The 144179-nt window shown below is 44.6% G+C and overlaps 5 protein-coding genes and 2 long non-coding RNA genes across 8 annotated transcripts; 4 read left to right on the plus strand and 3 right to left on the minus strand.

Moving 5' to 3' along the window:
• The first annotated feature begins 38571 nt into the window (after positions 1-38571).
• Positions 38572-45121, plus strand: LOC123169609 (pentatricopeptide repeat-containing protein At1g19720). Its single transcript, XM_044587478.1, has 5 exons — positions 38572-41398; positions 41477-41731; positions 42401-42689; positions 42799-43656; positions 43748-45121. Exon 1 carries the CDS (start codon positions 38620-38622, stop codon positions 41200-41202), a length of 2583 nt encoding a protein of 860 aa, XP_044443413.1. The 5' UTR covers positions 38572-38619; the 3' UTR covers positions 41203-41398; positions 41477-41731; positions 42401-42689; positions 42799-43656; positions 43748-45121.
• A 667-nt stretch (positions 45122-45788) lies between these two features.
• Positions 45789-47735, minus strand: LOC123170912 (general transcription factor IIE subunit 1). The gene is made up of 2 exons (XM_044588628.1): positions 46510-47735; positions 45789-46287 (listed from the first exon to the last, which is right to left on the minus strand). The coding sequence occupies exons 1-2, from the start codon at positions 47733-47735 to the stop codon at positions 45789-45791; spliced, it is 1725 nt and encodes a 574-aa protein (XP_044444563.1).
• A 1508-nt stretch (positions 47736-49243) lies between these two features.
• LOC123171278 (uncharacterized) lies at positions 49244-64529 on the plus strand. The gene is made up of 3 exons (XR_006485283.1): positions 49244-49300; positions 63856-64001; positions 64376-64529. It is a non-coding gene; the product is annotated as an uncharacterized lncRNA (long non-coding RNA).
• A 1306-nt stretch (positions 64530-65835) lies between these two features.
• On the plus strand, positions 65836-66703 carry LOC123169115 (uncharacterized). Its single transcript, XR_006484656.1, has 3 exons — positions 65836-65920; positions 65996-66159; positions 66547-66703. It is a non-coding gene; the product is annotated as an uncharacterized lncRNA (long non-coding RNA).
• A 14495-nt stretch (positions 66704-81198) lies between these two features.
• LOC123165709 (60S ribosomal protein L35a-1) lies at positions 81199-82901 on the minus strand. Its single transcript, XM_044583405.1, has 4 exons — positions 82693-82901; positions 82369-82597; positions 82228-82270; positions 81199-81407 (listed from the first exon to the last, which is right to left on the minus strand). Exons 1-3 carry the CDS (start codon positions 82758-82760, stop codon positions 82229-82231), a joined length of 339 nt encoding a protein of 112 aa, XP_044439340.1. The 5' UTR covers positions 82761-82901; the 3' UTR covers positions 81199-81407; position 82228.
• Positions 82902-83104: 203 nt separating this feature from the next.
• On the plus strand, positions 83105-90753 carry LOC123165707 (uncharacterized). Of its 2 annotated transcripts, none has more exons than XM_044583401.1 (9): positions 83105-83313; positions 84072-85432; positions 85524-85884; positions 86312-86396; positions 86969-87025; positions 87744-87803; positions 87892-88110; positions 88205-89491; positions 89870-90753. In XM_044583401.1, the coding sequence occupies exons 2-9, from the start codon at positions 84121-84123 to the stop codon at positions 90194-90196; spliced, it is 3708 nt and encodes a 1235-aa protein (XP_044439336.1). In that variant the 5' UTR covers positions 83105-83313; positions 84072-84120; the 3' UTR covers positions 90197-90753. The 2 variants fall into 2 exon arrangements, with proteins under 2 accessions (XP_044439336.1, XP_044439337.1); XM_044583402.1 differs by having other exon boundaries at positions 83125-83304.
• LOC123165708 (hydroxyproline O-galactosyltransferase GALT3) lies at positions 90739-92078 on the minus strand. Its single transcript, XM_044583403.1, has 2 exons — positions 91153-92078; positions 90739-91060 (listed from the first exon to the last, which is right to left on the minus strand). Exons 1-2 carry the CDS (start codon positions 91907-91909, stop codon positions 90831-90833), a joined length of 987 nt encoding a protein of 328 aa, XP_044439338.1. The 5' UTR covers positions 91910-92078; the 3' UTR covers positions 90739-90830.
• Positions 92079-144179: the final 52101 nt, after the last annotated feature.

Consider the following 144179-nt stretch of genomic DNA (forward strand, 5'->3'; position numbering starts at 1 on the left):
CTCTAGCAGACCCCGCATCTCGCCCCGACCCGTAAAATAACCGCCAAAATGCGGGCCGGGGCGGAAAAACCAGCCCGATCAGATCCCGCATCCCGCCCCGGCCCGCAAAAAATTTTAGGGGGCGCGGCAAAATCCCGAGCCCAACCCGGGAAAACGCGGGTTTCCCCCTCGCGGCTGCGGTGCCCTGCATATAAGCGGAAGCGGTTGGTGGGGGGACATTTCATCCCGCGCTTTCTCCCACCAACCACCTCTCCTCTCCCCTCTCGCGCCGCCGCCGGCCGCCGCCCAAGATTCCGGCGACCGCAGCCGGCAGGAGCACGCCGGAAGGCCGCCACGCGCACGAGGCCTCCCCCTGCGTCGGCGGGCCGCCGGATTTGCAGATCTGCGGCACTTCATCGCGGGCCGCCGGATTTGGCTTTTTCCGGCCGCCGGTTGCTGCCCCAAGCGATGGAGTGGTCGGGGAGCCTCTCCCGCAGCCCAGGTAAGGGCGCATCGCCGCATGCAGGTGCGAGTTCGTCCGCCCGCCGTCGCCGAAGGTTTGCGGGCATGGACTCGTCCGGCCGTCCACCGGGCTCGGCGCTCGCGCAGCGTCTTTGTGGCTTGCCGATGCCGCTCATAGAGTGCGACGACTGCACGCGGAAAGTGTTGCGGCTCACTTCAAGCACGCCGAAGCACCCCAGATTTGTGTTCTTCAAATGCGAAAACGACAGGGTACGTGCACTTGCGGTAGCTCGTTTCACAGTTCATTCTTTAGCTAAATTGCGGTGGCTCACTTCGAGCTTGCTCATTCTTTTGTGTAGGACGAAGGATGCTCATTTTGGTTTTGGGAAGGGCAACACATTGATTTATTGATAGAAAGAAATTTAATAGATGTTAGTGCCTCCTTAGCACAATCGTAGGCAATGATGCGGCTGCATGTGGAACTAGAGGGGAAGCAACATCAACTTCTTCCGAACCAAAGATGAAGAAAGAATAATGCAAAATCAAGAATCCACAGATCAACAACGAATGCATGGAGAAAATATTATTCCAACTAGTGGGAGCGGTTATGGAAATTGGAAATCTTCTAAAATGCATACTTGTAGTTCTTGTTTTCTTTGGTCTTGCGATTCTAGCAAAGATTTGGTGATGCCTTTTGTATCCAATGTTGTTAATAAAGCAAAGCAATGCAATATGCTAGATCAAATTAAGTTGCAAATTTAAGTTTTGCGGGCCAGGAGGAGCTGAGCCAGATCAGACGCCGCAACCCCAACCCGTAAAAAGCATATTCTGGAATATCCTTTTTTACGGGTTCACTATGCGGGGTTTGCAACTGCGGCCGTCCGTGCCGACCCGCAAAGACGTTTTTCCGCAAACTGCAAAAATGTTTTGCGGGTCAGGAGGACGCGGGTTCTGCTAGAGTTGCTCTAATTATATAAAATAAATTATGCCTGCCGTTTGAACAAAGTGGCGCAGCAGTAAGAGGACTTGCACCAATACCCATTTTTGGCAAAAAAAAGGGATATACACGTGATTAAATAAAAAGTAAGGGGGTTTTTCTGCAAAAGAACATGCCACGTCATCCCCTGACGGGCGGGCCCTGGTGGTCTGATACACCGTCAATACACTGTTATACACGATTTAGACCGTTTTGTCACAGACTGCCTCAAACATGGTACTGACATGTAAAAATTACGAAAAGTGGTATCAATCCGCACCCAATGCCCCAATTGTGGTATCTCCTTGCAATTAACTCTTGGATCTAAGATCCAAAAAAATACAAAGTAACTCCTAAAACTAAGAATTACAACGAAATCTCTTGGAAACATTTTCTTTGCGGTATCAATCTCTTCTATAATAAATACTTCAATGACTTTGAAAAGATGCTGCAATTGGAATGAAGCAACAATATTGTCCTTCTTTCACCCGCACGAACATTTCCAATAATGTTTTTTGAAAGCGCCTTCAGTCACCTATCCATAAAGATGGGAGGCCTTGATCGATGAACGTACTTGGGCCAGTGATGATCCTCTAGAAGTGCAGGCCATTGAATCACGATATGTTTACATGGTGTCGATGAAAATTTTCACCTCCACAAAGAATCAACCCAATAAAAAACTTGACAAACCAATATAAACTCATCAGATCAGAATAATCGGATCCATGATCATGTCCTCTTCTTCTTGGTGGAGCACTCCGAGTACAGGGCTGGCCCTGGCCATCCGACTTCTTGGGCCTGGGGACCCGAACAAACGACGAACAACACCCAAATTCATGATTTCTTTTTCGAGCGCATACACCCGACCGAAACAGGCCAGCCCATTTAATACAATACTGTTAGTCTAGTTCTTCATGCGTTTTCTTCTAACCGATTCTTTTTTCTATTTTGTTTGTGTCTGCTTTTAGGCTGGTTTTTGGTCTTTGTTCTTTCTTTTCTCTTTTACATTTTAATTTCACGATTTTTTTCCTTTTCAAATTTTTTAACTTTCCCAAAACTCGTGAACTCTTTTTCAAATTTGCGAACTTTTTTCTTAAATCCATGAACTTTTGCAAATTCGTCAACTTTTTTCCAAATTCAGTTCTTTTTCAAAATTTTGAACTCTTCCCAAATTCATGAAGTTTTTTTCAAATTCAGGAACTTCTTTCTTAAATCTTGAACTTATTTTTTCAAATTCATGATTTTTTCCATATTCATGAAGTTTTCTTCAAATCCATGAACCCTTTTCAAATTTACAAACTTGAAAAAAGTTTGTACATTTTTCTAGTTCCTCGGTTCAGCTTAGTTCAAAGATACTAAATGTTTCTAGTTCCTCAATTCAGCTTAGTTCAAAGATCCACCATGGAAAAGAGGACATGTAGCTAGGTGGGCCCATGGATAAGATTCATGTGTGTTGTCAAAACTAGACCAGATCGACTAATACCCCAGTGCGCGGGAACACTTTGCACCCATAAACCAGATGCACGGGAACATTTCCGGCGAGAAGCACAGATAAAATTTTCACGGTCAGAGCCGAGATGGTTTAAGGCACTTTGAGGGTAGCTCGACACTGGATTGTGGATCGAATGGGGATCCTTTTGGTGGACCAGTTTCCAGATCTGCATTTAAAGAGAACAATTCGGATAAATCGAGGTGCGACTAGACTTGAAGACCGGTTAAGGGGCTACTGACAGTGTCCCAACTAGGGGGTCTCTCACCATACCGACTCCCGTCTTGGTGGATCAGATTGAGGACACTCATGTCGGTTCTGTCCTGGGCTACTTTGAGTGACCCATGATGATTATAATGAAGATTCATAAGACTTATACTCCAAGACGTTGGACTTACGAAGAATCATGTCTCCTTGTACACAACCGAGCAGGACCTTGTAACCCTAGGACACCCCGCGTATCTATATAAACGAGAGGAAATGCTTGCAGGAGACACATTACAATCTTTGTGGTAGACAAACATGTACTTTATACACCTGACGCAATAATACAATCAGAGCAGGACATAGGGTATTATCTCCTCAGAGAGTCCGAACTTGAGTAAAAACGTTGTGTCCTTTTTGGAACAGTTGCATGCTTCCATCTTCCTGGACTTCTTCCTCCTCGCGCCTAGAGCTCCCTCATTCCTCTAAGCTCCTCGCCTAAAAGCAGTGCCTTCAGCCTGTAGCCACTTGCGTCGCCATGGTCGGAGACGAAAAGCAGTGCAAGGGAGGGAAGGCATCGTTTGCCAAGAAGAAGCCGATGGCAGAGCCCGAAGCTCCCTCCTTGACCAAGGGCAAGTGGAAGCCCTTCACTATGGACCAGGCCCAACCACTACAAGGAAAATGCTTATACATAGAAATTTACCAGTAGTGTTCGTTTGGGCCCCCACGCTACTGGTAATTTGCAGTAGCGATGGTTACAAAGCGCGCTACTGGTACGGCTTAGCAGTAGTATTGGTTAGCACGGGCAACGCTGCTGTTACGTGGGCCGCAGGGCCAAAACGGAAGCCCACTTAGCTGTAGTGTGGCCTGTCCACCAACGCTACAGCTAGTGGGCTTAGCAGTAGCGCCGGCCGTACGCAGCGCTACTACTAGACCACAAGAAAACCCCGATTGGCCCCCGCTTCCCGCGCCCCCACTCCCGATCAATCCCCTCCGCCCGACGCCGCTGCGGTTAGGGTTCCTGTAACGCCCCGAACACACCCGCCGGTGGTCGTTACTCCTGGCGGGATCTAGACTGGCCCCACATACCAATACTAGTCTTTTCTGCCCACTTTGTCCTCACTCGTACGCAACCGGGAGCAACTTCCTGGTCGGTCACCCATCCTGAAACTACTCCAAGCTGAGCACGCTTAACTTTGCAGTTCTTTCCGAATGGGTTATTGGAAAAGAAGGAATTCCTTATTGATATGAGTAGTCTATCATCCCTAATAAGCCAGGCTATCACATACACCCACACTCAGAGGAACCGACGTCCTCGTCGGGCCACAGGAACGTTTCCTCTTGGCACATGCGTCTGTGCATCCAGTCCGGTACATGTGCTATGCCGTGTGCCACGACGGGTCACAAACGTCATGAACAACATGAGCGCGCACCTGTCCGCAAACATCCGTGTAACCGCGAGGGTCGGCTCTGGTACCAACTTGTAACGCCCCAGGCACATCCGCCGGTGGTCGTTACTCTTGGCGGGATCTAGACTGGCCCCATAGATCAATACTAGTCTTTTCTGCGCACTTTTTGTCTTCACTCGTGCGCACCCGGGAGCAACTTCCCGGTCAGTCACCGATCCTGAAACTACTCCAAGCTGAGCATGCTTAACGTTGGAGTTCTTTCCAAATGGCTCTCGGAAAAGAAGGAATTCCTTATTGATATGAGTAGTCTATCATCCCTAATAAGCCAGGCTATCATAGTTCAGCCCGACGCCGCCACCGCGCGCCACCTCCCACCGCCGTCGGTAATGCTCCTCCCCCTCCGCTGCTCCTCCCACCTCTCGCCGCCCCGATTTGTCGCCGCCTGCACGCTCTCGCCGGCCGCCTACCCACTCCCCCTGCTGCCCCCCAACTCCGCCGCCGCCCCCACTCCGGCAGGCTCGGGTCCTCACTGTCCTCACTGTCCGATGACGACAGAGACGTTGAGAGCCCCACTCCCCCTGCTGCCCCCCCCCCCCCAACTCCGCTGCCGCCCCCACTCCGGCTCGGCTCCCTAGTCATTGTAGGTTAGGGTAGATATGAAGTACTGTGGTAGGTTATGCTAGCATTAGAGTTTATCAGTGAAAATAGGATGTGGTAGATCAGATGCTAGTGGCACGGTTTTGGTAGTATGCTAGCTAGGTTTTGCTTGTGGCAATGATGATGTTCTCGTTGTGGTAGATGCACATGCTTTTCATGTCGGTTTCGATGCTAGTATGGTACTATGTTGAGCTTCATGACTAGTCGATGCTAGTTTGCTATGTTGGTTTGCATGTTGAGCTTGATGATCGTCCCATGCTAGGTTGCTACATGTGGTTGTTAGATCCATTAATCTTGTTTAACTAGTACTGATGCTAACCATTGTACGGCATGACCACCAAAGAGTTTAGTTGGGCCATTTTTCTCTCGGTTCCTTTGCTCCATCCTATGCTTTGGTTGTGGTTTTTGTGTTCCTCACAGTAGTTGTTTTTTGATGCTATATTGAAGTTGGTGTACCACCGTTTTTTGATTGGGTTAATTCCAGCATCTCTAGATCCTACTGTTAGTATCACATATAAACCTGAATATATTCAGTTTGGCTTGGGTTGAGATATCTTATGGTTCAGTTTAGGTTAGATGGCATAACACATTTGTGTGGTTTGGTCTGGTTTAGTTTTCTTAAATTTGTCACATGGGTTCAGGTTGGGTATGGTTAAGTTACCCAACCATTGCCAGATTTAATCACATAGGATCCTCATGGAATCTATTGCTAACCTCATATCATCTTATATGTTACTAGATCTTAGGATTATAATTGTCCATCATATGGCAGTTCTTGTTATTATATGTAATGTCCACACACTGCAGAATCTAATAAGTTTTGAAATTTTGTTTTGTTTCTTTATATGCACAAGATAAACAACAAAGATTGAAAATAGTAGCATGCCAGTTCTTGTTATATGTAATGTCTGTTGCTAACCTCATATCATCTTATATGTTAATTTTAGTTACTAAGCCTGAATATCTGTTTTTCGATTAAGATCGATGCATTGAGAACTTTATGTTACTGTTTTTCTTTCCTATGAAGTGGATCGTTCATCCTTGCTCATATTGCTTTAGGAAAATGGTGCCACCACCACCACCACCATGTCGACTGTGCACGTCAAGGTGCGCCAGCAGCCTTGCAACTGGCACGTTGTTCGACATCTACTTCCAGCCGAGTTTTCTTCATGCGGCGGTAACAAATTATATGAAACTTGTAACAACTTTTTTGTTTTTAGTGTTATTGGCATTAATGCATTGTGTCATTTTGGGTTTTTTACACATATTGTCCCATGCAATGTGAGGTTGAAATTCAACAAGCTGACCGGAGACACTGTGACATTTGAGGCACCGGGGGGCCCCTACACTATGGAGGTCGAGAAAGGACGCAATATGTCGCAGATTGGAGATGGATGAGTTCGTTTCCTCGCCCACATGGGTATCACTGGTGGTGAGTTGATCAGCTTCTCTTTTAGAGCAGAAATACCCAAGCTAGCTGTCATTTATGTCAATACGGAGGAAGATGATGAGGACCCACTTGATGAAGATGATGAGGACCCACTTGATGAAGCCATCTATGCTCAAAGAATGAGGCCGAGCGAGGAGGAGGTGTGCAACCTATGGGACATATTTCCGCCACGTGCTGACTTTGTCGGGGTGCCATTCGTGACCCGCCTGACAAGTACCATGGTTGGTCGGCTTGTCATGGTATGTTATACTTACTATAGTAATTTGATGATATATATGCTTTATTGTTATACTTACAAATGCAAATTATCCGATGATATGCTTAGTGAATCCAATGAAATGCTTAGTGTAGAGTCCAATAATATGTTGTGTGGAATCTAGCCGATGATATGCTTTAGCGTAGAGTCCGATGACATGCTTATTAGTGTAGAATCCAAGGAACTGTTAATAGTGTAGATAACCCATACTTATTAGTAGAATTCATGCTTAGTAGAAATGTAGTACTGTGTCTTTTGATAGTGTAGAAATATATACTTAGTAGAAATATATTTGCAAGAGTATGTGCGAGGCTACTTATTAATTGATATGTTTTCTTATTCAGAAATTGCCAAAGAACCTATCTGTGAGTTGTGGTATCGAGCCTGATGAAGAAGGCTCAGCTGGAATACGCCTTACCGCGAGGGGCTCCGTCACCACCTATGCGTACGGCGTGGACACGGACGGTCACACACACTTAAGCTCGGTTGGGTGGAAGAGCTTCCTTGTTGGCAAGAATCTTCGTGTTGGACAGGCCATCCTAATTAATATCAGGAACATCCACCGCCAAGGCTTGAGGATGATGATCGTCGTCGATATCATCTAGAACTACATATGTGTGTGGCTGTATGACTACATAGTAGAACTGCTATATATGTGTGGCTATATGACTACCTAGTACTGCTTATCATATATGCTACTGTATGAACCATATATGTGTGTGAGGATGCATGTTGACTATATATGAGTATATATAATGCTTTATGATATTGTATGACTACTGTATGTCTATATATGAGTATCTGGTATTATGATATATGTGAAATTGCAGTTTATTGAAACGGGTGCTGTTCTACATCAATAGGAGGCAGAAAAATGTTGAAAGATACAGCAGCAACGCGGGGACAGGCAAAGCGCTACAGCTACTTAATAGTAGTGTGTGACTGAACAGCGCTACTGATACAATTATTAATAGTAGCGCTGGGTTAGATCGCGCTACTACTACCAGTTAGCTGTAGCGCCATAGTAGTAGCGCGGCCACCCGCACTACTGATAGCGTTAAAACCCGCGCCACTACTAGGGTTTTCCCTAATAGTGAACTGGACTGGCTAGCCCTAGCTGCCTACCTACTGACTGCAGATTGTGTTGCCACTTGCTCTCCGCTCATCACTTGGGACAACGGTTCCTAGTCCATCATGGTCCCTTATCCTCGCGAGGATGAGAACAAGTGGGTATGCCCCCCCTGTTCGAGGTCTTAGTTTCCCAATCCACCCCTCCCTACGGGGACTTCTCTACCTCTACGGCCTCCAACTCCACAAATTGCCCCTAATGCCATTCTGCTAATGCGTGTTTCTTCGCGATGCGCGAGGCTTTTCTTGGTTGCGGGCGCACACTTCGTGCTTTGGCGTAAATATTTTTGCGTCAAGCTTTTGTCCAACGCCCCCGAGAGATGCGAGTGCGGCAGCACACCGATTAGCAAGATTGGGTTTCCGGATATCTAGATGTAACCTTCGTAGAGACCAACAAGAAAATGGCAAGCAAAATACTTCTACATTCCCGATGTGCCCCTAGAGGATCCACGTCGGGCGGGGATCACCATGCCTTTCACGCCGACACCTCCGTCCAAACTCAACTCCTAGAGGCTGAGGAGCAACCTTGGTCGAGGAATCCGAAGAGGTGGCAATGTTGAGCAAGAGGGCGGCCGGCCTTGTCAAGGACAAGGTGACGCTCTATCAGGTTATGCATGTGGCCCTCAGTCGTGGCATCTAGCCCCTCCAGACCCGGGCACATCTGACGTGGATGTATACCAGAGTGGAAGACCACACCCGGACCATCCGGAGCAAACCTCTTTGAGGGCAAACCCACGAAGGAGATGCTCTTTGATACGTCCATTTTGCATCATGCTTTTATATCGATATTTATTGCATTATGGGCTGTTATTGCACATTATGTCACAATAATTATGCCTATTCTCTCTTATTTTACAAGGTTTACATAAGGAGGGAGAATGCCGACAGCTGGAATTCTGGGCTGGAAAAGGAGCAAATATTAGAGACCTATTCTACACAACTCCAAAAGTCCTGAAACTCCAAGAAACTTATTTTTGGAAATAATAAAAAATATTGAGCGGAAGAAGTACGTCAGAGGGGGGCCCACCTGGCCACGAGGGTGGGGGGCGCGCCCTACCACCTGGGCGCGCACCCCTGCCTCATGGGCCCCCTGTTGGCCCTCCGGTGGCCATCTTCTGCTATATGAGGTCTTTCGTTCGAAGAAAAATCATAAGCAAGCTTTCGGGACGAGACTACGCCGCCACGAGGCGGAACCAATCTAGGGCTCCGGCAGAGCTGTTCTGCTGGTGACACTTCCCTCCGGGAGGGGGAAATCATCGCCATCGTCATCACCAACGCTCCTCTCATCGGGAGAGGGCAATGTCCATCAATATCTTCACCAGCACCATTTCCTCTCAAAACCCCAGTTCATCTCTTGTATCCAATTCTTGTCTCATAGTCCGGGATTGGTACCTGTAGGTTGCTAGTAGTGTTGATTACTCCTTGTAGTTGATGCTAGTTTGTTTATTTGGTGGAAGATCATATGTTCAGATCCTATATGCATATTAATACCCCTCTGATTATGAACATGAATATGCTTTGTGAGTAGTTACGTTTGTTCCTGAGGACATGGGAGAAGTCTTGCTATTAGTAGTCATGTGAATTTGGTATTCGTTCGATATTTTGATGAGATGTATGTTGTCTATCCTCTAGTGGTGTTATGTGAACGTCGACTACATAACACTTCACCATTATTTGGGCCTAGAGGAAGGTATTGGGAAGTAATAAGTAGATGATGGGTTGCTAGAATGATAGAAGCTTAAACCCTAGTTTATGCGTTGCTTCGTAAGGGGCTGATTTGGATCCATATGTTTCATGCTATGGTTAGGTTTACCTTAATACTTTTGTTGTAGTTGCGGATGCTTGCAATAGAGGTTAATCATAAGTGGGATGCTTGTCCAAGTAAGGGCAGCACCCAAGCACCGGTCCACCCACATATCAAACTATCAAAGTACCGAGCGCGAATCATATGAACGTGATGAAAACTAGCTTGACGATAATTCCCATGTGTCATCGGGAGCGTTTTCCTTTATATAAGAGTTTGTCCAGGCTTGTACTTTGCTACAAAAAGGATTGGGCCACCTTTCTGCACTTTATTTAGTTTTGTTACTTGTTGCTCGTTACAAATTATCCTATCACAAAACTATCTGCTACCTATTATTTCAGTGCTTTGCAGAGAATACCTTGCTGAAAACCGCTTATCATTTCCTTCTGCTCCTCGTTGGGTTCGACACTCTTACTTATCGAAAGGACAACTATAGATCCCCTATACTTGTGGGTCATCAAGACTCTTTACTGGCGCCGTTGCCGGGGAGTGAAGCGCCTTTGGTAGGTGGAATTTGGTAAGGAAAAATTTATATAGTGTGCTGAAATTTACTGTCACTTGTTACTATGGAAAGTAATCCTCTGAGGGGCTTGTTCGGGGTATCTTCACCCTGACCAGTAGAGCAAAGAGTTGCTCCTCAACCTACTAAACCTACTGAAGATGAAAATGTCTACTTTGAATTTCCTTCGGGTATGTTTGAAGGAAATATGCCCTAGAGGCAATAATAAAGTTATTATTTATTTCCTTATATCATGATAAATGTTTATTATTCATGCTAGAATTGTATTAACCGGAAACTTGATACATGTGTGAATACATAGACAAACAGAGTGTCACTAGTATGCCTCTACTTGACTAGCTCGTTGATCAAAGATGGTTATGTTTCCTAGCCATAGACATGAGTTGTCATTTGATTAACGGGATCACATCATTAGGAGAATGATGTGATTGACTTGACCCATTCCATTAGCTTAGCACTCGATTGTTTAGTATGTTGCTATTGCTTTCTTCATGACTTATACATGTTCCTATGACTATAAGATTATGCAACTCCCATTTACCAGAGGAACACTTTCTGTGCTACCAAACATCACAACGTAACTGAGTGATTATAAAGGTGCTCTACAGGTGTCTCCGAAGGTACTTGTTGGGTTGGCGTATTTCGAGATTAGGATTTGTCACTCCGATTGTCGGAGAGGTATCTCTCGGCCCACTCGGTAATGCACATCACTATAAGCCTTGCAAGCATTGCAACTAATGAGCTAGTTGCGGGATGATGTATTACGGAACGAGTAAAGAGACTTGCCGGTAACGAGATTGAACTAGGTATTGAGATACCGACGATCGAATCTCGGGCAAGTAACATACCGATGACAAAGGGAACAACGTATGTTGTTATGCGGTTTGACCGATAAAGATCTTCGTAGAATATGTGGGAGCCAATATGAGCATCCAGGTTCCGCTATTGGTTATTGACCGGAGACGTGTCTCGGTCATGTCTACATAGTTCTCGAACCCGTAGGGTCCGCACGCTTAAAGTTAGATGATGGTTATATTATGAGTTTATGTGTTTTGATGTACCGAAGGAGTTCGGAGTCCCGGATGAGATCAGGGACATGACGAGGAGTCTCGAAATGGCCGAGACGTAAAGATCGATATATTGGACGACTATATTCGGACTTCGGAAATGTTCCGAGTGATTCGGGTATTTATCGGAGTACCGGAGAGTTATGGGAATTCGCCGGGGAGAAGTATTGGGCCTTATTGGGCCATACGGGACTAGAGGAGAGAGGCCAAAAGGAAGGAGGCGCGCACCCCCCCCTCTGGTCCGAATTGGACAAGGGGTGCAGCCCCCTTTTCCTTCTCCCTCTCCCCTTCTTTCCTTCTCTCCTACTCCAACAAGGAAACGAGGAGTCCTACTCCCGGTGGGAGTAGGACTCCCCCCTTGGCGCGCCCTCCTCCTAGGCCGGACGCCTCCCCCCTTGCTCCTTTATATACGGGGGCAGGGGGCACCCCAAAGACACAACAATTGATCTCTTGATCTCTTAGCTGTGTGCGGTGCCACCCTCCACCATAATCCACCTCGATAATATCGTAGCGGTGCTTAGGCGAAGCCTTGCATCGGTAGAACATCATCATCGTCACCACGCCGTCGTGCTGACGGAACTCTCCCTCAAAGCTCGGCTGGATCGGAGTTCGAGGGACGTCATCGAGCTGAACGTGTGCTAAACTCGGAGGTGCCGTCCGTTCGGTACTTGATCGGTTGGATCGTGAAGACGTACGACTACATCAACCGCGTTGTGCTAACGCTTCCGCTTTCGGTCTACGAGGGTACGTGGACAACACTCTCCCCTCTCGTTGCTATGCATCACCATGATCTTGCGTGTGCGTAGGAATTTTTTTGAAATTACTACGTTTCCCAACAATGTTAGAAAAACTGCTAGCTAATCCTTTTGCAGGAGATGGAACAATGCACCCTGGTGAGCACCTAATCTATGTGGATGAAGTTTGTGGATTATTTAAGCTTGCAGGTATACCCGGTGATGTTGTAAGAAGAAGGTCTTCCCTTTATCTTTGAAGGGAGATGCATCGACATGGTATAGGCTATGTGATGATACGGGATCATGGAACTACAAACGATTGAAATTGGAATTTCATCAGAAATTTTATCCTATGCATCTTGTTCATCGTGATCGCAATTATATATATAATTTTTGGCCTCGCGAAGGAGAAAGCATCGCTCAAGCTTGGCGGAGGCTTAAATCAATGTTATATTCATGCCCCAATCATGAGCTCTCGAGAGAAATAATTATTCAAAGTTTTTATGCTCGGCTTTCTGATAACAATCGCACCATGCTCGATACTTCTTGTGCTGGCTCTTTTATGATGAAGACTATTGAATTCAAATGGGATTTATTGGATAGAATTAAACGCAACTCTGAAGATTGGGATCTCGACGAAGGTAAGGAGTCAGGTATGACACCTAAGTTTGATTGTGTTAAATCTTTTATGGATACCGATGTTTTCCGTAAATTTAGCACTAAATATGGACTTGACTCTGAGATAGGAGCTTCTTTTTGTGAATCTTTTGCTGCTCATATTGATCTCCCTAAGGAGAAGTGGTTTAAATATCATCCTCCCATAGAAGTAAAAGTAGCTGCACCTATTAAAGTTGAAAAAAAGACTATCACTTATAATGATCCTATTGTTCCCACTTCTTATGTTGAGAAACCACCTTTCCCTGTTAGGATAAAGGATCATGCTAAAGCTTCAACTATGGTTCGTAAAAGCAATATTAGAACTTATACACCTCCTGAGCAAGTTAAAGTTGAACCTAATATTGATATTGTTAAAGATCTCTTGGCTGATAATATTGATGGGCATGTTATTTATTTCTGTGGTGAAACTGCTAGAATTGCCAAACCTTGTGCTAAAGATAAACATTGACCTGTGGTAGGCATGCCTGTTATATCTGTTAAAATAGGAGATCATTGTTATCATGGCTTATGTGACATGGGTGCTAGTGCTAGTGCTATACCTATTGGCTTATACAATGAAATTAAGCATGATATTGCACCTACTGAGTTAGAAGATATTGATGTCACAATTAAACTTGCCAATAGAGATACTATTTCACCAATGGGAATTGTTAGAGATGTTGAAGTCTTCTGTGGGAAAACTAAATATCCTGCTGGTTTTCTTGTTCTTGGTTCCCCACAAGATAGATTTTGTCCCTTTATATTTGGTAGACCCTTCTCGAACACCGTCAATGCTAGGATAGACTGCGAAAAGAATGTTGTTACTATCGGTCTGGATGATATGTCTCATGAGTTCAACTTCTCCAAATTTAGTAGACAACATCGTGAAGAGGAATTGCCTAGTAAGGATGAAATAATTGGTCTTGCTTCTATTGCCGTGCCTCCTAGTGATCCTTTAGAACAATATTTGCTAGACCATGAAAATGATATGTTTATGAATGAAAGAAGGGAAATAGATGAAGTATTCTTTAAACAGGAACCTATCCCTAAACACAATTTGCCTGTTGAAATCCTAGGGGATCCTCCTCCACCCAAGGGTGATCCCGTGTTTGAGCTTAAACCGTTGCCTGATACTCTTAAATATGCTTATCTTGATGAGAAAAAGATATATCCTGTTATTATTAGTGCTAACCCTTCAGAGCATGAAGAAGAAAGATTATTGAAAACTCTAAGGAAGCACCGTGCAGCTATTGGATATACTCTTGACGATATTAAGGGCATTAGTCCCACTCTATGTCAACATAAAATAAATTTGGAGGAAGATGCCAAATCAGTTCGTGATCATCAACGAAGGCTGAATCCTAAGATGAAAGAAGTGGTAAGAAAAGAAATACTAAAGCTTCTAGAGGCAGGTATAATTTATCCCGTTGCTGACAGTCAGTGGGCAAGTCCTGTCCATTGTGTCCCTAAGAAGGGAGGTATTACCGTCGTACCTAATGATAAAGATGAGTTGATCCCGCAAAGAATTATTACAGGTTATAGGATGGTAATTGATTTCCACAAATTAAATAAGGCTACTAAAAAGGTTCATTACCCCTTACCTTTTATCGATCAAATGCTAGAAAGATTATCCAAACATACACATTTTTGCTTTCTAGATGGTTATTCTGGTTTCTCTCAAATACCTGTGTCAGCCAATGATCAATCAAAGACTACTTTTACTTGCCCTTTTGGTACTTTTGCTTATAGATGTATGCCTTTTGGTTTATGTAATGCGTCTGCTACCTTTCAAAGATGCATGACGGCTATATTCTCTGACTTTTGTGAAAAGATTTGTGAGGTCTTCATGGACAATTTTTCCGTCTATGGATCCTCTTTTGATGATTGCTTGAGCAACCTTGATCGAGTTTTGCAGAGATGTGAAGAAACTAATCTTGTCCTGGATTGGGAAAAGTGCCACTTTATGGTTAATGAAGGTATTGTCTTGGGGCATAAAGTTTCTGAAAGAGGTATTGAAGTTGATAAAGCCAAGGTTGATGCTATTGAAAAGATGCCATGTCCCAAGGACATCAAAGGTATAAGAAGTTTCCTTGGTCATGCTGGTTTTTATAGGAGGTTCATTAAGGACTTCTCAAAAATTTCTCGGCCTCTAACTAATTTATTACAAAAAGATATACCATTTGTTTTTTATGATGATTGTGTAGAAGCATTTGAAATACTTAAGAAAGCATTGATCTCTGCACCTATTTGCCACCTGATTGGAATTTACCCTTTGAAATCATGTGTGATGCTAGTGATTATGCTGTAGGTGCTGTTCTAGGGCAAAGAGTTGATAAGAAATTAAATGTTATTCAATATGCTAGTAAAACTCTAGACAATGCTCAAAGAAATTATGCTACTACTGAAAAAGAATTCTTAGCAGTTGTATTTGCTTGTGATAAGTTCAGACCTTATATTGTTGATTCTAAAGTAACTATTCACACTGATCATGCTGCTATTAAATATCTTATGGAAAAGAAAGATGCTAAACCTAGACTTATTAGATGGGTTCTCCTGCTACAAGAATTTGATTTGCATATTGTTGATAGAAAGGGAGCAGAGAACCCCGTTGTAGACAACTTGTCTAGGTTAGAAAATGTTCTTGATGACCCACTACCTATTGATGACAGCTTTCCTAATGAGCAACTGAATGTCATAAATGCTTCTCATACTGCTCCATGGTATGCTGATTATGCTAATTACATTGTTGCTAAATTTATACCACCTAGTTTCACATACCAGCAAAAGAAAAAGTTTTTCTATGATTTGAGACATTACTTTTGGGATGACCCACATCTTTATAAAGAAGGAGTAGATGGTGTTATTAGACGTTGTGTACTTGAGCATGAACAGGAACAGATCCTACGCAAGTGTCACTCCGAGGCTTATGGAGGACACCACGCTGGAGATAGAACTGCACATAAGGTATTGCAATCCGGTTTTTATTGGCCTACTCTCTTCAAGGATGCCCGTAAGTTTGTCTTGTCTTGTGATGAATGTCAAAGAATTGGTAATATTAGTAGATGTCAAGAAATTCCTATGAATTATTCACTTGTTATTGAACCATTTGATGTTTGGGGCTTTGATTATATGGGACATTTTCCTGCCTCTAATGGTTACACACATATTTTAGTTGCTATTGATTACGTTACTAAGTGGGTAGAAGCTATTCCAACTAGTAGTGCTGATCATAACACTTCTATTAAAATGCTTAAAGAAGTTATTTTTCCGAGGTTTGGAGTCCCTAGATATTTAATGACTGATGGTGGTTCACATTTTATTCATGGTGCTTTCCGTAAAATGCTTGCTAAGTATGATGTTAATCATAGAATTGCATCTCCTTATCACCCGCAGTCTAGTGGTCAAGTAGAATTGAGTAATAGAGAGCTCAAATTAATTTTGCAAAAGACTGTTAATAGATCTAGAAAGAATTGCTCCAAGAAACTTGATGATGCATTATGGGCCTATAGAACTGCATATCAAAATCCTATGGGTATGTCTCCGTATAAAATGGTTTATGGAAAAGCATGTCACTTACCTCTCGAACTAGAACATAAGGCATATTGGGCTATTAAAGAGCTCAATTATGATTTCAAACTTGCCGGTGAGAAGAGGTTATTTGATATTAGCTCACTTGATGAATGGAGAACCCAAGCTTATGAAAATGCCAAGTTGTTTAAAGAAAAAGTTAAAATATGGCATGACAAAAGGATACAAAAGCGTGAGTTTAATGTAGGTGATTATGTATTGCTATACAACTCTCGTTTAAGATTTTTTGCAGGAAAACTTCTCTCTAAATGGGAAGGTCCTTACGTTATCGAGGAGGTCTATCATTCCGGTGCCATAAAAATCAACAACTTCGAAGGGACAAATCCGAAGGTGGTAAATGGTCAAAGAATCAAACATTATATCTCAGGTAATCCCATAAATGTTGAAACCAATGTTATTGAAACCGTAACCCCGGAGGAATACATAAGGGACACTTTCCGGAACGTTTCAGACTCCGAAAAGGAATAGGTATGTGGTACGGTAAGTAAACCGACTCCAAAACAGTTTTTTATGGCAATATTTCTCCGTTTTGGAATATTTAGAAAAATAGAAAAATAAGAAGCAGTCCGGGAAGGACACGAGGTCTTCACGAGGGTGGAGGGCGCGCCCCTACCTCGTGGGCACCTCGTGTGCTCTCCGGACTCCGTTTTCTTGCACGATACGTACTTTGGTCGGTAAAAATTCATTATATAACCTCCCGAAGGTTTTGACTCCTGTATCACGCAAATATTCTCTGTTCTTGTTTCGAGTTGTTGCTGCTGCAGATTAGAGCAAGATGTCTTCTCAAGAGTCAGTTGGGGAGAGCCGGGTGTCCCATCCGGCATCGGAACCAAGGACAAACAGCGATGCTGACCACTTTGGGCCAGCAACGGAGGAAGAGATGGAGGCTGATTTAATGAGGATAGATGCCATGGAGGATCAAGAAGTCACTTCTCGCTTCCGAGCTGGGTTCACGATGGGAGAAACTACAGAGCTCAGCCATTCCAAACTCGGTTATCCCCTCCAATGTTAGATTTCTTTCTTATGAAAATATGAAGAAGAGTGTCACTTGTTCTCCCGCAGCTATGCAACACCCTTGGGTGCAAGGAGCTTTAGCCGTTACAGGAAAGCTTCGCAAGGAAGTAATGGACCTCAAGCAGCAAGTCAATAAGCTTGAGAAGGAGAATCGTATCTTGAGGGGCATCATCGCCAAGAATATCGCACCATCACCTCCGAAGAAGGAGACATAATCACATGGGTACGGGCACTCCCCTTGGCAACTGCCAAACTTGGGGGAGATGCCCCGGTATCGTATCACCATCACACTCCTATCTTTACCGTTTTTCTTAATTCGATCCTATTAGTAGTATCTTGATCTAGTAGAATAAAAGTTTTGGTATGATCTAGTTTTGAGTTTTGCTTTATGATCCCTCCATGTAATCGAGTCTGTGAGCTATATATAATAAAGATTAGTGTTGAGTCAAGGGCTTGATTATTTTGCCATGATCTTGAGTGAATAAGAGAAAAGAATAAAAAGAAACAAAGAGATCATATTGATCTTATTGAGAGTAATGACTTCACATAGAAAGAGTATGATGATTAAAAATTGTTGGGAGTTGGCAAACATAGCTTTGGTCATCGTTGCAATTAATATGAAGTAATAAGGAAAGAGAGGTTTCACATATAAATATACTATCTTGGACATCTTTTATGATTGGGAACACTCATTAAAATATGAAATGCTAAAGAGTTGATGTTGGACAAGGCAGACAACGTAATGGGTTATGTTTTCTTATATCTGAGATAAAGTATATTGTCATGGATCATCCAACATGTTGAGCTTGCCTTTCCCCCTCATGCTAGCCAAATTCTTTGCACCAAGTAGAGATACTACTTGTGCTTCCAAAAACCCTTAAACCAGTTTTTCCATGAGAGTCCACCATATCTACCTATGGATTGAGTAAGATCCTTCAAGTAAGTTGCCATCGGTGCAAGCAATAAAAATTGCTCTTTAAATATGTATGATTGATTGGTGTGGAAGAAATAAGCTTTATACGATCTTGTGATGTGGAAGAAATAAAAGCGACGAACTGCATAATAAAGGTTCATATCACAAGGGGCAATATAAAGTGACGTTCTTTCGCATTAAGATTTTGTGCATCCAACCCTGAAAGCTCATGGCAACCTCTGATTCCCTCTGCGAAGGGCCTATCTTTTATTATTATCTTCTACCTTATGCAAGAGTCATGGTGATCTTCACCTTTACTTTTTATATTTTATCCTTTGGCAAGCACAGTGTGATGGAAAGATCCTGATAGATATATCTAATTGGATGTGGGTTAGCATGAACTATTATTGTTGACATTACCCTTGAGGTAAAAGGTTGGGAGACGAAACTATAAGCTCCTATCTTTCTCTGTGTCCGATTAAAACTCCGTAACCACAAGTATTGCGTGAGTGTTAGCAATTATGAAAGACTAAATGATAGTTGGGTATGTGGACTTGCTAGAAAGCTCTGACATAGACTCTTTCTGATGTTATGATAAATTGCAATTGCTTCAATGACTGAGATTATAGTTTGTTAGTTCTCAATAAAGTTTCTGCTTCATACTTTGCGTTGTGAATAGATTATTACTTGAACATAAGAAATCATATGACAATATCCATATATGTTGTTGTTATGAGAATAATCATGATGCCCTCATGTCCGTATTTTATTTTTTTCGACACCTCTAACTCTAAACATGTGGACATATTTATCGTTATCGGCTTTCGCTTGAGGACAAGCGAGGCCTAAGCTTGGGGGAGTTGATACGTCCATTTTGCATCATGCTTTTATATCGATATTTATTGCATTATGGGCTGTTATTACACATTATGTCACAATACTTATGCCTATTCTCTCTTATTTTATAAGGTTTACATAAGGAGGGAGAATGCCGGCAGCTGGAATTCTGGGCTGGAAAAGGAGCAAATATTAGAGACCTATTATGCACAACTCCAAAAGTCCTGAAACTCCACGAAAGTTATTTTTGGAAATAATAAAAAATATTGAGCGGAAGAAGTACGTCAGAGGGGGCCCCACCTGGCCACGAGGGTGGGGGCGCGCACTACCCCCCTGGGCACGCCCCCTGCCTTGTGGGCCCCCTGTTGGCCCTCCGGTGGCCATCTTCTGCTATATGAGGTCTTTCGTCCGAAGAAAAATCATAACCAAGCTTTCGGGACGAGACTCCGCCGCCACGAGGCAGAACCTTGGCGGAACCAATCTAGGGCTCCGACAGAGCTGTTCTGCTGGGGACACTTCCCTCCGGGAGGGGGAAATCATCGCCATCGTCATCACCAACGCTCCTCCCATCGGGAGAGGGCAATGTCCATCAATATCTTCACCAGCACCATTTCCTCTCAAAACCCTAGTTCATCTCTTGTATCCAATTCTTGTCTCATAGTCCGGGATTGGTACCTGTAGGTTGCTAGTAGTGTTGATTACTCCTTGTAGTTGATGCTAGTTGGTTTATTTGGTGGAAGATCATATGTTCAGATCCTATATGCATATTAATACCCCTCTGATTATGAACATGAATATGCTTTGTGAGTAGTTACGTTTGTTCCTGAGGACATGGGAGAAGTCTTGCTATTAGTAGTCATGTGAATTTGGTATGCGTTCGATATTTTGATGAGATGTATGTTGTCTATCCTCTAGTGGTGTTATGTGAACGTCGACTACATAACACTTCACCATTATTTGGGCCTAGAGGAAGGTATTGGGAAGTAATAAGTAGATGATGGGTTGCTAGAATGATAGAAGCTTAAACCCTAGTTTATGCGTTGCTTCGTAAGGGGCTGATTTGGATCCATATGTTTCATGCTATGGTTAGGTTTACCTTAATACTTTTGTTGTAGTTGTGGATGCTTGCAATAGAGGTTAATCATAAGTGGGATGCTTGTCCAAGTAAGGGCAGCACCCAAGCACCGGTCCACCCACATATCAAATTATCAAAGTACCGAACGCGAATCATATGAACGTGATGAAAACTAGCTTGACGATAATTCCCATGTGTCGTCGGGAGCGTTTTCCTTTATATAAGAGTTTGTCCAGGCTTGTCCTTTGCTACAAAAAGGATTGGGCCACCTTGCTGCACTTTATTTACTTTTTTTACTTGTTGCTCGTTACAAATTATCCTATCACAAAACTATCTGCTACCTATTATTTCAGTGCTAGCAGAGAATACCTTGCTGAAAACCGCTTATCATTTCCTTCTGCTCCTCGTTGGGTTCGACACTCTTACTTATCGAAAGGACTACGATAGATCCCCTATACTTGTGGGTCATCACTCTTACTCATGTTCCGAGGAAAAAATCAGCGACTTCCCGGACCACAAGGACGACATCGGCCACAGTGTGGCCCACCCAGATCGCCCAGGTGAGTTTCTATGCAGAATTCGTCATGTCTTCGGATAATCTAAGGCGCCCCTTTTGAATTGTTTATTTAAAATGCACACCGAAGTGCAGCGGCGAAGCTACGTGTTAGCTGTGGGGTCAGTTGACCCCACAGTTTTTTTGAAAACAAACCTAAAATTACAGTACAATTACTGTTCACCGTGAAGAAAAAAATTCCAAATAATACCATTGACCCCGCAGATACTTTAGGCTGGCATCGCCGCTGCCGAAGTGGGGCTCCTGGTCAGCCGCCCTCAACTCTCCGACTCCTCAGCCTGAAGATGATCCGACGCTGGAGCTGACCCGAATGCTCTCCGCGGACTTGACCCAGACCGCTCCGTGTGGATGACAGGATGAGGGCACGCTCTTCCTCCCGTAGAGTCTGTTGAAGGTTGCCCGTGTGTCTAGTATTATTAAGCATTGGCCTTATAACTTTATATAGTCGGTTGGTTATACTCCCCCTGTTTCTTTTTAGTCTGCATATAAGATTTGGTCAAAGTCAAGTTTGACAACTTTGTTTGAAAAAATATCAGCATCTACAATATTAAAACTATATGGTATGAAAATTAATTTTATGATGCATCTAACAATATTGATTTCATATTGTGAATCTTCATATTATTTTCTATAAACTTAGTCAAAGTTGACAAAGTTTGACTTTGACCAAATCTTATATGCATAGTGAAAAGAAATGGAGGGAGAACTATTAACCACTAGTCGTCAACCCGTGCATCTCCACGGGTTAGCTATATAAATAGCAAACAATTTGTTAAAAATCACAAAATAATGATATAATTTTGATATGTGTTAAACAGGGCAAATGTTAGCTTTCACAGTGGAGATGACCACATTTCCAAAGTTAATAGGAAATGAACATACAACTTGTTCAGTCTATATGGTACGAAATATAACATGCGTATTCCGGTTGACAAAAGTTCAATGGGTGAGAAGCCTATATCACGTGCCTCTATTTTGGAGACACAAGTAAATTCAAAACAAAAGCCTCTTTCAAACATGCTACACCAGTAGTGTTCACAAATTAAGGTTGCATATACTGACAAACTGTACTGACGTACTTTTAGTAAAGGGTGGGAACGCTAAGCGTATTTACGTACGTTGGCACATCCACGAAACTACAATTAATTTGACACATAAATAGTAATGGTGAATCCCTAGAGTCCTTTCACATTTTTTTCCGTACATCATTTTTTTTAGACAAACCGTACATCATTATTTAAAAGTGGTTGTGTTATGACCGGCATATTAGGTGGGCTGTGACCCAAGTTATCTTATCGTTATTAAGGGCTTAGCCCAATTATCTCATCGGTATTAGGGTCGTTTGCTTAGGAGTCAAGTAAACCTCTCTATATAAGGAGAGGAGATGTATCAATCTAATCAAGTAAGAAGCAATCAGTATTTGCTCGGCTTCCCTTAGGGAGCCGGGAGACCTAACCCTAGCCGCCTCTTGCGCCGCCGCCGCCTCTTCTCCACCACGCAAGGACGGCGCCCAGCCGCCGGCCGCCGCGCCCTCGACCTCGTCTTCCTCCATCTTTCCCCTACAATCTCCGCCCCAGAACCGGCAGAACCCTAGCTCCTAACACCTTGGTATCAGGTAGCTCAGTTCCGATCATGTCTTCACCGCCGCCCATCCCGTCGCTTCCGCTGCCGACCATCACCACCGCGCCGCTGGCCTTCTCCACCGCGCCGCTGCCCTCCCCGTCCACGCCGCTGGTCGCATCTTCCGGCGCCGCCACCACCCAGATGACGGCGCTCTCCACCGCACCACCGGCCGCCGTCTACTCCCCGGCGGAGATCTCCGGGGTCCTCAACGATCTCATCACCGCCGTCCAGGGGATACGGCTATACCTAGTCGGGCCCTACGGGCCGCCGCCGCCGCGCCCGAGCCAGCCGCCCAGCCATGGTATTCGGCACCCGCGGCGCCGACCGGGCCTCTACACCACCACTGGCCGCTTCAGCCGCCGCCCGCCGCCGTGCCTCAATGGCCGCAGTGGCCGGCGCCGGCCCTCGCCGCTGTTGGGGAACGTAGTAATTTCAAAAAAATTCTACGCACATGCAAGATCATGGTGATGCATAGCAACGAGAGGGGAGAGTGTTGTCCACGTACCCTTGTAGACCGAAAGCGGAAGCGTTAACACAACGCGGTTGATGTAGTCGTACGTCTTCACGATCCGACCGATCAAGTACCGAACGCACGGCACCTCCGAGTTCAGCACACGTTCAGCTCGATGACGTCCCTCGAACTCCGATCCAGCCGAGTGTTGAGGGAGAGTTTCGTCAGCACGACGGTGTGGTGACGATGATGATGTTCTACCGACGCAGGGCTTCGCCTAAGCTCCGCTACGATATTATCGAGGTGTAATATCGTGGAGGGGGCACCGCACACGGCTAAGAGATCTATCATCAATTGTTGTGTCCATGGGGTGCCCCCCTGCCCCCGTATATAAAGGAGCAAGGGGGAGGCGGCCGGCCAAGGAGGAGGGCGCGCCAAGGGGGGAGTCCTACTCCCACCGGGAGTAGGACTCCTCCTTTCCTTGTTGGAGTACGAGAAGGGAAGGGAGAAGGAGAAAGAAGGAAGGGGGCGCCCCCCCCCCCCTCCCTAGTCCAATTCGGACTAGTCCATGGGGAGGGGTGCGACCACCCTTTGGAGCCTTTCTCTCCTTTCCCGTATGGCCCATTAAGGCCCAATATGAATTCCCGTAACTCTCCGGTACTCCGAAAAATACCCGAATCACTCGGAACCTTTCCGAAGTCCGTATATAGTCGTCCAATATATCGATCTTTACGTCTCGGCCATTTCGAGACTCCTCGTCATGTCCCCGATCTCATCCGGGACTCCGAACTCCTTCGGTACATCAAAACACATAAACTCATAATATAACCATCATCGTAACGTTAAGCGTGCGGACCCTACGGGTTCGAGAACTATGTAGACATGACCGAGACACCTCTCCGGTCAATAACCAATAGCGGAACCTGGATGCTCATATTGGCTCCCACATATTCTACGAAGATCTTTATCGGTCAGACCGCATAACAATCTCGTTACCTTTGTCATCGGTATGTTACTTGCCCGAGATTCGATCGTCGGTATCTCGATACCTAGTTCAATCTCGTTACCGGCAAGTCTCTTTACTCGTTCCGTAATACATCATCCCGCAACTAACTCATTAGTCACAATGCTTGCAAGGCTTATAGTGATGTGTATTACTGAGTGGGCCCAGAGATACCTCTCCGACAATCGGAGTGACAAATCCTAATCTCGAAATACGCCAACCCAACAATTACCTTCGGCGACACCTGTAGAGCACCTTTATAATCACACAGGTACGTTGTGACGTTTGGTAGCACACAAAGTGTTCCTCCGATAAACGGGAGTTGCATAATCTCATAGTCATAGGAACATGTATAAGTCATGAAGAAAGCAATAGCAACATACTAAACGATCGAGTGCTAAGCTAACGGAATGGGTCAAGTCAATCACACCATTCTCCTAATGATGTGATCCCGTTAATCAAATGACAACTCATGTCTATGGCTAGGAAACATAACCATCTTTGATCAACGAGCTAGTCAAGTAGAGGCATACTAGTGACACTCTGGTTGTCTATGTATTCACACATGTATCATGTTTCCGGTTAATACAATTCTAGCATGAATAATAGACATTTATCATGAAATAAGAAAATAAATAATAACTTTATTATTGCCTCTAGGGCATATTTCCTTCAGTCTCCCACTTGCACTAGAGTCAATAATCTAGTTCACATCGCCATGTGATTTAACATCAATAGTTCACATCACCATGTGATTAATACCCATAGTTCACATCGTCATGTGACCAACACCCAAAGGGTTTACTAGAGTTAATAATCTAGTTCACATCGCTATGTGATTAACACCCAAAGAGTACTAAGGTGTGATCATGTTTTGCTTTGTGAGATAATTTTAGTCAACGGGTCTGTCACATTCAGATCCATAAGTATGTTGCAAATTTCTATGTCTACAATGCTCTGCATGGAGCTACTCTAGCTAATTGCTCCCACTTTCAATATGTATCTAGACCGAGACTTAGAGTCATCTAGATTAGTGTCAAAACTTGCATTGACGTAACCCTTTATGACGAACCTTTTGTCACTTCCATAATCGAGAAACATATCCTTATTCCAGTAAGGATAATTTTGACCGCTGTCCAGTGATCTACTCCTAGATCACTTTTGTACTCCCTTGCCAAAATCAGTGTAGGGTATACAATAGATCTGGTACACAACATGGCATACTATATAGAACCTATGGCCGAGGCATAGGGAATGACTTTCATTCTTTTTCTATCTTCTGCCGTGGTCGGGCTTTGAGTCTTACTCAATTTCACACCATGTAACACAGGCAAGAAACTCTTTCTTTGACTGTTCCATTTTGAACCACTTCAAAATCTTGTTAAGGTATGTACTCATGGAAAAAACTTATCAAGCGTCTTGATCTATCTCTATAGATCTTGATGCTCAATATGTAAGCAGCTTCACCGAGGTCTTTCTTTGAAAAACTCCTTTCAGACACTCCTTTATGCTTTGCAGAATAATTCTACATTATTTTCGATCAACAATATGTCATTCACATATACTTATCAGAAATGTTGTAGTGCTCCCACTCACTTTCTTGTAAATACAGGCTTCACCGCAAGTCTGTATAAAACTATATCCTTTGGTCAACTTATCAAAGCGTATATTCCAACTCCGAGATACTTGCACCAGTCCATAGATGGATCGCTGGAGCTTGCATATTTTGTTAGCACCTTTAGGATTGACAAAACCTTCTGGTTGCATCATATACAACTCTTCTTTAATAAATCCATTAAGGAATGCAGTTTTGTTTATCCATTTGCCAGATTTCATAAAATGCGGCAATTGCTAACATGATTCGGACAGACTTAAGCATCGCTACGGGTGAGAAGGTCTCATCGTAGTCAATCCCTTGAACTTGTCGAAAACCTTTCGCAACAAGTCGAGCTTTATAGACAGTAACATTACCGTCAGCGTCAGTCTTCTTCTTGAAGATCCATTTATTTTCAATGGCTTGCCGATCATCGGGCAAGTCAACCAAAGTCCATACTTTGTTCTCATACATGGATCCCATCTCGGATTTCATGGCCTCAAGCCATTTTGCGGAATCTGGGCTCATCATCGCTTCCTCATAGTTCGTAGGTTTGTCATGGTCAAATAACATGACCTCCAGAACAGGATTACCGTACCACTCTGGTGTGGATCTCACTCTGGTTTACCTACGAGGTTTGGTAGTAACTTGATCTGAAGTTGCATGATCATCATCATTAACTTCCTCACTAATTGGTGTAGGAGTCACAGGAACAGATTTCTGTGATGAACTACGTTCCAATAAGGGAGCAGGTACAGTTACCTCATCAAGTTCTACTTTCCTCCCACTCACTTCTTTCGAGAGAAACTCCTTCTCTAGAAAGGATCCATTCTTAGCAACGAATGTCTTGCCTTCGGATCTGTGATAGAAGGTGTACCCAACTGTCTCCTTTGGGTATCCTATGAAGACACATTTCTCCGATTTGGGTTTGAGCTTATCAGGATGAAACCTTTTCACATAACCATCGCAACCCCAAACTTTAAGAAACAACAACTTTGGTTTCTTGCCAAACCACAGTTCATAAGATGTCGTCTCAACGGATTTAGATGGTACCCTATTTAACGTGAATGCAGCTGTCTCTAATGCATAACCCCAAAATGATAGTGGTAGATTGGTAAGAGACATCATATATCGCACCATATCTAATAAAGTACGGTTACGATGTTCGGACACACCATTACACCGTGGTGTTCCAGGTGGCGTGAGTAGTGAAACTATTTCACATTGTTTTAACTGAAGGCCAAACTCATAACTCAAATACTCTTCTCCACGATCAGATCGTAGAAACTTTATTTTCTTGTTACGATGATTTTCCGCTTCACTCTGAAATTATATGAACTTTTCACATGTTTTAGACTTCTGTTTCATTAAGTAGATATACCCATATCTGCTCAAATCATGTGTGAAGGTCAGAAAATAATGATACCTGCTACGAGCCTCAATATTCATCGAACCACATACATCTGTATGTATGATTTCCAACAAATCTGTTGCTCTCTCCATAGTTCTGGAGAACGGCGTTTTAGTCATCTTGCCCATGAGGCACGGTTCGCAAGCATCAAGTGATTCCAAAATCCCATCAGTATGGAGTTTCTTCATGCGCTTTACACCAATATGACCTAAACGGCAGTGCCACAAATAAGTTGCACTATCATTATTAACTTTGCATCTTTTGGCTTCATTATTATGAATATGTGTATCACTACGATCGAGATCCAACAAACCATTTTATTGGGTGTATGACCATAGAAGGTTTTATTCATGTAAACAGAACAACAATTATTCTTTAATTTAAATGAATAACCGTATTGCAACAAACATGATCAAATCATATTCATGCTCAACGCAAACACCAAATAACACTTATTTAGTTTCAACACTAATCCCGAAAGTATAGGGAGTGTGCGATGATGATCATATCAATCTTGGAACTACTTCCAACACACATCGTCACCTCGCCTTTTACTAGTCTCTGTTTATTCTGCAACTCCCGTTTCGAGTTACTACTCTTAGCAACTGAACCAGTATCAAATACCGAGGGGTTGCTATAAACACTAGTAAGTACACATCAATAACATGTATATCCAATATACCTTTGTTCACTTTGCCATCCTTCTTATCCACCAAATAGTTGGGGTAGTTCCACTTCCAGTGACCAGTCCCTTTGCAGTAGAAGCACTTAGTCTCAGGCTTAGGATCAGACTTAGGCTTCTTCACTTGAGCAGCAACTTGCTTGCCGTTCTTCTTGAAGTTCCCCTTTTTCCCTTTGCCCTTTTCTTGAAACTAGTGGTCTCGTTAACCATCAACACTTGATATTTTTCTTGATTTCTACCTTCGTCGATTTCAGCATCACGAAGAGCTCGGGAATTACTTTCGTCATCCCTTGCATACTATAGTTCATCATGAAGTTCTACTAACTTGGTGATGGTGACTAGAGAATTCTGTCAATCACTATTTTATCTGGAAGATTAACTCCCACTTGATTCAAGCGATTGTAGTACCCAGACAATCTGAGCACATGCTCACTGCTTGAGCTATTCTCCTCCATCTTTTAGCTATAGAACTTGTTGGAGACTTCATATCTCTCAACTCGGGCATTTGCTTGAAATATTAACTTCAACACGTGGAACATCTCATATGGTCCATGACGTTCAAAACGTCTTTGAAGTCTTGATTCTAAGCCGTTAAGCATGGTGCACTAAACTATCAATTAGTCATCATATTGAGCTAGCCAAACGTTCATAACGTCTGCATCTGCTCCTGCAATAGGTCTGTCACCTAGCGGTGCATCAAGGACATAATTCTTCTGTGCAGCAATGAGGATAATCCTCAGATCACGGATCCAATCCGCTTCTTTGCTACTAACATCTTTCAACATAATTTTTCTCTAGGAACATATCAAAATAAACACAGCGAAGCAACAACGCGAGCTATTGATCTACAACATAATTTGCAAAATACTATCAGGACTAAGTTCATGATAAATTTAAGTTCAATTAATCATATTACTTAAAAACTCCCACTTTAGATAGACATCCCTCTAATCATCTAAATGATTACGTGATCCAAATCAACTAAACCATGTCCGATCATCACGTGAGATGGAGTAGTTTCAATGGTGAACATCACTATGTTGATCATATCTACTATATGATTCACGCTCGACCTTTCGGTCTCCGTGTTCCGAGGCCATATCTGCATATGCTAGGCTCGTCAAGTTTAACCTGAGTATTTCGCGTGTGCAACTGTTTTGCACCCGTTGTATTTGAACGTATAGCCTATCACACCCGATCATCACGTGGTGTCTCAGCACGAAGAACTTTCGCAACGGTGCATACTCAGGGAGAACAATTTTATCTTGAAATTTTAGTGAGAGATCATCTTATAATGCTACCGTCAATGAAAGCAAGATAAGATGCATAAAAGATAAACATCACATGCAATCAATATAAGTGATATGATATGGCCATCATCATCTTGTGCTTGTGATCTCCATCTCTGAAGCACCGTCATGATCACCATCGTCACCGGCGCGACACCTTGATCTCCATCGTAGCATCGTTGTCGTCTCGCCAACTATTGCTTTTACGACTATCGCTACCGCTTAGTGATAAAGTAAAACAATTACATGGCGATTGCATTTCATACAATAAAGCGACAACCATATGGCTCCTGCCAGTTGCCGATAACTCGGTTACAAAACATGATCATCTCATACAATAAAATATAGCATCATGTCTTGACCATATCACATCACAACATGCCCTGCAAAAACAAGTTAGACGTCCTCTACTTTGTTGTTGCAAGTTTTACGTGGCTGCTACGGGCTTAGCAAGAATCGTTCTTACCTACGCATCAAAACCACAACGATAGTTTGTCAAGTTGGTGTTGTTTTAACCTTCGCAAGGACCGGGCGTAGCCACACTCGGTTCAACTAAAGTGAGAGAGACAGACACCCGCCAGTCACCTTTAAGCAATGAGTGCTCGCAACGGTGAAACCAGTCTCGCGTAAGCATACGTGTAATGTCGGTCCAGGCCGCTTCATCTCACAATACCGCCGAACCAAAGTATGACATGCTGGTAAGCAGTATGACTTATATCGCCCACAACTCACTTGTGTTCTACTCGTGCATATAACATCAAAGCATAAAATCAGGCTCGGATGCCACTGTTGGGGAACGTAGTAATTTCAAAAAAATTCTACGCACATGCAAGATCATGGTGATGCATAGCAACGAGAGGGGAGAGTGTTGTCCACGTACCCTCGTAGACCGAAAGCGGAAGCGTTAACACAACGCGGTTGATGTAGTCGTACGTCTTCACAATCCGACCGATCAAGTACCGAACGCACGGCACCTCCGAGTTCAGCACACGTTCAGCTCGATGACGTCCCTCAAACTCCGATCCAGCCGAGTGTTGAGGGAGAGTTTCGTCAGCACGACGGCGTGGTGACGATGATGATGTTCTACCAACGCAGGGCTTCGCCTAAGCTCCGCTACGATATTATCGAGGTGTAATATGGTGGAGGGGGGCACCGCACACGGCTAAGAGATCTATCATCAATTGTTGTGTCCATGGGGTGCCCCCCTGCCCCCGTATATAAAGGAGCAAGGGGGAGGCGGCCGGCCAAGGAGGAGGGCGCGCCAAGGGGGGAGTCCTACTCCCACCGGGAGTAGGACTCCTCCTTTCCTTGTTGGAGTAGGAGAAGGGAAGGGAGAAGGAGAAAGAAGGAAGGGGGCGCCCCCCTCCCTAGTCCAATTCGGACTAGTCCATGGGGAGGGGTGCGGCCACCCTTTGGAGCCTTTCTCTCCTTTCCCGTATGGCCCAATAAGGCCCAATACGAATTCCCGTAACTCTCCGGTACTCCGTTAAATACCTGAATCACTCGGAACCTTTCCGAAGTCCGAATATAGTCGTCCAATATATCGATCTTTACGCCTCGGCCATTTCGAGACTCCTCGTCATGTCCCCGATCTCATCCGAGACTCCGAACTCCTTCGGTACATCAAAACACATAAACTCATAATATAACCGTCATCGTAACGTTAAGCGTGCGGACCCTACGGGTTCAAGAACTATGTAGACATGACCGAGACACCTCTCCGGTCAATAGCCAATAGCGGAACCTGGATGCTCATATTGGCTCCCACATATTCTACGAAGATCTTTATCGGTCAGACCGCATAACAATCTCGTTACCTTTGTCATCGGTATGTTACTTGCCCGAGATTCGATCGTCGGTATCTCGATACCTAGTTCAATCTCGTTACCGGCAAGTCTCTTTACTCGTTCCGTAATACATCATCCCGCAACTAACTCATTAGTCACAATGCTTGCAAGGCTTATAGTGATGTGTACTGAGTGGGCCTAGAGATACCTCTCCGACAATCGGAGTGACAAATCCTAATCTCGAAATACGCCAACCCAACAAGTACCTTCGGAGACACCTGTAGAGCATCTTTATAATCACCCAGTTACGTTGTGACGTTTGGTAGCACACAAAGTGTTCCTCTGATAAATGGGAGTTGCATAATCTCATAGTCATAGGAACATGTATAAGTCATGAAGAAAGCAATAACAACATACTAAACGATCGAGTGCTAAGCTAACGGAATGGGTCAAGTCAATCACATCATTCTCCTAATGATGTGATCCCGTTAATCAAATGACAACTCATGTCTATGGCTAGGAAACATAACCATCTTTGATCAACGAGCTAGTCAAGTAGAGGCATACTAGTGACACTCTGGTTGTCTATGTATTCACACATGTATCATGTTTCCGGTTAATACAATTCTAGCATAAATAATAGACATTTATCATGAAATAAGGAAATAAACAATAACTTTATTATTGCCTCTAGGGCATATTTCCTTCAGCCGCGTCACCCACGCCACCCGATTCCTCGCCGCCACCGCCCTGGCAGCCGCCGCACCCCAGGGCCACCGCGACGCTGGTCGGGCCACTGCAGCCCTCGCTGCAGCTACAGCCAGCCCCCGCCACCGCCCCGATCTGGCCACAATGGCCGGCCACGGCCATCGCCGCGCCCGCCGCCTTCGACGTTTCCAAGCTGCCGCAGCTGCCGCTGTCGGCGCCTCCGCCGCCCAGCACCGGGCTGACTACAACCGCGCCGTCGGGCGTGCCGATTCAGCAAGTGTGGTTCCCGCCCTCGCTGTCCCAACTTCCAGCCTGGTTGGCCGGGACATCACCGCCGCCAGTCTACACCATGGACGCGGACCAGCCGGCGCCCTCCCTGTCGTACGACGGGCCCTCCGGCTCCGCAGGTTTCCATGCTGGCTTCGACGGGCCACCGCTTTCCTGCGAACGACTTGTGCACACCGGACCAACGCCATCCTCTTCGCTGCTCCGTACCGCCGAGCTGTACACTCACGGCGGTCATGCTCAGACACCGCCGCGCTTCGCCAAGCTCGCCTTCGCCACCTACGACGGCGTTGAGGACCCCCTCAGCTGGCTCAACCAGTGCGAGCAGTTCTTCCGGGGGCAACGGACGCTCGCGTCGGACCGCACCTGGCTCGCCTCCGCGGCGCCGCACAGACGTGGTACTACGCCCTCGAGCAGTACGAGGGGCGGCATGCCCCCATGGGAGCGTTTTCGCGAGTTCTGCCTCCTTCGATTCGGACTTCCGATACGTGGGAGCCGGCTGGCGGAGTTGGGCCGCCTTCCCTTCACCTCTACGGTGCAGGACCACACCGACCGCTTTCAGGCCCTGGCGTGCCACGCGTCCGGCATGACGGCTCACCAGCGGGCCGAACTCTTCGTCGGCGGTCTACCAGATCATATCCGCGTGGACGTCGAGCTGCAGGGACCCCAGGACCTCCAGACGGCCATGTACTGCGCCCGCGCGTTCGAGCGCCGCGCGGTGGCCATCCAGCAGGCATCACCGTCCCGGGCCGCTGGGCCGCCACCCTGGCCGGATGTTCCTGCGCAGGGTCGGCCTGCTCAGGCTTCCGCGGCACCCCTTGCCGCGACCGCGGCGCGCCCGTTCCGCCGGCTCACCTCGGCCGAGCTACTCGAGCGTCGCCGCCAAGGGTTGTGCTTCAACTGCGACGAGACCTACATGCCCGGCCACGTCTGCCCCCGACTCTTCTAGCTGGAGGCTGCAGACTACATTGAGGAGGACGACGTCGCCGCCGGGCTCGGCGACCTGGCCGCCCCAGCTGTCGCGGAGGTGTTTGACGCCGGTTGATCACCTCGAGGAGTTCAGCAAGCGCTTCCCCGCCTTACAGCTCGAGGACGAGCTGTTTGTGCAGGCGGGGAGAAGTGTTATGACCGACATATTAGGTGGGTTGTGGCCCAAGTTATCTTATTGTTATTAGGGGCTTAGCCCAATTATCTTATAGGTATTAGGGTTGTTTGCTTAGGAGTCAAGTAAACCTCTCTATATAAGGAGAGGAGATGTATCAATCTAATCAAGCAAGAAGCAATCAGTATTTGCTCGGCTTCCCTTAGGGAGCCGGGAGACCTAACCCTAGCCGCCTCTTGCGCCGCCGCCGCCTCTTCTCCACCACGCAAGGACGGCGCCCAGCCGCCTGCCGCCGCACCCTCGACCTCGTCTTCCTCCATCTTTCCCCTACAATTTCCGCCCTAGAACCGGCAGAACCCTAGCTCCTAACAGGTTGTAGTGGTAGTAAGATCTAATGGTAACGTAACTCGATAGAAATATTTATTTCAATAAACTCTACAGACTCTGAGGGACTTGCAACCTTTTGGTGAAGGTTAAATATAAGAATAACATGAACCTACCTATGTCAGACATAAAACTATCAGAACTAAAGGGGAAAGGCAATCACATAGAGAATTTTATGAGAAAAATGGTAAAAACTCATATATGGGGATCTGAGAGTATGATTGCATCAATTTCATCCTTGTAGTAAACAAAAAAAGGCACCAGCTGTAGCTAGATATTCAGGGAAACATATAAATATTGAAAAATTGTTAGTATACAAATTTGTAAAAGTTATAGTAGCACTAGTAGAAAAGGGGGCTTTTGTCCCGGTTGGTAAGGGCCTTTAGTCCTGGTTTTTGAACCGGGACTAAAGGGTCGTTACTAATGCCTCCCCCCTTTAGTCCCGGTTCTTACACGAACCGGGACTAAAGGCTGTCCACGTGGACGCAGACTAGAGCTCCACCTTTAGTCCCGGTTGGTAACACCAACCGGGACTAAAGGAAATTTTATGATATTTTTTTTTGAAAATTTTTTTTGCGAATTTTTTTTTTGATTTTCAAATTTCTGAATTATTTTAACCTCTAATCTCTAATCACCACCCCTCATCACTGCTCAATTTATCCTCTAATCTCTAATCACCCCTCATCATTCCAAATCATCTAACTTCCCGGACAGTCACCCATCCTCTCACTACTCCAGCCTGAGCACGCTTAACTTCCGGGTTCTATTCTCCCTCATTTCCAAGTCTGCACATGTTGTTTTCCTAACAATAGTAAGATGTCAATCCTATTAACCCTCAGGAATTTAGCTTGAGCATGAAGTGACACATTTCACTGTTTGAGTTTGAAACTATTGTTTTAAAAAACAATAATTATTTAGTAACAATAATATTTCTGGAATAATTAATTTGACCATTGTTTGACCACAGTTTGACCAGATTTGACCAAAATTCAAAACAACTGAAATAATTATTTAGTAACACTAATATTCTAGAATAATTAGTTTGACCATTGTTTGACCACAGTTTGACCACAGTTTGACCACAATTTGAAATTTTTTGAATTTTTTTGCCTCTCCAGATCTTAAAAGCCCCGTATCTTTTTTTCTGTTAGGTTTTTGAGGATTTTGAAAATGTTTAACGGGGTTCCCCCAGTTAAATTCGGATGTAACTTTTCGAGTAGATGATTTTTCATATAAAAAACTTTTTCATCCGAGTTTGTATGCAAAAGTTATGCCCATTTTAAGAAATTCCAGAGAGATTTTGCAAATAAAGTCGAAATTCATATTTGTTAATTTTCCCAACAACTAGACCACATATCACATGGGAAACTTATTTTATTTTATTTTTTTGACACTGCCATCATTTTCTTTTGTTTTTTCTAAAACTGAAAAGGCGGTCCGGGGGGGTAGAGTTTGAAAATGAGACCTTTAGTACCGGTTCGTGCCATGAACTGGTACTAATGCCTCAAAGCACCAACCGGTACTAATGGGCATCGCACCCTTTAGTCCCGGTTCGTGGCACCAACCGGGACTAAAGGGCCCAGGTGAACCGGGACTAATGCCTTAGCCGCACGAACCGGGACCAGCGCTCACATTAGTCCCGGTTCGTGACTGAGCCGGGACTAATGTGAGAACTGCCCTGTGACCAAAGCCCTGTTTTCTACTAGTGTACTCTGCTATGGTTATTTGTGGAACTAAGGAATTATAATTCTTTGTTATTTCCTAATTGGATTTTTTTATTACTTCAAAAAAGCAGGATGTTTTTTGTGTAGTCAGCTTTTTGATATGTCTATCCCCCCAAAAAAGAGCTCTTCAATCTGTAACTACTTTTCAAAAGCACAGTCCATGCATATATGTACTAATTTAGTTTAACTGGCATAATGTACACCCTAATCAATCTACTTGACACACTATTATAAATTATGAAAAGACATAAAGTACTTTCTATTGTTTATTTCCGAAACTGAAAGTACCTTCCTATATCTCTATAAGTAGCAGCTATGACATCAGAATGTCGGACCTGTTTGAAAAGAATCAAGCATGTTGTTTGAAACGGGCTTGGCAAATATGGACATCATAGTCATGTTACGACTGTATGAAAAAATCATCGAAATGTTTTATTTTTCACTTGGACATCATCAGAATAGTCCTTTTCACATTCATCATAGGAACAATGTAAATAAACTTGTACACTCAAGTGATCTGTATAGCTAGCTTATTGCACCAGAAACTCTGCCGCAACCGAGCACAACAAAGAGAAACGTACAGTAACCGACTCTGACACATCATCCGAGAAGTTAGTATGGCCGCGTGTAATAAAGAATCCTAACTGAGAACCAAAAGTATTGTTAAAACCAAAACTTGCAATAAATAATTGATCTCTCGAAGATTTTTATTTGCGTACAACCTGCAAGCTGCTCCGCCACTCAAGTACCTTCACATGTAGAGATTACTGTATTAGACATGATTCTGACTAATTTGTGAACTTAAGTTAAATGTCAAATGAAAAGAAAATATTTACATTATAGTCATCATACCTTTCCCTAATGCTGCATGGCAGAATAAGAATATATAGCATGCATGCAGATAACTGGAGAATTAGCATGTATTTAGAAGAAAGGATATGCAACACGTAAACCATCTGCATAGGAAACATTACATAAATCTATTAGATAACATGGCGTGACATAGAAAAATACCTATAAACTGAGCCTTCAATAAGAATCAACAACGTCCATTGAGCTGAACTGGTTTGCCCATGTTTTAATTACTGTTCTAGCGAACAAAGCCCTATTATGGGGATTCTATGGTACGGTGCTCCTACAGGTGATGGAGACCACCGCAGCTGGCTTTCATTCGTCTCCAACACCCCTTAGTCAGGCTGCTCATAGATAGACATCTAATAGTACAAATTTTTCTTGACCAAAGAATGCAATTAAGCCAACCAATTGGGGGTTTTGTAATGAACTTGCCCAGCTAAAGAACCGAAAAAAAATGATTTTTCAGGGTAATGGGTTCACTTGCCTATGGAGTCTGGGGCAGGGCGCAGCCCGCAGGAGTTACGTGCTTCAGACTTAGAACGGTTTAGAGCAGATGAACTGCTGCAGCACCAGCCCCCCATATTTCCTCGGGTCAGCAGCATCACCAAAGACCGCAGTCACCTGATCAGCACTGCAGTCAGTATACCTGCTCCAGTGCAAAGATTTGCTTTAAGTTATTAAGATATGTGTAGATATACTTCATATTGGTGTGGTGGAATGCTAACAACATAAAAACTCATGTTAATTATCATTTAGAGCTGGAAGATAAAGGATTAAAGGTAGAAAAAAAGAAGAAGAAAGGCACAACCTGAAATTTGTTTGTGCTATCCTTAGACATCCAGGATGCAATTGATATGTAGTATTTGGCTTCAAACCGTACCTCGTACAACTAAATCACATGCAGTGTCTTGATTCAAAGTAGAGCAAGTATTCATGGAAGCTAACATGTAATTAGTGACGCGATGTAAAGCAAAGATCAATGTCAAAAGTTTACAGATGCAATTTTGATACACCGTACATGAAGAACTTAGTTCCACATTAGTAACAAACAGAGTATGTACTCAAAAAGATTACACCAAAGTACATCATGGTGCTTGCTATTCTACCATAACTTTATATGCTTAAAAAAATTCTGTCGGAAAACTCTTCTACAGGAATTCATGTCTTGGCAAAGTTGAAAATTCATCAAACACTTCAAGGGCACTTTCAAGTAGAAAGACATAAGTTGGACTCAAACTGGTAGAGGAAAGCACGTGAGGAGATAAAAGACATTGTTGGTAGAGGAAGGAGGAAAGTACTGCAACACCAAGTCGATCTTGCCATCTTCGATGAAGCTGCCCATGTCCGGCTGCCTGCAGGACTTGTGTGTGGTGTGTATCACCGTGTACCTGGTCCTCTGGCTGCATGATTCATCTCATCTTCCTCTGCCGCCTTGATGTATCGGTGCTGCCGGAGCGCATCTTCTTCCTCTTCTTAACCGATCTCCACTTTGTCTAGGAAGTGGCGGCTCTGCGCTGCCAGAAGAAATTTACCATGGTGAGAACACGAAAGAACGCTGCCATGAGGAATTCAGGGCGGCCAGATGCACGATAGATCGGTCTCACGTGATTACGCAGCAGCCACATGCTGGGAAGAACGATGCTGGAGAGGAGGCGGCGGAGGGAGATAGGCACGGTCATCTTTTAGATGAGCCAGCCATGTATGAGTATGAGGCGGCCATGATTGCCGGGCCACTGGTGCATCGCCGGTGCTGCGACGAAGCATCATCGGTGTTGTGTTGGAGCATTGTCGGGGTGCCGGAGCATCGCCGGTGCTGCGATGAAGCATCATCGGTGTTGTGTTGGAGCATTGCCGGGCCGCTGGAGCATCGTCCGTGCTGCAAGGAAGCATCACCTGTGTTGTGTTGGATCATTGCCGGCCGCCGGAGCATCATCCGTGCTGCAACGAAGCATCACTGGTGTTGCGTTGGGTCATTGCCGGGCCGCCGGAGCATCGTCCATGCTGCAACGAAGCATCACCGGTGTTGTTTTGGGTCATTGCCGGGCCGCCGGAGAATCGTCCGTGCTGCAACGAAGCATCACCGGTGTTGTGTTGGACCATTGTCGGGCCGCCGGAGCATCGTTCGTGACTCCGTGCTGCAACGAAGCAGGATGGTCGCGACGGCGTCGTTGCTGCAACCCGGCGATGCAGACGTGGCCGTGCATGGCGAGCTCGTCCGCGTTTTGCTCTGAGATGATCAGTGACGAGGCTGCTGCAACCTGGGAAACGAGGATGTTTATCACATGTCGATGGCTGGCTGGAGTCACTGTGATGCTGTCGTCATGTCGTTCAAAGCACACCGCCGCGCCATGTTGCTCCATTGTGGACTGTCATTTGACCTCCAAAGTTCGCATGCTACTGCCATCCACTTGCTAGAGAATAAAATACACCACTTCTGCTGGCATGCCATTACAAGCCGTATACGTACATGGCTGGAAGTCGCCACGCCTCGCCTAATAATGCAAGTGCAGCCGCTGAGATGCTGTCGTCGTGAGCAGGACGCTGCGTGCATGCGAACGCGCGACTACGGCTGTGAGGCGTGAAAGAAAATGACTGCAAACGGCTACAGCCCGACGGGCTTTGCGGGGGAGCGTGCATGTGTAGATCGGACGGACGCGGTGCTCTACATCGGACGGTTGCAAAGGCGACTTACGAAACGGGATCCATCGCCCGACTTACGCCTAGCATCGCCCGAAGAATTGTTGCGGTTAAATCGAGAGGAGTGTTGACTCCACGTGGCGCAATCTCCACAAGTAACCGACGGCTCTGGCTCTGGTCGCGCGCGCCCTCCCTGCAGCATCTGCATTTGCGAAAAAACAAAATACCCAAAGAGGATAACATGCAAAAACCAAAGCCTCGCAAGAACCTCTCCTTCCCCCTCCCCTTCCCATGGAGCTCGCCCTCCCTCCCTTCCCCTCTCTCCTCCCCAAATCCCACCACCTCCAGCCCCATCCGCCCTCCCGGCCTCGCCATGGCCGCCTCCAAGAACCGGCCATGGCGCTGGCCCAAGCTCCGCCGCCCTGGCTGGCGCTCTCGCTCGACGAGGCGAGAAGCGCCCATGTCCCTCACCACGCGCGGCCCGTCCAAGAGACAAGAGCTCGCCCGCCCGCCTCCTTCGCGCGCGGGGAGCCCCGGTTCGTCTCGGAGACCAAGCTCATCACGTTCCACTCCTCCGCGGGGCGCCTGGGCGCCGCCCGCGAGGTGTTCGACGGAATGGGCCACAGGGACCTGCTCGCCTGGTCGGCCATGATCGGCGCGTACGCCACCAGGGGCATCTTCCACGAGGTGCTCGCGCTCGCGGTGAGCATGATCGGCGAAGGCGTGCTCCCCGACAGGTTCTTGATCACTCGGATTTTGCAGGCGTGTGCCTACGCCGAGGACCAGAGGCTCGGGAGCGTGCTGCACTCCATGGCTATCCGGAGAGGGTTTATGGGCAGGGTGAAGGATGTGCCTGTGGGGAACTCGGTGCTGGTGATGTATGTCAAATGTGGAGAGCTGGGGCGCGCGCGTGCGGTGTTTGACAAGATGAGGCGCCGGGACCTGGGCACGTGGAACTCGATGATCTTTGGGTGCTGCAGGTCTTGCCAGTGGGAGGAAGCGCGGAGGCTTCTTGATGAGATGAGGCGGGAAGGGACAGAGCCAGGGGTTGTCACATGGAACACATTGATTTCGAGCTATGCCAGGTCTGGGGATCTTGATGTGGCCGTGGACCTGCTGGGACAGATGGAAGAGTGTGGAGTAGAGCCAGATGTTGTCACGTGGACAAGCCTTGTGTCAGGTTTCGTTCATAGCGATAGAGGGGATGAGGCACTTCAGTGTTTTATCCGGATGCGTGTGGCTGGAGTGGAACCAAATGGCATGACAATTGCATGTGCCATCTCAGCTTGTGCGAGTTTGAAGTTATTGAGACAGGGAAGCCAGCTCCATTGCCATGCGATTAAGATTGGGACTGTAAACAACGTCTTGTCAGGGAACTCCTTGGTTGACATGTATGCTAAATGTGACGAAATAGTCGCAGCATATAGAATATTTAATGAGATACCCGAGAAGGACATCTTCTCCTGGAATTCAATGGTTGCAGGGTATGCGCAAGCGGGATACTGTGGCAAGGCGTACGAACTCTTCTGCAAGATGGAAAGTTATGGTATCCAGCGCAATGCGATAACCTGGAATACAATGATATCAGGGTACATACGGAATGGGGATGACGAGAGAGCTTTTGAACTATTCCAGACCATGGAAAGTTATGGAGTGAAAAAGGACACAGCTTCCTGGAACATACTCATTGCTGGTTCAGTGCATAATGGATATTTTGATAGAGCCCTAAGAATATTTCGGCAGATGCAATCAGTTCTGATAAAGCCCGACTACATTACAATCCTAAGTATCATCCCAGCGTTCGCAAATCTGGTGGCAGCGTGGAAAGTACGGGAGATCCATGCCTGTATTTTTCACCACAACTTAGAAATGGATGGGAAAATCGCAAATGCGCTTATTAATGCCTATTCAAAATCTGGTGATCTTGCTGGTGCTTGTGCTGTTTTTGATAGGCACTCATCAAGGAACACTATTTCATGGAATTGCATCATTGTTGCACATTTGCTGCATGGGTCTCCAACTAAAGTGGTGGATTACTTCTTTAAAATGAAGCAACAAGGTGTACTGCCAGATCATACAACTTTGACAGCTGTTATCAGGGCCTACGGTATGGAGGGGATGGTATCTGAAGGGAGAGAAATATTTCTCAATATGGACAAAGACTATAATGTAACTCCAGATTTAGATCATTATGCAGCAATGGTAGACCTTCTTGGACGGTCTGGGAGACTGCAAGAGGCATATGCAATTATTGATGAAATGCCACTCGCACCCAATTTAACACTGTGGGAGTCATTACTAACCTCAGCAAGAATGCATGGAAATGTAAGGCTGGCACTACTGGCGGCTACAGAGATGTCCATGATTGAACCCAATGATCCTAGAATCCAAGTAGTGGTTTCTAGTCTGCAGGATCTTGCTGGACAATCTTTTGATGTGCCAAAGGTGACAATACACAGCAAGGAAAGAATGTTGGGTGGGGTTGAGAGTTGTTCAACAGAAATCAGAAATATGGTATATTTGTTCTCAACTGGTGATAAGGTTGCCTCGGAGCATGAAGCAGCTGAATTAAAATTGATGATGATTGAGATGGGACCCTCTATGCTTAGCGCTGGTAATGGAACTCTAGAAGTGGAAGAAGAGAAGGAAGAACTTGCGGGAATCCATTGTGAGAAATTAGCAATTATTGTTGGGATTTTTAATTCCCCTCACTTCAGAAGCATACGGATAATCAAAACTGCAAGGATGTGTAACCATTGTCACACCTTCGCTAAGTTAGTTTCGGAGAAGTATGGGCGTCAGATACTGATCAAGGATCCGAAGTATTTGCACAAGTTTGAGAATGGTAATTGCTCTTGTGAAGATTATTGGTAAACTCAACGGGTATAAGTCAGCTGGGCAAATGAGGCTGCCAGGTGGCTAGACTGAAATGTTCCAGATATAGGAATACAGCCAGCTAACTGTATGAACAGTGTTGTTCATCATATTTTTACATCACATACCTCAGCAAGAGGTTGCATTGTATTTGAATTTTATTGACGCTGAATATGGCCTCAACATTAGTATAAAGGTAAGAGGTTGTTGCAGCCTTGTTTTTTTCACAAATTCTTCAGCGCTTGTTCTGACACAGTTCACCATTCTTGTATAGTTGACACTTGGCACTTGGGGGTTAGCCTTTCCAGGAATTCTATCTCCGGATAAAACATTATTGCTCTGGTATCATTAAAACAAAGCCATTCAGATGATACATGCTCCCAGCATTAGTGAATTCATTGTAAACGAATTGGTAGCACAGATCACTGCAAGTGGCACAACATACAAGATTATGCTTATAATTCAACCACGTATTGAATGGTTGCATGCCTCTATGCATATGATTAATGGGATTCGTCGATGATCTCCAGTAAGTTAATTCTACCAAGCACCATTTTCGTTTCAATATATAGGACAAATTTCTTCTTCAGTCTTATTTGAATGTATAAGGCGTGCATCAGTTTTAATAATCCTCTCATTTGCTCTCAATATTTTCTCACTTAAACGTATAAGAAACTAATAGAAGGATAATATCCTTGATTCTGATGTACCTAATCAATATATGCCTTATAGAAGGGAAAAGAGAGAGTACACATCATATGCTATTATTATAATTAGGTCATTGGATGGAAATACCCAGTGGGTCTCAGGTGCCAACGGACCTGAACTTTCACTTAGTTATCTGCTTACGCATTTAGGGGGATAGGATGTCAGAAAGGAAGCTTGGAAAGTGGGCCTCTATATTTTCAGAATCATGTGAATCTATGTATCTCATGAGTAAATCTAATTGAGATTTATTGAATCTTTGGATGGTTTCCATCACATGCATAAGTGGTATTTGGCTTCCATTTGGAAGTTACATTAAGTTTGAAATCTCAGGGAACAACTTGTCATGTTTAAAATTAATGCTAGCTATTTTGATATTTTTTTTCTATGGCAATACCAGATATGCTCTTCCAGTTAAGGAAAAATACCAGACATGTTCCTATCTGATTCTCCCATTTCTATGTGAATACTAATTTCATAATATTATTTGCAGGCTCAGAAGCAATATGACCTTGAATAATGATTGGCCTCACTAAAGAAGCTTTCATTAAGCACTAGGGCACTGCTGCTGCAAATGGAAACAATGTACAAAGTTTTTTGCCATACCATAAACCTTACTGATACTGAATTAGTAAGGTACTGCAGCTATTGGCTATATTTGTTGGTCTATCAAATATAGAATCTATACTTGGTGCTGCCCCTCATTTCCCCCTCTTTTGATCACCCAATTCAGCAGAAATTCTTTATGGTGTATCCTGCCAAACTGACCTAATAAATTCAAGGTAACGACTGTACTTACATATGTTGCAGCGTTTGTAAATTCAAGAAAAGAGAAACATGCACCTGCTGATACGAGAATTATAATTGAGAGTTATTTGTAAATTCTTGCAGAATCTGTGTTCCATTGAATCATCTCAGGTGCTTATTCATGTCGCTTTGTTTTCAAGCTATGCTGTACAACCCTTTGTGTTGTATTAATGATCAGAGAGCTAACTTGGTCTCAAGCTCAGAGCAATGTCCTTGTTTAGAAGAAATGAGTATCACCATCTCTTTCACATGGCGCCTTCCTTTTTCCATTTTGCTTTCTCAATTGTCAATTTAGTGAACCGAAGGGTAAGCAGGAGAATTATTCAATTCGACTTTGCATTTCACCGAAGTGGTACTTTTGTGTGTGCGGTTGGGGGAGTCTGTCAGTTACCATGTCTGAGTATCAATCACAAATAAGACAATTTTTCAGATCTGTACGGGTGCCCCTCTCCTCTTTAGGTTTACACAAAAATTGCACACATGTACTGTATGAAACTTCATGTATAATGGACGTGAAGTTTCTGAACATGAGCACATATGTGCCCTTTATCTGGGCGGTTGAATAGAGCATCAGGATGTGCTGCATTTAATTCTGGTCGAGATATGGGTCCGCTCATAATGATGGAGATGTTCATATACGTACGCCGTGACTTCTGGGCTGTGGGTCAGGATTGTAACAGATGGACGATCACTGTGGATGGTTGGAAGCAGGGCTGTGGCTCATGACGTCATGTCCCTTCCCGATCCGTGGATCAGGAAACATGCTTTCCAGCTACAGGGACAGAACCATAGTAAATGTGGGTGGCTGGGTGGTGTTGTCTCCTACCTCAGGCGGCTGGATTTTTCCATTAGCGAGAGCGGTCGTCTCGGTGGCGCACCTTCAGTGGGAACAAGACTGCCGCTGCCGGTGAAGATGAAGTTCTTGATGCAGCCGATTAGAAGGTGCGAATCTGAACCATTGGTATGTACTGCCATTTGAGTTGTGTTTCCGTTGAGTAAGATTGATCTTCCATTACCTCATGTCACTAAACAGATTCACCTTGCTAGAGGAGGTTAACGATAGCGACATCCTGATGAAGCCGCTGCATTACCAAGTCGCCCCACCGGTTGTCGAGCAGCAGCTCGCGTGGATGCAGGCAGTGAGTGTCAACGGCCAGATCTGCGACACAGGCGGCGGCAGATGCTGAAAGGGAAGGCTCGCCGCAGGCATCCGGGCAGTTGATTGGCCAGATGAACACTAAAGCTCCTGGATGGGCCTGAAGGTATGTCAGAATTCAGGCGTACAGTCTGAATTTCATTATAAAACTCTGAAAGTAAAGAGTCCTGGAACTTGTCACCAATTACTAAGCTGGTGCACAGATTAGTCATGTAGGTAGTGTGACATTTTAGTCCAGTAGTGCATCTGCGCAAAAAATCAATGATTTTGGTAGTGTGACAGATCAGTGTGCTGTGCTGTTTACTGACAAATTAGCAAATTAGTTGTGTGCTCTTTATCATGGAGGCAGTGTGCTTTTGAAGTTTTAACTGACAAATTAGCAAATTAGCTGTGCTCTTTATCATGCAGGTAGTGTGCTTTTTACTGATTAATTAGCAATAGCAAATTGTGCACACATTAGTCATGGAGGTAGTGGGCCATTATAGTCCAGTACTACGTCAGCACGAAAAATCAAATGATTTTGTCACTACCTTATATATTGCAAAACTGTAGCAAATTAGTTGTGATAATAATTTCTGGCCTGAAAACACTGCGGCCGGTTTGTCATCGTACTTAATAACCAGTGTAGGAATTTGAATGCCCACGTTGCCTTAGAAATAACTGCTGCTGCCGGTGATGGAGTTCCTAATGCAGCCGATCAGAAGGTAATAAGCACCTATGAATCTGGATCAGCGGAAACTGGTGGGGGAAAGCTCTGTCTTTATTTGCTTCGCGGTTTTGTTCTTGTGTTTACCAGGTTCCCTTTGGTCGACGATTTGGACAAAAGTCAACCGTCCATGCATCTGCCGGCTATCGGGATAGCGGTGTCTTTCCGGCTCAGGGCAGCAGAAGAACTGCTGATGGAATTCGTGAGCGCAGATGCGGCAATTTGTGAGGAACAGGCAGGCGTGGATGGAAGACGGGAGAGCTTGCCCCAGTTATCTGAGCCCACAACGCAAGCATTGGGCTGGTAAAATAGGTGCGTTCCAAAAACTATTTGTGTCTTGCATTTTGGAAATTGCTGGATCGGAAGTAATCTAGGCTGGGTGGATGTGTGAGAGTACTCTTGGATTTGCTAGCCGGTAGAAGTGCTATGTCGCTGATAGTGCACTGCTATTAATCTCTGCACCTATAGAACTTCAGGAAATGTACATACTGATTCAGGGATGCTGATATTATGATTTACTAGGAAAACACTTGCACCTACCCACACGTCAATAGATGTATTGATTTTCGCTCTGGGAATAGACATAGGTAAGGCATATAGTGTGTAGAGAAGTTAGGCACAGACTGCCTTAAAAGCTAAAACACGTGGAAATTTGTGATCGGTAGCGAATAAACTTGGCATGCGATGACCCGATCTACACTAGCAAATTAAAAAACCAAAAATTATGAAAAGAAAAATGAAACAACAACCAGAAAAATAAATAAACAACAAGGTAAAAACCAAGAAAAGAAACCAGCAATAACCAGAAAAAGGAAATGGGCAGGGCAGCCAGACCACGTCAGGCGCTCATAGGTAAGTGCTCACTAGAGGCGATATATATAGTTTATGGGAAATGTTTGCTTTAAACCGGTTGATTTTCTGGCTCTGTAAGCCGCCTCGTACGCGCGCCACGTGCCCCACTCAGCCACCGCTTCCATCCCCACCTTATCCCCTCGGACGCTCTCTCCTCCGCTCATTCCACTTCTCATCTTCTTCCTTCTTTTTCCCCCTTTTCTCGTTCAATGGAAGAGGAGAGGCAACAGGAGCAGCCTGATTCATCCTCACCCCGCCGGGGCTGCAGTAGAGCGCGAGCGAGGATTGTCGAAGGTCTGCCGTGGCTGCGTTGAAGCGCCACCGGAGCTGCATCGCAGCTTCCGCCGTCATCGCCGTGCGTTATGTCGTAGCGCCCGCCATGGCCGCCGCAAGGGAGCGAGGTTGTTGAAGCTCCGCCGCGGTTGCATTGAAGTTCCAGCGGAGCTGCATCGCAGCTCCCGCCGCCGCCGGCCGGGTTGCAATGGAGCGTGCCAGGGGGCTGCAACGGACCACGCCAGCTGCAATGGAGCTCCGCCGCGGCTGCAGTGGAGCGCGGCCGGGGATGCAATGGAGCTCCGCCGCGGCTGCAGTGGAGCGCAGCCGGGGATGCAATGGAGCTTCGTCGGAACGCCGCGCGCCGGTGGCTGCAATGGAGCTTCGTCGGAACGCCACGCGCCGGTGGCTGCAATGAAGCTCCGCCGCGGCTGCAATGGAGCACGGCGGGGGCGGCAATGGAGCTTCGCCGGGACGCCGGCGGTGCTGCGTCGGAGCTTTTTTTCGTGCCGCGGTGCTGCGATGGATCTGCAGTGGAGCTTCCCCGGTGGTCGTCGGCGTTGCGTTGAGCTCGGTTGTACAGCGCCTAATCCAACGGCTCGCAAGGCGGTTTAGAATTCGTTGGAATCATCCGACCTACGCCTAGCACCGGCCATAGTTTATTCTCACGTTTCTGCCATAACAATTGTGCTAGTTTAATAATGTTCAACTAGATCTACATAGAAAAATAATAGGCGACGTTAAAACGTACAGTAGCAAATTTGTTCGTCATGTTGCCGCTGTCTTTTAGTTTTCGCCATCTTCCCACTCAATCCCAGCATCGCCATCCTCCCACTCAATCCCAGCTTCTTCCTCCACGTCTTCATCGTCCTCGTGTTTGATATTTGTGCCCAGCTGTTGTTCGTCCTCGTGTTTGATATTTGTGCCCAGCTGCTGTTCGTCCTCGTGTTTGACATTCGCGCCCAGCTGCTGTTGCTTCAGAAGGGCTTCATAATAAGCCTTGGCGTATTCCTGTTCCAGCAGTATACGCTGCTTTTCTTCTTCTTCATTCGAGTTCATCTTTTTATCATCCTCGCCTTCCGACTTTCCTTCCGATCTTGCTTTCCCACCGGTCTGATCCATGCCTAGTTTTACCATCCATGGAGGAAAGACCTTCGGTGCTGAATCACTGACCGTGCCAGACTGATCTGCACCGTGCAATAATACTCCAAGTTCAACCTCCGGGTCCCGGTGACATGGAGCTGCAGCTGCTGCAGCGACATTATTTTCCTTCTGCCATGACCGCAGGCTCATGAACTCTGGAGCAGGCAGGCCCTCCACCCTCTGGATCTGCGCCTGCAACGGCTCCAGCTGCTCCTCCATCCTCCGCTGCATGTCCTGCAGCTTCTCAAGCCGCCTACGCTTCCGTGCGCGGCTGCCATCATCGCCGCCGTCCCCGGCCTCGTCGGTCGCGATCGTGGCAGCCTTCTCCACGACCAGCTCGCCGCTGCAGTGCTCGCAGCGGAAGCTCTGGCAGTCCTCGGCGAGGAGCCGGAGGGCGTCGAGCGCCGAGTACCTCCTCCCGCAGTCAGGGCACAGGTAGTGCTGGATCGTGGCCCTGCTGTCCGCCGTCAGCTCGTCCCTGATCTTCTTCCTCATGCGGTGCATCCGGTACCTGACGGCGTCGCAGGCCTGCGCGTAGTCCAGGCAGCAGTAGGACTTCACATGCAGCTTCACCTTCTCCTTCTCGTCGCCCTCCTCGGCGACACCGGCGGCTGGCTTGGCCGGTGCCGGCTCCTTCCGGTGGTCCCTCGACACTATCTTGTCCTCCTCGAGGTAGCGGAGCACGCGGCGGAGCGGCTTGGGCTGCAGCCTTAGAGACGCGGCGAGGTCGTCCTCGCGGACCCACTGCCCGTCCCGTCTGGTGAGGGCGTCGAGGACGACGACGGCCGTGCCCTGCGCGTGCTGCTGGCCGCCGGCGGCGGGGAGATCGTCGTAGAACGCACGCGCGGCTAGCCTCACCAGCCGGTTGAAGGGGACTACAGAGGTCGTCATCTCGGCGGCGGCGGCAGGAAGTCTGGCGGTAGATCGATCGTTTTAGGTGAAAGCTGGGGCTGGGGAGATTATTTATCGATGCGGCCGGGCGCCCGGGTCTGTTGGATTTGTTATTTTTTGTTGGAACGAGGTCGGTTGGATAGGGATCCGGTTTGGAAACGGTGTGGACTCCGAGTCCGGGTGCAAACCGGCTGCTAGCTGTGCGTACCGGTTTGGAAACGGTGTGGACTCAGAGTCTTACGGAGTATTCCCTCCGTCCAAAAAAATTCTCTCAAATTGGTATATCTAACACTAACAAGCTTGGAAGAAGTTTTTTCAGACGGTAATTACAGCAGGCGATTGCAACGGTCGACAGGAATGTCTCGGAGGAGGATCAGTTTACTTGGCCTTGCGACACTTCAGACACTTACACCATGAAGTCCACCTAAAGTCGGCTGTGTCAGGGCTTGACACGTTCTGCCACAGCCAAATGCATCTGGCGTAGCTAGGCGCCCCTCAAGTGCAAAATTTTCGCTTGGCTGGCTTCGCAAAACCGGCTATGGACGTCTGATCGAAGGGCGTGGCACGGGCTGCAGGACGCTCCTTTGGCATGCTACACGTGTTGCCAAGAGGAGGATAACGTGGATCGCATCTTGGCATAATGTGTCTTTACGAGGCAAGTGTGGCACGGATGTTTTGAGTATTTGCAAGTCAACATACACATCTCGAGCCATGGTGATTCCTTCGTGGAGTGGTGGGGAAGGGTTCGGGATACTTTACAGGGTTGGACAAGAGAGGTTTCGACTCCTTTGTCATTGTGACAGCTTGGTAGCTATGAAAGCAAAGGAATGCGAGGGTTTTCAATCGGGTCGACCAAATCAGAGCACCGGCTAATCTAGTGCATCAAATCTTTGAGATCAAGTTATGGAAACTGTTTTTTTTCCTCAGTTGGAGTTGGTGTAACCGTGACGATATTCACATCCGTTACGTCTCTGTAAAATTTATTTCTTTCTTCTCTAAAAACACGGTACACTTTTGGCGCTCGAAAGAAAATCTGGTACGCTGAGCCGAGAGCTGCCCCGTCTGGCGAGCGCGTCGAGCACATTGCATGCATGCATACGTCAACGTAGGATCAATGTATCGCCGGCCGATTAATGCGCGCGTCAACCAGAAAATATGCGTCGTGTCAGGTAGCATGCGCAGACGCGCAAAACTCACGGAGGCAACGCATGATCCAACGATTTTTTTACCAGCACATGAGGCGGCGGCTAGGAAGAGCGTGTGCGTGACCAGCGCAGGAGGCTTCATCGCCTCGTGGCTCATCAAGCTCCTCCTCTCCAAGGGCCACTGAATGGTCCGCGGCACCGTGCGAGATCCCGGTAAGGACCCTCCTCGCTTCGATCCGTCCATCCCAGCCCCCCGAAGATCCAACCTCAGCTCATGCTCGCGCTGCTCCCACCCCACGACGCCGTCTGCGTCGAACTGAAAGCCCACGGAGGACGGGGACGAGGTCGGGGTGGAGATGTGGATCGTTTTCTTTGGATCCCCAACTGAAGAATTTGAAGGAGTTTCTGCAGAGCACCTAGGTACACTAGTAGGAAAAGGGGCTTTTACCCCGGTTGATAAGGGCCTTTTGTCCCGGTTTTCGAACCGGGACTAAAGGGTCGTTACTAAAGCCCTAACCTTTTAGTCCCGATTCTTACATGAAGCGGGACAGAAGGTCTTCCACGTGGCCGCTGCTGCCAGCCCAGGCAGGGGGGCCTTTGGTCCCGGTTGGTGCCACCAACCGGGACCAATAGGCAGGGCCTTTTGTCCCGGTTGGTGTCACCAATCGGGACCAATAGGCATCCACGCGTCAGCATTTCAGGGGCTGGGGTTTTTGTTTTTTTTTGAAAGGGGGGGGGGGTTGGGGGGTTAATTTAGGTGTTTCATATATTGTGTTAGCTAGCTAATTAATAGAGAGAAGTGTCCTCTTTTATCTCCGTGCTTGGTCGACGCTACGTACTATATACGTATAGAGAGGACTAGACACGCTAACTAGTAAGGAAATGAAGGAAACAGAAGATCGTCATGAACATATGCATATAGAGAGAAGTGATATCGACCACCTCTCCTTCTTCGAGAGATTGGTCGAACAACAAGTTCTCGTATATCTATCCGACACTACTGGGTACATATATACAATAATTATCTCTTACAATATAATCTCCTAATTAAATTGTAAGAACACAGGGTCCACATAGTATTCTCCGTTTTCAGCGATCACGTGGTCAAAGAAGAATGCCGCCAATTCCTCTTGAATTGCTCGCATACGATCTGGTGCTAGGAGTTCATCCCGCATCCGAAAGATCTAATTTGAAGAAGGGGGTTAATACATATATATATGAATAAATGAAACTCGACACAAATGATGGTAATAAAATAAAATTGTGAATATTATTGCTTACGCACTTCATATTGTTCGTCAGAGCAGCCCCGCTCACAGGTCGTGTGGCGGATAGACTCGCAAACGTAGTATCCACAGAAATCATTCCCTTATTCCTGCCACAACCACTTTACAAGAAATAGAGGTCAATCTAACTGATAAGCAAGCATGCTAAATGGTATTGATGAAACTAGCGCTTGAATCACTAGGAGATGTGCGGAACATGCTACTATAGACTTACTTTCGGGTGTCTAAATTGCAGCTTCTTCGGCAGTCCCGGAGCTTTTGTGGTGAATTTTCTCCAAACCCTGCCAGACAAAGAAAACAATTACTTGATATCAGGAAATGAACAAAGTTGCTGATATGGTGGATAATGATCGATTTAACTTACTGCTCGAGCATTTGAGTCATGTCCGCATAGTCCTGGGGATCTTTTCGTCTCGAGTCTAAGACGGTTACTACTCCCTGCTTAAGCTTAATCTCTAGGAGAATATAGTGGAAGCTGCGCATGCATGCATAAGTCATCAATTACAATACCATAACCTGGACTAATAAGGGAAACCGAATATGCACAAGACAGTAACACTCACTTAAAGTTGTAAGGAAAGAGTATTATATCTTTGTTTTGATTTAATACCAACGATCGTAGCAAGTTGGCCTCGGCTTCTTTGGCATGTTTTTCAACCGTATATGCATCTATGAGATTTGTGTTAATGAACCCAATATCACCGATTTGTCTTTTCTTCAATTCGGCGATCTTCAATCTGCATAATATAGTGAGGATAATTATAAATACATGCAATGAAAGAGCTGACCTATATAGAGAGACTTAATGACAGAAATAGTACTACTTACAGACAGTAGCAAGTGATCGTTGATTTATCGAGGGCCTTTTGATTGAAAAACTGGAAGAACTCCTCAAATGGAACATTCAGCAGTTCAATTCCAACGAGGTCATGCTCCGGTTTAACTCTCAGCGTCAAAGTATTCATCCCATTAGACTCTCTGCAGGTTTTCATGTACCAATCATGTAATCTTCGCATCATCGTTGTTAGAGATCTTTCATCTTTGACGAGAGGCTTCCCGTAATGGTATTTGTGTTCGTCACCTCCATGATTTCATAATGTACATCGTCGGGCAGGTAATCTCCAAGATTGCTATAACCGGCCACCATCCTCGAATCATTAGCGACGATGTCTTTAGACACCTTGAGCGGGGGGCACGATTGGTTCGCTTGTTCGCCGAGCTGGGCAATTTTTTTCCCAGCTCGTCGTTCTTTTAACCTTTGATCACTGACAGTACTTCCCGACCGCTCCGCTTCGACAGATGTCTTTGCAATAATGCGCTCATAGTTGCCTTTCGGCGGAGACTTTGGTGGTTTTGTCAGGGCATCCAGAGTGCGCTTCGCTTTCACCGGATCTACCTTCTCCTCCGGAGGTGGATGTTTCTTTGCTTTCACCCCTTCAAAGAAGTTCTTCACTTCGGCTCGCACGACCTTCGCGTTCTCCTCCTCGGTCCTCTCGTATGGTAACTTCTCTGGAGTCTTCAGAGAAGGACCGAATCTGTATCGCCTCCCGCCTCTGGCAGCTGTACTGCTAGATGCCGACAGAGCAGATGGAGTGGCTGCGGCTGTCTTCTTTCCTTGCTTACGAGGCGCAGAAGAAGGACTACGACGCGCCGGAGCAGCCGGAGCGGCGGCGGGTCTCTTCCACCCTTGCTGACGAGGCGGAGAAGGAGGAGGCTGGCTGCTCTGGCACGCCGGCGCGGGCGGAGTAGGAGGCGGAGTGCCGCCACGCGCCGGAGAAGGAGGCTGAGTGCCCTGATCACTCGCCGGAGGAGGAGGCGGAGGAGGAGGCGGAGTGCCGCCACGCGCCGGAGAAGGAGGCTGAGTGCCCTGATCACTCGCCGGAGGAGGAGGCGGCGGCGGAGTGCCCTTACTCGCCGAAGGCGTCCTGTTCGGAAGGTTAATGAGCTCCTTCCGCCATAGGCACGGAGTCTTCAGAGCTAAACCCAGCCGAGTCTCCCCTTCACCGGTAGGGTGGTCAAGCTGGAGGTCCTCAAATACCTCCGTTATTTCATCCACCATCACCCTAGCATATCCTTCTGGAATCGGCCGGCAGTGGTAGGTTGCGCCGGGTTCAGGAGGTAAAACAGAGCCAACAGCCGCCTTGACTTTGAAGTTCTGCCATTCCGCCATAAGGTGGCAATGTTGAGACTCCGTGATAGCATCCACGGGGTAGCTAGCAGGAGCCATCAAGACATGCTCCGGCTGAAGCAGCTCGGTGGAAGCCACGCTGCTTCTCCACTGAGATGGCGGGGTAGCTTCGGGGGTAGTTTCGGCATGTCGATTACCGTCTCGTTCCTCTAGCGCTTGAACCCTTTCGTGCAGCTTCTGAATTTGGGTCTGCTCCATTTTTTCCTCCTCTCCTGGCTTTTGTAACCGCCTGCGTCCGGAAAACCAGCCTTCCATGGAACGGAGCCTGGCGTGCCTCGTGTCCGTCCAGGGTGCTCAGGATTCCCGAGGGCCATTGTGAGCTCGTCGTTCTCTCTGTCTGGAACGAACGTCCCTTACTGCGCTGCATCGATATATTGCTGAATCTTCTTGACTGGTATTCTCAAAAGCTTGTTCGTCCAAACGCACCTCCCTGATACAGGGTCCAAGGTTCCGCCAGCCCCGAAGAACCAAGTCCGGCAACGGTCTGTCCAATTCATTGTCTGTGGTTCGATCCCTTTTTCAAGCAGATCATTCTCAGCCTTGGCCCACTTAGGCCGGGCTTTGAGGTAGCCACCTGACCCCGTGCGATGGTGAAGTTTCTTCTTCGCAGCATTCTTCTTGTTTGTCGCTGACATCTTCTTACTCTTTTCCGATGTCTTGTGGGCCACAAATGCGGGCTAGTGATCTCTGATCTTCTCATACCGGCCGATGAATTCTGGTGTCTCTTCTTTGTCGACAAACGTTTTCAGCTCATTCTTCCACCTCCTGAATAGGTCTGCCATCTTCTTAAGAGCATGAGACTTGATTAATTGCTCTTTAACTGGCTTCTCCGGATCCTCCTCTGGCGGTAGAGTGAAATTTGCCTTCAGCTCAGTCCAAAGATCATCTTTCTGCATATCATTGACATAAGACACCTCAGGGTCTTCCTTCTTAGGCTTATACCATTGCTGGATGCTGATCGGGATCTTGTCCCTAACTAGAACCCCGCACTGAGCAGCAAATGCATCCTTTGTCCGGATGGGTTCAATCGGTTGGCCTTTGCGCGCGATTGCTGTGATCTCAAACCTTTCATCTGAGCGGAACTTTCTCTTCGGGCCTCGTCTCTTTACCGAAGTTGTGCTCGATCCGGAGGGCTAGAAAAAGAAGAAAGACGAGTGTTAATTAATATGTGTACATACCAAAACAATGAATGCATCAATTAGCTAGTCAGCACAGGCTTAACTAATATATTTACCTGGCCGGACTCTGTTCGGTCACCAGAGCCGTCACCACGGGCTCCTTCTTGCACCAGCATTGGGTCACCGGAGCCATCATAATCATGTCTTTCCTCCTCCACTCTTCGATCACCGTAGCCTCCTTCTTCACCCTGTTCTTCCAGACCATCATTGGCGTTAAGATACGACAAGATATCACCTCCGGCTAAGATTATGTCCCCCAACACCTCTTCTGCTTGCTCGTCTCGTCCGTGCTCCATTGTTTCTGCAAATATTACAACATGGCAATTATTACATTAACATGACAGCAGGTGGATATATTAACGTAGACCTAGCTTATTCCGGGTTTGGGGTGGCCTCGGCCACGTTTCAAGGGTAGGGGCGCGGCGGGAGGGGGTAGGAGACTGACATCGTTTTTTTCTAGGGTTTGGGTGTCCTCGAGAGTTTTGGTCGAGCGAGAGGGCCGGGGGGTGCTCCCGTGGTATAAGTTATCACGGTCGAGAGGGGGTATAAATATCGACCGCCCATCATGTCGAAGTTATCTGGGAGGGAGTTATATATATCGACAACGACGACATACATACATGGGAAAATAATGTTATCGGGGAGGGGGTATATCGACCCCCCCCCACGTGTTGAAGTTATCGGGAGGGGGTTATATCGACAACGACGACATACGTACATGGGAAAATAATATTATCGGGGAGGGGGTATATCGACCCCCCCTCGTGTTGAAGTTATCGGAAGAGGGGTATATCGACAACGACAGACCCGATAAAACATAAGAAAACGAAGAAGAAATAAAAAGAGAAGAAGAAGAAAGGAATAGAGGAGAAGATCGAAGAAAAAAAAGAAGAAAAAAAAAGAGGAGAAGAAGAAAGGAATAGAAGAGAAGAAGAAAAAATATATTTTTCTTCTTTTTTCCTCTTCTTATTTATTTCTCCTCTTCTTCCTCTCCTCTTCTTCTCCTTTCTTCCTCTTCTTATTTTCCTTTTTCCTCTCCTTCTTTTTCTTCTTCTTCCTTTCCTAGCTAGATATATAAAACTTTTCTAAAAATGTAACTTATGCATATATAAAACTTTTCCATGGATCATCATTTCTCATATATATATCCATCTATAGCCACATACATATATAAATGGAAAAAAATGCTATGAACAAAAATACATATATACTTGGTAAATATTTTATGAACATCGTTTCTCATATATATCAATGCATACATCCATGGATCATCATTGCTCATATATCCATAGTCATATATAAAAAACTTTTTGTATATGAACAAAAAAACATTTTTTGACATATTTAGCACATTCTAAAAATATCATAAATTCTAAAAATGCCCAAAGCCATCTAGCATTTGATCAAACACCCTCTATATGCACTGTTCATATCTGTAAAAAAATCAGAAAATTGGACGGCGTCTTGCTGTTGCTCCACTCCTCTCCTTCTCCTCTCCTTCTGCTCTTCAATGCGTCGGGGCCGGCGGCGACCATGGAGCAGGGGCGGCAGAGAGCAAGGGGCACTCGGGCGCAAGAGCGGCGCTCGATCGGGACCATGGGAAAGGGGGGGCTCACTTCGAGGGGGGCGGCAATGGCAGGAGTCCGGCGACGAGGACGGCGGGCTCGGGGCGGCACGCGGTGACGGGGACGGCGGTCTCGGGACGGCAGGCGGCGACAGGGACGTGGAGGGGTGGGCTCGGGGAGGCACGCGGCGACGGGGACGACGAGGACGGCGGGCTCAGGGATGCCGGCGACGAGGACGGCGCGGGCTCGGGGAGGCGACGGCGTTGGCGGTGGCGTAGACGGCGAGGTGGAGCAGCCTGACGGCGGGGGGGGGGGGGAGGCAACTGGCGATGAAAACTGAAAATTTTCACAAGTGTTTGATATATAGTCCAAGCATTAGTCTCGGTTCGTGGCACCAACCGGGACTAATGCCCCCCTTTAGTCCCGGTTGGTGCCACCAACCGGGACCAAAGGCCTCTTTTCAGCAGCCCATAGGGCGGGAAGCGGCGGCCTTTGGTCCTGGTTGGTGGCACCAACTGGGACTAAAGGGGGGGCATTGGTCCCGGTTGGTGCCACGAACCGGGACCAAAGGGGGCATTGGTCCCGGTTCGTGCCACCAACCGGGACCAATGGCCTTGCACAGCGGCGTGGTGGTGGGAGTTTAGTCCCACCTCGCTAGCTGAGAGAGAGCCGCACCTGTTTATAAGGTGCGGTGCGCCTGAGCTGTCGAGCTCCTCTCTAAAGCAGGCTTACGGGCCTAACCTCTCTGTACATGCCTGTGGGCCTACTTGGCCTTCTGCGGGCCTGAATCCTGGCCCATGGATGGGTTTCTAGTCGTATTCAGGCCGTGGTGGCCCAGTAGGTGGCATAATTTTTATTTTTCCCTGTTTTTTGTTTTCTTTTTTGCTTTATTTATTTTGTTTTGTTTCTACTTACAACAAAAAACTTATTTATTTTATTTTGTTTCTAATTACTTATTTATTTTACTTTATGATAATTCTTTTTGCTATTAAAGTTTCTAACAAAAAGTTCTTTATGAAAATTATTTTTGCTTTCAATGATTTTGAACAGAAAATACTTCGATAATTTTAGTTGCATCAATTTTATATAATTTTAGTTTCAATAATACTAGAGGTTGCTTATAATGTTTTGAACAGAAAATACTTTGATAATTTTAGTTTCATAAATTTTATTTATGTTATTAAAGTTTATTTTATTTTGTTTCTACTAATATATTTTATTAAAGTTTATATTATTTTGTTTCTAATTACTTATTTATTTTATTTGTTATTTTTCATGCACCATTTTTCATGCATTTACTGATTATTTTGAGCTATAAGACCCTAAAATTGAAAAGCATTTCAAATGAACTCTGAAAAGGTTGAAAGTTGGCGTGGTATCATCATTTCATCCACATAGCATGTGCAAGAAAGTTGAGAGGGTTACGGCAAAAACTAGATGCACTTCGTGTACAAAACGGACAATCTCTTTCGAAGTATCAGGATTTCATACGGAAACTCGTCTGTTACAAAGGGATTTCATTTTTTAAAACTTATTTGAACTCTTGACTTTTTGTGTGTTCAAAATGCACCATTCAAAGCCACATCTCATCAATTTTCAACCCTTTCTGACTTCATTTATTATTTTTCATGCATTTATTAATTATTTTGAGCTATAAGACCCTAAAATTGAAAAGCATTTCAAATGAACTCTGAAAAGGTTTAAAGTTAGCATGGTATCATCATTTCATCCACATAGCATGTGCAAAAAAGTTGAGAGGGTTACGGCAAAAACTAGATGCACTTCGTGTACAAAACGGACAATGGTATCATACTCGTCCGTTACAAAGTTGGCATGGTATCATCATAATAGTTGCGGGAGAAAGTCTTCACTTTTTCTTCGCTTGTGTCATTTGCTTATTGCGCCGTAACCATGGATAATCTTCATCGTTTATCAGGATGCTTGGGTCAGCCTTGACTTTGAAGGGAGGAATTTCATGAAACTTTTCATAATCTTCAGACATGTCTGTCTTGCCCTCCACTCCCACAATGTCCCTTTTTCCTGAAAGAACTATGTGGCGCTTTGGCTCATCGTATGATGTATTCGCTTCCTTATCTTTTCTTTTTCTCGGTCTGGTAGACATGTCCTTCACATAGATAACCTGTGCCACATCATTGGCTAGGACGAACGGTTCGTCAGTGTACCCAAGATTGTTCAGATCCACTGTTGTCATTTCGTACTGTGGGTCTACCTGTACCCCGCCTCCTGACAGATTGACCCATTTGCACTTAAACAAAGGGACCTTAAAATCATGTCCGTAGTCAAGTTCCCATATGTCCATTATGTAACCATAATATGTGTCCTTCCCCTCTCGGTTGCTGCATCAAAGCGGACACTGCTGTTTTGGTTGGTGCTCTTTTGATCTTGGGCGATCGTGTAAAATGTATTCCCATTTATCTCGTATCCTTTGTAAGTCAATACAGTCGAAGATGGTCCCCTGGACAACGAGTACAACTCATCACAAACAATGGTGTCACCTCTGAGACGTGTTTCCAACCAATTGCTGAAAGTCCTGATGTGTTCACATGTAATCCAGTCGTCACACCGCTCCGGGTGTTTGGAGCGCAGACTGTTCTTGTGTTCATCGACATACGGGGTCACCAAGGTAGAGTTCTGTAGAACTGTGTAGTGTGCTTGAGACCAAGAATATCCGTCCCTGCATATTATTGAGTCCCCTCCAAGCGTGCCTTTTCCAGTCAGTCTCCCCTCATACCGTGATTTAGGGAGACCTATCTTCTTAAGGCCAGGAATGAAGTCAACACAAAACCCAATGACATCCTCTGTTTGATGGCCCATGTAGATGCTTCCTTCTGGCCTAGCGCGGTTACGGACATATTTCTTTAGGACTCCCATGAACCTCTCAAAGGGGAACATATGGTGTAGAAATACGGGCCCCAGAATGACAATCTCGTCGACTAGATGAACTAGGACGTGCGTCATGATATTGAAGAAGGATGGTGGGAACACCAGCTCGAAACTGACAAGACATTGCGCCACATCACTCCTTAGCCTTGGTATGATTTCTGGATCGATCACCTTCTGAGAGATTGCATTGAGGAATGCACATAGCTTCACAATGGCTAATCGGACGTTTTCCGGTAGAAGCCCCCTCAATGCAACCAGAAGCAGTTGCGTCATAATCACGTGGCAGTCATGAGACTTTAGGTTCTGGAACTTTTTCTCTGGCATATTTATTATTCCCTTTATATTCGACGAGAAGCCAGTCAGGACCTTCATACTAAGCAGGCATTCAAAGAAGATTTCTTTCTCTTCTTTCGTAAGAGCGTAGCTGGCAGGACCTTCATACTGCTTCGATCGCATGCCGTCTTTTTCATGCAAACGTTGCAGGTCCTCCCGTGCCTCAGGTGTATCTTTTGTCTTCCCATACACGCCCAAGAAGCCTAGCAGGTTCACACAAAGGTTCTTCGTCACGTGCATCATGTCGATTGAAGAGCGGACCTCTAGCTCTTTCCAGTAGGGTAGGTCCCAAAATATAGATTTCTTCTTCCACATGGGTGCGTGTCCCTCAGCGTCATTCAGAACAGCTAGTCCGCCGGGACCCTTTCCAAAGATTACGTGTAAATCATTGACCATAGCAAGTACGTGATCACCAGTACGCATGGCGGGCTTCTTCCGGTGATCTGCCTCGCCTTTGAAATGCTTGCCTTTCTTTCGACATTGATGGTTGGTCGGAAGAAATCGACGATGGCCCAGATACACATTCTTCCTGCATTTGTCCAGGTATATACTTTCAGTGTCATCTAAACAGTGCGTGCATGCGTGGTATCCCTTGTTTGTCTGTCCTGAAAGGTTACTGAGAGCGGGCCAATCGTTGATGGTTACAAACAGCAACGCATGCAGGTTAAATTCCTCCTGTTTGTGCTCATCCCTCGTACGTACACCATTTCCATTCCAGAGCTGTAAAGTTCTTCAACTAATGGCCTTAGGTACACATCAATGTCGTTGCCGGGTTGCTTAGGGCCTTGGATGAGAACTGGCATCATAATGAACTTCCGCTTCATGCACATCCAAGGAGGAAGGTTATACATACATAGAGTCACGGGCCAGGTGCTGTGATTGCTGCTCTGCTCCCCGAAAGGATTAATGCCATCCGCGCTTAAACCAAACCATACGTTCCTTGGGTCAGCTGCAAACTCAGCCCAGTACTTTCTCTTGATTTTTCTCCATTGCGACCCGTCAGCGGGTGCTCTCAACTTCCTGTCTTTCTTACGGTCCTCACTGTGCCATCGCATCAACTTGGCATGCTCTTCATTTCTGAACAGACGTTTCAACCGTGGTATTATAGGAGCATACCACATCACCTTCGCAGGAACCCTCTTCCTGGGGGGCTCGCCGTCAACATCACCAGGGTCATCTCGTCTGATCTTATACCGCAATGCACCGCATACCGGGCATGCGTTCAGATCCTTGTACGCACCGCGGTAGAGGATGCAGTCATTAGGGCATGCATGTATCTTCTGCACCTCCAATCCTAGAGGGCATACGACCTTCTTTGCTGCGTATGTACTGTCGGGCAATTCGTTATGCTTTGGAAGCTTCTTCTTCAATATTTTCAATAGCTTCTCAAATCCTTTGTCAGGCACAGCATTCTCTGCCTTCCACTGCAGCAATTCCAGTACGGTACCGAGCTTTGTGTTGCCATCTTCGCAATTGGGGTACAGCCCTTTTTTGTGATCCTCTAACATGCGATCGAACTTCAGCTTCTCCTTTTGACTTTCGCATTGCGTCCTTCCATCGACAATGACCCGGCGGAGATCATCATCATCGGGCACTGGTTCCTCTTGATCTTCAGCAGCTTCCCCCCTTGCAGCATCATTGGGCACATCGTCTGGTTCCTCTTGATCTTCAGCAGCTTCCCCCGTTGCAGCATCACCGTATTCAGGGGGCACATAGTTTTCATCGTCCTCTTCTTCTTCGCCGTCTTCCATCATAACCCCTATTTCTTCGTGCCTCGTCCAAACATTATAGTGTGGCATGAAACCCTTGTAAAGCAGGTGGGTGTGAAGGATTTTCCGGTCAGAGTAAGACTTCGTATTCCCACATATAGGGCATGGACAACACATAAAACCATTCTGCTTGTTTGCCTCAGCCACTTCGAGAAAATCATGCACGCCCTTAATATACTCATAGGTGTGTCTGTCACCGTACATCCATTGCCGGTTTATCTGCGTGCATTATATATAATTAAGTGTGTGAAAAACCATTATAGAACATCATGAATAGATAATTAAGTGACCAAATTAATAGAAGTTCATCATCACATTAAAACCAAAGTACATACATAGTTCTCATCTAACAACATATATATAGCTCTCCAGAGCATCTAATTAATTAAACCATACATTGAAACTATGTAAAACATTTCAATGCGAAAACAAATGCGATCATAATCGCAAGCAAGGTAACAATTGATGCAACGGCATAATGATACCAAGCCTCGGTATGAATGGCATATTTTCTAATATTTCTAATCTTCAAGCGCATTGCATCCATCTTGATCTTGTGATCATCGACGACATCCGCAACATGCAACTCCAATATCATCTTCTCCTCCTCAATTTTTTTTATTTTTTCCTTCAAGTAATTGTTTTCTTCTTCAACTAAATTTAACCTCTCGACAATAGGGTCGGTTAGAATTTCCGGTTCAACCACCTCCTGGATAAATAAAATTTATGTCACGTTGGTCGGCATATTTGTCATAAACAATAAATGAACCAAATAGTTATAAAAAGATAATATATACCACATCCAAATCATAGACAGGACAAGGGCCGACGGGGGCGGATACCAAAACCATCTCACTATGTAATAAGAAGGAATAATAAAAGTAACAAAATTAGACAAGTATCTATCTAAAGTAAGAATTTTTTTCTTTCAGAAAGAAGATAAGAACCAGAGGCTCACCACGGTGGTGCTGGCGACGAGATCGGCGCGGGCGATCGACGGCGGTGAAGACGGGGACGGGACGTGACGGACCGCTAAACCTAGACAAATCTCGGAGAAAATGGAGCTCGGAGGTCGAGTTTCGAGAGGAGAAAGATTAACTAGTGTGGCTCAGACATTTCATCGAACACCTCATGTGCATAGGAGGTGAGCTAGAGCACCCAAATGCCCTCCCCTCGCTGGCCAGAAAAAACAGAGCACTGTGGAGTGCTCTGCTGTGGCGATGGGGTATATATAGGCAACTCATTGGTCCCGGTTCGTGGCACCAACCGGGACTAAAGGCCTTTAGTCCCTGTCGTGGTATTCTCACGGGGGGGGGGTGTGAGGCGACAGATGCCACAAGGGCTTAGTGTGAGGGTAAGACTGATGCTGATAGGCCCGGGAGCGGGTATGCGAGTAGCACGCGCTAGTTTACCCATGTTCGGGGCTCTCCGGAGAGATAATACCCCTACTCCTGCATGTCTGTGTATCTATAGTATATCTGGTACAGAGTTGCTCCTGGAGCTGTATCTGAGATCAGTGCCAAGTGCATCTGGCTTTGTATATGCATATCAGCACAAGTGTGTGCAGGGCTGCGAGTGCATAAGCATGCATGCGTGAGTGTGTGTGAGAGTGAGTCCATCCTCTGAATGGATGGATGTGTGTCTCCTTTTATAGTGTGAGATAGCTTAGTATCTAAGCTATGTGGTGGTATGGGAGCAAGGCATGGTGCATGTCATGCTTGTCCCCTGGGTCACTTCATAAATAGTGCCAGGGGACAAGTGACACTATACATGATGGTGTCGCGGTACGGTTGTCTTGTCCGCGGTATGGCCGTCTCGTCGGGGTCTTGTCGATGTCGGGTCGGGCTGCAGTCGGCAGCCGGCTAGTTGGTGCAGTCGGCAGCCGGCAGCCGGCCAGGCAGAGCAGTCGGACGGGGAGCCGGCAGGAGCAGCCGGGCAGTCGGACTGAGGGGCTTTGCTAGCCCCGATGTCTTGAAATATTGTCTTGCCGTCTTCGGGATATCCGTGGCCAATTACTCCGACAGTCCCGGTTGGTGCCACGAACCGGGACCAATGCCCCCCCTTAGTCCCGGTTGGTGGCACCAACCGGGACCAAAGGCCTTGTGCTGCCCCGTGTCAAAAGTTTAGTCCCACCTCGCTAGTTGAGAGAGCTCGAGAGTGGTTTATAAGCGCTGCTGCGCCCACCCTCTCGAGCTCCTCTCAACTGCAGGCTTTCGGGCCTAACCATTCTCTTTGCCTGTGGGGCCTACTGGGCCTTCTGCGGGCCTGAATCCTGGCCCATGGATGGGTTTCAAGTCGTATTCAGGCCGTGGTGGCCCAGTAGGTGGCATAATTTTTGTCCCTGTTTTTTGTTTTCTCTTTTGCTTTATTTATTTTGTTTTGTTTCTACTTACAACAAAAAACTTATTTATTTTATTCCATTTTGTTTCTAATTACTTATGTATTTTACTTTATTTATTTTATTTTTATTTATTTTACTGCTGCTATTTTTATTTAATTTATTAAGGTTTATTTATTTTAGTTACTATAGTTTATTTTATTTTATTTTATTAAGGTTTATTTATTTTATTAAGGTTTACTTATTTTATTTACTATAAAAAAAGAACATAGATGCGCCTATAGAGAAAATTCAACCTAAATTCATAATAAATTTTGATGAAATTTACTGTGAATTTAGGTCAAATTCCCTGTATAAGGACATCTATTTTCACTTTGAGAGGAGCTCAACAAGGCAGAGAGGGACGGGCTTATAAACCGGTGTGAGCGCCCTTCGGTTGGCAAGGTGGGACTAAACTCTGACCGCTACTAGGACCAACCCTTTAGTCCCGGTTTGTGGTATGAACCGGGACTAAAGGGTGAGCCTCTGGTCCCGGTTCAAGCCACCAACCGGGACCAATGGTGGTGAGCCAGGAGCGAGGCCCATTGGTCCCGGTTTGTCCCACCAACCGGGACCAAAGGGGCCGGACGAACCGGGACCAATGCCCCCACGAGGCCCGGCAGGCCCCTGGCCGCACGAACCGGGACCAATGCTCACATTAGTCCCGGTTCGTGACTGAACCGGGACTAATGTGAATATTGCCCAGTGACAAAAGCCCAATTTTCTACTAGTGGTAAAGAGTTGATTTTGGTTGATTTCTTTGAGTTCAATGTCAGGATCTCTGGTGGATGCACAAACATGTTGCTCTCCCAGCTCAACATGCATTTGTTTGCATTTTATCTATCAATCTCAAAAGGATTTGCACTATGACCAAATTATTTTCCTGTCTGAATCATGCACAAAATCGGAATAGAGGAAGGAAAATCAGTGGTTACACTGTGTGGGTTGTGTCTATTGGGCAATGGAGGTCGCAAATAAACATCTACGCATACTTATGTAAGTAGATGGATATCAATGGGAGACCAACAACCTAAAAAGGGAGGGGAAAACCATTATACTAAAAATCTATATCTATTGTACTTGTTTTTCACCTACTTTTGATCAGATTGTTACATAAGATATGCCTTGCATCTTGAATGTCATCTCACTTCCATAATTGATAAAAGACAGTGCAGATAATGCCCTTGTTATTACCTTTTCACTTTTACTTGATACTTTCTTAAGTATAATTGCAACCCAGTTCTTCAAACATAAAGTCTAAATCAAGTGTCACGTTATAGTTATCTTTATATACTGCAATCGCCGATCTGTTTATTGCACTGCCTTCAAAAGACTCACTATAGGGATCGTTCGCTTTGTTTGATTTTCACTGCAGATGTCAATGAATGTGCGTAGAGTCCAGGCCCCTGCCATGGCTCTGCAACTTGCCACAACACAGTTGGAGGGTTCCATTGTTCATGCCCTTTTGTCACCAGTTTTGCTAAGGAAACAAACTCCTGCGCCAATCAGTTTATAAGTCAGGTAAACCATGAGAAGTTAGCACCTTGCTTTATTATTCTTACAATCAACAATGCATGCTTTAGATTCTTAAAAATGATCTTTGCTGTTTAGTCTGGTAAATATTTTGTGCTTTGGCGAGAGCAGCAGAGTTGTTTTTCTCTCCATTAGCTGGCACTAATGCCTAAGAGGCATGTCACTATTATGCTCTGTCACGGCCAAAATTTGGTTTGTGCTTAAACATAGTCTGAGGCCACATTGTTGGTCCTATGGTTTTAAAAGTGAAAAGTTGCAAGTGCAACTACCACCGGCAATCCACCAACAATAGAAAATTAGTTACGTACAAAAAGGGAAAATAATTATGCATCTAACTATTATGTATGGATATACTTTTTCAGGAGTTGAGCAGGGCACAATCTGTGGCAGGACCGCATTCTCCTACTCCTTTGTCTCAAAGCAAAAGAAGCTCGCTGCCTTTGCCTGGAGAGAGCAGAAGTTTCTTTTATCTAATCCAAGATGATCTACTCATGATTAAAACAGCGAGGAAATCAGAAGTCGAGGTAATTTTCTTATTGATGCCACTGTGATGAGCTCTACTCTCTACTGTCGGCATAAAGTAGGACAACATTTTATTTGGAGGTTATATCACTCGTGAAATAATTTGTACTGTTGTTTGGATTGCATCCTGTAAATGCCATTAAATATTCTTTCCCATCATGCAGCCCTATTTGAACTAATATTCTTGAGTCTCATCAACTCTGAATATGGTGTATGGTGTACTCACATCCCTGCCATTTGGGAACTAATGAAATAGTTATTAGTCTTAATGCTTAGGGCCTGAAATCAGATAAATTATATGGACCGAAGCGAACACAATGTATTTCAATGCAATTGTTCCTTTTATAGGCCAGTAAACAAAATCAAGATTAGAACGCAATGAATGGATCGATTTGTAGTTACAAGTGACAAAATTACCTACTATAATTCTTGCAATCACGGTGTTGCTACTCATTGTCGTAGGACGCAGTAGAATCAAACACTCCTTCTGGTTTCCTCATTTAGTTTAGAAAGTACCCCCTCTGTAAACTTGTACACCTAAAACGTCTTATAGAAGTTTACAGAGGGAGTAGTATTTATCTAAAGTTTATTTTTCCATTGAAATGTGCAATTTTACACATTCCAGTGCAAGGGCTGCATGTCCTTATAAAGCTTTTTAATGGGTTGAGGTAAGTGCGGGATGGATGAAATTGCTCAGTACCGTCTAATCTGGCAATCTGGATTATGATCGGTTCAACTATTTTGTGGTTCCAGTTCTACTAATTGAAGCCGGTGAGTTGGTGTATGCTTGAAGTGAGTCTGGTTCTCGCTTCAATTCCCCCCTGTTTCACCTCCAGATCTACTCATCGGGAGATGGATTCCTTGCAGTGAGAGGCTGGTAGGGGTTCTCGTTTAGCACATGATTTTTTTCTCACTTTTGATTTGTATAAGCCTTTTGGACTTAGGTGATCATTGGTACACGATGCAGGTCTGACGCTGTTATTGATAATCATCCATACCTATCTGGACATGGACGAAGTACACACATGTACACGCAGCTTTTTTTGATCCGTTGCATATCAAAGTATGAGTACATATATCACAGTCCTCTGTAAATACCTAACGTTCTTTGCTTTGTGTGAAATTGACCTTTGGTAATTTGTGTTCACTTTTTACTTGTATGTGTGCGAATTTATAACCTGGATATTTTTTCCTACTAGGCTTCATTCAGACGATGGACTGTCTTGCTCTACTTCGAAATCGAAACAGGTGAGTCGTGTCCTTTTTAGGATTTAACCAACTGAACTGAAACCAAGATACAGTTGTTTATGTGTGCTGAAGATTGTTCATACCCGTACCCTGAAGAAAGAAGGCAAAATAATCCATAACTATTTCTTGATAATAAAGTACATAGACATAGATATATAGCTCATTGGCTCCATCACATTAGTTTGCTAAATAAGTTATATGGATCCTTGCAGACACAAGATAGATTCTAGATATACCTGGAATATGTTCATCCGGGTTCAGTTAATAAGTGCATTAGTCAACATTGTGGTGCAATGACAGAATCTGTTGTCCACAACTTCACCTGCCATATCCTTAAGGGTCTTGATTTCCTACAGAGCCAAAAAATTATGCATAGGTAATGTTTCTTTTTCGTTGTTCGGTTTTTTATCTGATGATGATTTGCCGTTCACTGCTTCCTTACTTTCTGAACCTAACCTTTTTGTTCTGTTGTTTACGTTATCTCTTATACAAATTGTCAGATTGCTTTGTCCTATTTAGACCATACAAATGGTTAAGAACTCATTATCTCTTATTTTTCTCTTATACAAATTGACAAATTTCTTTGTCCTATTTAGACCATTCAAATGGTTAAGAACTCAACAAGTACTTTCCTTTTGTATGATGTAGATGCCAATAATTCGCTCTTCAGTTTTGTAACGAAAATAGTACCCGAAGTTTATAGATCTTTATTCCTTCTTGCCGATGAGACGAGGACCGATTTCTGCACACATATTTACTGCAGATCTGGAAATAGGTTTAAAGGAAAGATTTAGAAGGTGAAGGAGCTGATACAGAGCATGCTAAATTCTCACTGTCTTAACCATTTTTCGTGTACAATGCCATTCATGTATAGGTTTGGAGCTTTGTGCTGACAAGAATTCTCTGATTGGCATCATTTGCAGTAACTGTGGTGATCCAGGACACGCTTTCAAGATTACAAGTTCAGTAGTGGCAACTTGAACTTATGTAAGAATAAACAGAATGATTTTTCATTCTGAAGAGTTTCCTAACTATTGACTTTAAGCCTTCATAGTTACATCGTGGGATTATGAATAAGATGGTGCTAATTATATTTTGAGTGAATTTCTGGTGTGTATTATTCAGACTGGCCCTTGAACTAAATAAAGAAAAGTCAAAGATAGCGTAGGAGTTGGAATTTTGTTTCTTTGCTGCTCCTGTCTGTCTCTCACAAGCACTGATGCACCACCAATATAATAAGTTGTTGAACGATTCAAGAGGACCATGAACCATGGATAAATGCAACAGCAAGGTTAGTACGCACAGGCATGCAGAGGAGGCGTGCCCTGGGCGCGCCCCTGCCCCTAGTAGAACGCATGGGTGGCTGTTTCCTGCAAAACTGATACTAAATCAGTACGTTATGCAGTCAGTCACCCTGAAGTGGAATTCTACTACCCTGTATACAATATGTAATTGCTTTTGCATTGTTTAATTTATGATAGGGCTAGCAGGAGGACACCGTGGGCAAGTAGAGCGATCGCCTTGGAGAAACCAATCAGGGGTACGGAGGATGATCAAGATGTGGACATCTTTCTGCCTACAGCAATGAGCAGACGGGATCTCGGAGCAAACGAACCGCCTAGATAAAGTGTGCGTATGTGCCCAAGGGTTAGCATTTTTTATGTATATTTAAATTCATTAGTAGCTTCTGCTACATCACGAATCATAAAAGAAATCCAAACAAGTTGGTCATGAAAAATTATGTGAACATCATCACAAAATATTCTAGTACATGAGAACATTAATCCGTCCACTTCAAATCATAACTAAACATCCATTTCAAATTGCACGGTCCCATACAGGACAAAACAGAAGCGGCACACATACATATCAAGTGTTACATAGCATGAGAGGTTGGAGGAGGCCAAACACATAAATTTAGACCACTTTGAGCTAACTAGTAAACATGCACGTGTCATCATACGTTTTAGAAAAAAAATATGTTAATAAAATAAAATAATGTACTTATAATGAACATTGTTGTGATAATACAAAAGAAATGTAGCTCGAAGTACAAATTCACTGAATATATTTGTCATCAATCATGAGTGAACCGACTATCTGATCCGAGAGATATTTACAAAAAGTAATGCGACGCTTGAAGTAATAAACCATATGGAAACTGCATTGGGGTAACGTGACGCATATGGAAACTGCATTGGGGTAATGCGACACTTGTCTTTTGCCTCAACATCTGAAGGTTACCATTCTAATAAAAACAACGACTTTGCCCCCAAAAAACAACTTTGCCCATCAAATGCAAAGACAAAACAAGGTCTTGCATGCATAAACTGCGAGCATTAACCATGTATTTTCATAGTAATCAAGCCTATCTGATGGAAACAAAAAAGTCACTCACAGGAAAATGAGATCATCCTTTGAAGTTATTAACACTCACCTTCCCGTCCTTGAAACACACCTTCTAGGAGCAGTAGTACATAAACTAAATCCTTACAAGTCAAAAGAACTGAATCCCCCTGTTGTTATGTGCACAATTTTTTCGACCTAACAACATCCAGAAAGATACTAAATACAACAGTCTCGACACAACAAGAGAAACATGAGGAGAGAAAGGAGAGTGCGAGTTCAACAGAGCAAGAGAAACAGAAGGAAAGAATACAACAATCATGACACAGCAAGAGAAACAGGAGGAGAGAAGGGAGAGTGCGAGTTCGAGGCATCATCAAGAAACCCGCTGCGCACGCCCACAATCAGCTCCTGCCCTATCGGGCAATAATCTGAAGGCACTAATCTAGACCTAACAACATCCAGAAAGATAATATGCCACAAGATAGTTCATACAGCCAACAACGAAACACCATCAGCAAAAAAGCAGCAGCCTCGACAATGATCCCAGACTCTAGAATGACGTATCCCAGTGCACCATCTTCATCCAAAAGTTCCTTGAAATGCTCCTTGGCAAAGCCTCAGTATGTTGGCGGCATTGATCTTGAGCAGCTCCGCTCCCTACTTCAGCTCCTTCGCGCTATCTCCCTTCTAAAGACCTACCCAATACACCAAGAGAGAACAGGATACGAAAACAATTTTAAAAGGAGACTTGATCATCTTCTTTGAAGGTTGCTTTGTTATGAAAACCAACCAAATAGCCCAGCATATAACAGCCAACCCAACCGTGTAGAACCTTCCACCAGATGGTAAATAAGCACAACACCAAGAATGGAACTGCCAAATACTATTGGGGCAACACTCAATCCCAAAAACTAATCCAACAAGCCAAACCACTCTAGGAACAGAGCACGAAAAGAACATGCGTGGGAGTGGGACACGAGAGCGATGAGTGGGGCATGGGCGTGGGCGGTTTTATTTTCCGGGGGCGTTGGAGGTGCACAGCGTAAGACATGGGGTCGGGAGGTACAACACTAATTGCAATTAGCGCCAAATATCTGAGGACCTTAGGCCGTAGGATCTGCCATATGGACGAATAGAATGGATTTGGATCTCCACGCTTCGTGCTTTTATAGGGGCAATAGATAGGTGGATAAATTATGTAGGGGTGTTTTCAGAAGAAAAAAAATGGAAGGGAGAGGGGGCATGGCCCCCGGCCTGCCCAGCCCTGGCTCTGTCACTGAGACTAAGTTCAAAGGACTAAAGTAAAGATAGTTTGCATCTATCAGACTAGCCAGAGGCCATCGGATGGGAAGCATGACATACGTCCAATTTGGTAATTAAGCCACACGATAGGCTAGATGAACCTCGTCCTAATTTCTTGCTGCTTTTTAACTGCTTCCGCAACTCACGCATCTCTCTCTCTCTCTGTGTGTGTCTCTGTGTGTGTATGTGTGTGTGTTTTTTTTACTCCTTAAACAATGCTTCCTCGCTCTCTCCAAATCAAGGAGAATAGGGACGTGATCGGTAGGAAGATAGGAAGCAATGATCAGTAGGATGAATTGGAATGCTTTCCTAATTTATTTCTTCCGCAAATCAGGGCTGTAATCCTTCCCAAAATCACGTGAGGCTATTTGCTTCCTTAGGAAGCAGACACTAGTAGAAAAAGGGTCATCTGTCCCGGTTGGTAAGGGCCTTTTGTCCCGGTTTTTGAACCGGGATTAAAGGGTCGTTACTAATGCCCTAACCCTTTAGTCCCGGTTCTTACACGAACCGGGACAGATGGGCCTCCACGTGGCCGGTGCGGCGAGCCCAGGCGGGAGGCCTTTGGTCCCGGTTGGTGGCACTAACCGGGACCAATAGGCACCCACGCGTCAGCATTTCAGGGGATGGGGTTTTTGTTTTTTTTAAGGAGGGGGGGGGGGGTTGGGGGTTTTGGGGGTTAATTTAGGTGTTGCATATATTGTGTTAGCTAGCTAATTAATAGAGAGAAGTGTCCTCTCTTATCTCCGTGCTTGGTCGACGCTACGTACTATATACGTATAGAGAGGACTAGACACGCTAACTAGTAAGCAAATGAAGGAAACAGAAGATCGTCATGAACATATGCATACAGAGAGAAGTGATATCGACCACCTCTCCTTCTCCGAGAGATTGGTCGAACAACAAGTTCTCGTATATCTATCCGACACTACCGGGTACATATATACAATAATTATCTCTTACAATATAATCTCCTAATTAAATTGTAAGAACACAGGGTCCACCTAGTATTCTCCGTTTTCAGCGATCACGTGGTCAAAGAAGAATGCCGCCAATTCCTCTTGAATTGCTCGCATACGATCTGGTGCTAGGAGTTCATCCCGCATCCGAAAGATCTAATTTGAAGAAGGGGGTCAATACATATATATATAAATAAATGAAACTCAACACAAATGATGGTAATAAAATAAAATTATGAATATTATTGCTTACGCACTTCATATTGTTCGTCAGAGTAGCCCCGCTCACAGGTCGTGTGACGGATGGACTCGCAAACGTAGTATCCACAGAAATCATTCCCTTGTTCCTGCCACAACCACTTTACAAGAAATAGAGGTCAATCAAACTGATAAGCAAGCATGCTAAATGGTATTGATGAAACTAGCGCTTGAATCACTAGGAGATGCGCGGAACATGCTACTATAGTACATACTTTCGGGTGTCTAAATTGCAGCTTCTTCGGCAGTCCCGGAGCTTTTTTGGTGAATTTTCTCCAAACCCTGTCAGACAAAGAAAACAATTACTTGATATCAGGAAATGAACAAAGTTGCAGATATGGTGGATAATGATCGATTTAACTTACTTCTCGAGCATTTGAGTCATGTCCGCATAGTTCTGGGGATCTTTTCTTCTCGAGTCTAAGACGGTTACTACTCCCTGCTCAAGCTTAATCTCTAGGAGAATATAGTGAAAGCTGCGCACGCATGCATAAGTCATCAATTACATTACTATAACCTGTACTAATAAGGGAAACCGAATATGCACAAGACAGTACACTCACTTGAAGTTGTAAGGAAAGAGTATTATATCTTTGTTTTCATTTTTTACCAACGATCGTAGCAAGTTGGCCTCGGTATTTTCGGCATGATATTTAACCTCAGTTGCATCTATGAGATTTGTGTTAATGAATCCAATATCACCGATTTGTTTTTTCTTCAATTCGGTGATCTTCAATCTGCATAATATAGTGAGGATAATTATAAATACATGCAATGAAAGAGCTGACCTATATAGAGAGACTTGACAGAAGTAGTACTACTTACAGACAGTAGCAAGTGACCGTTGATTTATCGAGGGCCTTTTGATTGAAAAACTGGAAGAACTCCTCAAATGGAACATTCAACAGTTCAATTCCAACGAGGTCATGCTCCTCTTTAACTCTCAGCGTCAAAGTATTCCTCCCCCCAGACTCTCTGCAGGTTTTCATGTACCAATTATGTAATCTTCGCATCATCGTTGTGAGGCTTCCCGTAATGGTATTTGTGTTCGTCCACCTCCAAGAAATCATAATGTACATCGTCGGGCAGGTAATCTCCAAGATTGCTATAACCGGGCACCATCCTCGGATCATTAGCGATGATGTCGCTAGACACCTTGAGCGGGGGGCACGATTGGTTCGCTTGTTCGCCGAGCTGGGCAATTTTTTCCCAGCTCGTCGTTCTTTTAACCTTTGATCACTGACAATACTTCCCGACCGCTCCGCTTCGGCAAATGTCTTTGCAATAATGCGCTCATAGTTGCCTCTCGGCGGAGACTTTGGTGGTTTTGTCAGGGCAGCCAGAGTGCGCTTCGCTTTCACCGGATCTACCTTCTCCTCCGGAGGTGGATGTTTATTTGCTTTCACCCCTTCAAAGAAGTTCGTCACTTCGACTCGCACGATCTTCGTGGTTTCCTCCTCGGTCCTCTCGTATGGTAACTTCTCTGGAGTCTTCAGTGAAGGACCGAATCTGTATTGCCTCCCGCCTCTGGCTGTACTGCTAGACGCCGGCAGAGCAGACGGAGCGGCTGCGGTTGTCTTCTTTCCTTGCTTACGAGGCGGAGGAGAAGGACTACGACGCGCCGGAGCAGCCGGAGCGGCGGCGGGTCTCTTCCGCCCTTGCTGACGAGGCGGAGAAGGAGGAGGCTGGCTGCTCGGGCGCGCCGGCGCAGGCGGAGAAGGAGGCGGAGTGCCGCCACGCGCCGGAGAAGAAGGCTGAGTGCCCTGATCACTCGCCGGAGGAGGAGGCGGAGTGCCGCCACGCGCCGGAGAAGGAGGCTGAGTGCCCTGATCACTCGCCGGAGGAGGAGGCGGAGGAGGAGGCGGAGTGCCCTTACTCGCCGGAGGCGTCCAGTTCGGAAGGTTGATGAGCTCCTTCCGCCATAGGCATGGAGTCTTCAGAGCAAAACCCAGCCGAGTCTCCCCTTCACCGGTAGGGTGGTCAAGCTCGAGGTCCTGAAATCCGTCCATTATTTCATCCACCATCACCCTAGCATATCCTTCTGGAATCGGCCGGCAGTGGTAGGTTGCGCCAGGTTCAGTAGGTAAAACAGAGCCAATAGCCGCCTTGACTTTGAATTTCATCCATTGCGTCATAAGGTGGCAATGTTGAGACTCCGTGATAGCATCCACGGGGTAGCTAGCAGGAGCCGTCAAGACATGCTCCGGCTGAAGCAGCTCGGTGGAAGCCACGCTGCTTCTCCACTGAGATGGCGGGGTAGCTTCGGTGGTAGTTTCGGCATGTCGATTGCCGTCTCGTTCCTCTAGCGCTTGAACCCTTTCGTGCAGCTTCTGAATTTGGGTATGCTCCACTTTTTCCCCCTCTCCTCGCTTTTGTAACCGCCTGCGTCCGGAAAACCAGCCTTCCACGGAACGGAGCCTGGCGTGCCTCGTGTCCGTCCAGGGTGCTCAGGATTCCCGAGGGCCATTGTGAGCTCGTCGTTCTCTCTGTCTGGAACGAACGTCCCTTGCTGCGCTGCATCGATATAGTGCTGAAGCCTCTTGACTGGTATTCTCAAAAGCTCGTCCGTCCAAACGCACCTCCCTGATACAGGGTCCAATTTTCCGCCAGCCCCGAAGAACCAAGTCCGGCAACGGTCTGGCCAGTTCATTGTCTCTGGTTCGATCCCTTTATCAAGCAGATCATTCTCAGCCTTGGCCCACTTAGGCCAGGCTTTGAGGTAGCCACCTGACCCCGTGCGATGGTCAAGCTTCTTCTTCGCAGCATTTTTCTTGTTTGTCGCTGACAACTTCTTACTCTTTTCCGATGTCTTGTGGGCCACAAATGCGGGCCAGTGATCTCTGATCTTCTCATATTTGCCGATGAATTCTGGTGTCTCTTCTTTGTCGACAGACGTTTTCAGCTCATTCTTCCACCTCCTGAATAGGTCTGCCATCTTCTTAAGAGCATGAGACTTGATTAATTGCTCTTTAACTGGCTTCTCCGGATCCTCCTCTGGCGGTAGGGTGAAATTTGCCTTCAGCTCAGTCCAAAGATCATATTTCTGCATATCATTGACATAAGACACCTCAGAGTCTTCCTTCTTAGGCTTATACCATTGGTGGATGCTGATCGGGATCTTGTCCCTAACAAGAACCCCGCACTGAGCAGCAAATGCTTCCTTTGTCCGGATGGGTTCAATCGGTTGGCCGTCGCGCGCGATTGCTGTGATCTCAAACCTTTCATCCGAGCGCAACTTTCTCTTCGGGCCTCGTCTCTTTACCGAAGTTGTGCTCGATCCGGAGGGCTAGAAAAAAGAAAAAAGACGAGAGTTAATTAATATGTGTACATACCAAAACAATGAATGCATCAATTAGCTAGTCAGCACAGGCTTAACTAATATATTTACCTGGCCGGACTCTGTTCGGTCACCAGAGCCGTCACCACGGGCTCCTTCTTGCACCAGCATTGGGTCACCGGAGCCATCATAATCATGTCTTTCCTCCTCCACTCTTCGATCACCGTAGCCTGCTTCTTCACCCTATTCTTCCAGACCATCATTGTCGTTAAGATACGACAAGACATCACCTCCGGCTAAGATTATGTCCCCCAACACCTCTTCTGCTTCCTCGTCTCGTCTGTGTTCCATTGTTTCTGCAAATATTACAACATGGCAATTATTACACAAACATGACAGCAGGTGGATATATTAGTGCAAACGTAGACCTAACTTATTTCGGGTTTGGGGTGGCCTCGGCAACGCTTCAAGGGAAGGGAAATATTGAATGAATAGAGCGTAAATTCTGAAACTTTGGTATTTCTTTTTCTTTCGAACAAAATAATTCCCGTAGCGAGAATGGGATTTCCACAACGATCGCAAACCCTTCAGATAGAATCTGAGAATAAAACTCAGAATAAAAATAATTTTTGTAATCCAATAATCGATCTTGGTTAGGATGATTAACCGAGTTATCCAAAAAATTCTGCTGATACATTCGAATAATTAAACGTTTCACAGCGCGGCGGGAGGGGGTAGGAGACCGACATCGTTTTTTTCTAGGGTTTGGGTGTCCTCGAGAGTTTTGGTCGAGCGAGAGGGCCGGGGGGGTGCTCCCTTGGTATAAGTTATCACGGCCGAGAGGGGGTGCTCACTTTTCTAAAAATCTAACTTTTGCATATATGAACATATGTACACAGAGAACATACATACATATATACACTTTTCTAAACATGAAGCAGGTGGATATATTAGTGGCAAACGTAGACCTAGCTTCTCCCGGGTTTGGGGTGGCCTCGGCAACGCTTCACGTTTGTCTAGCTAGTGTCAAAGGATTCAACAAAACCCCTCGGCGTTCCTCGACCCTCAACCCCTCGACGACCCTCGCACCTCGAACCCTCGACGACCCTCGACCCCTCGGTGACCCTCGACCATCCGCCCTAGTTCCCGACCCTCGACCGCTCGGCGATCCTCGACACCCTCATTCCCGATAAAAAAGAAGAAGAAAAAAAAAGAGGAGAAGAAGAAGGAATAGAGGAGTGGAAGATTTCTTTTTTCTTCTTCTTCTTCCTCTTATTTTTTCCGACGTCCCCCTCATGTCATGTCCGACGCCCCACCAACCGCCTCATGTAATGTCCGACGCCCCCCCTCACTTTAACAAAGAACTACCTTAAAAAAAGACTTGCTTCGCCGCGGGTGCTCGATCGGTGCAACGTGGACTCGGTGGAAACACTTTATGAAAATGCGGTGGTGGCCGGGCCGGGCGGTTTTCTTTTCCTTCTTCATTTTTTCCTTTGTTTTTTCTTATATGTTTGTTTCTGTTTTCACTCTACATTTTCGTACATATGAAAAAAATAAAGTTTCTATACAAAAGTGCACAATTTTTATGAACAAATTACAACATCTAAATTAACTACACATCTAAATAAATATTACTACACATCTGAAATTTTCCTAATCTTAAAACTAAACTAAACATAAACTAAAATAATCTAAAAAATATGTAAAAATATCTAGCAGGGGCGGAGGGGCACGGCAGAGGGGCCGGCGCCGGCGGGGCGGGGCGCAGGGGCGCGGGAGCAGGCTGGTGCTCACAGGGGGCGGCGGGGCACGGTGGAGCAGGGTCGACGGCGACAGCAGAGGGTGGCGACGGGGACTCGGAGGAGCAGGGGTGTCGGGGCAGAGGACGAAAGCGGCGGCGGCGACGACGTTGAGCAGCCTGACGGCGTCGATGGCGGCGGCGACGGCGACGTCGAGCAGCCTGACGGCATCGGTGGCGGCGGCGACGGCAATGTGAAGCAGGGGTGTCGGGCGACGACGACGAGGAGAAGCAGGGGCGTCGGGGGTGAAGAAGTGATGGATTTGGTCGAAACTGCTAAGTGTTTGCTTATATATCCAGGGCATTGGTACCGGTTCGTGGCACCAACCGGCACCAATGACCCCTTTAGTCCCGGTTTGTTCCACCAACCGGGACCAAATGTCTCTTTTCAGCAGCCCAAAGGGCGGGAAGCGGCGGCCTTTGGTCCAGGCTGGTGGCACCAACCGGGACTAAAGGGGGGGCATTGGTCCCGGTTGGTGCCACCAACCGGGACCAAAGGCCCCCTTTAGTCCCGGTTGGTGCCACCAACCGGGACGGAAAGCCTTGCACAGCGGCGTGGTGGTGGGAGTTTAGTCCCACCTCGCTAGCTGAGAGAGAGCCGCACCTGTTTATAAGGTGCGGTGCGCCTGAGCTGTCGAGCTCCTCTCTAAAGCAGGCTTACGGCCTAACCTCTCTGTACATGCCTGTGGGCCTACTGGGCCTTCTGCGGGCCTGAATCCTGGCCCATGGATGGGTTTCTAGTCGTATTCAGGCCGTGGTGGCCCAGTAGGTGGCATAAATTTTTTTTGCCTGTTTTTTTGTTTTCTTTTTTGCTTTATTTATTTTGTTTTGTTTCTACTTACAACAAAAAACTTATTTATTTTATTTTATTTTGTTTCTAATTACTTATTTATTTTACTTTATGATAATTTTCATTCGGAACAGCTAGTCCGCCGGGACCCTTTTCAAAGATTACGTGTAAATCATTGACCATGACAAGTACGTGATCACCGGTACGCATGGCGGGCTTCTTTCGGTGATCTGCCTCGTCTTTGAAATGCTTGCCTTTCTTTCGACATTGATGGTTGGTCGGAAGAAATCGACGATGGCCCAGATACACATTCTTCCTGCATTTGTCCAGGTATATACTTTCAGTGTCATCTAAACAGTGCGTGCATGCGTGGTATCCCTTGTTTGTCTGTCCTGAAAGGTTACTGAGAGCGGGTCAATCGTTGATGGTTACAAACGGAAACGCGTGCAGGTTCAATTCCTCCTGTTTGTGCTCATCCCACGTACGTACACCGTTTCCATTCCACAGCTGTAAAAGTTCTTCAACTAATGGCCTTAGGTACACATCAATGTCGTTGCCGGGTTGCTTAGGGCCTTGGATGAGAACTGGCATCATAATGAACTTTCGCTTCATGCACATCCAAGGAGGAAGGTTATACATACATAGAGTCACGGGCCAGGTGCTGTGATTGCTGCTCTGCTCCCTGAAAGGATTAATGCCATCTGCGCTTAAACCAAACCATACGTTCCTTGGGTCAGCTGCAAACTCAGCCCAGTACTTTCTCTCGATTTTTCTCCACTGCGACCCGTCAGCGGGTGCTCTCAACTTCCCGTCTTTCTTACGATCCTCACTGTGCCATCGCATCAACTTGGCATGCTCTTCGTTTCTGAACAGACATTTCACCCGTGGTATTATAGGAGCATACCACATCACCTTCGTAGGAACCCTCTTCCTGGGGGGCTCGCCGTCAACATCACCAGGGTCATCTCGTCTGATCTTATACCGCAATGCACCGCATACCGGGCATGCGTTCAGATCCTTGTACGCACCGCGGTAGAGGATGCAGTCATTAGGGCATGCATGTATCTTCTGCACCTCCAATCCTAGAGGGCATACGACCTTCTTTGCTGCGTATGTACTGTCGGGCAATTCGTTATCCTTTGGAAGCTTCTTCTTCAATATTTTCAATAGCTTCTCAAATCCTTTGTCAGGCACAACATCTTCTGCCTTCCACTGCAGCAATTCCAGTACGGTACCGAGCTTTGTGTTGCCATCTTCGCAATTGGGGTATAACCCTTTTTTGTGATCCTCTAACGTGCGATCGAACTTCAGCTTCTCCTTTTGACTTTCGCATTGTGTGCTTGCATCGATAATGACCCGGCGGAGATCATCATCATCGGGCACTGGTTCCTCTTGATCTTCAGCAGCTTCCCCCGTTGCAGCATCATTGGGCACATCGTCTGGTTCCTCTTGATCTACAGCAGCTTCCCCCGTTGCAGCATCACCGTATTCAGGGGGCACATAGTTGTCATTGTCCTCTTCTTCTTCGCCATCCTCCATCATAACCCCTATTTCTCCGTGCCTCGTCCAAACATTATAGTGTGGCATGGAACCCTTGTAAAGCAGGTGGGTGTGAAGGATTTTCCGGTCAGAGTAAGACTTCGTATTCCCACATTTAGGGCATGGACAACACATAAAACCATTCTGCTTGTTTGCCTCAGCCACTTCGAGAAAATCATGCACACCCTTAATGTACTCGGAGGTGTGTCTGTCACCGTACATCCATTGCCGGTTCATCTACGTGCATTATATATAATTAAGTGTGTCAAAAACCATTACAGAACATCATGAATAGATAATTAAGTGACCAAATTAATAGAAGTTCATCATCACATTAAAACCAAAGTACATACATAGTTCTCATCTAACAACGTATAGCTCTCCAGAGCATCTAATTAATTAAACCATACATTGAAACCATGTAAAACATTTCAATGCGAAAACAAATGCGATCATAATCGCAACCAAGGTAACAATTGATCCAAGCCTCGGTATGAATGGCATATTTTCTAATCTTTCTAATCTTCAAGCGCATTGCATCCATCTTGATCTTGTGATCATCGACGACATCCGCAACATGCAACTCCAATATCATCTTCTCCTCCTCAATTTTTTTTATTTTTCCCTTCAAGAAATTGTTTTCTTCTTCAACTAAATTTAACCTCTCGACAATAGGGTCGGTTGGAATTTCCGGTTCACATACCTCCAAGATAAATAAAATCTATGTCACGTTGGTCGGCATAATTTTCATAAACAATAAATGAACCAATAGTTATAAAGATAATATATACTACATCCGAATCATAGACAGGACGAGGGCCGACGGGGGTGGATACCAAAACCATCGCACTATATAATAACAAGCAATACAATAGTAAGAAAATTATACAAGTATCTATCTAAAGTAAGAATTTTTTTCTTTCAGAAAGAAGATAAGAACAAGAGGCTCACCACAGTGGTGCCGGCGACGAGATCGGCGCGGGCGATCGACGGCGGTGAAGACGGGAATGGGACGTGACGGGCCGCTAAACCTAGACAAATCTCGAGGAAAATGGAGCTTTGAGGTCGAGCTTCGAGAGGAGAAAGCTTAACTAGTGTGGCTCGGGCATTTCATTGAACACCTCATGTGCATAGGAGGTGAGCTAGAGCACCACAAAGCCCTCCCCTCGTCGACCAGAGAAAAACAGAGCACTGGAGTGCTCTGCTCGCGGGCGAGGGGTATATATAGGCACCTCATTGGTCCCGGTTCAAGCCACCAACCGGGACCAATGGTGGTGGGCCAGGAGCGAGGCCCATTGGTCCCGGTTCGTCCCACCAACCGGGACCAAAGGGGCCAGACGAACCAGGACCAATGCCCCCACGAGGCCCGGCAGGCCCCTGGCCTCACGAACCGGGACCAGTGCCCCCATTGGTCCCGGTTCTGGACTGAACCGGGACTAATGGGCTGACCCGGCCTGAACCAAAGCCCTCTTTTCTACTAGTGAGATCTTGATTTCATTATTATCTAAAATTGCTTCCATAGGTGTCGTGTGACTTTGCTGCCACATCAAAGACATTTTATCCCAATGTAGTGTTGCGGAAATAAACTTGCTTCCATTTACTTATGCACAACCTAAATATGTAAATACTTGTGCGGAAATAGTATTTGGCACATACCACATGGAAGAAAAATTAGGGATGAATCAAATTAATCCCAAACACACAACCTAAGTATGCTTATATGCTGGAACTGGTAGAGAAGCCAACTACTTTGCGGAATGTGGATCATCCTAACTTACTCATAATCAAACTAGTTATATAAACATTATTTATCTTGTACAAAAGGACTAGTGCATTGTGCTCATATAGTGATATAGGCAAACACTGGCGGAATTAGGCAATACAAATATTTACATATGAAATTGAGATAAACTTGAGCTAACATGCAAAAGCAGAATCCTATTAGACATCAATCCTCTAAACGTTGGGATTTTCAAATAGCCCATTATATGTTCAAAACTTCAAATAAGGAAATAACATATTGTATGATCAAATAGTATGTTGAATCCTCAAAGCCACTGGACAATTTAATCACTCAAGAGTAGTCATGAGTTCGTGAAGAAGAATATTAGATATAACTAGTGAACCACCTAGATAGTCTAATAATAGACACACAACAATGGCAATTGTTCACACTGTGAAGCAGGAACATAATCTGTATGTTGCATAGTTATTTTTACAGTCCACATAACATCTCCCGCTATAGTACTTTTACCGAAAAGAGCTCAATAATTTTTGTTCGGATATTCCACTAGGTCGTGGCACATGAAAAATTTCTTGCAATATTATATGTGAACACACTGGGCTTGCCAAAAATGTTTGATCTGGTACCTTCAATGAGAAGCATTGGTCAAATAAAATCGCAACCAACTCCTAACCGCGCTCAATCTCCTTGCAGACCTCATTGTACCAAGGAAGAGGGAGATTACGGTTGCCACTCAAACCTAAAGGACATATGACTTTGATGGATCTTTGTTTGCCTTTATGGTCTTGTGGCCAGTTGTTGAGTTAACCGTTCTGGTGACTATCAGTTTTTTTGCCAATTTATACAAGGGTTCTAATCAATGGTCGTTGTGCTAAAATAAAACTTTAACGTTGGTTTATTATGCCAGATGCAAGAGATGGATGCCACATTTCAATCCCCATATTCAGCTGCTACACTACCAAGCCATTTGAGATAAATAATGTATTTATATCAAATATTTGTGTTGTTTTATAGAGGTTCCCCTTGTTGCCAATCCAATATACCAGAAGAAGGCAAATTGTTATGCAGCTCACATATGGTGAGCCAAGCTAGCGTGCCACAAGAACATAAAGAAATCATTTTATTCCTTTTTTAAATTTTAAGGAATGTCAAATAAACCAAAACTGCTGGAGAACTATGCAAATTATTAGCCGATGCTGCCATGTCTCATTCCCTAGCCTGATCTTGGGCATCATATTCCACAATGCGGCTGCACTATGAAATAGACCACTGGCATCAGGAATTTGGATCAGCAGTACTAAGGATGCATCTGCTTCATCATCTTATATGTCAAGTTATCATAAGCATCAAACAGCAGAGAACATCTGATATAACACTCAAACATTGCAAAACAGTCACAAACTCATGACAAATTACGCTTTAGTGCTGATATAGAAATATACTAAAATGGTCCGCACATTTGACAAACAAGTCTAGCCAAAACTTCCACAGGTTCTCGGAATACATGATCAGTTTCGGTTGCCAACATAGCATAGATTCACCATAAAATGACATTTCTCAGCTCATGACAATCACAAGAAACAAGCATTACTGTCCCTAGATCAAAAAAACCTGCATTGAACAAAACAAAAAGAGAGGCAACGTTAGCATAGCCAACCCAATGGATGTGTCAGACATGGCTAGAACGACAAATAGCAAATCATGTACATAATTTGAAGCAACAAAGACAGTATCTCATTTCCAAAAATAAGGCCACTTTATGCTGCTAAAAACAAGGAATGCCCCATAACATCTGATGTCAAAGCATTAGTTAGGTGACTTCTAATCTTAATTATTAATTATGCAACTCTACCATAACATCCAAACTAATACCAGCTTGCCAACAATTTGCAATAGCTATTTGTTTTAGATGAATTTGTAATAGCTAAATAGTCAGCAGTTTGAGGTACAAGTAAAAACACCAAAGTGAAATCAGATTTCTAATCTAAGCAGAATATTTAATCTAAGTGTGTTTCCAACTTCACACAATAAAGTTGTGTGCAATATAACTTGACAAACGGCACCAAAATAGCAACAAGATACTAAATGTAAACGGATCAAACTGTGGACACAATTCAGATTGATAACTCATGATGACAATATTGACTAGCCGAGTATGCATCTTTCAGGGACAAAAATGGCAGGATCACAGAATCCTACATCAGCAACACTAAATGACCCAAACCAAACCATCAATCTCTCGATGGACACATTGCACAAGTCCATATAATTCAGGCATGTTATATATTGCGACTACACTTGGTATCCTATAACATCCATCCTAGTCATTCTCAAGACGTAGGACAAAATGTCACACACATGGTAGGGTAAATCATGCAGAGCAAAGAAACAGCCTTAAACAAACATCAGCGATAGTGCGGCAGATGCTAACCTTAGATGCTGCTCGGGTACATGAACACCCTGACCTTGCGCCCCTGCACACAACAAACGCAAAGCAACAAACAGCCTCAGCAAAAGGCACCGGCAAGCAAGCAAGCAGCACATCAAAAACTAGAGGCGGGCGGGCACTGACCATGGACTCGGCGGGGAGGTTGGACTTGAACTGGGCGCGGACGACGCCGGAGTTGCCGTGCGGGCGGGTGATCTTGCCCCAGAGGCAGCGGTAGTGGGTGCCGTTGCTCTTGGTCTTGGCCTTGTACACGTACGCCAGGCGCTTCCCGGCGTACCACGCCACGTCCTCCTTGGTGTTCACCCCCTCGACCTGCACCAGCGACGTGCTCTCGTACTGGTTCGACTTGGACCTGCAGAAATTTCCCCGCTTTCCCGTCAGCGCGCCGCCCAATCCGCGCCGCCATGAAATGAACGGCAGATCCGGCGAGAAGGAGGGGCCGCTCACCTCTTGAACCCGAGGATGGTGCCCCGGACGTAGAGCCTGACGCGCTGCCCAGTGCGCCCCTTCACCATGGCTGCCGCTGCCGCTGCTTCCTTCCGCCGCCGGAGACGAGGAGCTCGGGGGTTGGGTGGGGGGCTTCGTGTGGGAGAGGGCGACGCGACGGCGGCCGCTGGCGGAGGCGGCTTATATGTAGGCAGCGGGCGGTATCTGGACGGCGCAGATCGCCTCTCCGCGCGGGATGGACGGCTCGATTTGCCTCGGCACGGTGGGTCGGAGCGGGCTAGGGTTTGACGAATGTCACGGCGGTAGATGGCCGCTGGGCGGTGGGCTTGTTTCACCTCTCCGCGTGGGCCTCGCCAGGCCCACGGGTCGCGAGCCGGTCCGCGACCCGATTTCGATCGGTTCGTTCCGCTGGGGGGTAACCGACCACGTACGGCCGCACCCTCTTTCCCCGTCGCCGTCGTCCGCCTCCGCCGCCGAGGCCGCGCGTCCTCCCCCCGCGAGGCCGCCGCCGGCGACGAGCTCTCCCTCCCAGGCGACGAGGTCCGCTCCTCCCGTGCCCAGTTGAACGCGCCTCTCGCTCGTCCCCCTCGGCGTAGGGGGTCGCCTGACCGGGTCTGAACTGTAAGCCCTAATTTCACCTCCTTGCCCCGATCTTTTTCATCAATTTCATCGGGACTGTCGAAGGCCCGCTCTGTCGGTCGCGAATTTGGAAGTTTCTCTCGCGAGGAAACCTGCAATTTTGGTTCCCCTTCACACCAAAATTCTGTAAATCCGGGCGCTATTACGCTACTAGGGTTCGAATAGCTTGGTAACTAGTCTATTTTGTTCGTGGTTCACCCTTCTTATGGCCGGATTGCGTTGTTTGTAGGATATATATGCCTCTTCCTAAGTATTACACTCTAGGCATGTCTACTTTGTGCTTGTATACATTCTAGTCACCATCCATTGCGACTTGATTCTCCAAAGACTTGGAAGATATGATTTATTCTAGACAAGGCCGTGTGAAATGCACGAAGAAAGTTCTGTTCATCATCTTAATCCTTGATAATCACATGCTTATGTCGGTCTTTATGCACTGTAACTAAAGATGTAATCATAAAAGAATTTACATTTGCGACCGTCGAGTTAAATACTAAATGAGCTTTTGTGACTTAATATCATTCCCCAAACTTAAATGGCCGTCTTGCACCTATAAGTCATCTCCTATAAAAAGCTAAAATTACTTCGCCACGATCCTTTACGGCTTTACCTACGTGTTATTTAAGGCATTTGCTATATGTATTAGTCTTAAGTTTCATTGCTGTGCCTCTTGTTATTGTTTCTAGCAAGCAACATTTTTAAGACTGTTGACTTATTTGTCTTCACCTAATGAATGGCAGGGTGTAGGCAGTTCTGCTGTTTGCCTAAGCTACCCTTGCTTCATTTAGTATGGACGTCGATGATGATGTGGAGGACGATGACATGGATTTCAACCCTTTATATAGGGAAGGATCACCATCCGAGACCTCGTCAAGCCTCACCTCAGAGGCAGAATGCGAGGGAACTAGCTTTCAAAATCAACCAAGCACTGAGGTGCTTCTTCGCAATAGTCCTGGTAATGGAAACGCAGGTGATTGTGTGCTTCCCACAGAAAGTTTGTCAGCCAAAGGTGCCTGCAAAGAAAATGCAGGTGATTGTGTGCTTCCCAAAGAAAGTTTATCAGCCAAAGGTGCCTGCAAAGAAAATGTTCCAGAGAGCAGTTCTACCCAGTTGCATTGTGAGAATGGAGAAGGCCGTGTTAATGGATTGGGAAAGAAACCCTTACAGACTGTAGCTTCCTTCTCTCCACCAGTACAGAATACTCATCCCCTGTTGCATGAAGGTACCGAGGAAGATGCAATCTGCAGGCGGACACGGGCAAGATACTCTCTGGCAAATTACGCACTCGACGAGTTAGAGACCTTTCTCCAGGAATCTGACGATGATGGTGACCTGCAGAATGTTGATGAGGAAGAGGAATACCGCAAGTTTCTTTCAGCTGTCCTGTCTGGTGGAGGCGATGGCACACAGGCTTGCCAGGGGGATGAAACCCAGGATGAAGATGAGAATGATGCAGACTTTGAGCTCGAAATTGAGGAGGCCCTGGAAAGTGATGGTGGTGAAAATGTCGAGAATGATAAGAACATAAATGGTAAGAATAAGAAAGATGGTCATAGGCCTCAGACTAGGAAGAAGAGACCTGAGTTGTCTAGGGCAGTCAATCATCAACAGGAATCAACTAAACCTAATTTGCGGCCGATTGTCCCAAATTTCTCACCTACACCCCAGGTTCCTGGGCAGTATCCATCCCAGAACATCAATGTCCCTTCCTCATCATCATCAGCAACTGGTGCTGCTGTAGTGAAGGGGTTTACTGATGAGCAACTTGGCCAATTGCATATTTTGATATATGAACATGTTCAGCTCATGATCCAAACCTTCTCTCTATGCGTTCTCGACCCATCTAAACAGCGTGTGGCTGCTGATGTTAAAAAAATGATAGTTGAGTTGGTTGGCTACCGTGATCAAGCATTGGCTAGGAAAAACACTATTCGTCAACAATTCTATTTTGAAGGGCAGCATCTTCGGTCAGCAATTAGTCATGCTTCTTCTGAGAGCTCGCAATGCCAATGGATTCCATTAATTAAGAATCCTGTTATGTCCATCCTTGATGTCTCACCACTTCATTTGGCCCTCAGCTATTTAAGTGATGTTGCAGGCGGTGAGTAAGCAAGTACCCTTTTTTTTTTTGCAAATACTCTTTTTCATCTTGTTTGCCATGACTTAAAATCTTTTTTTTACTCAATTGACAGCTGTTGTGAAGTATAGAAAAAGCCATGTGGATGGCACTCCAGAGAGGATCCGCTTTAGGAAAGAACCACTTTTTCCATCACCGGTACTTAGCACTGGCAGAGATGCTAACAATATTTCTCAAGACAGACCAAATAATGTGTCCACATCAACGCCAGCTTCACCTGGCCAGTCACAGCCCAAGAAATCATTAGCTGCTACCCTTTTTGAGAGTACTAAAAAGGAGTCGGTTGCTCTTGTTCCATTTGATATTGCAAGATTGGCGCAGAGATTTTATCCACTATTCAATTTTTCGCTGTTTCCTCATAAGCCACCTCCCGCAGCTATGGTCAGTAGACTGCTTTTCACTGATGCAGAGGACGGGTATGATTTACATTTTCACTAATGTTTATAAGGCATGCATTATGGTTTTCTTTTCTGTTAATTCTAATCTATCCATAATGCATGAATTTCAATCTTCAAAATGTAAGGTTTAAGGAATGCTGAATGTCAAAATTTTATTGTAGTCTCCATTGAGATTGTAATGTTTTCTTTCCTGTATTACTGTCACTGTTTTATGCAATTTGTATATGGCTTTACGAAGCTGTCCTTTCATCTTCATATTGAAATTTTTTTAAGGTCTCCTTTTGGGTGGTTAATCATATTAAGTTTGATATTTTTTGTCCACTTGCTTAGTGTGGCATCATATATTACCCTTTTCAATTGCATGATTATATATCATCCAAATACAACTGTGCTATCATCTGTTTTCTTGGCTATGTAACATTCTTACTTTATGTTCTGCCTGCAGGTTATTAGCTCTAGGACTTCTGGAATATAATAATGACTGGGAAGCGATACAAAAGCGTTTTCTTCCTTGCAAATCAACGCATCAGGTACTATTGTGGTGTCATTTATTTGTTTCATTGAGTACCTCGCAGTTTTCTATTATTTGCTAGACATACCAATTTAGTATTCTCATCACTTGTTTCGTGCCCTTGGTGTTATGACAGACTTTGTCTGACTATCAGATAGTATGAAGGAATGGAATTCATTAAAGAGTCGGTATTAGAAACAAGTGTTGTTTTGATTGTATTGACATGGAAGTGAGAGTTTCCAAACTGCTGGGTGCTGGCACTACGGCCGGCCTAATTTGATATCTACTCCTAATAACTAATACACCAGGTTGCATGTTTTGAATAAAGATTTGGTGACTCTTATATGCTTAATTTCAACAAAGGCTACTGCCTGTAAATTGTTCTGCTTTTGTTGCCGTTATACGAGCAAGCTTAGATCAATCTTGATCCTCTAATCCCAGCTAAGAACCACAGCTCCAGATCATATGGGCAAATTCTTATTTTGCCCAGTGCTTAGTTTTGTCTCTTGACCAAGTTTTCAGCTGCTCAAAATCCTGGTTTCTCTTTGTATGCTTTATGCTGTTTCAGTAACATAACTTTTTGTAGTGTAGATATTTGTGAGACAGAAGAACCGCAGCTCAGCGAAAGCTACTGACAATCCAGTCAAGGTAAGTAAGTATACATCTTTCCATTTACTGGTACATAATATGCTTAAGGAATTCTTATAAGCCTTTGAGGTTCAAGAATATTTCTAAAGGTCTTAACTGATTAGCATAAGTATGGGGTGCCGGTTCATCCCATCGTCTAGTTTTGAAACTGATATGTGTTTCCTCGGCAGTGACTTCTTTTCTATAGTGATATTCTAAGTACTGAAGCCCCTGAAGAAGTATTGGCAGTGTTTGAATCACCATTATTTTAATCTTTTATGTTTTTGCAACATATCTTTTCAGTTTTTCTTATGTGTCAACGTAAAGTAGGACTCAAAAAATCCCTGGGAAACTGTAAAAGCCAACTTCTGTAATATGGACCATATCACATTTGGTTATTATAATTAGAAGCAAGCTGAGAAATGACTTCTACCAGCTCTATTTTTAAAGGGTATAGAACAATGACGAAATTTATAGTGCTTTGGTGGGGCTCTATGAGCTTACCTCTTGTCACTGGAAGTTCCAAAGAGCACTCCTGTGTGTTTTAAAATAGTAGGTCAATATGTTCCCGTTTAGCAAGAACCAATACTGGTTTGAAACTGGGATGACCCGATCCTCGTGCTCTGGCTGTTATGGTGATCCCCGATAGGATGTAGATGTTGATTTACTTGACTGCTGTCTTTGAAAAAATCAACATACTACCAAAGTACTAAGCATATTCTTGGTCGAAATAATGCAGGATGTGCGCCGTATGAAGAATTCTCCATTGACTAGTGAGGAAGTGCAGCGTATCGAAGAGGTGGTTATATCTGTGTCTGCAGACTATCTTCTGTTCCCTGTTGAATTGGTATTTGCTTAATTTTCCCCTCATTCCTACGTTGATGCAGGGGCTCAAGATATTCAAACATGATTGGACATCTATTTGGAAGTTTGTTGTGCCATACAGAGATCCTTCGCTGCTCCAGCGTCAGTGGAGAGTTGCCAATGGAGTCCAGCGATCTTACAGTAAAAGTGAGGCTTTGAAAGCAAAGAGGAGAACATATGAAGCGAAGAGGAGGCAATTAAAAGCTTCCATGGCTGATTCACAAGTAGGTCGTGAGCAGGAGGTTAGTGTGTTACCGAACTCACAAGAGAACCTTGAATACCTATTTCCATTTAGACTAGTGTTATTGAGCATGATGTATATTGCTTTCGTGACAGACTGATAATGATGCTTTTGAGGATGTTGAAAATGATGATGATGATGATGATGATGATGGTGATGATCCGTATGTCAATGAAGCATTTTTAGCAGACACAGAGAATAGGAGCATGAATATGATGCAAACGGGCACCAGCCTCAATGATGAATGTGGTTCTGCATATGGCCGCTTTGAGCAGCATAAAAGAAATGGTACGCATCATGGTGTCGGCGCTGCATATATACCTTTTAGCTCTTGCGCTTCTGATGGTCCTTCAACTAAAAGGGTGTTTGGTGTGACTTTGGATGAACCGCAAGCTTCACAATTGTCTAAAGAGAAAGGCAGCCATGTCGTCAAGTTGGCCCCAGATTTGCCTCCTGTAAACCTTCCTCCTTCCGTCCGTGTGATATCTCAGATGGAATTTCATCAGAATGCGGCGCAGGATCTGTTTCCTGTGCCACCTCCAACCTTTACAGAATGTGTTTATACACAGCTAAATCTTTTCCCTCATCATAGTACTACTGACAGATCACAACAACATGGGCGTGATGCACGTTCGATGGAAGATGGCGCTGAGCAAGATTTTCAAATGCATCCTTTGCTTTTTCAGCATCCTCGAGAAGTGCTTTCGTCACATAGCCATTCGGTTCAAAATCTTACTAGTCATTCAAGAAATTATAATCTTTTCCCTTTTGAGAAAGTTCAAGTTGAGAAAAGTAATACGCAGACTACAGATGGCATGGAAAGAGCTCCTGTCAATGCTAATACCATCGACTTCCATCCTCTGCTGCAAAGACCTGAAGCTGAGATGCATGTGGAAGTACCAGAAGAGGACTGTCATCCACTTTCTAATCAATCTGACGGTCGTATTAGGGAACCTCCAGTGGATGACCAGTCAACAGTTAGGGAAGCGTCGACAAGCGAAAGAGAGAACGGCATTGATATGCAAGAATCCACAAGCCCTTGTGAGAAGGATAACAACATTGATTTGGACATTCATTTGTGTTCCTCAGTGGATTTCAGGATTGCAAAGGATTTGAGAAGTACTCCTAGTAAATCCAGAATTCAGCCAGAAAGGCCTGTGAAGGACAGAGCTAGTATTTCGAATTCACAGCCTGGAAATGCTAGTCCTCATCATGACACTGAAGGGCCTGGTGAGGAAACAATGCAAGGCATTGTAATGGAACAAGAAGAATTGAGTGATTCCGAGGAAGAGAGCCAGCATGTTGAGTTTGAATGTGAGGAAATGGATGATTCTGAAGACGAGCAAGTTCAGGGCACAGAACCATGTTCGACTACAAACAAGGTAATGCTTGGCACATGAATCTGGTGTTGCACTGTACTGTGTTTTTTCCTCTTCTGCTATGCTATGATTAAATGTCAAGCACTGCGCTACTGATGTTTCAAGATGTCTTGTACTGTGTTTTTTCCTCTTCTGATATGCTATGATTAAATGTCAAGCACTGCGCTACTGATGTTTCAAGATGTTTGGTGTTGTATTTTGTGGACTGATTCTCACATGTTCTCGCACCGAAATTATCAGCCGATCATTGATTGGTGATGAAATTAAAAAAAAAAATCTTTCCTCCTGAATGATTTGAATGTTTTCAAGCCTTTATTCTCTGCATGTTGTTTTTCTTGTTCTTGAAGCTCGCCGATAACATATACATATTTCGTTGTGCAGGGAACTTCAACATCAATTGTTTGTTCAGAGTTGCAAGAAAATAATGACCAGTGTCAAACCCAACAAGTATTAAAACAGGTGGCTAAACATGGTGTGAGTTCAAAACGGAAATCGCGTGGGTCTTCTAGTGCAAGGTCGGTCAGAGCAAAGTCGAAGCCAACGGATGCAGATGCAGAAAAGCACACAGGAACTAGAAGAAGCCGACGGATATCCAGGTCTAGGTCTCGAGCGAGTGAATCTAGCCAGGCCAAAATGCCGGAAGAGGCAGGTCCTGAACACAAGTCCAGTGAGTCAAGAAGGTCTAGAAAGAGCCCTGCCCCGAGTTAAAAGGTCTCTAGCGTTTCATTTCTTTGCACAAGATATCTGCTGTGCTCACCTTGCTGCATCCGCCAGACGATAATTACAGCCGACGCCAGTGGAGATAGACATGTCAACCATTTGTTGGCGCATACCCCTTGTCAGATGATCACTTGAACAGGGAATTCATGTCTGGAGCTGAGTAGAGAAACTGAAATGGTGAGGATGGTCTATTACATGTATAGCCATGCCGTTCATAAAGTCGACTAGCTGTCGGTGAGCGTGGGAAAGCATTCCCTCTAGTAAAGATCCAAGCAGCCGCGATGGGCGTCCCAGGGATGGTGAGGTCCTTTCTCGGATCGAATTGGCAAGTAGATATTTCACCTTCCTGTCTCCAGGAAGGCCTCTGGTTTATTCTGTACATCTAGCATGGCTGTTCATTGTATTTTAGTTCTTTCTAGTGAGCTCTTATCAGTGCAGAGAAATGATGCTCTTATAAGTGGAAAATAATGCAACATTCAGGCCCTGTTTGGAAACTCTGGAATTCAGTGTTTAATTAATGCCAAATGTATGATATGCATGTGGAACTGCTGGATTTCTAGACAGACTGCCCTTCAGTGAGGCAGCTTGACTCTGCAAATTTACAGGTCTTCCACATACGAATCTATGAGCTCCCCTCTCTGGAAGGCCGGAGGTCGCTGGAGGTGGCGTTGAAGTGCGCCAGCGTGTGCGCCCACCTGATGTCCTCCTTGAGCTGGTGCACGCCGATGGTGTCCTCCAGGAAATCCTTGGCCTGGGCGCTCTTGTAGTCGTACATCCTGGGGAAGATGTTCACCCTGTTCTTGGCCTTGCCGCCCTCGTTCAGCCAGTTCCCCGTGGTCACATCCTCCACACCTGATGCACACGCAGAGGACTTCTAAGGACATGTGGTGACAGACAGATGTTTCTACTGGACTTCATGGTTCACAGGCAGAGGGAGGGCGTACCTCTGGCCTTCCTCCTGACCATGTCGGAGGCGGCGATCCACTGGACGAGGTCCCAGGAGAGCACGTACCCCATGCCGAGCATGAACGGCGGCGACACCCGGTCCATGAACGGCAGGCCCACGCCGTAGTACATGTCCTCCCGCGGCGCCCGCCGCAGCGTCTCCACCAGCGCGCCCAGCCGGAGGTACGTGTCGTCGTCCACCTTCATCACGTAGTCGTACGGCCGCGGGACGCGCCCCTCGACCTCGCCGCCGGTGGCGCCGAGCATGGCCGGCAGGTCCGCGAAGTAGGTGTACGTCTTGCCGTCCTCGGCGTTCTCGGTGCAGTTGAAGAGCAGCACGTCGCCGTAGGCGCGGCGCTCCAGCGCCACGAACGCGCCGTGCTCGGCCGGCATCGGCCGCGCGCAGAGCGCGAACCGGACGTCCACCCGCGCCGCGCCGCGCAGGGCCGCCGTCTGCTGCAGCGCGTACGCCATCCGGATCAGGTGCCGCCGGGAGTGCTTCTTCGGCATCGTGTGCACGCCGACGAGGATGCGGAGCTGGCCCGGGCGGCGGGCCCCGTCGTCCGCCACCAACGCCGACGACGCCGCTGGTTGGGCGGCGGCGGCGCGGACGTCGGCTCCCGTGAAGCAGCTGGCGACGCTGACCGGGTTGCGCAGGTAGGCGGGGACGGTGATGCAGAGCAGGGTGAGGAGGAGGACGAGGGCCATGGCGCAGTAGGACGGCCTCCCGAAGTACGACGAGTACGACGGCGACATTGCTCGACCTTAGGTTGTGTGTTGTGTGCAATGGTGCACGGCACACATGGGCGCATACATATATAGTAGTACCAGGTCACGAGGTGTGGAATTGAAGCACTGCTGGCTGTTCTGTCGTTTGCCAATGGGAAATGTTCTTGCTAAATGAAGCAATAAATACACTTGATTTATTTTGGTTTTAAGTAGAAAATACTACATTTGATTTGATTTCTAAAGCCGCGGAGATTGTCTTGGAAACGTTATTGGCCAGTACTCTATGTCACTTTATCATGCACCTACCGTATTGATAAATATAATATGGACGCGTCTAGCTAGTACTAATTTGCTGGTGAGTGGTCCTAGGCACACATCCATAAGAAGAAAGCTTTTTTTTCACTTTGACTGAAAAGGAAACGGTGACTCATCTTGTCTGTGTGCCCCCACACGTTTATTGGCTAATGGTTCTAGACACATAACCATAAAAAAGTATGTGCCTACACACTCCGCCTAAAAAGGAAACCATGTCTAGAAAAAAAAGGAAAGCTAAAACTTTTGTGCAAAATGTCATAATTGTGTTTCTGCCGTCCTTGAAGGGACCGATAGCTATACCTCTTCACAAATAGATCATCGAAACTAGATCTCATATGAATATATTTTGATGAATTATTTCGATGAGCAATTTTAGTGCCACAAGAACCAACTTTAGTGATACGAGAAGCAACTCCCTACATGTTTGTTTTTCATAATGTCAGTTGACCTAATGATATTGTAAGTTGGATACCATGACTGTCTAACATTAAATTTCCTACCATGACTAATGGGTACCCTAATATTATTCAGAAGTTGTCCCTACAATACTTCCCGGGGTTGCAAGGAACTTAGTTTCCAGGGTAGCCAACTTAGGAACCATGATATGCAACTTCCATGTTATTGTTGGCAACTAAGTATAACCAAGATACTCCCTCCGTCGGGATTTATTAGGCCCAAAAGTCGTATCACAGTGACCAAGGAAAAGCAGGATTCGGGGAATAAATACCCTCTATTGTACTCCTTAATAGCTCCTATTAATCAGCCTAATTAACTAACCGCATGCATGAATTGGCTACCTCGCGTGCAGCGTGCATGCATACCCAATCAGCGAGGCGTGCGAGCTGGCTTCCATCTATCGATGCGGGAAGGAAGGAATCGAGGAGATCAAGTAGTGCAGTGGCCTAAGAAATGCGTACAACTTCTGGTGGCTCACGGGCCCAATAAACCCGGACGGAGGGAGTAGACAACCTCGTAGCGATGTGGATACCTTACTTTTTCATGTAGACAACTCAAAAATCATAGTAGGCAACTTTCAGAGTACCATGGAGCAACTAATTAGCAATAGTATGCAACTTCAGAAACACTAAGCAACTTAGTTTCTGATTTTTCACAGTACTGCATGCAACTAATTAGCAGTTGTGTGCAAGTTTAGTGCCACATGAGTCAACTCCAAGGGTGACGAATCTTAACTCCAACAGTCGATTCAAAAAGTTGTAGATTTTTAAATTTTCTGCACGCACATGCTACACTCTTTCAAATCTAACAGGAAGTTGGCTTGCACAATAATAAAGTTGTTTCTCGTAATAAAAAAAATAGTTCATGTAGCACTAAAGTTTATCAGAGAAAGAGTTTGTCAAAACATATCAATACGAAGAACTAGTTTTGAAGAAGGCTAACAATGGAAACATGCCATAATTTCGACATGCGTTTGAAAGTTGTAGATTTTTTTGGAAATGTAAGTAAATGCATGTGATTGTACTCTTGGTGTCCACCGGGTTTTGTCTCGTGTGATTTGACTTTCCTCCCAGTCCATGAGTCATTTGAATAAGTGCACTGTTCTCAGTTGTCCAATGTGACCATAGGAAACCAATTATGCATCATCCCTAGCGATTCTCCTCCACTTGATTCTATCGGAAAACCCGCACAGGTGTGCGCTCGGAGAGGTCAAAAAGTGAAGCTGCACTTTTAACATTTTAGGTAGGACATAATATTAGCAATCAGATATAAAAAAAAATCATGAGTTTCATCGGCTAGACATGGGCTTCACTCATATATTGTCTATTTTTCTGCGAAAAGATCAAAGGTCATATATCAAGTAGCACATCCAAATTATTATTTGGGGAGACCTTATTTACTATGATGGACGCGATATTAATCGCTTACTCATACATGTCCCAAAATTAAATTCTTATATGTCATGCATTTAATGGACTAAAGATTGAAAGGAGTAGTACAAATAAGGTTGATAAACTCTTTTTTGCAAAAAGATCAAAGGCTATATATTAAATTATGACAAATGTAACTGTCAAACACACTCATTTGGGGACATATTCGAATGGCTTCCCAACTGTTCGATCATGATCGAAGGAGCGCAATGCATGGGAAAACTATAGTGAGCTGCATGGGAATTGAACCCAGGCCATTCGGCATCGGTGGAGCTTAGGCAAGACCAAATAGGCCATGGCCCGCCCAGCTCTGAAGCTTCTCTTCCTATTATAGCGCGCCCATGGGTCATAAAATATCAGCTAGTAGCAATCCTTATAGCCTGCCCGTCCAACTTTTTGGTGCAAGCTCCACCAATATCGCTCAACAGGAGGCCCAGGACAATAACCAACCCGCCCTTACGTGGCTGTTTTCTGTACTGGTGGACATTCTGGTATTTTAAGTCTTTTCTTTGATTTTCTTTTTGCCGCCATTTTTTCGTTTTCACCAGTTTTCATTTATTTCTTTATCCATTTTTCCCAACATTTCACGTGGATTTTTTTTCACCCAATCCAAAAATAATGTGTGGGGGTGGAAGTTGAATCATTTTTTTCTTGCTACGTTCTACGTGGGTTTTCCATTAAGGAAAAAAATGATGCGGCATGGGGATTTGAACCTTAGTGGGTAAAAAACACCCGCATAGACCCAATAACTAACTCAGTACATGTTTTTGTGTCAAGTGGAAGAAAAGCTTTGTACTTGATCATTTTTTACCTTACCATATTTGTATGCGGGAACTTTTTTAGCTATCAAAACTATGGATCAAACTGAGAATCTCGAGCCTTTGCCCTCTACCTCACCAAACGATGATAGTGCAGATATGATAAGTTACATACAACACCATGGTCACTTTGACCAACAAAATAATTGTTCAAACATACCTTAGTAACTTTTGTGTGAACATAATAGTAATTTCTGCACTGAAGACCTGATAACTTATGTGCAACACCATGGTTACTTTTTGACCCGGGATTTTTTTTGTGAAACATGCCCTTGGTAGTTTCTATGTAAACAATGTGGTAATTTATGCACCACAGACCTGATAATTTAGAGATAAAATTGTGGTAACTTTGACCCGGAGATAAAAAGTTGTTGAATTGAAACATACCCCTGTAACTTCTATATAAAAGGAGTGGTAACCTATATATCACATGGCGAATAATTTACGTATAAACACCGTGAGTAAAGAAAAAGTTGTTGAAACATACCACGATAACTTCTGTGTGAATAGCATGATAATTTATGCACCACAGATCCGATAATTTATGTTCAACATCTTTGTAACTTTGATCAAGGGAAAAGTTGTTGAAACATATCTCGCTAACTTCTCCGTAAAAATGTGGTATACGTACCGCGGGACTGGTAACTTACGTATCCTAAGTCTGGTAACTTTGTTCCCAAAACAAATTGTCGAAAGATACCAACATGAGATCTTGTTTTGAAGGTCTCGTTGCGACGGTTTTAATGGTGAAAATGTATTTAAATCGGGCCGACCATTTGGGCTACAAAAAAAAATTTGAATTTTGAAACGAAAAGAATTTAGGATGACTTCAGCCTTTGTCTTCCAGTACATGCAGTGGCGATTCTATTGGGCATGCTTCAACAGGCTCAAGCCTACCCTCTGAAACTGAAAAATGCAAATTTATTACTAGTTCCTAGACCATCCCAACCCAATGTCTAGTGTCTAGCCTGTTGTCTACCCGTTCCAACCCTTGTACTGAGAAGTTGAGCCTGCCCTTCATCTTTATCCAAGATTCGCCACTGAGTACATGCATGCATGTGCATGTGGAGGAAAGGTTGGGGAACCCTTTTTTATGCCCCATTAATGTTAGAATGATAACTTAATTACGAACAGCATGCGTGATAACTTACGTACCTAAGCTTCGGTAACTTAGGACCTAGAATAATAATGTTAACATATCAATATGGGATCTAGTTTCGAAGATCTCAATGGATTTAATGGTGAAAATAAATTTTGAATCAGACTGATGATTTTATCCATAAGTTTTTTTGAATATCGAATTTAGAGGAAATAATGGTTGACATCAGCATTCTCGTCTTATATGCATGCATGTGAACTCAACCTTTTGGAGGCATGCATGTGCACTCACAAGTAGTAGAAAACGACACTAGAAAAATCGAGTGACCCTTTGCGTGCTCAGTCACACCAAAAAAAGAGGAGGGAGCCATTCAGTAGGATTAGTAAAAAAACATAACGTCTGTTTGTTATAAAGGTCCATTAAATGAAAAAAGCCATTACAAGAACTCTTTCAAGAACAAGAAATTATAAGCAAGCTTGAAGAAATCAGCAATGTCTTCCTTTTGCATATATTTGACGGCATGCCGTGAGCTAGTTCATTTCGGCATATGGACCTCCATCTTACTGGAGAAAGCTTGTTGAAATTAAGGAGCTTGTAGAAGCGACGACAGGGAAGTTGCTAATGTAGATTAGAAGATGCCAAGGACCGCGAACTAGATGGATGGTGGGTTCGGAGAAGTCGACATTGAGGAGGGACATAAGATAATCCCAACTCCATCCAGACAAGGTGGGGGATAGAAAACTCACAAGTTCCCACGTGGAGTCGTATCTGGCAGAGCTTCATCGGACATAGATGGAACTAGGGAACAACATGTCGCAACGCCATCCCCTTTGTCGAACACCATTGCCGTGAACTAACGGTAATCACACTAGACCGAGTGCCCGCGATAGACACCATTCTCGTACTTGTCGATGCCATTCCGAGAAAAGACATAAACATGGGGTAGTCGAGGAACCATTAATCACGTCGCGTTGCTGCCCCAACTTCACTGGCGATGAAGAACTCAAAGACCATACGAGACACGGATCATGACACTCAGATCTATGGTTCCCCCATCCTCTCACCGTCGTTGTGGCCGGTGGAGGCCAAGGAAACCCATGGCGGCATTGACTAGCCAAAGGGAAGAGCTAGCCGCCTCCATTCTAGAAACCGTAGAAAAACTATTCGTGTTTTTCCATGGTTGATAAACTCGATGGAGCATTTCAACGAGGAAAAAGTGGGGAGTTAGGAAAATTATACCTTCACCACAAAACTTCTGTGTGGAAATTCATGAGCATAATTCTACAAGTATGGCGGCATCATACACGAATTTTCTATCGGCTCCACTAGGTAACTGAGACCATTAAACTTTGTTTTGAGATTGGTGAGCACATTTACCAGTATTCCAGTACATATGCATGATCTAGATATCTTGCAACATAGCCGTAAATACCAAAAAGAATATATCATTATATTTAAAGATATATAAATTTTACTAAATCAACCAAAATGAAAAGACCTCATAATCAAAATGAGTTACAAAAACTATTTTAATTTTTTTGAAATACATGTTTCACAATTTTAAAAAGGAAGCTACAATTATTAAAATGTGTTAGAAATTATTTGAATGTGCTTGAAATAATTGAAATTTGTAATGTGTGCAACTTTGTTTATGAAATTGATAAAAAGATGGTTGGAATTATTAAAAATATCTAAAGAAGTTGAAAATTTTGTGAAATGTTTCTAAAATTGGTAGAATTATGACGGAAATAACTGAAATGTGTGTGAAAATTTATGAATTGTTTTGAAACAATGCTTTTATATATATGTGGATGAAATTGATTGAAACATGAATGAAATAATTATAATTTACGTAGAATGTCGGGGAATGTTCTGGAAAATGGTTGAAATATGACTTATTAAAATTTGTGTGGATATTTATAAATTATATTTGCAAAATAAATTGAATAATAGAAAACATAGAATAAAAAATATAAATTTTGGAAGATTACTGAAATAATTGAATAGTTATGCATAAAATGATATCAAACTCTTTGAAACTACCCTTGTCAGTTTTTTTTTGAAATCTCTGAATTATTTGATTTTTTCTGAAATAGTACTATGTGGAACTTGTGGTCTGTCAATACCAAAATTAAAATGCAGAACACAAGGAGGGGTGTAGAAGTACATAATGGTGGTGTGTCATGATTGGTTCAAACACTCCGCCACCTAGCAGCTTCATTAGAATTCCCTTTTTGTTTCACTCGCAAAACAAAACAAAATCATTTTCTGTCGTGGGTCATTACTCATTAGCCAGCATTGGATGTTTCATGTTATGATGAGCTGGCTGATCCATATTGTTTTCGAATAGCATCCTCCAAAAGACAAGTAATAGCAACGAAGAAATAAACATCTAAATATGGGAGTTGTTATTAATATTATTAGTACTCGCCCTCCCCTCCGACTCCATAATGTAATGCCTATAGATTTTTCTAATGTCAAATTGTACAAACTTTGATCGAGTTTAGAGTGAAAATACCTACGCTTAGAATACCAAATGCATGTCATTAAATACATCATGAGATATATTTTCATATTGTACATGTTTGATATTATAGATATATATTCTTTCAATAAATGATGAAAGTTTGCTTTCAAAATAATCTACACTAGAAGGGTTGGGTGCGCTTTGCTTTGCCATTGATGTTATTGGATTTTTATAATTTTTGTACTCCATCTATTTTAAAATATAAGGTGTATTAGTTTTTTGAAAAGTCAAACCTCTTTGAGTTTGACCACATTTGTGTCGAAATATATCAGTATCCATAATATCAAATCTCGTTTTTAGATTCAACATGAAATGATTTTTAATATTTTATTTATCTAATATTGTGGATGTCGATATTTTTGGCTCTCAACTCGGTCAAATTAAAGAAATTTGACTTTTCAATAAAATAATATAGCTTATATTTTGGAACAAAGTGAGTATTTGGTTTGGTTAGTGCGGAAGATGATGGAGTGTGTTTTCTTTTTTATTCATATACGCGGTGTTTTGGTAGGCCTTTTGCGGTGTGATTTTGTTTTGTCTGCTAATCAACTCATACTTATGTGGGAAAATTTTCTGCGGTGGTGGCTGCAAGTACTATATTGATGCTAAAGTATCACATGTTGAGCCTTTTCTTTTCTAGGTGATGAGAGGGTGCGCGGGGTTGATATATTTTTATAGGCCGGCTGCTTCTGATTGATTTGAAAAATTGTTGACCCGGTCAAACTCATGAACCAAATCCAATGGAATTTCTCAATGCAATGAGAGAGCTCCAAAATTAGAGAGCATAGTTGAAAGATCGTGAATGTCGCCTAGAGGGGGAGGTGAATAGGCGCTTTAAAATAATTACGGTTAAGGCTTGAACAAATGCGGAATAAACCTAGCGGTTAATTTGTCAAGCACAAAACCTACAACAACTAGGCTCACCTATGTGCACCAACAACTTATGCTAAGCAAGAAAAACTACTTAGGTGATAGCAAGATATATGACAAGAAACAATATGGCTATCACAAGGTAAAGTGCATAAGTAAAGGGCTCGGGTAAGAGATAACCGAGGCACGCGAAGACGACGATGTATCCCGAAGTTCACACCCTTGCGGATGCTAATCTCCGTTTGGGGCGGTGTGGAGGCACAATGCTCCCCAAGAAGCCACTAGGGCCACCGTAATCTTCTCACGCCCTCGCACAATGCAAGATGCCGTGATTCCACTAAGGGACCCTTGAGGGCGGTCACCGAACCCGTACAAATGGCAACCCTTGGGGGCGGTCACCGAACCCGTACACTTTGGCAACCCTTGGGGGCGGTCACCGAAACCCGTCAAATTGCTCGGGGCGATCTCCACAACCTAATTGGAGACCCCGACGCTTGCCCGGAGCTTTACACCACAATGATTGAGCTCTGAACACCACCAACCGTCTAGGGCGCCCAAGCACCCAAGAGGAACAAGCTCAAGGGCACCAAGCACCCAAGAGTAATAAGCTTCTCAACTTGTAACTTCCACGTATCACCGTGGAGAACTCAAACCGATGCACCAAATGCAATGGCAAGGGCACACGGAGTGCCCAAGTCCTTCTCTCTCAAATCCCACCGAAGCAACTAATGCTAGGGAGGAAAAAAAGAGGAAGAACAAGAAGGAGAACACCAAGAACTCCAAGATCTAGATCCAAGGGGTTCCCCTCACATAGAGGAGAAAGTGATTGGTGGAAATGTGGATCTAGATCTCCTCTCTCTTTTCCCTCAAAAACTAGCAAGAATCCATGGAGGGATTGAGAGTTAGCAAGCTCGAAGAAGGTCCACAATGGGGGAAGAACACGAGCTCAAAGGATAAGGTTCATTGGGAAGAAGACCCCCTTTTATAGGAGGGGAAAAATCCAACCGTTATGTGCTCAGCCCGCACACGAGCGGTACTACCGCTCCATGAGCGGTACTACCGCTCGGGCGGAAGAAGCAGGGAAACGGATCAACAAAACATGAACCTTGGGGCGGTAGTACCGCTTATAAGCGGTACTACCGCTCACCACAGCGGTACTACCGCTCGGCCGGAGCGGTACTACCGCTTATAGGCGGAACTACCGTGCTTTACTGCCGCGCGACTACCGCTGAACCCGACACGAAAAGAGCAGACCCAAAATCGAGGCGGTAGTAGAGCGATACTGGAGCGGTACTACCGCTTGACGCTACAAGCGGTACTACCGCTGCCACCGCGGTACTACCGCTTGACGCTACAAGCGGTACTACCGCTGCCACCGCGGTACTACCGCAGGGAGAAAAACAGAACTGCCAAAACTTCTTCATATGAGCTCCGAATTGAGCAAACTCAAGCTTGTTGGATAGAGGAAGACGAGTAGCATCAAAACAGCATAACCGAGAAGAGGCAGGGGAGGTATGCCAACAAATAGAGGAGTGAAACCTCCAACCAAGAAGAACCGACATAACCTCCAACATCGAAAACATCATAGAAGATGTGAGTGAACTCCGTTTTCGATGAACTCGAGCTTGTCATCAAGATGACCATAAGCTCCAAAACTCACAAAGAGAAGAACCAAATAAGAACCAATAAAGATGATGCAAGGATGCAATGGTTTGAGCTCTCTATGAATGATACGATCAAGCTACTCATCGAGAGCCCCCCTTGATAGTACGGCAATCGATCCTATAACCCGGTCTCCCAACTACCATCATGAGACCGGTAAAATAGAAAACCTATCAAGAGCAAACCTTTGCCTTGCACATGGTCCACTTGAGCTAGATGATGACGATCTTGACTCCCTAAAGATGGACCACCTTTCTTGATTGCGTTGGCTCGGTGAAGACTAGTTGATTGCTCCCCCATACTCCACTATGGGTGAGCCACCCTTCCGCACATCTTCACAAGTCCATTGTCACCACAATGGCTTCAAGCATTTGATCTCTTCGTGATGCTTTACTTGAACTTGCCCGCTTCACTTGAACTTGCACACCGCAACCTAACCCCACAAAGAACTCTCACAAAGACCATGGGTTAGTACACAAAGCGTAATTGACAATGCTTACCATACCATGTGATCGCTTGATCCCTCGGTACATCTTGTGCGCTCTGTGTGTTGATCAACTTGATTCACTCTTGACTTAGTCTTGATCAACCTTGACTCTTTCCAACTCTCTTCATTTGGATGATGTCTTGAAGGTAAACATGAATGATCACACAATCTTCTTCTTCAAGACATGCTTGCAATAAGCTCAACTCTCACATGACCAATCTTTGGATAATTCCTTAATAACACCTTGGTCACCACATAAACTCCTTGAAACCAACACATGGACTTCAAGAAATGCCTATGGACAAATCCTTCAAATATAACTCAAGGCAACCATTAGTTCATAGAGATTGTCATCAATTACCAAAACCAAACATGGGGGCACCGCATGTTCTTTCAATAGTGAATTAAAAGAATTGACTGAGAGATTGTTGACCAGTCAAAATCGGTGACCTAATTTCAAATTGATGACCTCAACTGAATGAGAGGCCTCCATTTCTAGAGAGCTTATAGCATCTCTAGAAGACCCCGTAAAAACCCGACCTGCAAAATAACCGCCAAAATACGGGTCGGCGCGGAAAATCCCGCCCGAACAGACCCTGCAAATGCGTCCGGCCCATAAATATTTTTGAGGGGCGTGGCAAAATCTCGACCCCAGCCCGCGAATACGCCGGTCCCCCTGGGGCCCATCGGTACCCTGCATATAGCGGGAGCGGTTGGTGGGGAGGACATTTCAGCCCGCGCTTTTCCCCACCTACCACCTCCCCTCTCCCCCTCGCCTCACTGCCGGGCCGCCGCCCACAATTCCGGCGAAAGTAGCCGGCGGGATCACGCCGAAAGGCCGCCACACGCATGAGGTTGCCCTCCGCCATGTCCTCCTGCGTCGGCGGGCCGGAAAGTTGCAGATCTGCGGTCGTTCGTCGCGGGTGGCCGGATTTTGCTTTTCCAGCCGCCGGTGGTTGCGCCAAGCGATGGAATGGTCGGGGAGCACCCCGCACAGCCCCGACAAAGCCCCATCCCCGTATGCAGGACGGGTTCGTCCTGTCGCCGCCGCCGACGGTTTGCCGGCATGGATTCGGCCGGCCGTCCGCTAGGCTCGGCGCTCGCGCAGCGGCTCTGCGGCTCGCCGATGCCGCTCATACAGTGTGACGACTGCACGCGGACAGTGCCACGTCTAACTTCGGGCACACCGAAGCACCCCGGTGGGTGTTCTTCAAATGCGAAAACGATGGGGTATGTGTTCTTTTCATTCGGTTTTGGCATCGTATTCTTTGGTTCAATTGCGATAGCTCATTTCGAACATCGTCATGTGTGTAGGAAGATGGATGCTCATTTTGGTTTTGGGAAGGCGAATACATTGATTTATGGATAGAAAGAAACTTATAGATGTTCGTGCACTCCTTAGTAGAATCAAAGCTAATGATGCGGCTGCATGTGCAACTAAAGAAGAAAGTAGAGGGGAAACAACCAAAGACGAAGAATGAAGAATGCAAAAATCAAGAATCCGCAGATCAACAACGAATGAATGGAGAAGATATTGGTCCAACTAGTGGGAGCAGGTATGGAAGTTGGAAATTTTCTAAAATGCATAATTATGATTCTTGTTTTCTTTGGTCTTGCTATTCTAACAAAGATTTAGTGATGTCCTATGTATCCAGTGCCGTTGAAAGAGCAAAGAAATGTATTATTTTGTGTCAAATTGAAGTGTAGATTTCGGATTTACGGGCCGGTGGGAGCGGCGCCCGAGCAGACCCTGCAAAGCCGACCCGTAAAAAAGCATATTCCGCGAATATCCTTTTATACGGGTCCATTTGCGGGGTCTGCCTCTACGGCCGCTCGCGCCGGCCCACAAAACCGTTTTTTCGTAAACTACAAACGAGTTTTGCGGGCTGCCTCTGCGCCGGCCCACAAAACCGTTTTCCCGCAAACTGCAAACGCGTTTTGCGGGTCAGCGTTATACGGGTCTGTAAGAGATGCTCTTAGTGATATAGTATATGCACTATATTATGGAACAAATGAAGTAGTGTTTTTCTTTCTTATGTTCCTTTTCTTTCTACTCGATTATGTTCTCGTTTTTCTTTTTAGTTTTGGGTAATTTTTCTTTTTCTTTCTTTATACATTTTCCCCTAGAGACCACTACCTGGAAATACAGAAGACTCGGGCCAACTCAGTCTAGAAATCCATGCACTCTCCAAAAACGTAGAAGATGAGCACGAGGACAACGACGACATTGCTCGAACACGACCTTGCGTTGTGTGCCATGGTGCAGAATACACATGAACTTTGCAGATATACACAGACCATGATGTGTGAAATGGAAGTACTAGTTAGACTAGCCACAGTGGGTAGTAACATAGACTAGTAACATGCCCATATTACTACTCTATGTTACTACCTCTATAGTGGGGAGTAACATATGTGTGATAACATGCAACACTTCATTTATTAGACTATAGACACATCTTGCCTTGAGATGTGTGATGTTATTCATACTACGTACTAGTAACTAGCTATATATGTTACTATTTTCTTCTCTTTCTTCATTTATTGCTTGTCACATCATCTACTTTATCTAGATGTGTGTGATGTTACTACTACCTATGTTACTCCCATTGTGGGTAGTCTTACCGAATAAACCTACACACACGAATACAGTACTTTTATGGAACCTTCCCAACTAGCATTGGTCCTAGTTAGCAGTGCTGCTCTGTCATTTGCCACTGGGAAGTGTTATCGGTAAACTGTGATTTGACCCTGAAGCCACGGAGATTCTTTTCTAGGCCGGTGCTAAGGATGCCACATAGGTAAAAAAACTGATGTGGCAGGGCAATTAAAGAGAAGAGAGAACATTATGGTGATCCCAGAAGGAAATGATGCTAAGCGCGTGGACCTATGCAAAATGACTAAAACCAATACATAAAGGTGTTTTAGTGTTAAACATTTAATGAGGCAGGCTTAGCTATACAAAAGGTAAGCACCAATGTATTGGGAGAGTGGTTGCTAAGCCTTTTAATGCATTTAGCACCCCATCTTAGTATCAATGCATTGGAAACTCCAACATTAGATGCTCTACCGGTCGGTACGTGCGTCACTGTATCGTGCACCGTGCTGTACTACCGTTGACAAAGCCTATTCTATCCAACACGTGATCCTACACTGTCTTGTGAGTAAATTAACAACCCTACAATCTTGCTTTTTTGGGATAAATAACCCTACACTGAAACAACGAATGTGTATGTGTGGAATTCCTTTTTTTAGTTGTGCATGTAACCATGTGTTGAGGTGTGGGCTGCACGTTATCCCTTTGATTTTCCTTTTTACAGTACCAACTCTTTTTTTTCTAAAAAGGAGGAAGACCTCCGGCCTCTGCTCTGGACGATGCAGGCATTCACTTTATTAATTATTCACAAACACCTTACAAAGTAATACATCAGTACGTCTGAAGCCACCATCTTAGCCTATCACGACTCCTATCCACTTGATGAAGGGGTGCCGATAGTCCGACCCGAATACCAAACAGACCTCGCACCATAGCCTAACATCTAAAACCGGAGGCCCCAACCAAGCCACATTGCCAGGTCCGGGGCACACACCGGTCCGACGCACTCTCAGAGGCCGCCGCCGCCGTCTTTCACCGATCCATCTTCAGAGTTGTACTGACGCATCGACCTTGCCAGGCCTAGCTGCCGTCGACGCCACCGCGACGCCAGACAACGCCACCACCCTGCGCGCGTCCATCAACATACGTCCATCATCGAGACCCCGCTGCCACGCAGCCGAGACCCGCCATCGTCGACGCGTTAGATGCCACACCGCACCACCTCCCGATCCATATTGCCGCCAACGCCAACCCAGTGGTGTCCACGAGCCAACAGTCTCCCAAGGCGGCACCTTCAAGAAGGAAACAGCGCCGAAGACGCCGTCGCTGCCCATTGCAGTTAGGGCTTTCACCCGGGAAACAAATGGTGTGATGGAGGTGAAGGCAGATCTGACGAACGTCTTCATGGAGAGAAAATGGCGCCCTCGGACGTCGTCGCCGTCGCTGCCGACCATTGCCGGCTAGGATTTCTCCCGATATGAATCCCCACCTCCAGCTCCATCCGCATCTAGGACCGGCATCTTGCAACACAAATCCGTACGGAGAAGCACACTGAACTGGTAGGAGTGAAGCCACCCGATTCAGATCAGGCACCACCGTCAACCGTCGCCTTCCAGCAAGACAGAGCCTTCGGCCCATGCTGTCACAACCCACGCCGCCCGACGAGACTGCACCACAGATAGCCGCCGCCTCCTCCTCCTCCTGGTCAGGCACGCAGTCACCACACCGCCCCGGGCCTACTGCACCACCGCTGCAAGTCCCGTGCTACACCACCGCGCCCTACGCGAGCACGGCGCTCCCGTCTGAACAAACTGCCCTGCCTCAGCAGTCCAGTCGCGAAGGGTAGAGGTGCCCCGCTGCCAGCCACCGCGAGGAGCTTTGCCCTGGCGGCTCCAGCCGGCGGTGGCGGCAGGGAAGAGAAGGGTCGGTGGAGAGGAAGGATGGGCGGCGCCGCCACCCGAGTTTGCCCGCGCGGGGGCCGACGCGGGGGCCGATCCGTTTTTCTCGGGAGGCCGATCCGTCCTCGCTTACAGCACTAACTGCAACTCTATGTCAATTTGCCAGATAATTTGCCGATGTGCTCTCAAAGAATCAAATTATGGTGTGCACCTATGAATAATGAGCGGCTTGTGCACCATTGAAGAAGCTGAGGTGGGTCAAACTTATGAAATTTGAAAACTTGATCGGTCAGCTTGTCTCGAAAGAGGATAGATCAAGCACGCACCTTTTTTTGACAGCAAGATCAAGCACGCACTTTGCATATAGTTGAGGGACGAGATGTGTATTATTGTTTATGAGTGGCGAACCCAACCTGTTAGAAGGGAGAAAGGGATTGGTGAAATCGTTTGTTGTATTGCTTGAGCCTCGTGGGCATATATATAGGAGTATAAGACAAAGTAGAATAAATCCTACGCTATCCTACGTTTCCTAAATAACAATGATACTCAACATCCCCCCGCAGTCACAACGGTAGCGACGCAGACAGTGAGACTGGAGAAGAATCCGAAGGCAAGCCGACGGACACCCCCCCACAGTCGTAACAGTCGATGCATCGTGGAAGTCGTGGCTGGAGTGGCAACCGACGAGGTTGCTGAAGCAAGGCGGTAGCCCTTTGTGCCGATGTCGATGTAGCCGAGAGTGTAGGCTGGTGTAGCCATTGTTGAGGTAGCCGTGCGAGAGACACCGTGATCGATGTCGAGTTGGGGTGGCCGGTGTCGTGATAGTCGCCGTGGACCGGGAAGAAGAGCGGCGGCGACGGCTTGAGGAGGCGGCGGCTAGGACAGAAGCGCGACGATGGTGCTCGAAGTAGGCGAGGAAGAACCGGACATCGTGACGAGGACCGGCGCGGACGGTGGCGTTCCCACGCCAAGGGAGGCGGCGCGGCACATACCACGAAAAGTCAACGCGCTGGGACGGCGGTGGACCGCGGGCCGCGGCGCCACGGCCTGAAGGGCTGATGCGGCGGCGGCAGGCGGGTTGAGGCGACGGCGAGAAGACCTCGGGGCGGTTGCAGGGACCGCGTGCCACGCTCGCTACGGCCCGACGGGGTGACGCAGTGGCAGCGCGAAGGTCGGAGCAGCCTCGGGGACGGCCTTGAGGCCGCGGTCTACCGCGGGCCGCGGCACTACGGCCCGAAGGTGACGCAGCGGCAGCGCGCGGATGGGTGCAACCACGGGAACGGCCTCAGGGCGATGGCGGGGACCACATGCCGCGGCATTACGACCCGAAGGAGCAATATAGCGACGGCGCAGATCGGTGCAGCCACGGGGAGAACCACAGGGCGACGATGCTGCGGCCTGAAGGGGCGACGCAGCAGCAGCCCGTTATTCGATCGATGAAGAGCGTGCTGTACTCGAGAACAGGAGCGACAACGGCCGCGCTGTACACTGGATGCGGCGGTGATGTAGAGCGAAACCAGCTCTCGAAGTCCAACACGTCCTCGTCCAGGACGGTGCATCGGTGCATGTAGCTATAGGACGAAGCAACGTGGGCAGATGCACCAGCTTAAGCGGCCGGCCACACAAGCGCAATCAGAGATAAGGATGTCAATTTTACCCATGGGTACGGGTACCCGCGGATACCGTACCCACATGGGCAGAGTATGGTCACAATTTTATACCCATGGGTAATACCCATACCCTACCCGTTAAGTCATGAGTAGCCTTGTACCCATGGATATACCCATACCCTACCTATTTATACTGACATGTGAACCTTACTCATGTAGCTCCAACATATGCGCAAGGGTCGGTAGCGTCAAAGGAGCTGGGCGACTCAACTACTCCCGTAATTAAGCCTCGCATAATCACACAAAATCCCCTCTTCTCCGTCAAATGCTTTTTGTCAAATGTGTTATTGATGACTATAAAATTGTGAATAACTTGTGTACTTTTTGATCTACCCGTTGGGTACCCAATGGATATGGATACCCATCGGGTATGGGTGCGGGTAAAGTTTCATACTCATGGGTACGGGTATGGGTAGAATTTTGTACCCATTGCCTACACGGGTATGGGTATGGTATTGCTCTACCCGTCCCATATCCTACCCATTGCCATCCTTAATCAGGGACGCCCACGCGGGGTGCCTTGGCCACGCGGCGTGGCACAACCAAGCATCGTAGGGCCGCGCACTTGTGGCGCGCTGGTGTATGCGTGAAGCCGGGGTGCCGCAACTGATCTGGACGGAGGAGAGTTGTGGAGGCCACGATCCAATATTAGCAGAGACGCGCGGTGGGATGACGGCGGACGGGCGACTCAATCAGATCTTAGATCAGATCGGAGAACCAAAAAAGAAAACTGATCAATTAATCAGCGAGAGAAAAGAAATCCCAATCATTGGATCGGGGAAAAGACTCTCTAGGGCAGCCGATCAACAAGATCGCTGAACGAACCCTAGGTACGGGCGGGGCGGCCACTGGTGACGATCATGGAGATCGACCGCCCCGGGGGTGGCGCGGTAAGGAAGCAGCGGTGGTTAGGGTTGGACCGAGATTAGGCTGATACCATGTTAGAAGGGAGAGAGGGATTGGTGGAATCGTTTGTTGTATTGCTTGAGCCTCATGGGCATATATATAGGAGTACAATGATCAACTTGGAGTACAAGACAAGGTAGAATAAATCCTACGCTATCCTACGTTTCCTAACTAACAATGATACTCAACACAACCCACTAGACCAACAGTGACAACAGTTCATACTCCCTCCGTCCGAAAAAGTTTGTCTATCAAATGGTGTATCTAGCACCAAGTTAGTGCTAGATACATCTATTTGAGGGACAAGGTTGGGACAGGTTTTTTTGGACGAAGGGAGTATAAAACTTGTTTTATCAACAACAAAAAACATTGCAACAAAGGGTGCCTCAATCCCATGGTGGACCATGGCCCACCCTGTCCACTCTCTCGATCCGCCATTAAACTTTTTTTTATTATGGGTGACAATTAAACTCGATATTATAGGAGAAGGAGCAAGTTTGCCACAAAAAGGGAGAAGGAGCAACAAGAAAATATTGTGCGTGGGAGGGAAAGAGGTGACACATCGATGCAAACCACCAACTTAGATATACGAGTATAAGGGCATCCCAATACCGACCCTCAACTCGCCCGCATACGTCCGGACTAGACAGTTCGGATGTGTTTTGCCATCGAATGTGGTCAATATCGGTTCGTTTGGCTGTTTGGACGCACTTTCTGAAAGAAATATGCCCTAGAAGCAATAATAAAGTTATTATTTATTTCCTTATATCATGATAAATGTTTATTATTCATGCTAGAATTGTATTAACCGGAAACTTGATACATGTGTGAATACATAGACAAACAGAGTGTCACTAGTATGCCTCTACTTGACTAGCTCGTTGATCAAAGATGGTTATGTTTCCTAGCCATAGACATGAGTTTTCATTTGATTAACGGGATCACATCATTAGGAGAATGATGTGATTGACTTGACCCATTCCGTTAGCTTAGCACTTGATCGTTTAGTATGTTGCTATTGCTTTCTTCATGACTTATACATGTTCCTATGACTATGAAATTATGCAACTCCCGTTTACCGGAGGAACACTTTGTGTGCTATCAAACATCACAACGTAACTGGGTGATTATAAAGGTACTCTACAGGTGTCTCCGAAGGTACTTGTTGGGTTGGCGTATTTCGAGATTAGGATTTGTCACTCCGATTGTCGGAGAGGTATCTCTGGGCCCTCTCGGTAATGCACATCACTTAAGCCTTGCAAGCATTGCAAATAATGAGTTTGTTGCGGGATGATGTATTACGGAACGAGTAAAGAGACTTGCCGGTAACGAGATTGAACTAGGTATTGAGATACCGACGATCGAATCTCGGGCAAGTAACATACCGATGACAAAGGGAACAACGTATGTTGTTATGCGGTCTGACCGATAAAGATCTTCGTAGAATATGTGGGAGCCAATATGAGCATCCAGGTTCCGCTATTGGTTATTGACCGGAGACGTGTCTCGGTCATGTCTACATAGTTCTCGAACCCGTAGGGTCCGCACGCTTAACGTTTCGATGACAGTTATATTATGAGTTTATATGTTTTGATGTACCGAAGGTTGTTCGGAGTCCAGGATGTGATCACGGACATGACGAGGAGTCTCGAAATGGTCGAGACATAAAGATTGATATATTGGAAGCCTATGTTTAGATATCGGAAGTGTTCCGGGTCAAATCAGGATTTTACCGGAGTACCGGGAGGTTACCGGAACCCCCCGGCAACATAATGGGCCTTAGTGGGCCTAGGTGGAAGAGAGGAGAGGCGGCTAGGGCTGGGCCGCGCGCCCCTCCCCCCTAGTCCGAATAGGACAAGGAGAAGGGGGCGGCGCCCCCCTTCCTTCTTCTCCCTCTCCTCTTTCCCCCCTCCCAAGTCCTAATCCAACTAGGAAAAGGGGGGGAATCCTACTCCCGGTGGGAGTAGGACTCCTCCTGGCGCGCCCCAAGGCTGGCCGCACCTCTCCCCCTTTGCTCCTTTATATACGGGGTCAGGGGCACCCCATAGACACAACAATTGATCTATTGATCTCTTAGCCGTGTGTGGTGCCCCCCTCCACCATATTACACCTCGATAATATCGTAGCGGTGCTTAGGCGAAGCCCTGCGTCGGTAGAACATCATCATCGTCACCACGCCGTCGTGCTGACGAAACTCTCCCTCAACACTCGGCTGGATCGGAGTTCGAGGGAAGTCATCGAGCTGAACGTGTGCTGAACTCGGAGGTGCCGTGCGTTCGGTACTTGATCGGTCGGATCGTGAAAACGTACGACTACATCAACCACGTTGTGTTAACGCTTCCGCTTTCGGTCTACGAGGGTACGTGGACAACACTCTCCCCTCTCGTTGCTATGCATCACCATGATCTTGCGTGTGCGTAGGAAATTTTTTGAAATTACTATGTTCCCCAACAGTGGCATCAGAGCCAAGTTTTATGCGTAGATGTCATATGCACGAGTAGAACACAAGTGAGTTGTGGGCGATATAAGTCATACTGCTTACCAGCATGTCATACTTTGGTTTGGCGGTATTGTTGGATGAAGCGGCCCGGACCAACATTACGCGTACGCTTACGCGAGACTGGTTCTTCCGACGTGCTTTGCACAGAGGTGGCTGGCGGGTGTCAGTTTCTCCAACTTTAGTTGAACCGAGTGTTGCTACGCCCGGTCCTTGTGAAGGTTAAAACAACACCAACTTGACAAACTATCGTTGTGGTTTTGATGCGTAGGTAAGAACGGTTCTTGCTAAGCCCGTAGCAGCCACGTAAAACTTGCAACAACAAAGTAAAGGACGTCTAACTTGTTTTTGCAGGGCATGTTGTGATGTGATATGGTCAAGACATGATGCTAAATTTTATTGTATGAGATGATCATGTTTTGTAACCGAGTTATCGGCAACTGGCAGGAGCCATATGGTTGTCGCTTTATTGTATGCAATGCAATCGCCATGTAATTGTTTTACTTTATCACTAAGCGGTAGCGATAGTCGTAGAAGCATAAGATTGGCGAGACGACAACGATGCTACGATGGAGATCAAGGTGTCGCGCCGGTGACGATGGTGATCATGACGGTGCTTCGGAGATGGAGATCACAAGCACAAGATGATGATGGCCATATCATATCACTTATATTGATTGCATGTGATGTTTATCTTTTATGCATCTTATCTTGCTTTGATTGACGGTAGCATTATAAGATGATCCCTCACTAAATTATCAAAGTATAAGTGTTCTCCCTGAGTATGCACCGTTGCGAAAGTTCTTCGTGCTGAGACACCACGTGATGATCGGGTGTGATAGGCTCTACGTTCAAATACAACGGGTGCAAAACAGTTGCACACGCAGAATACTCAGGTTAAGCTTGACGAGCCTAGCATATAACAGATATGGCCTCGGAACACGGAGACCGAAAGGTCGAGCGTGAATCATATAGTAGATATGATCAACATAGTGATATTCACCGTTGAAACTACTCCATCTCACGTGATGATCGGACATGGTTTAGTTGATATGGATCACGTGATCACTTAGAGGATTAGAGGGATGTCTATCTAAGTGGGAGTTCTTAAGTAATATGATTAATTGAACTTAAATTTATCATGAACTTAGTCCTGATAGTATTTTGCAAATTATGTTGTAGATCAATAGCTCGCGTTGTTGCTTCCCTGTGTTTATTTTTGATATGTTCCTAGAGAAAAATTATGTTGAAAGATGTTAGTAGTAAAGATGCGGATTGGATCCGTGATCTGAGGATTATCCTCATTGCTGCACAGAAGAATTATGTCCTTGATGCACCGCTAGGTGACAGACCTATTGCAGGAGCAGATGCAGACGTTATGAACGTTTGGCTAGCTCAATATGATGACTACTTGATAGTTTAGTGCACCATGCTTAACGGCTTAGAATCGGGACTTCAAAGACGTTTTGAACGTCATGGACCATATGAGATGTTCCAGGAGTTGAAGTTAATATTTCAAGCAAATACCTGAGTTGAGAGATATGAAGTCTCCAACAAGTTCTATAGCTAAAAGATGGAGGAGAATAGCTCAAGCAGTGAGCATGTGCTCAGATTGTCTGGGTACTACAATCGCTTGAATCAAGTGGGAGTTAATCTTCCAGATAAAATAGTGATTGACATAATTCTCTAGTCACCATCACCAAGTTAGTAGAACTTCGTGATGAACTATAGTATGCAAGGGATGACGAGAGTAATTCCCGAGCTCTTCGCGATGCTGAAATCGACGAAGGTAGAAATCAAGAAAGAGCATCAAGTGTTGATGGTTAACAAGACCACTAGTTTCAAGAAAAGGGCAAAGGGATAGAAGGGGAACTTCAAGAAGAACAGCAAGCAAGTTGCTGCTCAAGTGAAGAAGCCCAAGTCTGGACCTAAGCCTGAGACTAAGTGCTTCTACTGCAAAGGGACTGGTCACTGGAAGCGGAACTGCCCCAAGTATTTGGTGGATAAGAAGGATGGCAAAGTGAACAAAGGTATATTTGATATACAGATTATTGATGTGTATTTTACTAGTGTTCGTAGCAACCCCTTGGTATTTGATACTGGTTCAGTTGCTAAAGAATAGTAACTCGAAACGGGGGTTGCATAATGAACAGAAACTAGTTAAGGATGAAGTGACGATGTGTATTGGAAGTGGTTCCAAGATTGATATGATCATCATCGCACACTCCCTATACTTTCGGGATTAGTGTTGAACCTAAATAAGTGTTATTTGGTGTTTGCGTTGAGCATGAATATGATTTGATCATGTTTATTGCAATACGATTATTCATTTAAGTTAGAGAATAATTGTTGTTCTGTTTACATAAATAAAACCTTATATGGTTACACACCCAATGAAAATGGTTCGTTAGATCTCGATCGTAGTGATACACATATTCATAATATTGAAGCCAAAAGATGCAAAGTTAATAATGATAGTGCAACTTATTTGTGGCACTGCCGTTTAGGTCATATTGGTGTAAAGCGCATGAAGAAACTCCATGCTGATGGGATTTTGGAATCACTTGATTATGAATCACTTGATGCTTGCGAACCATGCCTTATGGGTAAGATGACTAAGACTCCGTTCTCCGGAACAATGGAGCGAGCAACTGACTTATTGGAAATAATACATACTGATGTATGTGATCCGATGAGTGTTGAGGCTCGCGGCGGGTATCGTTATTTTCTGACCTTCACAGATGATTTGAGCAGATATGGGTATATCTACTTGATGAAACATAAGTCTGGAGCATTTGAAAAGTTCAAAGAATTTCAGAGTGAAGTGGAAAATCATCGTGACAAGAAAATAAGGTTTCTACGATCTGATCACAGAGAAGAGTATTTGAGTTACGAGTTTGGCCTTCAGTTAAAACAATGTGAAATAGTTTCACTACTCACGCCACCTGGAACACCACAGCATAATGGTGTGTCCGAACGTCATAACCGTACTTTATTGGATATAGTGCAATCTATGATGTTTCTTACCGATTTACCACTATAGTTTTGGGGTTATGCATTAGAGACAGCTGCATTCACGTAAAAAAAGGGCACCATCTAAATTCGTTTGAGACGACACCGTATGAACTGTGGTTTGGCAAGAAACCAAAGTTGTCATTTCTTAAAGTTTGGGGTTGCGATGCTTATAAGGAAAAGTTTCATCCTGATAAGCTCAAACCCAAATCGGAGAAATGTGTCTTCATAGGATACCCAAACGAGACAATTGGGTACACCTTCTATCACAGATCCGAAGGCAAGATATTCGTTGCTAAGAATGGATCCTTTCTAGAGAAGGAGTTTCTCTCGAAAGAAGTGAGTGGGAGGAAAGTAGAACTTGATGAGGTAACTGTACCTACTCCTTTATTGGAAAGTAGTTCATCACAGAAATTTGTTCCTGTGACTCCTACACCAATTAGTGAGGAAGCTAATGATGATGATCATGTAACTTCAGATCAAGTTACTACCGAACCTCGTAGGTCAACCAGAGTGAGATCCGCACCAGAGTGGTACGGTAATCCTATTCTGGAGCTCATGTTACTTGACCATGACGAACCTGCGAACTATGAGGAAGCGATGATGAGCCCAGATTCCGCAAAATGGCTTGAGGCCATGAAATCTGAGATAGGATCCATGTATGAAAACAAAGTATGAACTTTGGTGGAATTGCCCGATGATCGGCAAGCCATTGAGAATAAATGGATTTTCAAGAGGAAGACGGACGCTGATAGTAGTGTTACTATCTACAAAGCTAGAATTGTTGCAAAAAGGTTTTTGACAAGTTCAAGGCGTTGACTACGATGAGAGTTTCTCACTCGTACCTATGCTTAAGCCTGTCCGAATCATGTTAGCAATTGCCGCATTTTATGAAATCTGGCAAATGGATAAACAAAACTGCATTCCTTAATGGATTTATTAAAGAAGAGTTGTATATGATGCAACCAGAAGGTTTTGTCAATCCTAAAGGTGCTAACAAAATATGCAAGCTCCAGCGATCCATCTATGGACTGGAGCAAGCATCTCGGAGTTGGAATATACGCTTTGATAAGTTGATCAAAGGATATAGTTTTATACAGACTTGCAGTGAAGTCTGTATTTACAAGAAAGTGAGTGGGAGCACTACAGCATTTCTGATAAGTATAGTATAAGTGAGTGGAAATAATGTAGAATTATTCTGCAAAGCATAAAGGAGTGTTTGAAAGGAGTTTTGCAAAGAAAGACCTCGGTGAAGCTGCTTACATATTGAGCATCAAGATCTATAGAGATAGATCAAGACGCTTGATAAGTTTTTTCAATGAGTACATACCTTAACAAGATTTTGAAGTAGTTCAAAATGGAACAGTCAAAGAAAGAGTTCTTGCCTGTGTTACAAGGTGTGAAATTGAGTAAGACTCAAAGCCCGACCACGGCAAAAGATAGAAAGAGAATGAAAGTCATTCCCTATGCCTCGACCATAGGTTCTATAAAGTATGCCATGTTGTGTACCAGATCTATTGTATACCCTACACTGATTTTGGCAAGGGAGTACAATAGTGATCTAGGAGTAGATCACTGGACAGCGGTCAAAATTATCCTTAGTGGAATAAGGATATGTTTCTCGATTATAGAAGTGAAAAAAGGTTTGTCGTAAAGGGTTACGTCGATGCAAGTTTTGACACTAATCTAGATGACTCTAAGTCTCGGTCTAGATACATATTGAAAGTGGGAGCAATTAGCTAGAGTTGCTCCGTGTAGAGCATTGTAGACATAGAAATTTGCAAAATACTTACGGATCTGAATGTGACAGACCCGTTGACTAAAATTATCTCACAAGCAAAACATGATCACACCTTAGTACTCTCTGGGTGTTAATCACATAGCGATGTGAACTAGATTACTGACTCTACTAAACGCTTTGAGTGTTGGTCACATGACGATGTGAACTATGGGTGTTAATCACATGGTGATGTGAACTATTGATGTTAAATCACTTGGCGATGTGAACTAGATTATTGACTCTAGTGCAAGTGGGAGACTGAAGGAAATATGCCCTAGAGGTAATAAGTTATTATTTATTTCCTTATATCATGATAAATGTTTATTATTCATGCTAGAATTGTATTAACCGGAAACTTGATACATGTGTGAATACATAGACAAACAGAGTGTCACTAGTATGCCTCTACTTGACTAGCTCGTTGATCAAAGATGGTTATGTTTCCTAGCCATAGACATGAGTTGTCATTTGATTAACGGGATCACATCATTAGGAGAATGATGTGATTGACTTGACCCATTCCGTTAGCTTAGCACTTGATCGTTTAGTATGTTGCTATTGCTTTCTTCATGACTTATACATGTTCCTATGACTATGAAATTATGCAACTCCCGTTTACCGGAGGAACACTTTGTGTGCTATCAGACGTCACAACGTAACTGGGTGATTATAAAGGTACTCTACAGGTGTCTCCGAAGGTACTTGTTGGGTTGGCGTATTTTGAGATTAGGATTTGTCACTCCGATTGTCGGAGAGGTATCTCTGGGCCCTCTCGGTAATGCACATCACTTAAGCCTTGCAAGCATTGCAACTAATGAGTTTGTTGCGGGATGATGTATTACGTAACGAGTAAAGAGACTTGCCGGTAACGAGGTTGAACTAGGTATTGAGATACCGACGATCGAATCTCGGGCAAGTAACATACCGATGACAAAGGGAACAACGTATGTTGTTATGCGGTCTGACCGATAAAGATCTTCGTAGAATATGTGGGAGCCAATATGAGCATCCAGGTTCCGCTATTGGTTATTGACCGGAGACGTGTCTCGGTCATGTATACATAGTTCTCGAACCCATAGGGTCCGCACGCTTAACGTTTCGATGACAGTTATATTATGAGTTTATATGTTTTGATGTACCGAAGGTTGTTCGGAGTCCCGGATGTGATCACGGACATGACGAGGAGTCTCGAAATGGTCGAGACATAAAGATTGATATATTGGAAGCCTATGTTTGGATATCGGAAGTGTTCCGGGTGAAATCAGGATTTTACCGGAGTACCGGGAGGTTACCGGAACCCCCCGGCAACATAATGGGCCTTAGTGGGCCTAGGTGGAAGAGAGGAGAGGCGGCTAGGCTGGGCCGCGCGCCCCTCCCCCCTAGTCCGAATAGGACAAGGAGAAGGGGGCGGCGCCCCCCTTCCTTCTTCTCCCTCTCCTCTTTCTCCCCTCCCAAGTCCTAATCCAACTAGGAAAAGGGGGGAATCCTACTCCCGGTGGGAGTAGGACTCCTCCTGGCGCGCCCCAAGGCTGGCCGCACCTCTCCCCCTTTGCTCCTTTATATACGGGGGCAGGGGGCACCCCATAGACAAAACAATTGATCTATTTATCTCTTAGCCGTGTGCGGTGCCCCCCTCCACCATATTACACCTCGATAATATCGTAGCGGTGCTTAGGCGAAGCCCTGCGTCGGTAGAACATCATCATCGTCACCACGCCGTCGTGCTGACGAAACTCTCCCTCAACACTCGGCTGGATCGGAGTTCGAGGGATGTCATCGAGCTGAACGTGTGCTGAACTCGGAGGTGCCATGCGTTCGGTACTTGATCGGTCAGATCGTGAAGACGTACGACTACATCAACAACGTTGTGTTAACGCTTCCGCTTTCGGTCTACGAGGGTACGTGGACAACACTCTCCCCTCTCGTTGCTATGCATCACCATGATCTTGCGTGTGCGTAGGAATTTTTTTGAAATTACTACGTTCCCCAACAATTTCCCCCTCAAATCGAAGACAAACGTGGGGGGATTTGCGAGCGTCCGGACTGCTCCCGTGCCCGCTTCTGACCACCCTGACCCACCCAAACTCCTTCTTCCTCGCACGCACGCGTTCCCGTCCGGCACCAGCTGCCCGTATTCATGCCGCTGTAGAGCGGCTGCTCTGTATTGACACCGGCCTAGAGCGGACGTGACCGCTCACTGGCTCCGGCATTGAAGTGGTGCGCCGGCCTAGGGTGCCGCCCGCGACGCGTCCCCGGTGTCCACGCCCGTTCAATGCTGGAGATGCATTACTAGACGTGACAGGATGAATATCAACCATGCCCATTCAATGCCACGTCCGTCCGTATGCCGCCATTAAACAGGCGAGGCGGCCGAGAAACCCACTCAAGCGTCGCGCATTGACGCACCCGGACGTGTGGCCTCGCCAGCACAGGAGCTCGCGCCTGTGCATGCCGGCTTCACCATGGAGTAGGCGCAGGCGCACTTCGCCACCGCCATGGCGGAGAAGCAGCCTGCGTCGACTCCTATGTCGGCGTTCCAACAGGCAAATGAGGAACATCGATACAACTTGTTCCTACTCGTGTAGCACCGGTTGGTGGAGGGCCAAATCAACGGTGAGCATGTGAGCGAGGAGGCCGTGGCGAACTTCAACTTCGTTGCGGAGCAGCGTGCGCTCTATGAGGCCGCCCGCGCTCAAGCCGCCGCTCACCATGAACAGGCGGCCGCACTGGCTGCGCAGGAGATCGCAGACGAGAACAATGCTAGTTGTGTGTCCTACGTGCTGCCGATGAAATTTCAAGCGGTTGGTGGCGCGACGACAGCGACAACGCCTCCATTTCCATCGTGGACCTCACGTCCACCGACGATGGGCAAGGCGCGGACTCCTCCGAGAATGAGCAGGGCATGGGAGGCGGCGTGGTCTGGTGTCCCATGTGGGCTAGTCCGTCTCTCATGCCCTACTCTTCCTCACCGGCGACCGCACCTACACTACTCCGGGTCTTATCGCCGGCGCTCATATATGGAGACGGCAGATGAAGGATGTGGTCGCCGATGTGGAATACAAAGAAAGTAGACGACCGGCGCCGCTGTAGGATAGGTTTACGTTCGGCCACTTTCTTTTAATGAATAAATATCCGAATTGTAATGATTGTGCTCCGGTTTGTATGAATATCAGCCAGATTGCATGAATTTCGTCCGGTTAATTTGAAAAGTTTTTGAATTTTATGGGGTCGTGTTAGATGGCGGCCTCCGGCATCCATGTCTGCGGACAGATGCGGGTCGAAATTTACGAGTCCCGTTGGAGACGGGCTAAGAGAGTAAGGTGCTTTATCTTCAAAGTGGAGCGTGAGCCTATTGACATAGAGAGGGGCAAAAATGTGTTCCCATTTGAAAAAAAGATAAATTAGAAAATTCATGTACTGCAAGACAAAGATATATAAGTATGTGTCCTTGATGCCGGTGGGTGTTTTCTCTGTATTGATGATCAAATCTTTAAATGTTTTCTATTTTGCGGGGAAATCTTTAAATGTTTGACCTGAGCAAATTCTAAAACAATGAGAATGTACACCAAGAATATGTAATGAGTTGTACAAAAATGGAGACATCGAATTTGAACCTGAACGCACATAGACGGGAACTCATCAATGGCCACACCCGACAGATGGCCTGACCATCCATTCGTTCCTTCGTTTACTCGCACGGCATGTCGCTGTTGCTAATGAGCTTTCTGAATTTAGATTCGTAGCGTGCGTGGCACAGATTGACTTGTTAATTAAAAGTCGTCTTCTCCCCGTACTTTTGTGAGCCAGCTCGACACAGGGAGAGGGACGACTCTGTTAATTAACAATATAGGGCAGGGACGCTGTCAGTGTTCCTTGCTCGCTTGGTGTTTCTTCTCGGTCTCCAATCATCCGACTTGTATTACGTTGTCCGAGCTGTTGTCGACGGAAAAGACATCATACCGGTTTCTATTAATTTGAAATAATAGCTACATCATCCAGAAGGATAGAAAAACTCTGGGCTCACTCTGCCACACAACATTGTGGTTCCCCTCAACATGTTTAGCGAGTTCATGAGCTGCCTTATTAGCTTCCTAGGGATATGATAAAGATTACACAAGCAAAGTTACGACAAAGGAACAAACATTCTTCGTAGATAGTTGTGCACTTTCTAAACACTTTTTCTAGAGAAAAAACCGAGCTCATTTATTCATTGATGATAGAAAGTTTTTACATAGCCGGGGGGCTCTGGAAGCCAGGCATGCCCGGCCTGGTAGTAGTTGAGCAGAGTTTCTAGAAATATTATGGGCATCTATGTTATCCTCTCTTAGCTCATAACAAAACACTATTTCCTAGCTCCTGTTGCATCCTGTTGATCTTCTTGATGTAGATCAAATTTGCTCCTCTGCTACCTTTATCAATAGGTTAAAAACTTATGAGCAGTCTGAAGCGACCACCGCCTTCCGCAGGTTAAGATCCCGAGCAAGACACAATGATTCCCGACAAGCCAAAGCTTCTACACACGAAGGATCAGTAATGCCCCCAAAAAATCATCTCCTTCATTTATGTAGATCACTGCCGCTGAGCACCTTCCATTTACAATTGAGACCGTACCATCTGCACATTGCACTTGGCCACATCAGTGGGCAGCGGAACCGAACTGGATGGAAACGAAGTTCTTCTGTGTGGTAGTTCTCTCGACGTCTAGAGTTCCTATAGTTCCCGCACAAAGTTATGAATGAACTTGCACGTTACAAACAGACTTTGGTATTTATCTTCATATAAGACATCTCTCTTGCCCATCCGTATTTCCCACATACGAGTAGTAATGATCATCATGCCATATCTTTCTTCTGACGAAACGCCTTCCATCTAAAAAAGGCAATTGTTTGCATGCGATTCCCCACACTGTCTCACTTGATGATACAGCTCCTCGTCAACTAAAACCCGTACACTTCTGGCCGTCCGGCACTCCAACAAAAAATGTCTCCACGAGTCCTCCCTGATTCCACATATCGTGTATGTACTCTCGACAACTATGTTTAGGAGGTGAGCTACATCTGCCATGGGGAGGCTTTGATGAACCAACCTCCACGCAAACACCTTTACCTTGGCTGGTTTTTTGTGTTTCCATAGTTTAGCCCATGGAGCCTTGCTCCGGTGCTCCCCCCTAACTCAATTTCCTAAAGGTATTCTTACCCCCGCCATATATTTTTTCTCCAGCCCACCGCTGCCCATATCCAAGCCCTGTATAACCCGTATAACCCATATGTATGTATACGGTGTCCTCCTGAAAAAAAAGATGACACGACCCCACGACCAGGTACGACCTGCCGACGGCCGATCCATCAATCACGCAGCTCCATCATTCACGCAGCTCGTCCATCATTCTGTTGAGGTTCTGTAGGAATATCGGCGGCGGTGATCTCGTCCGAGAACGCGCGCGGCACCGTCTTGAACCTCTAGCGCTCGCAGGTACCGCATCCCATTTCCCCACATTTATCTCGCCCGCGGCAGCATCAAACAAACTGCCGCCGTTTTCGTCGTAGTGGTTAACCTAGCGGAGCGGGTAACCTAGCTTTCCGGCGGGCCAGGCCATCGCAGATCTGGTTCTGGTAGTGCTGCTCGTCGTGATACAAAGTGATCACGCGGGCTAAAGTGGGTTTCTTCTTTCTAGGGTTAACCAGCGTCGGTTGCCCTCGGTTGTGTGCACGACGGCTCCGTTATTTGATGCGGCGGCTTACCTAGATATCCGGCGATCCAAAGTGATCACGACGGGTAACGTGGGCTAGGTATCTGGCGGTGCATGTTATCACGGGTAGCGCTGCTTCTCGCGATCCAAAGTGATCACGTACTGGTGCCGTGGGCATCTTCCTTACTAGGGTTGACGTACCTTAACGCCGATGACCGGTGTGGAGAGGGGCGAGGATCAATGGGTGGTCAGAGGTCGTTGGCGTCGGTTGTGTGCACGATCTGAACGCCCTTGGTTGGGGCGCTCTCCGCTTGGGGTAGTTTATTTAACATCCGTGATCGTGTGCTAGGTGTTGTATGTTTCAGCATTGATAATATTTGCACATGTGATGATACATATTATCTGTTGTAGGAAATGGCGGACGATGAGTTAACTGAAATGATTTATGACATGGAGTTTGGAGAACTGATGAAAGACTGGATAGAAGATTGGTCAGATAATGAAAATTCAGATCGTGGAGAGAGGTCAGAGAATGGGAACGAATTGGAAGATCGTAATGTGAGTGGCATTATCATGTTGTAATTTTTTGGTGGCATCTGACAAGATTATATTTTTGTGTTGAAAATTTATAGATGGATGAGCATCATGATGGTCAGGAAAACAATGGGCATGATGATGGTCAGGAAAACAATTCGGAGATCTGGAATGAAGATTACATTAGTCAGGTATGGCAGTGGAATTTTTTGTTGGCATGCAAATTGAATTTATCCTGGAATATTATATGATAAGTACTTATGTATTTGTGTTATATTTTTCAGCTCATTTCCGAATGTCATAATGCGTACGACTATTACGGTGAATCCGACGCAGAGACAGGCCTTGATGACGAATCATTAGCTGCACCTGATTCCGGGGAGTCGCAGTCGTCGGTCATCATGAGTGAGGTATGTATGTAATCAATGTTGTATGGAAGTAATGTTATACCATAGAAAACTGTTTTCATGGCTATGTTATGATTGTGTAGGTGACAGAAGATGAGGGGAAAAAGAAAGTCCAAGATACTGCCAGTGCAGATGATAAGAGGGATATGTTCATGCAGATAATACAAATGACTTTTATGTCACACGATGCTGCGTATGATTTCTACAACAACTATGCTAGAGATAATGGTTTCGGCATTAGAAAGAGTAAGGCCAGGTATAGAAAAACCGAGTCACATCATATGCGTTATAGGCGGTTTGTTTGTTCCAGACAAGGAAAACGTGACAGCAGGTTGCTAGCCGAGGAAGGACACAGCCGTAGGCTCAGACCCGAGACACGCTGCCACTGCGAAGCGCACCTGACTGTGAAGCTTGACCAAAAGCGTGGGGTTTGGTATGTTGAAAGTTTTGAGGACAAGCATAGCCATATCTTGGCAGGACTGGACAAGGTACCTTTTCTTTGGTCCCACAGAAAAATTAAAGAGTACCAGAAAGCTGAGATAATGTCCATGGGAGCTACAGGGATTAGAATTCACGACATGATGGATTTCTTCATCAGCAAACATGTATGGTATGGCGGTGTTGATTTTACCAGGCGTGAAATATACAACCTTTGTGCCAAGGAGAAGAGGAAGCTGCTTTCAAAAGGTGATGCTGCCACAGCCATAGGCATCATGGCCAGTAGGAAACAGAGGGATCCTAGCTTCTTTTTCGAGTACAAGCTAGATAAGGATGGACATATGAATAGGATGTTCTGGTGTGACTCCCAGTCTCGTCATGATTATGAGGACTTCGGCGACGTGCTTGTATTTGACAGCACGTATAAGATGAGCCGGTATGGTATGCCATTCATACCTTTTGTTGGTCTTAACAGTCACCGGAAGACCACTGTTTTTGCTTGTGCCATAGTTTCGGACGAGACCGAAGAGACATATGTGTGGCTGCTGCAGACTTTTTTGAGGTCCATGCGTCAAAAGATGCCGAAGCGTGTTATCACGAACGCCGACGCTGCAATGATCAAGGCAATTTGGTAAGTCTTGCTAGACGTGTGGCACCGTATATGTACATGGCATATAGAAAAAAATATGAAGATTCACCTCAGTCACAAGTCCTTGAAGGAGTTCCGAACTCTTCTGTACTACAGCACGTCCACGACCACGTTTGAGGAGAGATGGCACGCATTTTCCAAAAGATGGCAGTCGAAAAAATAGTAACATGGTTGAGACGGATGTATAAGAAGAGGAGACTATGGGCCGCGGCTTATCTAACAAAGGGGTTTTGGCTTGGCATGAAAAGCAACCAAAGGAGTGAAAGTCTAAACTCATGCGTTCACCTCCACCTAGACGGCGAAATGACCCTGGTGGATATGATTTTGCACTATGAGAACGCCATTGTACGTATCTATGAGAACGAGGCGCAAGATGACTGCACGGCCTCACAGAGTTTACCGGTGCCAGTTACTAGCTCGAGGGAACTTGAGGTAGCTACTTCTCATGTCTTCACTCCAGCAAACTTCTATATGTTGCAAGATGATCTTAGGAAAATTGACGGCATGGAGATTGTAGAAATAAAGCTCGGAGATGGATCACAGTAGTACATTGTGGCCTAGAAGAATAATCGGCTTAAGTTAGACCAAATGGTCCATCCGGAATGCGGTGATTTTTTCGACCACCTCCAAATCACCTCAATTTTGGCACACATGATCTCTTGCACAAACAAAGCTAGGTTTCCAAGGTTTTATATTTTTTAGAATTTTTTTGAATTTATACTGCCCTCTATACTGATGATCAAAACATCGGTCTATACCTCAAGGGGCATTGTACAATATATATTTTCCAAATTTTCTTTCATAGCCATTTTTGGCACATGTGGATCACCATTTAAAAAAATTTAGGTGATTTGGAGGTGGTGAAAAAATCACCTTTGTTCAAAAACTGGCTTAAGTACCAAATGGTCCATCCGGAATGCGGTGACTTTTTCGACCACCTCCAAATCACCTCAATTTTGGCATATATTATCTCTTGCACAAACAAAGCTAGTTTGCTCAAACAAAGCTAGTTTCCAAGGTTTCACTATTTTTTTATTTTTTTATTTTTTTATGCCCTGTCCAATGCCAGTTCAAAACAAGCGGCTTCACGGAGCCACTATAAATTGAACAAAATTATTAAAAAAAGGAAATCTTTCTTATTCTTTCCATTTATATCAAGGAGATCATGCCTACAAAAATTAAGGTCATTTCGAGGTGGTGGAAAAAATCACCTTTGTTCAAAAACTGGCTTAAGTTAGACCAAATGGTCCCTCCGTAATGAGGTCATTTTTTAGGCACATGATCTCCTACTCAAACATAGATAGGTTTCCAAGGTTTCACAATTTTTTGAATTTTTTTGAATTTTTTATGCCCTGCCCAATGCCAGTTCAAAACAAGCGGCTACACGGAGCCACTATAAATTGTACACAATTATAAAAATGAAATCTTTCTTATTCTTTAGGGTCAATCTTCTCTAGGGATGGCAATGGAAGATTCAATCATGATAACTTATGAACATTGACAAAAAATTATTTTCAAAATTTTATAATATATTTGAAATGGAAGATTCAATCATGGTAACTTATGAACATTGACAAAAAAAGATTTTCAAAATTTTCCACTTTTAAAAATATATTTGAAATGAAGATTCAATCTTGCTAACTTGTGAACATTGACAAAAAAAGATTTTCAAGATTTTCAAAAATTTATAATATATTTAAAATGGAAGTTTCAATCATGCTACTTATGAACATTGACAAAAAAAGATTTTCAACATTTTCTAATTTTTAAAATATATTTGAAATGAAATATTCAATCATGGTAACTTATGAACATTGACAAAAAATGATTTTCAACATTTTCTAATTTTTATAATATATTTGAAATGGAAGATTCAATCATGCTAACTTATGAACATTGACAAAAAATGATTTTCAACATTTTCTAATTTTTATAATATATTTGAAATGGAAGATTCAATCTTGCTAACTTATGAAAACCTCAAGTCCATGTATTTCACTTTGTAACCTATGTACATAAGGCTTGTGTACTTTATAAAAAAACTTTTGTAATGGTAGGACAAATAAATGTGACAGATGAAAACATCGACAAAAAAATCCATGCTAATTCAAACGTTATATTTTGCAAACACTACTTTTTCATTTTAACATTTTATCGTTCTTTTTCTTATAAATCAGTTGCAGTTTACAAATTCAAATAACTAGGATAATTTCTTTTCTTGTATTTCACTCCTTTATTACAAAAATCCATTAAATTTTCATTCAACTGTTGTTCTTTGCACACACCATTACCAAGCACGTGGCCACATCATGGGAATTGTATGCAGCATGTCCCATCAGTCAAGCAACATTGAAGCACCTACTGTGATCAGTGCAACATCAGAATATAAACACTGCAACAAAGCATAGCAAACCTGCATCTAGACAGTACATATAGTTCAGAGACATACTAGATTACTTAAGAGTCTGCCATACTACAACTTTCCAACAGTTCACAACCACTTGCACCTTCCAGATTCACAGTTCACAACCATACTAGCGCAAAAGTAAAACATCATCAACTATACTGATGATGAGTACCACTACCAGCTTCACAGAGGGTGACTAGATGGTACCCATAGCCTTCAGGAGGGTTGCATGCTCTACCCTGATCTTCACGTGGTTCCCACTCGTCGCTAAACCGCGTGCATGCAACATAAGGTGCTCATACAACCCATCCTTGGGAATTGGCTTAGTGGTGCAATATGGGCACCTGAACTTGCCCCACTTGTAGTACGCCACCTTCCCCTTCTCTCTGATCTTCTCGGCTTCATGCTCAATGAAGGACTCTTGGTTCCAATCGTCCACCTCATCTCCAGACTTGTACTGCACATACAAATGATTTGCATAAATACATACTTCCCATTTAGAGTAATGTAATTAACAAACATCAGATAATTGCCATTTACTAGAATTTAATGAACAAACAAACATAATAGCCACGTACAGTAATTTAAATAAACAAAAAAGGTAAATTATCATTTACATCAATTTCATTGACAAACTACAAAAATATCCCATGTAGATGCATTCATATACTGCTTATACTGAACTAAACAATAGAAATATCAAATTTAGGGAAATTAAATGAAAATATAAAAAAATCAATTTTAGAAAAATTTAATGGACAAACAACAGAATATTTCCATTTATATGCATTCATATATGGTATCATGAAAATACATCAGAAATATCCCATTATAGCTAATTAATGCACAAACAACACACCTTTCTGAGGAATAAATGAAAGTATAACAAAACTTTCCATTTTAGAATAATTTAATGGACAAACAACAGAATATTTCCATTTATATGCATTCAGATATGGTTTCATGAACAAAGACCACAAATATGCCATTTAGAGCTAATTAATGATCAAACAACACAACTTTATGATATCAATAAATAAACTGCATAACAATCCAATTTAGAGGCATTCATATAGGGTATCATGAACAAACAACATCTCATACAAATTAATAAACAGACAAAAAAACAACTTGGGATTACCTCATACACGTTGTCGTCGTCGTCATAGTCAGAATCATACGGGTCGTTGAACCCAGTGATGGCCAGCTTCCTCTTGGTGCCAGCAGCTTCCTCTTCCTGCAATATAAGTAATTCAATTATACTACTAACTACATAACACAGTATGCAAAGGTCAAGCAATCTGCAATGTGCTTCTAATAACCTAAAATGATACCTTGACCTAAAATTAAACTGTATCCAAAGGTCAAGCATTCTACAATGATAGCCTGGTCAAACTAAAATTTTAGGTCATGCTGACTGTGGTCCTTCAAACTATAATGTCAGACTAGGCACCAACACTAATCTTGTGAGTGCTCAGGACTGCCAATGGAGATAGTACATTCTTTGATGTACCCCTACAACTATATCAGTGAGCCATTGTGGTTCACAACAAGTAATTGCATTTAGTTCATCTGGCTCATGTAATGTAGATAGTGGTGCATCAGCTGCCCTATTCTCTGAACCTTATATTGGATGGTATATTGTAATGCCATGAGCTTCACGGAAGGAAAGCTTTGTGCAATTTTTGATGCTAGGTGTGAAACTATTTCATATGACATTCATGCATGGAGTTATGCAACAACAACTTAATATGAGTTGGTCATCTGGCATAGTTGCATGTCTAGCAAACCTACTTATGGTTCACTTTATAAGTACAGGAATCCTACAGGTCAAAAATAAACCTACCTACAATTTTAGTTTATGGATAATGAAGTGAAGCTCCTAACTATTTTGAAATTGTGCACTAGTTAAACGTACTGTGTTCATTTCAACAATTAATTGATAGACTTCAAATGAAGGAAGTAGGATTTTAACCTCATTTATACAATATCAACTTAAAAGCAACTCTAGCAGACCCTGCATCCTCCCGGCCCGCAAAATGTGTTTGCAGTTCGCGGAAAAACGCCTTTGCGGGCTGGCGCGGACGGGCGCGGTTGCAGACCCCGCATAATGGACCCGTAAAAAAGGATATTCCCGGAATATGCTTTTTTACGGGTCGGCTTTGCGGCGTCTGATCTGCCGCAGCTCCTCCCGGCCCGCAAAACTTAAATTTGCACCAATTTGATCTAGCATAATGCATTTTTTGCTTTTTCAACAACATTGGATACAATAGACATCACCAAATCTTTGCTAGAATAGCAAGACCAAAGAAAACAAGAACCACAAGTATGCATTTCAGAAGATTTCCAACTTCCATAACTGCTCCCACAAGTTGGACTAATATCTTCTCCATGCATTCATTGTTTATCTGTGGATTCTTGATTTTGCATTCTTCGTTCTTCATCTTTGGTTCGAAAGAAGTAGACGTTGCTTCCCCTCTAGTTGCACATGTAGCCGCATCATTGCCTTCGATTGTATTAAGGAGTGCACCAACATCTATTAAGTTTCTTTCTATCAATAAATCAATGTATTGGCCTTCCCAAAACCAAAATGAGCATCCATCGTCCTACACAAAAGAATGAGCAAGTTCGAAATGAGCTACCGCAAATGAGCTGTCAAATGAGAGCTACCGCAAGTGCACGTACCCCGTCGTTTTTGCATTTAAAGAACACCCATCCGGGGTGCTTCGGCGTGCCCAAAGTTAGCTGCAGCACAATCCGCGTGCAGTCGTCGCACTGTATGAGCGGCATCAGCAAGCCACAGAGACGCTGGGCGAGCGCCGAGCCCAATGGACGGCCAGACGAACCCATGCCCGCAAACCGTCGGTGGCGGCGGGCGGACGAACCCGTACTTGCATGTGGCGATGCGCCCTTGCCGGGGCTGCGGGAGAGCCTCCCTGACCACTCCATCGCTTGGCGCAGCAATCGGCGGCCGGAAAAGCCAAATCCGGGGGCCTGCGACGAAGTACCGCAGATCCGCAAATCCGGCGGCCCGCCGATGCAGGGGGTAGGGAGGGGAGCCCTCGTGCGCGTGGAGGCCTTTCTGCGTGCTCCTGCCGGCCGCTTTTGCCGGAATCTTGGGCGGCGGTCTGGCGGCGGCGCGAGGGAGGGAGAGGAGAGGTGGTTGGTGGGGAAAGCCCGGGCTGAAATGTCCCCCTCCACCAACCGCTTCCGCTTATATGCGGGGCACCGTAGCGGCGAGGGGGAAACCCACGAATCTGCGGGTTGAGGCCAAGATTTTGCCGCGCCCCTCAAAATTTTTTGCGGGCCGGGGCGGGATGGGGGTCTGATCGGGCAGGTTTTTCCGCCCCGACCCGCATTTTGGCGGTTATTTTGTGGGTCGGGGTGGGATGCGGGGTCTGCTAGAGTTGCTCTAATAGATAGCTGCTCAGCCCCTGTCGTGGCCCACTGAGGGAATATGCACAACAAATCTAACAACATATACAACACAGAACAAAATCTAAGCACATGCGGCAATCCAGATTCTAATATAAAAAACCTAACTCTCATTATGATCTCTCTAGCATTCTAGCACGAATCAACTACAAAAAACCCTAGCTCTCAAATGGGGTTCCCCATTATTTCAAAAAACCCTAACAACCAGAAGGGGGTGCCGCATTCAATCACAAATCTACTATAAAAAACCCTATCTACTAAATCTTCTGCTTATCAACTACAACTATGAAAGGAGGGGAACGAGAAGCATTACCACATCCACCACCTGCTTGTCGCTCGCCTCCGCACCTACATCCAGTGCGCCGCCAGACGCCGTCACCACCAGGTCCGGCACGACGGAGTCCGAGCCCACCACCCCCTGCTCCACCAGATCCGCCGCCACAGCGACCGCACCAGCGACTGCGGGTACAACATCTCCCGCACCGCCGACGGCGGCCACTTCTTGGACGGCATCTGCTGCGGTGTTCACGGCCTCGACCACAACTCCATGCGCAGCGGCGGCAGCGCCACGACCTTGCTCCATCGAAGCCTGAGAGAACCCGCCGGAGAGAGGGAGGCTGTGGGGTTGAGCGAGTAGGTGCGGTGGCGGGGCGATGGAGACGAGGGGGAGACGATGAGACAAAGAGGGAGGGAGTGAGGCGATTTGGGGGAAAATGGTGGGGGCGATGCGGCCGGTGGTGGTTCCCCCCTCTCATAGGATCGGACATTTTTGGAAGTTTTCGTGCGTGGCATGGCCGCGTGGCTAGCCCACGCCCGCCGCACGTGACAAGGAAAAACGAAACGCCCACGTACAATACATGTATACCCTCAGCGTACAAAAGTAATCGGGACGGTGCGGGCTCGTACAGGGATCTACGCACGCTCTACGATCTCTACGCGGGCATAAAAAAGACGATCATGCCCCTCTTCACGAATCTTTTTTGACAGATCTCAGCCGTCCTTGTGTTTCATGCGCCGAGCGTTCATTTCAGGGAGGAGCACCGGAGCAGAAACGTAGCCCATGCTTTCTCCTCACTAGTTGGGTTGGAACTTCCCGGTCGTCCTTCTAGCCATGTGCCTCGCCTCTTGCGGGTATGGATTAACATGCGATATGCCGACGATGCCGTAAAGTCACAAGATTTCTCCCAAAACCAAGCCCAAAGTTTCATTGTTGGCAACGAAATCTTACGAATGACATCTAAATCCATCTGCATAAAATGCTCCTCGAAGATCTACACTCATTCCATGCCATCACCGCGATGTCAATTTAACTCGGAAACTAGTTCTGGCCTATTATCCTATTGTGGTGTGATGACTGATGGGCCTCATCATGCTTTCCCTCGGAAACCAATTGTCATTTAAAATATGAGTCGAATGTCCATCCCCAATCCTCTAAATCAAGACTTGTTCCAGAACTTCCCGGCCATCCAAAATGGACCTCCAAATCCTTGAGGGGCGGGACCGCGGGAGACCAACTCTACCGAAAGGAAATCCCGACACGGGTAATACAAGGCCTTCAAAAATTGCGCGCTGAGAGTGTTTGGCTTCTGCACCAGCCGCCATCCCTGTTTCGCTAGCAAAGCAAGTGTAAACAATTCCATCTTTTAGAATCCCAAACCTCCCACATATTTTGGTTGAGTCAGATCATTCCATGAAACCCAAGTTGTTTTCCTTTGACCCTATTTTGCACCCCACGAGAATTTTTGAAGCATCGACTCGATGTGTTCACATAATCCTCTTGGTAATTTAAAACACCCCATAGCATAAGTTGGGAGACCTTGATCCACTGATTTAATAAGTACTTTGTTTCCCCAAACTGACAAAGTTTTCTCTATTTATCCTTGTATTCACTTCCACACCGTTTCCTTTAAATACTTGAACACCCCGTTCTTTGATCTCCCGCATGGTACCGTTGGTGTGCCTAAATATATTTCAGGCATAATCTCCTGATGTGCATTCAATCCCTGTTTAACTTCATCTCTCAGTTCATTCGAGCATCCCTTACTGAAAAAGATTGAAGACTTCTCTAGATTTATCTTCTATCCCGAAGCATTGCAGTGTAGATGTAGAACCGACATCACTTCGTGTGCAACAACATCATTTCCTTTCATGGAAAACAAGCTATCATTAGTAAACAATAAGTGACCCACCTAGAAGCCGTGGGTGCCACTTTAATCCTAGTCTATTCAAAGTTGTTGCATCTTTCTTTTGATAGCAATGATAAACCTTCCGCTGCTAGCAAAGAAAGACAGAGTGAGATAGCCCCACCTGATGCCACGAGTCAGTTCAAAATCCTCAAGGTGGTGCAATTGAAGAGTTCTTACACATATCATCACCCACGAAATCGAGGCAGTACCAAACCCCAGCTTTCCCATGACAGCCCCCAAATAATCCCAATCCCCATGAAGCCTTTATTATATCAATCTAAAGTGTGCAGTTACGATGCTTCTTAGCATTGTTTGTTTAAATTGTGTGCCCATCAGTATAAAGTGCTTAGGCAAACAAAAAATCATGTGACCGTTAGTATAAATTGACTTTTTGTCCTTGACATCCACATTATGCTTCTATAGAGGAGCCTTCATTTGTGGGGCAGTTAAGCCATAAATATTGGAGTATAGCAGTGTGCCGAAAGGTGTTATTTTTTTCATTACTCGAACTAATCATATGTGCATTACTTATCAATTATCATAACAACACTACATTAGCTAGTCCAAACGAGTTCAAAAAACGGGAAAGGGAAGAAGTGAGTTCAACGTACCGCCTGGAAAACTATTGCATGTGCTCGTCATCGAAACACATATTATGGGGTGAAAACCCGACGACACAAACATAAGACTGTGATACTCAACAAGTTGTAACAACTCGGAATGGGCAATGTGAAAACATGACAATAATTTTCTAAGCACCCAACTGTGCTCCAAAAGGGAAGAACCACATGTTCGACCAAAATCCACCAGATGAGGCGGACCGTCATCTTCCAGCAAAACAAGACCAGTGAGACAAGCCCCGACTACTACACGACAAAACAATCGCTTTCTGAGGGGGCGTGAAGCACCATCTTGCTTAGCAGTACAAATCCTCATCACTTGAATAGGATATGAATCAGCTCTTGTGTGCCATAGATCCCTTGTTGCATCCCAATCCTATACATGGCTAGCAAGATCTAATATGTCGGTAGAGATTAATATAGCTATGTGCCCAAAGGTGTTTTTTCTTCTACATCGACCTAATTCCCTGTGCATTACTGATTAGTTGTCATACCAAAACTACATTAGCCAGTCCAAACAAGTCCAGAAAAGGGAAAGGGAAGAAGCTAGTTCAATGCACCGCCAGAAAACCCATTGCATGTGCTCGCAATTGTAACACATGCTATGGGGTGAAAACCGAATGACACCAACATAAGATTGTCCCGCTCAACAAATTGTAACAACCCACACAGGGGCAACTCGAAAATAACAGAGGAATGTTCTAAACACCCAACTATGCTCCAAAAGGAAAGAATCCCCAGATGAGACAGACCACCATCTTCCAGCAAAACACTACCACTAAGTCAAGCCTCTACTACTACACAGGTAACACATCACAACAAATGATTGCTTTCATAGGGAGAGGCACCATCTTGCACAATGAAGACAAATCCTCATCGCCGCTAGAATACTCGATGAACAACATTTTGTGCACCTTAGATCCCCATTGCATCCCAATCCTATACATAGCTAGCTAGATCTAACATGTCTATGGAGATTAAAACTGAGGCAATGCCATTGCGAGCATCAAAGTTCAGTTACATTCCATGCTATGCCTCGCAAGAAATTGAAAAGCCTATGATAGAATCTCTAGGTTTTCTGATACTAGCACATACTCTACAATTTATAGAGCTGCATTATGCATGTGTTGATGCGTACGGAGGTGGGCATAGTGATTGCTGTCACTATCTGAGTAAATTGCTCAAAACCACCACATTTGTGGCTAGGGTACTCTAAAACAATCGCTTTTGTCAAAAATCACAAAAGACCACCACTTCTGCGTCAAGTGAATAACAAAATGCACTAATTCAGAACTGAGCTGCGTTAATAGCAAAACTGACAGGTGGGATCCACATGTTTGGGCTGATGTGGTGAAGACTAGTCCTAGTCAATGTTTGACCTGCTGAGGTGGACGGGGTCCCACTTGTCTGTCTCATACCTTCTTCCTCCTCCTCAATTTTTTCTCTCTCTCACTCCCCTTCTCACCAGCTCCACCGGCGGTTGGAGATCGAGTTCAAGGAAGCGTGCCTGCCAGCAAGCCCTGCCCTGCCCCATGCTTGCAACACCATTGCGTCGCGCCCGCTGCCATCCCGCGCCTGCGCGCCGCCGCTCCGACCCTGCAGGGCCGCCATCTCGCATTTGCGCTTGCAGCGCCGCCATCCCCGCGTCCGTGCCTGCAATGTCACCGCCCTGCGCCCGCACCTGCAGCGCCGCCGCCATCCCACGTCCGCACCTGCAGCGGTCTGTCGCAACCCCCACCCCATCGTCGCCATGGAGCTCGGGGTCCAGCCCGCCACCGGCCGCCGGCTGCAACGCCGCTGCAGGAAGAAGAAAAAGAAGTGAAAAAAGATGAGGGGCTGACTGGTGGGCCCATGTTCCACCTCAGCATATTGTCCATGTAGGCATGCCAAATCAGCTTGACATGTGGGTCCCACCCGTCAGTTCCAATGTTAGACGCGACTCAGTTCTGAATTAGTGCATTTTGAAGTGGTGGTCTTTTGTGCTTTTCTGAAAAGCGATGGTTTTGGAGTATCCTAACCACAAATGTGGTGGTTTTGAGAAATTTACTCTCACTGTCTAAAGAACGTTTACTTCTTACCTATTTTACGTACTTCAACTTTATGTAGGCTCTCATTGACGAGCGTATAATTTCTCTAACACGCTGTAGATGAAGATTTTGGTACTTTTGAAATATCAGGTCGGATCAAAGAGTGAGGCGGTAGGCATGCGTTCATTAGCCGGTATTGTTCCTGCAATGTTCATTATATGTCCTAGTATACCCAGCTAAGAGTCAAGGCTTTTATACATTGCTTGCATTATCTTGTAAAAAAAGGCAGGGGCTTATATTTAGGGCCGCTTTGGGTTGTGCATTTTCATAGGAATATTGGAGGATTTGAACCCTAAGGATTTTCTTGATTGTCTTCTCAGCCTTGTTTGTCTAAGCACTTTTTGTTTGAATCTCCAGTCTCAAGTCTCAACTCAACTGGCTGTCCAGCGGGAGCTCCTATACAACGCTGCAGGCGCCCGTTAACGATCCGGCGCCTGCAGCGCTGCTAGCATGGGCCGGCCCACTAGCGTGCTGCCTCAAGTTTGTTTTCATTTTTTTTTACGAAAATAAAAATATGAAATGAAGAAAGGTTTACACATTTAAAAACAAGTTCATCCATTTGAAAAAATACGTTCATATCTTTAAAAACGGTTCATAAATTTTGAAAAAGTTCATTAATTTGAAAAAAAACTTCATTCAAATTGAAAAAAAATTCATTAAATTTGAAAAAAGTTCATAGAAATTGAAAAAAAGTTCATGCATTTTTAGAAAAAGTTCATGGAACTGAAAAAATAGTCCATCCATTTTCAAGAAAAATGTTCATTAAATTTCGACAAAGTTCATCAATATTCAAAAAAGTTCATCAATCTCCAAAAAGTTCACAGAATTTTCATAAAAAATATCATCCACCGGCGCCTAGATGGGCCGGCCTATTTATGGACGCCACAGGCGCCAGTTAACAAAATTCACGTTAAGTGGCGCCTGTGGCGCCAAATAGGAAATGCCCTGTCCAGCAGCCGAGAGAACTCCAAGATCATCATGTACACGCCTGGTTCACTACAGGCCCAGCCCATTCCCTGGAAGTAGCGCACGCTCGAACTCACGTGGATCGGAACTTCACCTTAAAAAAACACTGATGGAGATTTTTTTTTGAGCGATAACACAGATGGAGATGGATCCGTCCGATCGTTTACTCTGACTCTGAACGACTCTGATCGTGTTTTAAAAAAAAAATAATCACCAGTCTCATGTCGTTGCTGCCTTGTGGTTTTCTAGCCAAACTACTTCGCACAAACTGGCTTGCTCTTGTCTTTTTTTAAGCAATGTTCCGTCTCTTATCTAATCCTCCATCATGTTGACAGATCGTCAGGGGCGAAGCTTATTCGTTAGGGCCGAACAAGCACGCACACAGCCAGTGTCTCTCTTTTAAATGATTATCTTTTTTACATTTGAGTATCAGTTGTTGCTACTTATACATCAACCGAGAGTAAATTGGCAAGTATTTATCAGGATTTTGCAGGTAGACTTGTTCGTGTGCGGTCTTGTTCAAGTAAGCTCACGATTTGTGAGTTTAACCACTTCTACCATACGAGCAGGGAGCTCCTATTTCACGACCTGGCGCTCGACCTCTTCTACCATGCACGGGGCGGCACGCCACCTGTTTCATTTTGTTTTTTTATTTTCCTTTTTTTATTTTTGAAAATAATCCGGCATTTTAAATAGTAGAATGATTGTGAACTTCTGAAGAAGTGTTGAGCAACAAAAAATGCCCGCGCATTAACATTGTTTGTAATTTTGAAAAAATGTTCGCATATTCAAAAACTCTTCATGATTTTTAAAAACATTCGTATATTCAAAAAATGTTCATAAATTTCATGATCATATTTTTGTGAATTCAAGTAATGTTCGTGAATTTCATAAAATGTTCGCAGAAAACAAAAAAACTGCATCTGTTCAAAAAATGTTCGTTAATTGAAAAACTTTTCATGAATTTGGAAAATGCTCATCAAAACAAAAAATAGTCATGAATTAATATTTTTTCTTCTAAAATTCAGTAAATGTTCAAGACTTTTAAGAAATGTTCACAAATATGTAGAAAATGTCCACGAATTCTAAAAATTTCAAGATTTTATAAATATTTTCATGAATTTGTAAACAAATGTTCACAAATTCGAAAATTTCCACAAAATACAAAAAATCTTCATAATTCCAAAAAATGTTTATTAATCCGAAAGATGTTCGCAAAAATGAAAAGGAAAAAGAATAAGTAAGTAAAGATAAGAAAAAAAAGAAAAAAGAGTAATAAAATAAAAATAAAAAGGAAGGAAAGTAAAAAAATGATAAAAAATATAAAAGAAAACTAAAACCAGTCTTTTAGGGCTAATTAAAAACTGGTTCAAAGAAGGTTCTAGAAGCTCTCAATAATCAGTGTGGAATAAAGCCTAAATGGGCCGGCCCAAATACCAGTTAACGCGTTAAAGGGGTGCACGACAGGTCACTCGGGCGTGACCTACCTGCCAAATAGGGATCGGGTGTCCCTATATCTCGCATTCAGCGAGACCTAAACCCTCGCTGAAGTGCAGAGCGACATGGCTTGTGCCGGAGCCAGGAATATCGAATGAGGGGGCCGAGGGCCGTTAAAATTTGTTGAGGAGGGATAACACATCAAAATACACAATTTTAGCAGCAGATAATCACTTACACACATGCATATTAGGCTTAAATGAGGAATGTTACGGGGGGCAGGGCCCCTGCTGGTCCCCTGTCTCCGCCACTAGAGATGGCCAGCCCAGGAGCATGGGAGCCACAACCTCCTTTTTTCTGCATTTTTTTATGTTTTATTTTTTTATTTTTTGCTTTATTTTTTTAACTTTGTTGATACTTTCAAATATTATAAATATATATATTACAACAAACACACTATACAAAACAATTTGAAAAATGTGGAATAGAGGATCCAAAAAATGTTAAACGTATATAGAGAAAATGTTTATAACATATAGGAAATATATGTAAAAATGTGTACGAATGTATAAAAAAATGTTAATCAAGCATTTGAATATATTTGAACAAGTCTTTGAAAAATGTCGATCAAGCATTTGATTTATTCGAATATTTCTAAAAAAATTACATTTTATTAAGAAATGATGATATTTTTATCATATATACAAAAATGTTAATTAAGCATTTGAATAAATGTCAGATAAGTATATAAAAATTTTAATCAAGCTTTTGGAAAAAATTTAACGTGTATAGAGAAAAGTTGACCAAGTGTTCAAAAATGATGACATTTTTTTATCATGTATATACAAATGTAAATCAAGCATTTGAAAACATGTTGAACAAGTATTTTAAAAGTGTTAATCAAGCATGTCGAAAATGTTAAATGTATAAAGAAAAATGTTAACCGTGTATGAATAAAATGATGAATTTACTTATCATGTATATTAAAATGTTAATCAACCATTTGAGAAAGTGTTGAAGAAGTATTTCAAAAATATTAATCAAGCATTGTTCATAGAAAAAATGTTGACAATGTATTTTAAAAAATGTTACACTTGTATTTGAATTTTTTTAATAAAGTGCTTCAATTTTATTTAAATTTGTATGTATAAAATGTTGACTATGCGTTCAAAAGTTATTAATCCGGTATTCGAAAAATGTACAACATGTATTAGGAAATTTTAGTTGATATATAAGAAAATGTGTATATAAAAAAAATTAAACCAAAAGAAAACACAGAAACCCAATGGAAAAACAAGAAAGAAAGAAACAAGCATTCGAAAGAAAGGAATTTATTAATGTTAATCCAGCATTTGAGAAATATTTACAATACCTAGAGAAAAAATGTTGACCATGTATTAAAAAAATGTTAATGTTGTATTGGAGAAATGTTGAGCAAGCATTTGATTTTTTTTACATATTTAAAGAAAAATGGTTGACCATATATACATATAAAGTGTTAAACTTGTATTTGAAAAAATGTTGAACTATATTAGAAATATTTGTTACATATATACAAAAAAACACAATGTGTATGGAATAAAAGGAGACATAATTTTTTTTCAAAAATGTTAACCAATTTTTCAAATATGTTAAACATGTATATAGAAAATGTTTCAAATGTACAAGAAAAATGTGGAATGTATATTGAAAACAAAGTTAACATGTGTTGAACAAAAAAGAAACCGATGAAAATTGGCAATAGTTAAAAAAAGAAGAAAAAGCAAACAAAAACAAAAAATGAAACACCAAAGAAAACAATGCAAAAAATGAAACTGAGAAAACCAAGAAAGAAACAAAGGAAACAAAGAAAAACAACAAAATCAAGCAAAAACAACGAAAGAAATAAAGAAATGCAAAAAAAACCCAGCAAAAACCGAGAAAGAAACAAACAAAAATGAAAACCCGGTAAAAATGGAGAAAGAAATGAAAACCAAAGATAACAGGAAAACCATAGAAAACCATGAAGAAAACGAAGAAACCCAGTGAAGTAATAATGGAAAACAACAAAAGCAAAGTAGAAGCAAACAAAACAGAAGAGAAAAAAGGGAATTGAACAAACGAAGCGTCGAATGCCAACTACGTGAGAGCTATGTCTTGCATCAAACTAGCATCTCCCGTGAAGGATTTTTTTCTCTACTGTAGTAATTGGGCCTACCTGCTTAAAAGAAGAAAAGGGAGAGAAAGAGCTAGCGAAACAAGGTTTCGAACCCTCGTCTCCTAGACATGACCTAGCAACGCTAGCCACTTCTACTAGGTCTTGTCCATGATGAACTAAAGACGCGACCTCCTTTAAGGTAGAAGAGCTGATTATTTCCATGTTTTCTGTTTTATTCAGTTTTTTTGTTTGTTTTCTTTTGTTTCTTTCCTTTTTTATTCTCCATTTTTCATTCTTTTGTGCACTTTGTTCCTTCGCGTTTTGTCTGTTTTTGGTTTTCATCGGTTTTCTTTGTTTTTCTCTGTTCTATTGAATTTTTTTCATTGTCTTTCTTCGGTTTTCCTCAAATCTTTCTTGGTTTTCACTTTATTTTTTCTTTGCTTTTGATTCTTTCTTTCTAATTTTCCATCGGTTTTCTTCAAATGCACACTTGATCAGCATTTTTTAGACACATCTAACATTTTTTTAAGTTCTTGATGAACATTTTTCATACACAAGTTTAACATTTTTTAATGCATGGTCAACACTTTTTCTATACACATTTAACATTTTCCAAATACTTGATCAACAGTTTTTCTATACACATTTAACACTTTTTCTATACACATGAAATGCTTGATTAACATTTTTCTAACTATTTCAAATACTTGTTCAACGTATTTTTTTTTCTAAATTCTTGATCAACATTTTTATATACATGATGAAAATATTTCATTAGTTTTTTAATACATGATCAACAATTTTTGTATTTATATTCAACATTTTCCCGAATGCCGGATTAACATTTTTAGATACTTACATTTATCAAATATTGATTCAAAAAATTTCAAATACTTGTTAGACATTTAAAAAAAATAGAGTGTTTTTGTAATATATATATTGAAATTATTTAAAAGTATAAACGATAGTATAAAATGAAGCGAAAAACCGGAAAACTAAAACAGAAAAAGAGCATGTGGCCTGCCGAGCGCGTGGGCCGGCCCATTTTGGTCGCCCCTTCAGTGAGTCCGAAGGTGGACTCGCTGATGACGCCGTGCCAGGTATCCCTAGCAATCGAAGGAAAAAAAATCAGACCGGCCCAGTTTCTGTGCGAGGGAAGAAAACCTTCGGCGAGAGATGCTTAACGCTCGAGATATAGGCCTGGCGATAGGGATCAGCATACGAGCAAAGTTTTAATATTCTTCATGGGCCACCAGCTGGACCAGAGAAATGGCATTAGTGACCCAACCTCTCGCTTTAATTCTTACCACCAAGTATGCCCGTGCATTGCAATTGGGAATTGTTTCCAATGTGTATTGAAATTTATATAAGAAAATTCACTCCAAAATACTGTAAACTGCATCATTCAAATAAAAGTACAAATTTGAATTCCAAATGCTGCAACTTATTAATTATTTTAGTTAGCAAGTACTCCCTCTGTAAACAAATATAAGGCCATTTAGATTACTACTCTAGTGAATAGTGATATAAACGCTCTTATATTTGTTCATGTAGTTTCTATAAGGCATGAAAAAATAGACAAATATTAAAAAATGTACACATTTTGAGATTACAAAAAAAAATTTAAGTGGACGAACACTTTTTAAATTATAATTATATTTTCCAAAAGGGTTAAACACTTTTGAAAAAATATAAATATTTTTTGCTAATACATCAACAATTTTCCTTTTTCAAAACTAATTTTATAAGAGCATTGAAATGTATAAGTGATGTAAAATCAGGTCCATGCGATAATAGAGTTGAATGTTTTAAACTCTTCTGTTGGTTTTCCGTGCAGCTCCTCTGCGCTCGTTGCCATGTGGCCTTGGCGTTGCCACTAATGCCTCCTTGGTAGCATCCTTGTCGTCTTCGGTCGTAGCACTCATGTGCTCACGTGTGGCGACTTAGTTCAATGAAATCAAGGAGCTGCTCATTCGCCATAATGGTGATGTTGGCGACCTATTGCATCCAAGGGCTGGAGGGTGGCTAATGTTATTCCTCCCGAACTTGATGCCAAATGGGAGGCAGTGGAGCTCCAGTATAGAGTCCATGGTGTCTTTCCGTGGAGGACGCATTCGGTCAATTGGCCTAGTCCCCGGTGCCGACGATTTTAGTTATGTAGGAGGAGCTCTTTTGGATCAAATTTTGATTTGTAATCATATGTTGGTGCCTCCTTTCAAATGTCAGGGACCTATGTATAATTTTTGTTCTTCCTTGTATCCCGATGTAAGGTGCTCCGTACCACACTTAGTAGTTAATGGAGCATTTGGCGCCTTCGCGCCCCTTCATAGTGTTAAAAAACAAGGTAATCTCGTCCCATCATCTGAGTTGAACATGCAAAAAATCCCCTCCTATCAAGTTGGTTACCACGATAGCATTACATTTCTCCTGTGTTCCTATCAACCAAGTTAATACTAAATTTTCTTGTACATTTAACCTTTTAGTATATCAGCGATCATATGTTTTATCTCAAGTCAATAGTAACTAATGATTAGAAATTTCAACCATTCTAGTGCATACAAAAATGTATGTTCTTTGTTTAACATATTACGATGACAAGGAAACTCAATCCAAATTCGAGCATAAGTCAAACTTCTGTCAAACTTTTACAGCTTTGGTTAACATGGACTCGACTGGAGCAATGGTCGTATTGAAAGGACAAACAATTTCAACATTGTTAGACGATGTTCAATCCAATAATCCCTTGCTCGTGCAACTCCTTGAGACTGTCCAACAACTCTGGCTCCACTACCCACCCTTTTGTGCCTCCCACGGCCACATGCATGCAAGAGTTTGCTTCACGCGTCCAACTAAGAGGTGAGGGGATCTATGCAAAGGCATGTGCTCACAGGAGGCCGTTCAAGTGGATACAAAGTATGTCTTGGTTCTACCTACAAAGACGGGGAAATACACACACACAAATTTTGATTTTATCCTATGGATGACACAGATAAATCCTATACTTCTTCAACTAGAGATATGGCAAATATACCAAGCTAAACTAGGTGGCCTTGAGAACAAGTCCCCTGGTTCCTCGAGCTAGAGGCTACTCATCCCAAATCAAGAAGAAGTTGAAGTCAAGAGTAACAACAAGGGAGAAGGCCCTGATGACCAAGCTACATGTGAGAAGTTCCCCATGTCTCTCAATCTCACGAGTTGCAATTTCTCTCTCATGTAAAAGACTCGATGAAAACCATGGCAATCAACTTGCTTTGTCCTCCTTCTTTTTGCATGTTGCAAGAACTGCAATAGGATCATGTTTGGTATATGCTACTCTATCCATGTTTTATAACATGGGTTGGTTGGAAGCAGATCCATTGTTCTATATTTGTAAATTTGTTCCACTAAATGAATGATATTAATTATCTATCATGGCCATGAGAAGGAAGCATGTGGCTCCTTACTAGCACAAGTTTTATTTTCTCTTGTGAAATTTAGGTGCTTGTCTTTACGAAGCTTCAATGCAAGGTAATATGGTAATCATAATCTTAAATCTTATGATTTTAGGGACATGAATTTTTTGGATCCAGGAGAAAAGCACCTCTTGTATTTCTTAGGCCATTTGGAACTTTTTCATATGTGGACAAGGTATTGATACATGGATTATATAGAAACAAAAAGGTTGAATATAGGGGGGCTGAAAGAATACCTAACATATATGGTGGTATAGGACCCCGACCTCCAAGAACCCACCAGTTTAAGGGATTGCGATAGTCTTCAATGTGATGCATGCATCACGGCCAAATTTAATGATTTGACACAAGATGAGTCAAAGAATATTTCTAAAACTTAGCAGTTGAGTTGTCAATTCAATCACACTTGAAAAAATTGCTCAAGATAATTTATTAGTAGAAAATATGTCAAGTGTTGATTGTTTGGTTGCAGCAGAGTAACAAAAACATCAATACCTAGTAGATGCCAAGTACAAAGTATCTTAAATAGAGCAACAATTGTCAAAAGCATAGGCATGAAGACGGACAATGGGACGTTGGATGGATAGAAACAATTATGATAGAAATTTGGCTTAGAACAAACCCAAAGCTTCAAGTATTTTGGAACAGAGAGAGTAGATATAGAAGTCATCTTCTCCCTGTACTTTTGTGTGCTAGCTCGAACAAGGACGACTTTGTTAGTGAACATTAGGATAGGGTGTGCGGTCAGTGCTCCTTGCTCGCATGGTGTTTCTTCTACGTCTCGAATCATCTGATTTGTATTTATTTATTTTCAAGTTGTTGTCGACGTTAGGCACTTTTTGTTTTAAGTCTTGAGTCTCAAGTATCACAAGTCCAGATCATGTAAACGTTCTCCTGACGCAGATCAATTGGTACATGGCCCATCACTCAAATATTTTCTCGAGCCATGGGAGTTAATCGATCGTCTGAGGGTGAAGATTAGTTACGCCAGAATCCACACGACCAAAATTTCTAATTGAAATTGTTATTACTGAGTATCATTTTTCTTTTTTGTCGGAAATTAAAATATTGAGTATCGACTGGGAAGAGGATTTGTAGCACTTGGGTGCTCCACACCCCTATATGAACATTAAATTCAAAAAGGTATCGGGATTTTTTTAAAATATCTAGGGTTTTGGGATATGAAACCTGGTGCCCAATCTAGTTTCATGTTAAATTTCGTAAAAAAAATACCAGGGAAAATATCTGTGACAAAAAAGACAAAATTTTCCCGTGTATAAAAAAATGTTTGAAAGGATTTTATTCGGACTATATTTTCTTCGCCACTAATACATTACCTGGTATTTTTCAACGAAACTTCATACGGGTTAGATTGGGCACCCAAGTTTGAGATCCCAAGATCTCTGATTTTTTTTGAATTTCCTAGTATTTTTTGAATTTAATTTCGTATAAGGGGGTGGAGCACCAAGGTGCTCTTGTGTATTTGCCGTATCGACTGTTGTTACTTACACAATCAACCAAGAGTAAGTTGACATGTGCATATTTATCGCGACATGCATACCATGATTTGTTAGAGCAGACTTGTCTGTTTTCTTGTTCAAGCGTCGTCACTATGATTCGAAGTAAGATGTTATCATTCCTTCGTGCTTCGCTAGAATTTTTTAGAATCGGGTTGAAGTAGTTCACTAGAAAAAAAGGCAACCCTACCCCTCGCGTTGTCCCATGGGGCGACTAGGGCGGCGGCGCTACTCTCCTCCTTCCTCGCCCCCGCGCTCTCTCTCCCCCGCCTCAAACATCGGCCGGAGCCACCAGGGTAAAGCCCCTCTTGCT

Source organism: Triticum aestivum, chromosome 7D, assembly GCF_018294505.1.
Source record: "Triticum aestivum cultivar Chinese Spring chromosome 7D, IWGSC CS RefSeq v2.1, whole genome shotgun sequence".
Lineage (NCBI taxonomy): Eukaryota > Viridiplantae > Streptophyta > Magnoliopsida > Poales > Poaceae > Triticum > Triticum aestivum.

Excerpts from the sequence above, each read along its gene's own strand:
- LOC123165707 (XM_044583401.1), top strand. The coding sequence starts at position 84,121 with ATGGACGTCGATGATGATGTGGAGGACGATGACATGGATTTCAACCCT. Across the intron at positions 87,804-87,891 it reads AAGTGCAGCGTATCGAAGAG|GGGCTCAAGATATTCAAACA; the intron begins GTGGTTATATCT and ends ACGTTGATGCAG. Across the intron at positions 88,111-88,204 it reads AAGTAGGTCGTGAGCAGGAG|ACTGATAATGATGCTTTTGA; the intron begins GTTAGTGTGTTA and ends CTTTCGTGACAG.
- LOC123169609 (XM_044587478.1), top strand. The coding sequence starts at position 38,620 with ATGGAGCTCGCCCTCCCTCCCTTCCCCTCTCTCCTCCCCAAATCCCAC.
- LOC123165709 (XM_044583405.1), bottom strand. The coding sequence starts at position 82,760 with ATGGTGAAGGGGCGCACTGGGCAGCGCGTCAGGCTCTACGTCCGGGGC. Across the intron at positions 82,598-82,692 it reads ACCATCCTCGGGTTCAAGAG|GTCCAAGTCGAACCAGTACG; the intron begins GTGAGCGGCCCC and ends AAATTTCTGCAG. Across the intron at positions 82,271-82,368 it reads ACCTCCCCGCCGAGTCCATG|GGGCGCAAGGTCAGGGTGTT; the intron begins GTCAGTGCCCGC and ends TGTTGTGTGCAG.
- LOC123165708 (XM_044583403.1), bottom strand. The coding sequence starts at position 91,909 with ATGTCGCCGTCGTACTCGTCGTACTTCGGGAGGCCGTCCTACTGCGCC. Across the intron at positions 91,061-91,152 it reads GGTCAGGAGGAAGGCCAGAG|GTGTGGAGGATGTGACCACG; the intron begins GTACGCCCTCCC and ends CGTGTGCATCAG.
- LOC123170912 (XM_044588628.1), bottom strand. The coding sequence starts at position 47,735 with ATGACGACCTCTGTAGTCCCCTTCAACCGGCTGGTGAGGCTAGCCGCG. Across the intron at positions 46,288-46,509 it reads GATGGCGATGCTGGGATTGA|GCGCTGTACAACCGAGCTCA; the intron begins GTGGGAAGATGG and ends CCGTTGGATTAG.